Below are 140454 nucleotides of genomic sequence, written 5' to 3'. Positions count from 1 at the left end.
GGACTACAGTGTACACAGCCACAGTCGCCTCTTTTTTTTTTTTTTTTTTGAGACAGGGTTTCTCTGTGTAACAGTCCTGGCTGTCCTGGAACTTGCTTTGTAGACCAGGCTGGTCTCAAACTCACAGAGATCTGCCTGCCTCTGCCTTCCGAGTGCTGGGGTTAAGGGTGTGCACCACCACTGCCTGGCTAGCTTTTTTTTTTTTTAAAGTGTGGATGCTTGGGATTCGAACTCAGGTCCTCATGCCTCTGTAGCAACTGTTTTTACCCACTGAGCCGTCTCCCAGCCCATCCCTTCTCTTGTTCAAACTGCTGTTGTTTTTCTTAATGTGACTTCATCCCTCCCCAGAAGACAGTTATACAAGTAAATGTGGGAGGCAGAAAAGGCATGTCAACGATGACTAAGTCTCCCTGGCTCCCACTTGCAAGAGCGTCAGAATTGGCTCTCACTCGCCCCAACCTCGGTAGAAATCCTTTGCTGAGGGGGTGATTTTTCCTGAAGATCATTCTTTCTTCGTGACCAAATGCTGGAATGTGCCACCAGAATAGATCTTTCCTGCTGCCAGAATCCATGCTCACCTCACAGAACTCATGGTCATTGTTAAAGGGACTTCCCCTAATAAAGAGCCAACTGGCATTTCCTGGATGTTCTGTCTCCAGTCAGAGCCCATCAATTGCCTTTGCTTTTCTCTCCCTCGCTATTGCTTTAGTTTCTAAAAGAAAAAAAAAAAAAGTCTCCCTGAAATCCAATGACCCCAAGAAGAAAGAAAAAATTAGATGAAATGCAGCCTCCTACTTGCACCTCTGGTCTTGGCAGCCTGCCCTCTAGGGCAGACCACAGCCTGCCTCTAGGACAGCAGGCAATGTGCACCTGCCTCACGTGTCCCAGAGCCTCAGGGTTCTGTAAACCCTGAGAAATATGAGGAAGTTCACCTAGGACTGGGAGACAGGTCAGGCAGTGAAGTACTCGCTCGTCATGTAAGTGTAAGGACCTGAGTTCAATCCCCAACACTCTTGTAAAGAATATACTCTGCAATTTCCTTGCCAGCGAGAAACTCTATCTCAAAACACAGGGTGAAGGGTGCCTGAGAGAGGACAACCAAAGTTGGCCTCTGTCCTTCAAATGCATACAGACGCACGCACACAGAGATAGGAATCCCAAGAGTTGTTTATAGAGCTTTCTAAGCTGGGTAATCTCAGTACTCAGGGGGCTGAAATGGAGGATTTCTGGGAGCTACAAGCCAGCCTGAACTATCTAGTGAGTTCTGAACCAGCCTGGGTGAACTATCTAGTGAGTTCTGAACCAGCCTGGGTGAACTATCTAGTGAGTTCTGAACCAGCCTGGGTGACAGAGTGAGACCCAGGTCTCAAAAGCAAACATCTGTTGAGATGGTTCAGCAGGCACAGTGCTTAACTGAGTGTCATCCCAAAGGTGCTTAACTGAGTGCCACCACCATGAAAGGGGAGAAAAAACCCTTAAGAATTGTCCTCTGGTCTCTACAAGTTCAGCTACACACACACACACACACACACACACACACACACACACACACACACACCAAAGAATAATAATTAATAAGGGTGTCCAGCCTCCTTCCCAAGGATCCTACCTATGCAAGCTAAGTGGGATGTGAACTAGGGTTTAACGCACACAGATATCCTTCAAAGAGTTCAAATTCAAACCCCAGACTTCTCTCACAGGCATTGTTTTTCGAGACAGCAGACCCTTCACGTAATCTCACCACAGTGAAGGCAAACAGATGCAAAACTATCCACAGTGAAGATGCTTCTGTGTCGCACAGAACTCTTAGATGTCACAATGTCCTGCGAGGATCCCAGACACCTGTGATCGCAGCACAGCAGACACGAGGCAGGAGAATCTCCAGTCTGAGGTCTGCCTAGACCACATAGCAAGTTCAAGTCCTCCGACTGCAAAGTGGGACTCTTTCTCAAAAACAAAACAAAACAAAAAATGGGGCTGGGGACGTGGATCAAAGGGTAAAGCTGTGGCCCAGCATGCTCGGCGTCCCGAGTTCAGTCTCTAGCATCGTATAAACAGGGTCCAAGGGCACACATCTTAAACTTGCAGCATTTAGAAAGCTGAAAGATCAGAAGCACGTAATCCTCAGTTACAGTGAGGTCGAGGCTAGCCTGGGCTACATGAACTCCACTTAAAATAAAGTCATAAGTTTGGGTAAACTGCGGCTCACTAGAGCCTTGAAAGGCACCTACCCACTTTGCAAAGGCCATCTGGACAAACCTAGGTATGTGCAGATGTAATTTAAATATTCAAATCTTTCCTCCCTCCTTCCCCATCCTTTGTTTCTATTAAGTGAGTAAAATACGTCCTTCCCTTTGTTTCTTTCACAAGTAACTGGACCAGAACACCCAGCAACACATAACTCTTGGTCTTTAAGAAAACAAAATCTCTTAGGCTTAGCACAGTTATTAGCCTTAACAACCTCACAAACAGTGAATCAAAACTTCGCATTTTCTAAACTACAGACTTCTTTTGGTGCCCATTTTATTCTTTCAAATATCTTTTAATCCAACAATGTTTTTGAACATGTCAACAAATATTGATCGAATGTCTTCCTCTGCAAGTCATCCTGTGGCAGCCCGCATCACCCACCTTCATGGGTGCCCTCTGTCTCCATGACACTGCTTTTTAGCCTGCCCTCCCCAGGTTTTCTCTGAGCCTCGCCTGGAGGAGGGGGCAGCATCTGGGTCTCCAGCAACGCCCTCACATCTGAGAGAATATACACCCCATCTGTGCCAGAGAATAACGCCTCCCCCAGATGCTCACGGAAAGCAACCTTTTGGACCCCCGATGCCAAAGGGCCCACATGTCTGTCTAGGTGGGGCCTGGGAATCAGCATTATGGCTAGTGCCCCTGCAGTTGGCAGTGGATCTCCGTAGCTTTGCAGTTTTAAGGTTTACTTATTCATTCATTCATTCGTTGGTTGGTTGGTTGGTTGGTTGTTTATTGAGACAGGGTCTCACTATGCAGCCCTGGCTGTCCTGAAACTCCTGATGGAGACCAGGCTGACTCTGAACTCACAGCCTCTGCCTCCTGAGTGTTAGAACTGAAGGCTGCACCACCACGCCCTGCTCAGAGATTTTATTTTTAATTATGTGTATGTGGGGGAGGGGGTGTGCGCACCAGTGTAGGTGCATAAGGAGGCCAGATGAGGGTCTTGGGTCCCCTGAACCTTGAGGTATAGGCCTTCGTGGCTTGCCATCCCCAACCTCCACACCCCTGTATGGGTGCTAGGAACCGATCTTCACTCAGTCTCTGCAAATGCAGCCACCACACTCAATAGCTGAGCCTTCTCTCCAGCCCAGATTTGGGGTTTTGAAGTGACAGACTAAATGACTGAGCCAAATCCTCTGAACTCTCCCTTTCCAGCCCCCATTCCTGAGCCTTTGGGGAGGAGGTCACTCCTCTGGGATCCCCATCAAGGAGGCAACATCAAAATCTCTCTGAAATCCCACTAAGGTGGAGTCCCAAACATCAACCAGATCAAGCAGCTATTGTGCTGAATCATCGTGTTAACAGGACGAGCCCCTTCCCCTTTCCCAGTTCTCTGGGGGGGCCCTTGAGGACTCGGGTAGGGTGCCATCTCCCTCACAACCGCTGCCCACCCTTGAAAGATGCCAGCCACTCGGCTCTGGGGACAATCTCAACTGGACTCCAGCGCCAGGGTCCACCTTCTTCAGACTCCGGCAACCTTACCAAGAACACCCAGTATTTCACGACCAGTGGTCTCCATGGCAACCGACAGGGTGTCAGAGACACAAACGGTGGGGATTCCAGAGAAGGGGATGCGGGGAGCGCCCCTCTCCAGTCCCTGAACACACACCCACCTCCTGCGAGCGGACCCTCTTCCCTCTCGCAGGGTTGGGACACCCACCCAAACCAGATTCCTTTTAGAGATTCTCCCGGGGCTCGCGGTCCCCCAGAGGTCACCGGAGGGATGTTGACGGTTTTTCACACGGGGGGAAGGAGGGCAATGATGAAGAGCTGAAGAGCAGGCTGCACTTGACCCCCTCCCCGGGGACCCAGAGGGACTCGGCTCGTAGCGCGGGCGGCGGGAGCCGGCCCGGGGGTGGGCGGTCCCCTAAGTCCCACCTTCGGGGCGGCGCCTATCGGCGGGGAGTGTCAGGAAGAGGAAGAGCGCGGCCGAGTGTGCGGTGCGGAGCAGGGGCCCGGCCGAGGCAGCTGCGCGCGGGCCACCATGGCCACGGACGAGCTGGCCAGCAAGCTGAGCCGGAGGCTGCAGATGGAGGGCGAAGGCGGCGAGGCGACCGAGCAGCCGGGGCTCAACGGGGCGGCGGCGGCGGCGGCCGGGGCTCCCGACGAAGCTGCCCAGGCGTTGGGCAGCGCGGACGACGAGCTGAGCGCCAAGCTGCTGCGGCGCGCGGACCTCAACCAGGGCATCGGCGAGCCGCAGTCTCCCAGCCGCCGCGTCTTCAACCCCTACACCGAGTTCAAGGAGTTCTCCAGGAAGCAGATCAAAGACATGGAGAAGATGTTCAAGCAGTGAGTGCCCTCGCGCCCCGTTCCCCGCCACCCTAGACCCGGCCTCGGGCCCGAACCCCCAGTATCCCCCAGTCAGGCTCCCCCAGGACCCTGACTCACCAGGGCGGAGAACTCTGCTGCCCCTTCCAGAGGGCCACGAGGCTTCCAGACCCACCAGTCCAGCGCGCGAGTGGGTTTGGGGACCCTCCCTCCTGGCCCTGGCACGTGACCCCCTCCCCGTCTGGTGCTGCCCCCAGGACACCCCACACGGGTTGGGGGCACCCGAGGTTCCTTCCAGATAATCACAGGCCCCCCGCGAGTCCCCACCACCACACAGGGTGCCGACTGCCCTCTCACTGTTAATTACTGCGCCTACCACCACCCTACACCCACACACACCGAGAAAGGGCCGGTGGCCTCCCCTCCTCTCCCAACTACTAGACTCCCCTATCCCCACCGCGGTTCAGGCACCCTAGTGCCTCTCAAGGGGGTCATTCCCGGCACCCGTGACAGACATCTGCCTTTTCCTAGGGCCCTTTAATTTCTTCTGCTGAGCTCTGGCCCCTCTTGTTCTAGGTTGGGACACACACACACACACACACACACACACACACACACACACACACACACCAGTTTTTCTGTGTTTACTTACTGTGGTGAAAGCCCTTCAGGCCTTCCCACCCCCTCCCACCCACTCTGTTGGCCAGGTCCCATTTCCTTAATGCTCAAGTGGTCTTGCCAGGAAAGGGCTCCTCTGTCCCTGTCCCCCAATCTGCAAACATTTGTAACTCCCCTATCATCCCTTCAGGACAGAGATCTCCTCCATACACTATGGATCCACATCCCTGCTCCCCCAACCCCTTCACTCCGTGTCTGTGTGCAGTGGTGACTCCCTTGCTTTCTATCAGAAGGATGGCCTCTCCCCAGCAGCAGCCCCCCCCATACAATCCCTGGTGCCCATACTGCCTCCGGGCAGAAAGGAGGCCCCTTGTTATGTGCCCTGCCCAGGGACTCCCACCCCTACCCTCCCTCCAGTTCCTATGATTCCAAGCTGTACCCTCACCGGGTTGGAAGGATATCCTCTAGACCTGTGTGCTCAGTCATTCCACACCCCACAAAAATCAAACTATGGAGGGGGAGAACGCGAGTGTCCACAGGGCTAGGGATGGTGCCAATGCCCCTCCATATGACAGTCATCCCTACTTCCTGTCACGCCACCTAGGGTTCCTAGAAAGGGAACAGTCGGTCCTATAGGTACTGGGCTGGAGTGCAGCCCGGACGGGGTAAAGACCACGGAAGCTGAGATCTGGAGGGGGTCTGCAGGGAGTCCCATAGCGGAAAGCGGTGGGCAGGTAAAGGGTTGGCAGCCCCAGCCACACCCAGCTGACCGTGCCCAGGCACCAACCAGGAAGCCAGGAAGGGGGCGTTCCGGACATCCAGGGCTCGGAAGGCTCTTCCCACTTCTCACTTCTCCACACCCACAGCTAGCCCTCACACAGGGGAAGAGAGTTGGGTCCCAGCCTTGGGTGACTAGAAGCCACCCCCGACCGCTATGTGGAGGTTCAAGGACTAGAGGACCCTGCGTCAGTCTCCACTGACTAGGCCTGGAGAGCAGGAATCCACATTCCTTCCTTTTGAACTCTAGGGCAGCCGTGACTTCCAGGTAGAGCTGCCCTGTGGGGTAGTCCTGAAGGTATTCACATGTGTCATAGATCCGTGAAGCCATAGGGCTGAGAAGGAGCTTGTGCATGCCTCCCACCAGCCCCGTGGCCCAAGATAGTTTCTTCACCCTTGCACAGATGGAGTCCGGCCACAGACTACTAAAGTTACTTACCAAGACTTCACGGTTACAAAATGGTAGGATCAGGATTGGAACTTGGACCAGGAGCTCCGAAAGCCATGATCTTCCCTTCAGAGTTTTCTATCACAGATACCTGCATCAGTGTCTTGAAACACATCCCAACATCCCTTTCTGTGTGTGCCTGGCTTTTCCTCCGGGCAGCCACCACCAGCCCATTTACCTTTCTTCTCCAGTCACCCTTCTCTTGTGTTTCTGTAGCAGTCTTATCCCCCAGACCACGGCAGTGTTTGGGGGAACACAGATACCCCTAAAGAGCAAGCTTGAGAGAGATAACTTCGGTGGGGAACCAGTGGAGAGAACGATCTGGAAGCTGTGCCTGCCGAGAGCACTCGGTTTACACAGGCTGTTTTGGGGAACCACGTTCAGTGGAGACGCGCCTCCGTGGGCTCCTCAGAGCTGCCTCTTGGCAGTGGCACTGCTGGCCGGGGTGTTGGGAGGGGTGACAGGGCAGGAAGGAAAGCTGGACCTCAGGGGAAGGAAGTGCCCCTCGCCAGAGTCCCTGGCCGGGGCACAAAGCTGCTGAGGCTGTATTCAGGGAAACAAGGCCTCACTGTGCCCGTGGAGCCCAGCCCAGCCGAGTCCCGGCTGGGAACCACCGCAGACGGCCTCTCAGAGCACAAAATGCTTGTTCTGCTTCCACTGTGCAAGTGGCTGCTGCCTCCTGGGGCCCAGCAGGTCCCAGGAGGCAGCCAGAACTCTGTGGAGAGCAGAGGGGCAGGGAGGAGGGGAGCCAGCGCCCCTGGGAAGTAGAGCTGGCTTTCCTTCGGCTGCCACAGCTAGGAGGTGTCATCCCTGGGCCTCAGTCTACCCGAGGGCAAGAGGGGTAGGCTGTGTGTGGTGATTCTCACGGGCACCTATGTCCTGGCCTCCTCCCTACAAGGTCTCGAGCCTTGATGCTCCTCAGAGCCACTGTGCAGTCTTCTGGTCCAGCCATTCAGTGTGGGTGAGCAGATGCGGCCCTAGGTCAGTGGTGGAGGGAAACTGGGGGGACACAGCAGGCGCTGCCATCCCCCACGCTGCCAGCCCCTCTCCCCATTTTACAGCCGGGAAAACTGAGGCTCAGAAGGGAGAAGTGACCTGCTCAGGATCATAGGTTTTTCTGAAGGTAGGACTTAGAGATGACATGTGCTGAGTTCTGCCTGATGCCAAGCACAGAGAGAGGCCTTGCATCTTAGAGCCTGAGCTCCCCCACCCCATGGCCTCGGGCTATATTCAGCCTCTCTCTCTCTTCCTCCTCTCCCTCTCTCTCTCATCTCTCGCTCCACTCGCTCGCTCTCATTCTCCCCCACCCCACCCCCGCCGCCCATTCATTCAGTGTTGTTTCTAGAAGCTTCCATGGCCAAAAGGTTTGGGACAGACCCACAGAATTTCAGGGATGCCCACCCCGCAGCTGACAACAGCCCAGGGAGAGCTCTGGAGGGCTCTCTGTAAGCTGACGCCTGCCCGAAAGACAGGCAGCCACGGAACTGTGAATCTGCTGTGGAATCTGAGGAAGGTGCCCTAGTTCCTTGTCCTGCTGGCTGGCACTGGCCCTGTCCCTCCGCCCAGCCTCCCCCACCCCCCACCCCGCCACTTCATCACACGACCTCTTGCATCAGGCGGGCTAGCTTCCTTTTCCTTCTGGCCCGGAGCTTTTCGTCACAAGCACCTGGGTCCACCTGCCCTTCTCTCTCTTTCCTTCCTGCAGCCTGCAGCCCTGGGTGGCTGTGGGTCTAGCCACACGTGGACCTGGAGCACTTTACTTAACCCTTTCTGAGCCTCTTTCCTCACCCTGATGGCACTTTCAAGTGCTCAACCAAGTACTTGGCACAGAATCGGTACTTACTAAGTTACTGCCGTCACAATCCCACGGTCAGCATATGCCCCGGCCCTGGTGGCGGTCATCAGCGCTGACATTGAGGTAGCTCGAAATGAGCCTCTGGCTGCCTCCACTTCCCCCCAACAGAGCTACCAGGCTGTTAGGCTGGCAGCCGTCCTTTGCTTTGGGGCCAGAATGACAGGGATTCAGCCTGCACGCCTCTTTCCTCTTGCCCAACAGACGCTCTGATTGACAGCTACATATTGCTTTGATAAATAACAAAAATAGAGAGATGAATTCATTATCACTTAATTACGTGAAGGCAGGTGGCAGAGGAAGAGGGAAGAGCAAACAGCAGCCCTCGGGGTGACACAGAGCTGGGACACAGCCCTTTGCCACCCAGCTGGGTCACTCTGGGCAGGGTACTGGGCTTCTGAGCCTCAGTTTCTTCTGGGGCCCCGCTAAGAATTGAGTGACTTAAACCAGAACCGGCAGATACGGTCTGGGGACTGTGAAGGTCATGGGTGGTCTTAGAAGACCAGGGTGCAGCCTGTCACCCAAGAGCTAGCTTCCTAAGTTTTTGCATATGCAAATTCCAGCCGAAGGCCTCAGAACCTAGGGAGTCGGCGGCGGGAGGTCTGCGGTGGGCCCAAAGGGTCTGTAATGGAAAGCTTCTGTATTTCTACCATCTGGAAAGACTACAGCCTCCTGTGGGTGGTGTCGAGCCTAAGATGTCCCAGGGCCCGTCCTTACTAGAGAGAGTCCCAAGGGAACTCACCTGTATTACTTAGGGGTCAGTTTAGCCTCAAAGGTTGAGTCACTTGACCAAGGTCCTGAGTGCTAGTTGCATGACCAGATCCAGGAGGCTAGAGGGGTGTTTGCACCTTGTCAGATCCTCATTTGCAGAAGCCAGAGCCGAGCTTGGTGGGGACTGGGGTGCCTCACGCCCCAGGGAGGGAGGATTCCCAACAATGGGCCCCTTCTCCTTTCCTCCCACTTCCCCTCTGCATCTGAGTCACCTCTCCCCCGCCCCTTTCTGGGGACTTTCTGGTTTACACATCTGCCCCTTCCCTTCTTCACACTTGTCTGTCTCTCTGTCACCTGAGGCCCAGGCCCCAGGGTCATCAGTGCTGCCAGAGAGAGTTTCTACAAGGCCAGCCCTGCGGAGGAGTTAGTTACTTTGCAGCCTCTTGAAAGGACAGCCCCCACAGCCCGCAGCCACTGAGTTCCTTCTGGCTGCCCACAGCCTTTTTGATGGACTTCTGCTTTGCAAGAACAGAGGCTGCAGGGCCAGGCAGGTGTGGCTAGCTGGGACCAGGCCCGACAATGCTGAGCGGGAAGTCCTTCCTAGACTCAGCCATTTGGCTGATGAAGGGGGCCGCTATTGACCCACTGGGTGCCAGGACCCTGGCTCTCTTCTTCTATTACTTATTTTAGTATTAGTATTTTATGTATATGGGTGTTTTGCCTGCATGTAGGTCTGTGCAGGGCATTGGATGCCCTGGAACTGGAGTAATAGACAGTTGTAGCCGCCATATGGGTAATGGGAATAGAACTCATGTCCTCTGCAAGAGTAGCAAGTTCTCTTAACTGCCCAGCCATCTCTAGCCCCACTGGCTCCCTTCTTAATACTTTCTTAACATCCTGCAAGATTCTCAGCACCCTCTTCACAGGTAGGGAAACTGAGTTTCAGAAGATTCAGGTCCCGTAGCTAGTGAGAAGCAGGGGCATCACTTCATCCTGGGTCTGACGGCGGACCCTGATTTCTCCTTCACGTGGTCCATAGACCTTCAGCATCACTTGTGCCCTAGGGTCAGGTCAGAATATGCATCTCCACAAGTCTCCCTGTGTTGTGTGCCCCCCAAGCCTGGTGGTGCAGGCCTGTCATCCCAGCTGCTCAGGAGGCTGAGGCAGGAGGATAGAAAATTCAAGGCTGGGTTGTGTTGCAAAGTGGGTTCGAGTCCAACTTGGTACCATGCATGAGGCCCTGGGGTTAATCCCAAGTACCACTGAAAGAGAGGGACAAAAGAGGCTGGAGAGATGGCTCAGCGGTTAGGAGCACTGGCTGCTCTTCCAGAGGACCCGGGTTCAATTCCCAGCACCCACATGGCAGCTCATAACTGTCTGTAACTCCTGTTCCTGGGGATTCAACACTCTCACACAGACATGCAGGCAGAACACCACTGTACATAAATAAATGTTTAAAAAGAGTCTTTAGAGACGAGAGAGAGAGAGAGAGAGAGAGAGAGAGAGAAAGTACCAGGCTCCTGCTGTGTTCCTTAAGAGTGACTGTAGGCAGGTGACTTTGTCTGTCTGAGCTATTGAGCAATAAGATGAATGGAGTCAAGAGTATGTAACTAACACTCGCCGGGTTATATTAGACATTAAGTAACAGTCTCCGTAATCCCTGTCATAAGTGACGATTAAGGGTGGGCGGGAAATAGAGCAGGTGACGGGATGCGGGATGCTCCCACATTGCCACCTTGGCTCAGCCTGTGGGTGGTGTCAGCCTTGAGGTTAAGACAACACTGAGCCATGACAGCCCCCAAGCTAGTAATTGTCCGCTTGAGGGCTCTCTGGAAACCTGGAGCAGGGAAACTGTGAGCATCGCACAGTGGCCCCTCCTTTAAACCCCTGACTTTGGACAGGCGAGCAAAGTCAGATTCTGCCCTAAGGAGAAGTGATACGCGTCCGGCTTTCCCCATGAGTCAGGCAGTGGGGGCACGCCAAGCTGAGTTGTCGTTACTGGGACCCACCTGCACATCCCATAGAGAGAGACAAGCAGGCCCAGGCTGGCCAGAACAGCTAGCAAAGTGTCACCTACCCTCAGGGAGGCCTTCCGGTCTCTGAGGCTATAGAGGCTCGGAATCCGCTGAGACCCCTCCTACACAGGATGGAGGAGGCCCCAAAATACAGCTACTTAATTAATGATTATAATGGAATTAATAGGTTTGAAGCACCTACTCTGTGGTTGCCATTTTGTATTCTTGATTACACTTACTCCTTAATAATCCTGAAAATAGATATTTGGGATAATAATGTAGCGCACAGACTGGGGGCCCCGAACCTGTTAAAAAGCACTTCTTCAGCAGTCTATCTTGTGGCCCCTTGGAGCCAGCAGCACAGGCCGGGACTGGGTGCCAGAAGGGACAGCTGTGGTTCCCTGTGCCCTTCCCTCTGCTGGGGCAACAGCTGTGATCATGGCTTTGCATCTCAGCAGGGGTGGGACCCACCTTAGGAAACGGGGAGCCTCCTGCATCGGGCATTTGGCCCTTACGGAAGGCTGGGTGAAGTGACCTCACTGAACTACCCTTTCCCGTTCTGGAGCTCTCCCACCGGGTCTAGAGGCATCAGGAGCTAGGGTGGTTTTTATCCCTTTTGGAGCCCAGCCGTACCCATGTTCCCGCTGACCTTGGCCCACGTACTCTCTTTCTGTGTCTCGGGCTCCTTATCTGTTGAAAAGGGATGTCTGTACTGAGAATTAGACACAGCACAGTTTGCCCAGTAGCCACTAAGGATAACCTTGTGAAAGGAGCCTGCCCGGGTACACCGGGCCGGGCATCCATACTGCGTGTCCTTGGAGCCAGGCACTGCCCACCCTTGTGACTCTGGATTATCAGAACTTGGGGAGGGGAGAGACGAAGCCAGGAGGAAGCCAGCTTCTTCACAGGACTGTGTTCAGACCTAAAGACAGGGTCTGCCTGCCTGGGCGGCAGCTGAAGGGAGGGGTTTTTGTCGCATCCGGGGCAGCAGCTGCTGAGCCCGCCCCTGGTGAGAACTATGCAGGGGGAGGCAGGCAGGAATGTGGGCCGGGTGCCAGGCCCGCAGCCTCCCTCCACTGCTAGGGAAAGGTGCTGAGCTCCAAAGCCTGGGAGTTTTGTTGACAAAGCTGGGTGACATTGGCCTTTCTGGGCCAACCCCAAGTGGAGGATTGGGCCCACCCTCCCCCACCTCGCCTAGATGCTTGAAAACGTGAGAAAACCCCAGCCCCAGTGGTCCAGGAGGAAGAGGGAGGCAGAAGATGGGAAGAGCCACAGCTAGTAGAATCCCTCTTGCTGTGTGACCCTGGGTTTATCACTGCCCTCTCTGGTGGGCCAGGCTATGTGGATGAGCCCCGAAGGCTAACCTTCCTTCTCCTGGATCCTCTGAGCCTCCTGGAGCCTCCATTCCTGCTCAGAAGGGCAGTAGGGTCGAGGGCCTCCCCAGCCAAGGCACCATGTCCAGCCTCCTGAGAACCGCTGTTCACCAGCCTGGAGGCATGGGGACAGTCCCCACTGTCACCTCCCACACTTAGAGAAAGGAGAGCGGGGAGACCCAGAGCGGCGCAGCTTGGGGATCCTTTCTCCTTCAGCTTAGCCAGACCCCTAAGTCAGGCCCAGTAGAGGATAAGTAAGTTATGCCCCCCTACACACACACACACACACACACACACACACACACACACACACCTCCTCATCACTTCCACCTAAGCCCCTCCTCCCAGCCCTGCACCATCAAGGCCTTGGAGAAGCCAGCATGGGTTTTTTTGTTTCTTTGTTTTGTTTTTTGGTTTTTCGAGACAGGGTTTCTCTGTGTAGCTTTGTGCCTTTCCTGGAACTCACTTGGTAGCCCAGGCTGGCCTCGAACTCACAGAGATCCGCCTGCCTCTGCCTCCCCGAGTGCTGGGATCAAAGGCGTGTGCCGCCACGGCCCGGCCTTGTTTCTTTGTTTTTAAGACAGCCCTAGCTGACCTTGAACTCTCTTATGTAAACCAAGCTGACCCCAAACTCACTGCAATCCTCTTGCCTCTATCTTCCAAGTGCTGAGGTTATAGGCAAGGGCCATCCCACTCAGCTCCAGCCTAGTGGGGTTTGGTTTTGTTGTTTTTAAGGTTTTTCTCTTTTCTTTCTTGTTTTGATTTAGTGGTGTGTGTGTGTGTGTATTTTAGGATGCAGTACCCCAGAAGGCCGAGAGAGGGAGTCGGATCATGGTGAGCTGCCTGACCGGGGTGCTGAGAACCAGATCTTGGCCCTCACTGAGCAGCGGTGCTTTGGGGCTCTTGGGTGGCTTTTGTTGTCCGTCCGTCCGTGTCCGTCCCAGTCCCCCCGTCGCTGCCATCTTCATAGTAAGGGTGTGAAACACTCAGTGCAATATCCGTGATCTCGATGACATCAACAGGCTCTAGGCACCTACTGTGTGCTGGCCATTTTATATCTGCCCCTTAAGATTCCTAAAGGAGCCGGGCGGTGGTGGCACACGCCTTTAATCCCAGCACTCAGGAGACAGAGGCAGGCGGATCTCTGTGAGTTCAAGGACAGGCTCCAAAGAGAGAAAACCTGTCTCGAAAAAAAAAACAAAAACAAAAAAAATTCCTAAAGGCAGACAATAACATTTAGTTATTATTGTTAATTAGCATGTATTAAGTACCTGCTGTGGGCCTGGCCCTGGGCTAAGGGTCAGCTTGAACCATCTCCCAATCCTTGCCTCAGTCCCAAAGTGAGTTCTGTAACCTGCTTGGTGGAAATGGTGAAGGTGAGGTTCACGGGGACAGAGGACCAGCTAGGCCACCCGGCCAGCAGAGGCAGAGTTGGGGTTTGGATTCGATGTGAGCATGTAATCAAGTCTTCGGTCAGGTGAGCCCTGCCACCCCAGCCTGAGACGACATCAGAGCCTCAGACACATCGGAGATGTACATTTTTAGGACCTTTCGGGAATGGTCACCTCCTCCAGGGCCACCTCTCACCCTGGCACCAGGCTTCTGACTCTGTTACCTGGCTCGAGGATTGATTTTTTTTTTTTTTTTGGAACTGTACCAACCCCTCCATTGTCCCCCAGGGGCTGGAGTCGGCCTGGGTTGGAGCCCAGCCCTAGTAATTGATTGACCTTTGATTGATGTAGTCTGTGGTTTGGGGCCTGGCCTGGCCCAGCCTGAAGCTGCCAGAAACCAGGGAATCCACAGCCCGACTTGACATCCAAGTTTAGGTACGGTGTGAGCTTCCTTGAGACTGAGTTGTTCTGGCTTTGAAAGAAGCCTGGACCCTTGAATGTAGGTCCCACTGGGGACCCAGAAAAACAAGGGACATGGGGTCTGAATCCCAAGCTGTCCCCTCCTCAATGATCTCCCTCCCCAGTCCTGACCTGCTATGATAGCTGAGCATATAAAAACCAAGTGCCTGGCACGTAGTGGTTACTTGGCAAGATAACTAAATCTCACGGTGATAGCCACCATGCAGAGCTGGCTGTTCCTGGTGAGCACTCTTTGCCATGGGCTTGGCATCTAGGAGCCCAGGCAGGTCTCCCAGTAACCAAGAGGCACCATGACATCTGGGTTTCTCAACTTTGATCCAATGACATTTAAGACCCCTGATGGTTAATTTTGATTGTCAACTTGACACAGTTTCGAGTCCTCTGAGAGGGATTGTCTTGATCAGGTTGGCCTGTGGGCGTGTCCGTAGGGGATTGTATTTTGCTAATTGATCTGGGAAGACCAAGTATACCAGCCACCAGCACCCATTTTGGGTTTTAATTATATAACATCATTATTCTACTTTCCTTCCTGTATTATGATAAAGCACTTGAACCAAAAGCAATCTGGGGAGAAAAGGATTTATTTGTCTTACACTTCGATATCATAGACCATCAATTGGGAGGAGTCAGGACAGCAACTCAAGTAGGAACTTGAAGCAGAAACTGTAGAAAAATGCTGCTTCCTCTGGCTCGTGCTCAGTAGCTTCCCTATACAGCCCAGGACCGCCAGCCCAGGGAATGGTGCCGCCCACAGTGGGCTGGGCCCTCCTAGTCAGTTAACCGTCAAGGTAACCCTCTGCAGATAGACTTGCAGCCCCATCTGATCTGGGCAAACCCTTAATTGCGATTCCCTTCTCAGATGACTCTAGGCTGTGTCAAGTTGACAGTTGGAGCTAACTAGGACAGGTAGGGAAAGCGAGAACAGCGAGCTTGCGTCCATTATCTCCGCCCCTGCCTTGACTTCCCCAGCCATCATGGCCGTCACCTGGAATTGGGAGCTAATAGAACCCTTTCTCTCCAAGCTGCTTTTTGTCGGGGTATTTTAGCACAGCCTCGGGAAAGAGACTAAGAGAGGGTTGGACCATTCTCTTTGTAGGGTTCTGTCCTGGATGTTGTAGGCGTCTTCCTTGGTGTTTGTTCAACAGCACCCATGACTCCCAGTTAAGACAACCCAAAAATGGGTCCAGATGTTACCAGATGTCCTTTAAAGGACACACATTCTGCGTTGTGCCGAGGGGGAGCCCAGTCCGCCTGATGTCAGAACCATGACGCGCCATCTCTGACTTTCACCGGAATCCGAGTCCAGAGACTTGGGGGACTTGGTGGTGCTCAGAGGCGCAAAGGAGAGGCATCCTTGTGTCTCGCCTGGGGAAAGGCAGGCCCCTCATCAGGCACTCGTGTTGTCTGTCAAAAGCATGCAGCAGGTGCCCAGCCCCCACCACCTGCAGTGACGGAGGGGTGGCCAGTCACCTCGAGGGCCCTTCCTGCAGCGGATGGAGGCTGGGCCATGACAGACAGCCCTCGCCTGCCTCACTGACATCCCACCACATCCTCTCATACTTAGCCCCACTCCAGCAGGTCCTCTGTCCTCAGGGCCCACTAGCCTGCCTGTCCCCGCCCAGCCCTCTCACTCTGTAGAGAACCCGTGGTCCCAAAGCCAGTGTTCGATGTGCTTCCGAGCCTGACTCATCCAGGCGTGAACTATTTATACCCCTCACACAGATGCTCGGATGCTCGTCTTGGTGTTCCCGGCAGACATTGTTCTGCAGGTGGCCACAGGACGCAGGAGGAGGCTGGGCATAGGCAGACAGATTGATAAGTGCATCAGCCTACCAGCCCTGGGATATTAGCCCAGCTCCTTCCTTACTGCTGTGTGACCTTGGGCAGGTCAATTAGCCTCTCTGAGCTTCTGCTTATGAAGAGCGTTAAATCAAAGTAAGCAATTAAGCTTCCATCCAAAAACAGTTTTTAGTTCCTGGGGGCTGTTAGATGTCTAAAGTCAAGTGCGGCTGTATGTAACTGGAGAGGGGCAAAGGGGAACCCACAGATAAACAGGGAAGGCACCCAGTGTCTGTAATTGAGCACCTTTGTGTCAAACTGTCGTCACCTGTCTGGAGGCCCCGGGTACCAGAAAAGCCCCGCATGTCACCCTGAGGCCGCTCTCCCCAGGCTTCTGTCCCAAGAGACAGTCACCCTGACAGGAAGGCCTGATGGACCTGCAGGCAAAGCCCTTACCAGCTGGGAAACGGGCTGGAGGCCACCTCTGGCCACTCACAACACAAGGAGTGCGACCACAGCAAAGGGACACTGAGACACGTTCTCACCATGCCTGTCTCCACCAGGCGGCAGAGGAAAGAAGGAGGGCAGAGACAGGCCTCGTTATCAGCTGGCTCCATGCCAGGCTGCCCAGCACTCCCCACCACTCCCTGCAGCCTCCCAGAACAGCCTGGTCCTGAACACACCCCGGGTCCGCTGCCCCACGTGACCATGACCCTCCCTCCCGGATACAGTCATCCACAAAGGCGGCTGAGACTCTTGGCTCCGAATTCACTCCTGAGTCACGTATTCAACAGTCTAAGCGCCTACTAGGTGCTTTTTACTCTTGTGGGAGCCCACATGGGCTTCCTACTGCGACCTGAGCTTGCTTTACACAGCAGGGCTGCATTAGGGGATGGCTGGACCACGTGCATGGTCACCGGGTGTCTGGAAGGGTCTGCACTTGGCTGTGCTGCAGGGAGGTCTTTTGCTCCACCCCTTGGCATTCCTTTAAAAGCACTTTAGTAGAGACAGAAGGGGCTGGTGGATAAGGACCCAGGCCCTCCTGAGCTATCCTGTGTTTTTTAACCGTCTCTCTCTATATATACACTTCTATCTACCAATTCCTCATTTCTCCCCGCTCGAGTACCCTGGCGGAATAAGAGGGAGCTGGTCTCCCTCATACTCTCTCTCCTGGAACCTAGCATGAGTTGGAGCAGGAAGTCAGATCCCCGTGTGGAGGGTGCCGTGTTAGAAAGGAACCACTGATCCCATGTGAAGGGGTGTGGCTTAGTGGTGGAGTGGAATGCACCACAAAAAAATAAATAATGGAGCATGACCATGCACATCTGTAGTCCCGACTTGAGGAAGAAAGATCTCTACAAGTGCAAGGATTAGCCTGGGCTACATGGTGACTTCCAGGACAACCAGGGCTGCATAGTGAGACTGTCTAAAACAATTAAATAAGAGACTACCTTCCACACCGATGCTGTCCTCTGGCCACTGGGAATGATTTTGCCTCCTCACCACCCCCGCCACACACACACACACACACACACACACACACACACACACTTGCACAGGAGACAGTTGGCAGTGTTTGGGAGACATTTGACTGTCACAGCCCAGGAGGGCTACTTCTGTGAACATCCCCCAGTGCACAGGGCAGCCCCCACTGTGAAGAGTGTCTCAGCCCGGCTCACAAGGGCCTACCACCTAACTGGAGCCAGGGTGAGACCGAGACACCCCCTCAAGTGCCAGCAGAGGTGCCTAGACCAAATAGCTGAATCCACAGGCATGGTATGAGTTCTTGTTCACACCACACTCGGGACAGGAGGCTGTGGCTTCCTCCCTCAAGCCGTGGGTTTGTGTGAGAATTAGCATTGCTAAGAATACAGGATGCTGCCCGACCATGTGGTGGGGTCCCTTGCAGCTCCGAGAGGAAGACATTGACCACTTCCTGTATCCCAGGCTTGAGGCCTCGCTGTAGAGTCAGACCTGAAGCACATCAGGGTATCCTTCAGCCTCTCTGCATCCACAGGTATGATGCCGGCAGGGATGGCTTCATCGACCTGATGGAACTGAAACTCATGATGGAGAAACTCGGGGCCCCCCAGACTCACCTGGGCCTGAAGAGCATGATCAATGAGGTGGATGAGGATTTTGACAGCAAACTCAGCTTCCGGGAGGTGAGTCTATCCCCAGGCTGCTTCCCAGCCCGCCACACCTGAGCACTGGCTGACGTTTGTTTTTTGTGAGGCTGGCAAGGCATTCTCGGCAGGTGTCCTCCTGTCTCAGCCTCCCAAGTTCTGGGGATCTGGGTGTAAGCCACCACAGCCGGCTGTTTTTAATGACTTCTGTGTGCCCGGCTGAGCTGTGGGAAAGGCTGTGTGCTCCGAGGGTCCGGGAGGCACCTAGAAGAGGATTTATACAGTGTTTGGTTGAGAAGAAAGGGAGTGATGTGTACTGCCGAGGGGACCAGGCGCGCTGCAGGACCAGGCACGCTTCGAGGTAGCTTCACGTACTCGGAGGCAGAAGCTGTGGACCAGCCTGTTTAGGGACTGGCAGGAGGGGTGGAGACTCAGAGCATGGTGGCTGTGGCTCTAGGCCCTCAGCAGCATGGGGTCGCCTGTGTGGAGAGGTAGGTGCTCAGGGAGTCCTTGGCCCTAACAGAGACGGGGTGGGGTGGGGTGGGGAGGTGCTCTCAAGAGCTTCTTGGAATATGGGAGGTGACAAGAGGCCAGGGAAGAATTCAAAGTGGTCCACGGGAATGGCTTGGGGTCGGAGAGCATCCATCCTTCCAGAACCTATGTCTCCAAACCATCTTCATACTGGAGAATGTGAGCGAGGTCCCTCCGGGGCTTTGTGAATGCGATGCAGCGTAGATGCATGGCGGGGAACAGTGGGTGGCAAAGAGGAGAGGCAGGCTGAAGCTGTGGGTGGGAGCTGGGTGTGGTCCTTAGCCCAAGGCCCTGGCAGGGCTCACCAGGAAGATAGGGGCCAAAGGCCAGCTCCAGCTCCAGGTCCTGCAGGGGTGAGCACACAGCCTTGGGTGTGTCCGGGGACTTTGTCCCAGGTGTGCCCTGCTGACCCTCGTGTCTTCCCTCCACAGTTCCTTCTGATCTTCCGCAAGGCGGCGGCAGGGGAGTTGCAGGAAGACAGTGGCTTACACGTCCTGGCCCGCCTCTCCGAGATCGACGTCTCCACAGAGGGCGTGAAGGGTGCCAAGAACTTCTTCGAGGCCAAGGTGAGGAGCCAAGGACTGTGGCCCAGCTGTATGGGGCACCGGTTAGGCTGAGGACTGCACAGTCCCTCCCTGGCCCTGTTGAGGCTGCAGAGGAGGAGCTGACTCTGTGGGGTGTGCAGGGCTGTGGGAGTCTTAAAGAGGGAGACAGCCAGCACTGCTCCCTAGAGACCCTGCCCTGGAGGAAGCTGAGGGGTCCTCAGACCTCGGACATCCGTGTGTGCAGCCTCCTCCCTTTCGGCACATGCGTAGATGGAGGGGGCACAGTTGGTCCAATGGCTCCCGAGTCTTGCCCACCCAGGCCCTCACCTTTCCTTATTCCCCTTTTCCAAACTAAGGCCTTTCCTTCCCAAGGCTGCCCTGCCTCCTCTCTCTCTCTCTCTCTCTCTCTCTCTCTCTCTCTCTCTCTCTCTCTCTCTCTCTCTCTCGCTGTTTCAACCTTTGACAGCGGTATCAGCGTTCTTTAGCGGACCTGTGCGCCTTGCCTCAGGACAGGACACCAAGGGTATCATTCCTGCCTGCAGCGCCCTGTGCTGCTTCTACCAGTGACTATTCTCTGTGTGTCTCTGTCTCTCTGTCTCTCACGCTCCCTCTCTCTTTCTCTGTTTCGGAGAGATATGGTCTCATGTAGCCCAGGCTGGCCTTAAACGTCTGGTCTCCCTGTCTTTGTCTCCCCTGTGCTAGGACCACAGGTGCTGAGTGCCATACCCCGTCTTTTGAAGGACAGCTTAAGCCCAGGACGTCATACATGCTAGGCGAGCACTTTATCAGCTGGGCTCTATCCAGCGCCTTATTTCAATCTTTCCCGACGAAGCCCCTGTGGTCGGCTACTGTGTGCCGGGTTCTCTATGGAGAGAGACAGAGGCACAGAGGGGTGACTGTGGCTCACAAGGGCCACTGTTGGTGAGCCTGGGCCAGAAGGTGAGCAGCTCCCAGGGGTAGTAACTAGGGAGGCCGCATCTCTGACCTGTCCCGTCTCCCCCCAGGTCCAGGCCATCAACGTGTCCAGCCGCTTTGAGGAGGAGATCAAAGCCGAGCAAGAGGAAAGGAAGAAGCAGGCTGAGGAGGTGAAGCAGCGGAAGGCGGCCTTTAAGGAGCTACAGTCCACCTTCAAGTAGCCAGGGCTAAGGCCCAGACCCGGCCCTGCCCGGCGAGCAGTCTAGGGGCACGGGTGGGTACAGGAGACCTGTGGGAGACAAGCCTGAGTCCTGGTCTGTGGGGGCCAGGACCACTACTAAACTCTAAACTGTTTGTGAGCGGATCTCATTCAGGAGTCTCCCCAGTGGTCGGGCCCTCCCTGCCCCCTCCCGCTCTTCCTGAGGCTGCGACACCAGCCACCAGCATCCTCTCTGACCACCCTGCTGCCTGCTCCAGCCCATTCACGCCCCTGCCTTGTGTACCAGCTGCTTTGCCCACCCACCTGCCCTTAACCTTAGGCCGCCCTGCCCTGGGCCTGATGGCCCCCTTCCTAGATAGGGACCAGCAGAGAGAGAAGAGTCCCCTCCAGCCCCTTCTCCACTGGGTGTGGAGGGACTCCTATTTTGGAGAAGAGATCCGGGCCCTCGCACTCTAGGCTGATAGACAAGGGGCTAGAAGTGGAGGGGGACTTCTATTTTGGTGAGGAGACCCAGGCCCTAGCACTCTAGCTTGCTATAAATGGGGCCCAGCCAGGCAGGGTGAAGGCCACTGAATCTACCTCACAGGCTACACTCTGCTAGGCATGCCATGGGGATGTGAGTGATAGGGCTCCGTGGGGAGGGCCGGGTATGTCACCTTCTGACACCGGACCGCTAGAACAAGCTGAGGGTCCCAAGGGGCTGTGGAGAGGAGGGTGGGGTGCCAAGGGATTGGCCTTCCTAGGGAGGACCTGAGCGCTCACTCTGCCTTGGTTCCCCGGGGAGTGCCTGACGTGTTTGTGTGTACTGGCAGGCGGACATGGGGCTGGCACCCCTTCACACTATCCTTCCCTGGGTCTGTCACCCCTGAGAGCGCCTGCCTGTCCTGCCCACACCTAGAACGCATGGGCATTCCCCGAGCCCAACCATCACCAGGCAGGCCATGGCGAAACCCTTGCTGTTCCTCCATCCTCCCATGTGCTTGCTTGCTCACATGTGTGTGTGTGTGTGTGTGTGTGTATGTGTATCTGTTGCTGTGTTGTGAAACTGTGACGTCACCCAGTCCAAGTGAACGGCCATGCAGGCCACTGTTATGCAACGTTCAGTGTGTCACTGCTTTCAAACCTCGATATCTCTTTATTTTACTACAACGCCCCAGGAGTCCCCAGGGGGACTTGCAAAGGTTTTATTTTTTCGGTCTTAGAACCCGTGAGAACCGGAGGGACCCAGCCCAGCCCAGCCCAGCAGCTGTGGCCCTGGCTTGCATTTGCCTTAGTGGATGTGTTTATACAGATGAATATAAATTCCCTTTACTTTGAGCTTTCTGCATTTTATTTTTGGTCCCCCCTCTCACCACCTCCTCTCCCCTCGAAAAAAAGAAAACAGCTACTTCTTCATTCAGTGGTACGATTATTTTTTTTAACTAAAATGAGATAAAATTCTATATTCTTATGTGTGTGTGGTTTTTGATGGCTAACTGAAGAGGACGGGGAATGGGACCAGGATAAAGTCACTGGATTGGGCAGTCACCTCAGGAGCCTGGGGAGGAGAACACTCCTGACGGAGAGGTTGGTCCCTTAGCACCTTTACAACACTAACGGTCTAAGCACTTTGTATATTAAACTCGTTTCCTCCTTTAAGGAACTCACTGAAGGGGCGCTGTCTTTTAATCCCCTTTTTAAAAATAGGAAGAGGATGGCTCAGCCGTTAAAGTCCTGGCTGCTCTTCCAGAGGTCCTGAGTTCAATTCCCAGCAACCACATGGTGGCTCAAAACCATCTATAATGAGATCTGGTGCCCTCTTCTGGCATAAAGGTATACATGCAGATAGAACACTCATAGACATAAAATAAATAAATAAATCTTTTTTTTTTTTTTTTTTTTTTTTTTTTGGTTTTTCGAGACAGGGTTTCTCTGTGTAGCTTTGCGCCTTTCCTGGAACTCACTTGGTAGCCCAGGCTGGCCTCAAACTCACAAAGATCTGCCTGCCTCTGCCTCCCGAGTGCTGGGATTAAAGGCGTGCGCCACCACCGCCAGACAAATAAATAAATCTTAAAAAAAAAAAAAACCGAACAGGGCAGCCTGAAGGTTGCCAGGCACACAGACCAATGGGGGCGGTAGGATTCTGCCCAGGGTGGGTAGCCCATGGCCTGTGCTTTGTCATAGGGCCACCAGCCTTGAGACTTCACAGAGGTAGGGCTGTGCTACCTGACCCCAAAATGATGGCCAGAGCAGATGTAATACATACCTGTCAGTCACCCCAGCCTTCCAGAGAGGAGGGAGTGTTCAAGCTGGTTGGCCTGGGCTACACTGCAAGATCCTGTCTAAAGAAACTATAACAAAATGCTACAGAGGTTCAGAATCAATGAGCTCCCATGGTCCAGATACCCACCATCCTCAGTGTCCCTGGAGCAGGGGTGGGGGTGGGGCTGCAGTGTTGGCACAAACAGCTGTCTGTGCGGAGCCCATGATATTCCGGTCTCCATCTGTCCAACTGTGGGTGGACTGGGGGTCTCCAGATCCTTCCAGATTTGTGGTTACAGACACAACCTAAGCAGTGGGGGAAGTTTCTGATTTGTCTGGGTGCTTCTGCCCCCATGTGGCCATGAGTGGAACTGCAACATCAGGTGGCCCCTTGCTCCTTTCTCACAGTCCTGTCTGGGCAGGGCAAGGATCTGGGGTGTATATATATTCTGGGGTACACCACTCACATGCTAGCCATTGCCTGACATACCATCCCTGCGAGCGTCACGGCCTGTCGGGAAACAGTCCCAGTGAGGTTAAGAATGAAACTTGGGTCAGTGCAACTGAGGCAGTTCTAGGTCAAAACTTCTGGAGTCTGATGCCAAGGGATCTGTTTTTCACATATTTAAACACTGTAAAACTTTGAGGGAAAGTTCCCATGTGACAGTTACCACAACGAAGCTTTAGGCACGGCTATATTGAAACAAACTCCTTTGCGAAGTACATCTCTAGCAAAGTTCCTGTGACCTTTTCTGCGGACTGAGAAACAGTGTTCAGGATAAAAGGGCCTGGGGAGGAGGGGTTTGTAATAAGCATGAGGATGGGTCTACGGCCTGAGAAGCGGTGTTCAGGAGTCAGTCTGAGGGATTCGATTTGATAAGGGGTGGCTTTACAGAACAACAAAGGTTGCCAGGTGTGAACACAACCGCTCACAGCCTCCTGACCGAAAACTGGTGTCAGTTCTTCCCTTGAAGAAGAAAGCCTTGTTTCCATAATTGTTCAACAATTCTGGCTTTTCTAGTGCTTATCTGTGAGCTCTGGTCCTCGACACTCCTCGTACTAGGGATTCCCTAACTTGCTAGAGCGGTGGTTCTCAACCTTCCTAATGCTGCAACCCTTTAATACAGTTCCTCACGTTGTGCTGACCCCCAACCATTAAATTATTTTTGTTGCTACCTCATAACTGTAATTTTGCTACCGTTATGAATCATAATGTAAATATCTGATATGCCGGGTATCTGATAGGTGATCCCTTATGAAAGGGTCATATGACCCCCAAAGGTCGCGACCCCACAGGTTGCGAACCATTGTGCTAGTGGAACAGACCCAGGGGCGGGGCAAGGAGATCGAAAGGGAGCAGCTTCCATTCAGGCTGCAACTGGCCTGGCGATGAGTGTGGGCTGACTCTCGGGTGCCAGAGCCTCAGCTCTGGGGACCTGAGCCTTAGCCTGCCAAGACCCCACCCGCCCACTGCAGAGCCCTGTAGAGAAAGCCAGCTGAGAAACGAGGAGCCTCGAGTGACCCAGTTCCCACAAGAAACTGCACCAGAAGCCATCCCTAGAGCGTGGTGCATTGACCCCTGCCTGTGATGCCAGCCCTGGGGAGGTGTAGACGGGGGCAGGGGGATCAGGAGTGTAAAGCCAGCCCAGGCACCATGGCCCCACATGGCGGAAGGAGAGAACCAACTCCACCCAGTGGTCCTCTGACCTCCACATGTACACCATGGCATGTGTGTGTGCACATGTAAATAATTACATGTAATTTAAAGTTTGTTTTTAATCCAAACAAATGAAAAACTTCGCCAGGCAGTGGTGGCACACGCCTTTAATCCTAGCACTCGGGAGGCAGAGCCAGGCGGATCTCTGTGAGTTCGAGGCAGCCTGGGCTACCAAGTGAGTTCCAGGAGAGCAGAGGCGCAAAGCTACACAGAGAAACCCTGTCTCAAAAAAAAAAAAAAAAAAAAGAAAAACTTCCCCAAACCCCATCTTCTCACTAAACCTCTTCACCAGATCCAAGCCATTCAGATCTCCATTGCTTTCCCAGATCCTCCACTGGACTCGGAATTATTATTATTATTATTATTATTATTTATTATTATTCACAGGGTCTCACTATGCAGCACCAGATGGCCTGGAAAATCTCTGTGTAGACCAGGCTGGCCTCAGACTCTGCGATCTCCCTGCTTCGGTCTCCTGAGTGCTGGGATTAAAAGTGTGCACCCCACACCCAAGCCCCCCATTGAATTTACCACTCTGCCTTGCTGACCTGAAGCTGTTCAGTGAACCCCCAAACTCCCTCCCTTCCCTGTGGTACTTGAGGCAAAGCCTCACCAGCCTTTCAGCCTCCCCCACTTAGTGAACCTCGTTCAAGAGGCACCAGCTGCCACCAGATCTTGAAGGAAGCAGACAATCTAGGCCCCTGTCACCTGCACCTGCCCCTTTCTCAGGCTCTCACTCCGCCTCCTCCCCCACAGCCTTCTCTAGAGGCCAGTGGGCATCATCTGGCCACATCCCAGCACGCCCACACGTCTTGAGTGGTTACTTTTCCATTCCAGCCTCTGGCCCTGAGCTGCTAGGTCCTGAGAGCCACACTGCGGGCCGTGGAAATCGGGGAAATGGTGGAAACAGTGGAGGGTTGTGACACTCTCAGTACCTCCAGGTCTCCAGTGCATTCTGGACGTGGGATGAGCAGAGGAGAAACCTTACCTGCATCCCATCAAGCCCCCACCTAGGATGGATCTCATCTCCTACAGAGCTCCAGCCAGGGTTCTCTTCTCCAGGGAGCATATCACCCTGCTGGACAGGAAGCTCCCTCCTGTACACAGGGCATACACATAGCAGGGCTTAATGAATTTTGGAGGAGTAATGAATGGATCCATTTTATAAATTATATATATAATCATGCCAAATAAAGCACACATCAATAAACAGGCAAGTCAGTACGGTGTCGAGCCCTACCCCACAGACACAGGAAACCATCAGCCCCCATGACAGCTTTTGCAGTCTTTATTATCATGACTAGAAAATACGTCAGCCCACCCAGTGTCAGAGTGTGGACCAGGGCTAATAGCATCCTCTGCCCAGCCGTTCCCTGCACCAGAGCCAGGGACCAGAGTGCCAAAGTGATTCCTGCCCACCCCGCCAGCTGCTCTTGAGAAATGGTTGCTCATAGGCATGCTAAAGACATCCCAGGGCGGTGCCAAAGCCCTTGAGAGGCCCAAGAGAACGCTTTCTATTTCTTTAAAATCAACAGGAAATGGAGCTGGAGAGATACCTCAGTGGCTAAAAGCATTTGCTGCTTTGCAGAGGACCCAAGTTTGGTTCCCAGCACCTACAGAGCAGCTCACAGCCATCTGTAACTCCAGTTCCAGGAGATTTGATGTCCTCTTCTGGCCTCCTCTGGCACCAGGCACACACGCTGATGTACAGATATACATGTAGACAAACATTCATACACATAAAATCATCTTTACATTTAAAATAATAATAATAATAATATAAAATCTGCAGAAAAACATCCAAATTGAGTTCCAGTCATCTACAAAGGCAAGCAGCCCTGGAGTTTAGATCAGTATTCTGACGGAAGATAGAGGCCCTGTGAATTCACTCCGTCTTGGAAACCCCATACTTCTGGCCAACCACATCTTCTGCCCAAATTAAACAGTAATTACCAAGGTCAGGAAAAGGCCTTGTCAGAACAGGTTTGTCCCCAGAGTGAGCTCAGCTTTGACCCCTGTGACCTCACACCGCCCCCCTCGTCCCTATAAATGCCCAGCCTGCCTCTACCCCGGCCAGTCCTGAGCACCTGACCATGTTGGGAATTACAGTCCTCGCTGCCATCGTGGCCTGCGGTAAGCTTGAGAACGGGGACAAGCTGCATCCAGCAGGCTCTAAGATCAAGCTGGCCTTGGGGTGTCCTCTGCTCCCCAAGAAAGGCACTTTGGGGGCCTGCGTGGGTTCTGTTGTGTCAGCTAAGCCACTTCCAAACTAGCAGGTCCTGGAGAAGGGGTGAAGAGCACCCTGTAAGGTGTGAGGCTGAGACGGGGGGCCCTGAGCAAGGCCCACGGTAGGTGCCTCGCGCGGCGTTCACTCCGGGGAGCCACTGGGCCGGTCTTTCCATCTGTGTCTCCCTCTCGAGGGTTCTTTTGCTCTCCCGTTTTGGTGGCATTCTCCCAGATTTCAAACTGAAGGGTTCAATAGGATTTGGGTTGGTTTGGGTAAAGGAGAGCACTTGATCGGGAGTGGAGCTGGGTTCTCTAGATGCAGGAGCAAAGTGGACCATATACAAGTATTAGGTTTGCCCACATCTCCATTCAATGGTGGGAACACGGAGTGGGTCCAGGGATGCTCAGTACCCTGCCTCAGGGTCACATGTTGGCTCACAGCCGGAATGCCAGCCCCCTCTGCCTCACCTCAGCGCACACACTCTCAACCATGCCACACGACTTCCTAGACATGGCGGTGTGGGACTCTGTGTAGTCCACACTGAATACTCCCCCATACACACACTGTACTGTGACCCAAAAAAGGCATCCTTCGTCCTTCGTGAGTGCCAGTCACCTGCCTGTTCCTTTCACTATATGAAGTGTCCCTCCTTCTCCTCCTGTGTGGCTTTTTAATGCGCCATGTGGCTTAGTTCTCAGGAGACTCTTAGATTAGTGCTCTTCCTCTCATATCACACACACACACACACACACACACACACACAGCGGGGGTGGGGGGGTGGAGCTGAGGCCCAGAGAGCTAGCCTGAGCTTCTCACCTGCCCTTTCGGGGGACAACCTACCCACCTGTATTCTCCTCTCTCCCCAGCCTCCAGCTGTGGGGATCCCACCTTCCCACCCAACCTGTCAACCAGAGTGGTAGGGGGAGAGGATGCCATCCCCCACAGCTGGCCCTGGCAGGTAAGCACTTTATGAGGCAGGTGCAGAGGGTGGAGGGACAAGGCTGGGGATCCCTGGGGGGCTGACATGTGGCCCTTTTGCAGATCTCTCTTCAGTACCTCAAGGATGACACGTGGAGGCACACCTGTGGCGGTACTCTGATCACCAAGAGCCACGTCCTGACCGCTGCCCACTGCATCAAGTGAGCGGGGCTGGCACGGGAAACCTGAGTATCTAATGCTCCAGGCACTGGGCTCTCTCTGTTAGCGATTCTCCTTCCAACCCAGCTGTTCTCCTTCCAACCCAGCTGTTCTCCTTCCAACCCAGCTGTTCTCCTTCCAACCCAGCTGTTCTCCTTCCAACCCAGTTTGTTTAATCAGTTGAAAACATTTCTTTGTGCACCTACTATGTGCCAAGAAACAACAGAGAAGACCAAGGCCAGCCTCTGGGGCTATTTTGGTGGAACGTTCTATTCCACTATTCTAGTGGAAGGTAGAGCAATAGATAAACAAGTAAATATGTAACTTATCAAACAAAAATGAGGCTGGAAGAAGGGAGAGGCAAAGGTGGGTCTGGCTGAATTTAAAAGAAGATAGCCCAGAACTGGGAGGGAGGGAGGGAGGGAGGGAGGGAGGAAGTTAAACTAGTAAAATAAGGGATCTGGGGCTATAGCTTAGTTGGCAGAGTTCCGTCTTAGCACAAAGCTGTAGGTTGAGGCAGGAAGAGCTAAGGCTGAAGGCTGGGATAGCCTTGCATTTGAGGACAGCCTGGACTAAAAAGAAGAAGGAAGGGTAGGGGATGGGGAGGGAGGGAAAGAGGGAAGGAGGGAGGAAAGAAAGAGGGAAAAGGAAAGAAAGAAAGACGGGCCTGGGAGATCGCTCTGCAAAGGGCAAAACCCCCAAAGAAGGGAGTAGGGAGAGAGGACATGGCTGATGTGTGGAATTCCAGGAACAGCCAGCGCGAAGGAGGCAGCTCTTGGATGCTTGGGAAACACTGGGCCAGCCTCCTCCTGGGAGCAGAGTGTAAGGGTTGGGGTGTATACACAAGGACTACAGTTGGACTGGAGAGCTGTGGGAAGGACTTCGGGGTGCAGTTAGCACCTGTTTGAGGAGACGCTGAGCAGTCAGGGGAAGCCAGGTGTGGCGGCGCTTGCCTGCCATCCTAGGGCAGGAGGATCTTGTGGTAGGGAGGACAGAGCCAAGCAGGAGTCCCTCAGGTGGCTACTGCCATGTGGAAGCCAGAGGCAATAGCAGCTTGACTTCTCCTAGCCTGCCAGTCTAGGGCGGCAAGGTCATACCTGACCCGAGTCCCTGGCTCTGAGCCACAGGCCCTTTCTCCCATCATGCACAGGGTCGATGGGAACAGACACTCCCTTCCCCACAGAGCCCTTCGGTAGCGAGAGGACCGGGTCACCAATGCCCTCAGTTTCCGGTTGGTCCTGCCAGAAGCCACCTGACATCTCTTTCCCCCTTACAGCAAAGACTTAACCTACCGCGTGGCCCTGGGGAAGTACAATTTGACGGTGGAGGATGAGGAAGGCTCCCTGTACTCGGAGGTGGACACCATCTACGTCCACGAGAAGTGGAACTCGCTCTTCGTGTGGTGAGTGCCAGACCTGCGGCAGCGACGGCTCACTTTCCGGGGGTCATGACCTACAGCGGTTCTGAACATTTCCACTCTGTTAAGCTGTCATGAACCGGCATATGAGGAAGAAGCCACATCAAGAAGGACAGGTCCACCCATTAGAAGGGTCACTTAGGGCCGGGGAGGTGGCTGCATGGCTAAGAGCGCTTGCTGTGTGTCTTAGTCCGGTTCCTGTTGCTCTGATAAACACCGCGACAGAAAAGCAAACTGGGAAGGGAAGGGCTTGTTTCATACTTCCAGGTAACCGTCCATCTCTGAAGGGAGTTGGGGCAAGAACTCGAGCAGGGTAGGAATCGAGACAGGGTCTCTCTGTGCAGCCCCGGCTGTTCTGGATCTCTCTCTGTAGACCAGGCTGGCCTCAAACTCACAGAGATCCGCTGCCTCTGCCTCCTGAGAGCTGGGATTAAAGGCGTGCACCACCACATGCCCGCCTTTTAGCCTGCTCTCATCATCCAGGGCCACCAGCCTAGGGATGACACCACCCACGGTGAGCTGGACCCTCCCACATCAATCATCACTCTAGAAATGCCCTACGGACTTGCCTACAGGCTAATCCTATGAAAAGGGTTTTTTTCTCGATCAAGATCCCTTCCCAAATGACCCTAACTTGTGTCAAACGTAAAGTTAGCACCATGTGCGAGCCTAAGGACCTGAGTTCAGATCCCCAGCACCCACATGAGAAGCTGCGTGTGGCTGGGAGAACCTCTAACCTCGGGGCTGTGGGAGGTGGGGACATGGAGCTGTCCAGGGCTTCCTGGTTGCTGCCCTCACTGGTGAGAAACCAACTGGGGAATAAGGTGGAGAGCGAGAGAGCAAGCCACCTGACATCCCACACACATGCATGGGAGCATACACACACACACACACACACACACACACACACACACACACACACACAGTCATTTGTCCTCCAGAGTGTCCACTACCTAATAAGCTGCTGGTAGGTGTTTACGGGGGAGTCCCTGGCCACCAAGGCTGGACACCCAGCACCACCTCTACACATTTGCCAAACCTCCACTTTGCATTTCAGGAACGACATCGCCATCATCAAGCTGGCTGAGCCCGTGGAACTGAGTGACACCATCAAGGTGGGCTGCATCCCAGAGGAGGGTGCCCTGCTGCCTCAGGACTACCCCTGCTACGTCACCGGTTGGGGTCGCCTCTGGAGTGAGTACAGCCTGCAGCGGGACACCCCCGAGGCTTCCTGGAGGAGGTGCCACTCGAGATTAGAACGTCTCCCACATTCTCCCTCCTGCCTGATAGCGTCATAGATTTTAAACCTCTGTTATAATAACAGCGACTATTGATTTACTCAGCCCAGACCATGTGACAAGCATGTCACAAGTCAATGTGGTGGGTGACGTAAGGGTTCTATAGGCTACAACTCATCAGGTATTTAGAACAGGAATTGGCTCATTGCCCCAGTCACATAAATAAACCAAAAACAAGAGGCAGGCCTGGTCATGCACTCCTGTGATCCAGAACTTGGAAGGTGGAGGCTGGAGGGTCAGGAGTTCAAGGGCACTACATAGGGAGTTTGAGACCAGCCTAGGCTACATGAGAACCTGTATCAAAATAAGAGATACACTAACCAACTAACCAAAACCATCTACTTAGGGGTAGGAGTCTAGATCTCACCGCAAACGGGTGCCCAAGCCAATGCCAGCTGAACTAGACGGTTAAATGAACATTAAAACGAGGCAAGACTTAGAGAAAGCACAGGCTGGCTCTTAAGGACATCCCGGGAGAAGAAAGCCTTCAGATGTGTGCAGCTAAGATGAAGTTCTGGAAGGAAGTGGCAGACAGTTGAACCCTCGAGATCCCAGCCGAGGAAGAGGGATTGTGGGTCAACCTGGCTCAGTTCAGAGTGAGTTCGAGACCAGCCTAGGCGATTCAGGGAGACCCTGTCGCAAAATAGAAGGGATCCAGCTCAGCGGCAGACGGCTTGCCTAGCATACTCAGAGCCCTGGGTTTGACCCCTAGCACAGCGAAACAGAAAGAAGAGGAAGGCTCCACACTAAAGATATTTAGTCTCCAAGGGACCGTGACCCAAAGGTTTGGGCCGTCCCGATGAAGGGCGCACACAGTTCCCAGAGCCTTCCGGGCACCAGAACTTGCCTTTGCCAGTTCCCAGTCTCCTGCGGGCGGGAGACCAGCGCTATGGCGGGCCTGAGGGCACCGGCTGACCCCCTGGCATGGCTGCTCTCTCTCCCCAGCTGGTGGTCCCATTGCCGACGTGCTCCAGCAGGGCCTGCAGCCCATAGTGAGCCACGCCACGTGCTCCCGGTTGGACTGGTGGTTCATCAAGGTCAGGAAGACAATGGTGTGCGCCGGCGGTGATGGAGTCATCTCTGCCTGCAATGTGAGTGTCCTGACCCCACAGCAGGGGCCAGCAGGGAGGCGGGCAGAGCAGGGTAGATGGAGCCAATCAACGCCCGCCCCCCCCCCGCCCCCCGCGCCCCCACTAAGAAGCCAAGCCCTGATGGACCCTGCAGGCCTAGGAGAAAGCAGTTACTCAGCCCATCCCTCGCTGCTCAGCCCCAGTGCATGGGGAGAGGCAGGGGGCTGGACGTGAGCAGTTCAAGTCCCAATGGAGCCAGCAATCACATGGGCTGCTGAAGTGCGCTATAAAGGGGGGCGGGGAGGCGGGGAGGGGTGGCTCAAAGAGTAAAGGTGACCCAAGGTGACCTGAGTTTGAGCCTCAGAAACCATGGGAGAAGGAGAGGGCCAGCTCCTACAGTGTCCTCTGATCTCTATCGTGACAGGTATGCATGCCCACCAAAAAAAAATACACACACACACACACACACACACACACACACACACACACGAGAAAAAAAAATGTGGCTAGGGCTGGGGAGATAATTCAGTTGGTAGTGTTTGCCTTGCAAGCACAAAGACCTAAATTCGGTCCCCAGAACTCACGTTATAAAAATGCCAAGCATGGTGGTGCCTCTGAATCCCAGTGCTAGGGAGGTGGAGACAAGAGAACTCCTGGGTCTCACTGGTCAATGAGTTCAGCCCAGCCGGCCAGCTCCAGGCCAGAGAGAAGTACACTTGAAGATGACATGCCAGGGTGTCTTCTGGCTCCACATACACCTGCATGCACACTGGCATGAATACCTGCATCCTCACAAGCACACACACATAAATACATGCATGCATGCACAAACGCACATCAAAAAAAACGAGGCCACAGGAACCACTTCACACTGTGAGACTAAATGGGTCTTAGCAGCATGAAGTGACTTCCTTCATGTTCCATTCCTGGAGGCTCTGGTGCACCGGTCCAGGGAGACAGGGACTCGGAGTATGACCACAAAACATCCGGGACAACGGGGGACAGTCCATTCTGAAACACATGACCCTCTCCCCACACCAGCCTCCCTACTTTCCCAGGCCTCTTCAGGGTCCCCAGTCTCCAACTCTCTGGGAAGCTCTCAGAAGCTTACACACAGTGACCTGAACAGTCAGGGAAACCGAGGCAGAGTCCCTTGGCATCATCCCAGATCACAGCAAACTAAGAGCCAGCTGACACCTCAGGGCCTCACAGAATGAGGCCAGCCTAGTCCCCACACTTTTCTCTGTCACTATCCCCACAGCTAGCTTGAGGCCTAAATAACAGGTATGGAGGCCAAGGGCCCAGCTCACATCCCCCACAGCAGCCAGAGCCAGCCTCTGGGGGAGGGCTGGGGCTGAGGCTGGCTGCTTGGATGCCCCTAGGGAGACTCTGGTGGTCCACTCAACTGCCAGGCAGAGGACGGCTCCTGGCAGGTGCATGGCATCGTGAGCTTTGGCTCCGGCCAAGGCTGCAACACATACAAGAAGCCAGTGGTCTTTACCCGTGTGTCTGCCTATAACGACTGGATCAATGAGGTAGGTGTCCCCTGCACCCCTCCCTGTGCCCCTGAGCCCACTTCCTCACGTGGCCTCGTCTTCACTGGCTCCTCCTGGATGTATTCCCGGGTCCCTTAAGCTCATGTTCAAGTTCCATTCTCCCACTGAGATACCCTGGCTGAATCCTTCTTGGAGTAAGCCTTGAGTCAGGAGTGGGAGGGGGAATCGCAGAGGGGGCACATGGGTGGTCATATAAAGGCTTAAGGGTGTGGGGACAGAGGCACCCTGGGCAGATAGCCCCCAATGGGTATAGGGTGTGTTCTAAGCCCACATGCATTGTGCTCTGAAAAGCTGGGAGACCCAGAGCCTTTTGAGCAGAGACCAGGCCTGGCCATGGCCCTGCTGGGAACCTACTACCCTGCAGGGCTTGTTCTGCCCCAGAGGGTACCATGTTCCAGAGTCACTCATACTGGCTTCCGTTCCACCAGAAAATACAGCTGTGAAGAGTCTGTTCCAGAAGCCTTGCAGCCCATCTCCCGACAGCAATAAAGCGCCTTTCAAGAGCACCTGGGTACATTCGTTTATGCCTTCCGGGAGTTCCTGGTTCTCCATGCACTGGAAATGTACATCTTAGGCCAGGTCATAGAGATGTTAAAGACAGGTGTCACCATGTTAACAGGAGGCAAACAGGTAGCTGAAGGGATCAGAATTAAAGTTTAGGGCCTCCAGCTGCAGGTGGAGCCAGGGGACTCCTCAAAGACCAGGTCACAAGAAGATGCACCGATCTCAGAGACAACCATTAATTCCTAGGGATGAGTGCCCAGCAGGTTCCCTCCTTCCCAGAAGTCTCAACAACAGCTATTATCTTATGGAGGCATTTTCTTTCTTTCTCTCTTTCTTTCTTTCTCTCTTTCTTTCTTCCTCTCTCTCTCTTTCTTTCTTTCTTTCTTAAAGAAAGAATATTTATTTATGTATACAGTGTTCTGCCTGCATGTATGCCTGCAGGTCAGAAGAGGGCACCAGATCTCATTTTAGGTGGTTGTGAGCCACCATGTAGTTGCTGGGAATTGAACTCAGGACCTCTGGAAGAGCTGCTGATGCTCTTAACCTCTGAGCCATCTCTCCAGCCCCTGGAGGCATTTTCTAAATTGAGTCCCCCTTCTCTCTGATGACTATAACTTGTGTCAAGTTGACATAAACCAGCCAGCACAACTTGTCAACCTGACACACAAACACATCACTGTTAGGCCACAACCTTTCCTTTCTTGTTCATCCCCAAAGGCACACATTAATAAGAACATCACAATGTAGAATATTCCAAGCCTTACAAGTCCCACAGTCTACACAAATTCAAACACTTTAAAACCCAGTCTATTTAAATAATCCAAAGTCTATTTTAAAACCTAGAATCTCTTCAAAAATCAGTCTCTCAGCTGTGGGCTCCTATAAAATCAAAAATCAATTCAATACCTTCTTCCTTCAAGAGGGAAGAGCCAGGGCACAGTCACAATTAAATCAAAGCAAAGCCAAGCCTCAACTGTAAATAACTCAGTACACAATGTTTGGGACCCACTCACCATCTCCCGGACTCTGCCAAAGGGTTTGGGGTCACTCTCTGGCTCCGCCCTCTGCACCCACAGCTCGTCCTCTAGGCTCTGCTGGCTCCACTCCACTGCTGCTGCTGTTCCTGGTGGTCATCCCATGGGACAGGCACCTCCAAAATGCTGGGGTCTGCTGTGACTGGCCTGCACTCTCACCAATGGCCTCTCCTGGGCTCTCTTCAGGGACTCTACCCCTGCCACACAGGGCCAAGCCTCAGCTGCTCTCCATGACCCCTTCACAAAGCAGCACCACGGGGGTGATTGTTACCCTGCCAAGTTTAGCTGCCAATGTGACATGTTACAACCTCGGCGATGTCTGGAACACAGCTTCTGTGTGCTGGCTCTCAGGAAACACTTTCCCGAGATTTCTCCTCAACATTGCTGGCCTCTTCCTGATCACCACTAATTTCTCAGCTCCAGCCAACCAGCATGGAGTAGCCCAGCAAAGATTTCACTTTAGTAGTTCTGTATCTTGTCAAATCACAGCTGATTCTTCAGTCCCAGCTAACCAGAACCACAGAATCTCACACACACACACACACACACACACACACACACACACACACACACTTTCGGGCTTTTTGTTTGTTTGTTTGTTTGTTTTTACAGAGTTTCTCTGTGTAGCCCTGGCTGTCCTAGAACTCACTCTGTAGATCAGGCTGGCCTTGAACTTAGAGATCTACCTGCCTCAGGACCTACAGAATTTTAATTCAAAATAATAAATGGCCTTGACAGAGTCTTTAAACTTCCCTCTGAAACTTCACAAGCCAGGCCTCCATCGTTTACGCTGCTCTCATCCACACTCCCACGGAACAGCCCACCGAGATCTCAGCACTCAATGGCTTTTGTAGCCCAACTTCTGCTCCTTCCACAATCCACCCAAAAGCTGTGACCCCTTTGGGGGTGGCTTATCAGCTCTCCTGCATATCAGATATTACATTATGACTCATAACAGTAGCAATTACAGTTATGAAGTAGAAACGAAATGATTTTATGGTTGGGGGTCACCACAACCTCTACCTCCTCCCAGGAGCCCCTAGCTACAGCTACTGATTGGTCCATCACCTGCCCTGCTTCTTCCATCAAACATCAGCTGCTGGAGGCAAGGACCGTGACGGGCCTCCCCTGCCCCAGGGTGCCTTTCTCAGGAGTGTCCTTTTTACTCAGAAAGAGAGGGGGTGTAATGGTCCCCAGTTTCAGAGAAGATCCTTGCTCTGTAGTAGACCAAACAGTGTGTATGCATCATGAGCGCATGTGTGTGCATGCGTGTGTGTGCATGTTTGTGTGCGTGTGCGTGTGCGTGTGCGTGTGTGTGTGTGTGTGTGTGTGTGTGTGTGTGTGTTCAGAAACACAGACCAGGGGAACAGAAATGATCTACCTTAATCAGTGTCTGTTGTTAGCAGAAATCCAGGAGGACTTCCTGGAGGTGGTGATGTCAAGCTGGTTCCTAAAATCGGAATAGAAGTTTCCTAAGAGTATTGCTGGTTGTTTGACTCAAGCTGCATCCCCAGACACCTTCTTTCCTGCCTGTCTCTACGTGGCGGTGACATGTGCTCAACTCTTGTTGGCCCCAGGTCCCTTGCAGGTGGGAACCAGGGGAATCCGTTCTGGCCAAGAGAACATAATAATGAAATAAGCTAATGTTCCGTGAGCTCTGTCCATTTTACATTCATCTCAACTCCCCAGCAGAGGCCTGTGAGGTTGGCCGTCAGCACACACACCCCATTTGACAGATGAGAAAACTAAGGCCAGAAAGATCTGGTGACCTCCCAGGACAGCTTAATTAGAAAGTGGGAGAGCTCAGATTCAGACATTGCTAATCTGGCTCTAGAGCTCATGGATTGGAGCACAAATGTAAGGAGAAGGAAAATCTTTCCTGTAAGGGGAACTGGCACATATTGATGTTACACCTTGAACACAGGTATGATGGCTGGAGCTGAGGCAGCCATCGTGTGGCCCTGCGGACTGCAGCAACACTAGCTCTGACCTTTTTGAGCTAAGGCTGCAGATCTGAGGCCAGCAACCATTCCCCTCTGAATTTCTCTTAAAAATAAAAATAAACCTGCATCTGTTTGAGCCACAGTCATCAACTCTTCATTTCTTTATTTCTTCTTTTTAGACGGGGTCTTACTGTATAGCCCTGGCCGACCTGGAACTTCCTATGTAAACCAGGATGGGGCATGGTACTCACAGAGATCCACCTGCCTCTGCCTTCCAAGTGCTGGATTTAAGGCTAGCCTGCAAAGCCTGGCTAGCTCTCAGTTCTTGCAGCTCGGCACACTCCTAACGGGCAGCAGAGCAGGGAAAGGGGAGGGACTTCCGCTTCCTGAGTGGAACACAGTGAGAGCCTGCAAGGGAACTCTGGCAGCTGCTGTTGTTAGAGCATGGTCGGGTGGGAGGGTGGGCAGGCAGGTGACTAGCCACCCTGGGTTGCCCTGGACTGAGGAGGTTTCCAAGGTGCCAGAGTTCTAGTGCTAACCCTAGAACTTGGTCACCCCAGCAAGGAAAGCCAGAATAAGGGCTACCTGGGGAACCAACCAAGGCCCTTCCTAAAGCCTTCATGCTGGGCTGAGGGTGGCTGGGTCTCAGAGGGCAGCTGGGGAGCCCACAAGGTTTTAGACAGAGAAGTGCTCACGAGTACACACTAAAGCACTGGGGTGGGGGTGGGGCACGGTGGATGCAGGGAGGCTGCTGTTCAGCACTATCTGTGGAACCAAACAGACGCCATTTTCATGAGTTCATCTGTGCCTGCATGCCAAAGCTCATCACAGCTAGGCCTGATGACTGTAGAGAGTCCCTCTTAGAAGGAGGAGGTGAGGGGGTGATCAGACCCTCACTGAGTAGCCAACCTCTCCTCCAAGCCATTTGACTGTGATTCTGCCCTAATTGCTTGTGGGTAGCTTTGGCATCTCAGAGAGAGGGACAGAGGCAGGCTGGATAGGACCGAAGGAAAGGGACTCCATCTGCAGAGCTTTGGGGTGCATGCTGGGTGCAGACTCTTCAGTGTGGCTGCTTTTCGGTCACCCATGCTCCTGTCAGAGACCCTTCCTGACAGCCCCCAAACCTCATCGGTTCTGCAGTGTGAACGTGGTAGACTCAAACTGTGGTTTGTCTTGGGGGAAAAGTTACATTGCCTAGCCCCTCCGCTGGGGTGAAAGTCCTCACAACAGAGGCCAAGCTAGGAGGCTGCTGCAATGGTCTCGGCAAAAGGTAATGTGGTCTGCCTGGTGTGGCTGTGGAAAGGAGAAAGGAAAATATTAGCTGTCACCAGCCGAAAATGTAGCTCAGAGGTAGAGTGCTGGCCTAGCAAGCGTGGGGCCCTGAGTTCAAGCCCTAAAGCCACCTCAAAAGCTGTCACAGGTTGAGTAGAGGAGACTCTCTCAAGTCACTCTAACCCTCTAGAATGCAGTTTAAAAGTACTCTGTTTGGCAGGGCGCAGTGATGCATTTCTAAATTGCATTCTGGGTCCCCAGGCTCAGGAGGCAGAAGCAGGCAAATCTCTGTGAGTTCCAGGACAGCCAGGGTGACTGTCATGAAAAAATACACTCTATTCGTTAGCACCAAGTTGAACAGGAGCCACAGGCCTGGGGAGCATTGAGTTCTAAGGCAGCCTCAGCTACAAAGTGAGAGCTATCTCCAAATACGGGGAGAGTCTGGAGAGATGGTTCAGAGGTTAAGAGCACTGGCTGCTCTTCCAGAGGTCCAGAGGTTCAATTCCCAGCAACCACATGGTGACTCACAACTGTCTGTAGTGAGTTCTGGTGCCCTCTTCTGGCCTGCAGTGCAGGCATACATGCAGGCAGAATGCTGTATACATAACAAATACATCTCTTTTAAAAATAGAAAAAAAATGTAACATTTTCCAGTTTGGTGACACAATCCACTTATAGTACCCAAGAATCAAGGCCTGGGTTAAATAAATCAAATCATGTTCCCTGAAAAGTTCACATCGTGAACTCCAGAATCTATGAACATGGAAGCTCCCAGGGCAAAGGGGAATTTTCACATTTGATTTAGAATCTTGAGATGGGGTGATCCGTCTGTGTGTAAGTTTTTCCATCACCGTGACCTGGTAGAAACAGCTTGGGGGTGGGGATTTACTTTGCTTACAGTTTCAGAGCGTTGTGGCAGAAGGGCATGGCTGGGTAGCCAATATCATGGGGAACATGAAGCAGAAAGGAACAAAACAGAATTGAGTAGGGAAAGACACACCCCCTGTGGACATGTCCTCCAAGTACCTACTTCCCCCAGCCAGGCCCCACCTTCCCCAGTCCCCCTCCTTCTAATTGCTTATTGAAATCCACAGATGAATGAAACTATGGATGAGGCCAGAGCCCACCTGGCCAAACCCTTTCCAAAAACCCAGAGGTGCCCTTCCATAATCTCCTAGGTGACTCTCACGCCAGTCAAGATGACAGTCAGGACTGACCATCACAGCCTGAGGACCGGGCCCAGTGTGATCAGTGGGGTCCTATAAAAAGGAGATAAGACAGTCACATTGGAGACTTAAGGATGAACGATGACCCTCCCCCAGGGGGTCAGGGTCAGCGAGACATGAACACAGAGGAGGGTCCACAAGACAAGAGATGCAGGCAGTTATCAGAAGCTGGAAAGGGTCCACATCAATTGTTCTCAACCTGTGGGTCATGACCCCCTTGGGGGATCCAGTATCAGATATCCTGCCTATCAGATATTTACATTTCTATTCATAACAGTAGCAAAATCACTGTTATGAAGTAGTAACGATAATAATTTTATGGTTGAGGGGCGGTCACCACAACATGAGGAACTATATTAAAGGGTCTCGGCATTAGGAAGGTTGAGGACCACTGCTCCAGATGAACTCTTCCTGAAGCTTGCAAAGAAAGCCAGCCATGCTGACACCATGACTCGGCCCTGTGGGATAAACTGGACTCCCTTGTCTCCAGAACTTTAAGATGAGAAATTGACATGGTGTGTGGTGACTGTTACCATAGCCAAAGCAACACCAGGCACCATCGCCTCCTACAGAAGGAAAATGTCGGAGTCAGGGATAAAGGCGGGTCATGAAAGACTCCCTGGGACCATTTATTGGAGGACGTGGTTGAGAGAGGCCACAAACTGGTGGTTGGAAGTGAGAGGAATTCAAACTCGAGTTTTAACTGCCCCTCCTCTTTGAGACAGGGTCTCTATTATGTAACCCCAGCTGTGCTGGAACTCACTCTGAACCAGGCTGGCCTTGAACTCACAGAGATCTGCCTGCCTCTGCCTCCCAGTGTTGGGATTAAAAGTGTGCGCTACCACGCCCAGCTTTATCCCCCATTTTCCTCACAGTGTTGATAAAAGAAACAGCTCTCACCACAAAGGAATAAAATGCATGGTTTATTCTGCAGCCAAATATGAGTGACCATGACCGAGGAATGTAGATTCAATTCTCCTCAATTATGATGTTCCAATGAGGTTGCGATTTCATGACCTTTTTATAGCAACAGAACAAAGAAAGCCACACATTGAGAGACTGTTCAAATATGTTCATGGTAACTTCAGGTAGCCGGGTTATAGGAAGATGGGAGGACTCTGCCACAGGCCTCACTGCTAATCAACAACCCTTCATTTTTGGTGGGAAAGTAGGGTTTTGTTAACTTAATACATTCCAAACAGTTAATTTTTATCTATTTGTCAGGGTGTCTGTCAGGTCTGGGTGTCAGCTGGATATTTGTTAAGACACAGAGCTGGGGCCAGGAATGGATATTTAGTAGACTAAAGACCACGCAAGATAAACTTAATTATGTCTGCAACATTCCAAAGTCTCCACATCACTGCAGTTCTGATCAGTCAGCCAGACACAGCGTCTTTCTAAGAACTCGCACTGGGTCGAGGGGTGGCTGGCTCTGACTGGAGAGCCCTGTGCTCACCCATGATGCTGCCATGGGAAAGAGTAGCAATTGCTCTGACTCACACATGCTGAGAAGCATTAATACCAGCTTATTTCAGCCACAGAGAACCCTGGCCACTATCCCTTCTACTTGAGAACCTCGGGCTCAAAGAGGCTTAAATCCCCACCCTCAGACCGCATCTCCAGGAATGGGGCGCCAAGATTTAAAGTCCACCTACACAGCTGTGCCCTGGATAGCCACACTACTCCAACAGGAGCCTGGAGTCACACGGACCCCTTCAGGTACAGACGTGCTCTAGTAACAGGGGAAGGGGTGTAGGTGGCAGGAAGCAGCGAGGAATCTAGAGAGACAGAGGAGAAGAATTGCTGCTCCCAGTGGAGCAGTGGAGGAGTTCAAGGTCGCCCTCGACTACATAGCAAGTTATAGACCAGCCTGGACTACCTGAGCCCCCATCTGCAAAGACAGATAGGTAGGTAGACAGGTAGACAGACAGACAGACAGACAGACACACAGACGGACAGACAGACAGACATAGATAAAGTCACACAGGCCTATAATGCCAGCACTGGGAAGGCGTAGGCGGGTTCTAGGCTACAGGATGAGATACTTGTCTAAAAAAAGAAAAAGAACACCTCCCGGGATCTGGGATACAGGCGTGTGTTCTATGTATCCGCTGGATCCTTGGTCACATGGCGATTTTTAAAAACCGGTGTTGTGTGTGTACAACACAGAGGGGGCAGTGCACACGTGCCACACAGGAAGAGGACACTTCCGGGAGCTGATTCTCTCCTTCCACCTTCACACAGCAAGTGTTCCCCCACGAAGCCATCTTAGCCAGCCTACATAGTGAGTTTGAGGCCAGCCTGGGCCACATGAGACCCTGCCTCACACACACGCACATACATATACACATACCCACATAAACACAGGCATACACCCAACTAAACACAGATGTGCATGCACAGAGACACATACAAATACACACACACACACACACACACACACACACGCTTAACACCCAGATACACAGACACATAAACACTCACATGTACACACTCACAGATATGCACAAATGTACATACAGATACATATACATTCAAACACATTTATACTTAGGTATACTCACACTTGCAAATATACACTAATACATACATAAACACATACACATGTATACATACCTAACATATGCATGCACACACACATATATACATACATAAGCAAATACACATATACCCACTCACACAGAGAGACAAACATATATATCAATATGCCCATGAACACACACATACATGTATACACAAAAAAACACATACTTAAACACACTTACACACATATCAATGCACACATACATACACATTTATACACATACATATATATAGAAGAACATCCATATACATATATACATTCATTCATACACATATATACTAATACATTTACACATGTATACACACTAAGACCGCTTAAAACATGTATACACAGAGACACGTATATAGACATTCATACATATATACACACATGCACACACACTTAAAGACATACATGCACACACACACACACACACACACACACACACACACTGCTTGCACAGTTCCCCTCTGAGAATCTAGACAGACCGCCAGAGTCAGGGATCGACAACACTGGCTCTGAGACCGTTTGCTAAGGAACAGCCAGTTGACATGCGCTCTAGGGCCAAGCCAGTATCTCACCCCAGATGACGTTTGGCTGCAGTTGCCGAATCCGGAGACCAGAGGTCCGGGTGGGAGTTCCGCGTTTCCCATCTGGCCCCAGCCACAAGGCCAGGCCAGAACCCCGACCCAGGATGCCCACACGAAAATGCCCACGCTGAGCCCAGGCCCAGAGCCAGGGAGCCAGCCACCTGGCTTCTCAGAGGAGTTGTTGTGAGTCACGAGCCGGTGAGAAGGTCACATCTGCAGTACTGCTCCACCTGTCACCCAGCCAAGGTCACACAGCCCAGTTCAGAGCTTGCTAGAAGCAGGCTCTCCAGCTGTGTGGGAGTTCAGGGGGAGGGGCTACCGTGGCTCCTTGCTGCTCCCTCTCAGCACAGAAACCAGGGTTGGATGCATGTGCAGCCCAGCCTTAGTCCTGGGAAAATGGTCTGAGTGAAGCCTCCCTGCCAAGACCGAGGATGGAGCATGTGCCACAGACCCCACCAGTTCCTGCACGACATCCCCTTCCCCAGCAGGGTCCCAGGGAGGTCATGTGACCAGGGGCAAGCCCAGTCAGCTTGTTGGGAAGAACTACCTTAAGTTCTCATGAAATGATCTGAGGCTACAACCACAAAACGGAAAGGGAATGACCGAGGGGTGACTTGTTCCCCAGGGTACAACCGGCAATGGGTAGAGACGTTTTTGGTTGCCGAAACTGGGGATGGTGTCTAAGGGGTGGGACCGACGACACTTGGAAGGCTCCTACAGTAAGAGGCCGAGCATCACCAGAGCAAAACGCAGCTGGTGGGGAGGACTTGCCCGTCATGCATGAATTGATGATTTGGGGCTGGAGAGATGGCTCAGACAGCGGTTATGGATAGGGGCTGGAGACAGAGTTCAGGAATGGGGTGCCTGCCTAGCATGTTCAAGTTCCCAGGTTCAATTTGAGAGACAGAGAGAGACTTTGAGCGTGCTTTCTTCCACTTTGTGGATAGACTGCCCTCAGGCAGAGAGCCTGCCTTCTTTGCCCAAGGTCACAAGAGCAAGCCCATGGCTCGTGCCAAGCTGCTGTTTGTTCAATGACTTCAACTAGAGAAAACTATTTTGATATCAAAGCCAACCCCCAGAAGAGAGTGCCACCTGCACTTTGAACATTAAGGGAAAATCGACACTTCCAAAATGGCAGCTGTCATGACCCTATGACCATAAACCACAAGGTCCTAACCATTACAGGGCGTTAGGGGTAGAACTCACCAGAACACATGTTGTCTGAATTCCAGTCTGACAGGATTCTGCACCCCAACACCCTTCATCTTTGCAAGGCTCTTGCCGAGTTTGCCATCCACATGGCAGTCCCAGAACTGTGCCTGGCTGGCTTGCTTGCTTCTTTCTTTCCTTCCTTCCTTTCTTCTTTCCTTCCTTCCTTCCTTCCTTTCTTCTTTCCTTCCTTCCTTCCTTATCTTCCTTCCTTCCTATCTTCCTTCCTTCCATCCTTTCTTCTTTCCTTCCTCCTTCCTTTCTTTTTTGAGTTAGGGTCTCATGTCCCCAGGCTGAAGTTGCTGCATAATTGAAGAGGAACACCTGATGCCCCTGCTGCCATCCCCAAGAGCCCTGGGATCACAGGCCTGAGCCACCAGGACCTAATTTTCTGCAGTGTTGTGATTCCAACCCAAGGGTTTCACTAGGGAAGCACTCCTGAACTACATCTGCGGTTCTGATTGTTGTTTGCATGGATTACACGCATTAGTGATCAGCTCTGAGTCCCAGTAACTATGCATTAAGCAAAGAAATGACAGGACTTCCCCTTGGAGTCATTTAACCAAAAGTGGGTCCAGATTTAAATTCTTAACTTCATGCTCCCGGACACTTCCATCCTTTGTCCGTCTCCTGTATCCGTCTGAATATGTGCCTGCCTGGAGGCTGTCTTGTGAATCTGTCTATCCCAGTGTCTGTCTGTCCCTGTGTGTGAGACTGTGTCTTCTGTCAGTGTGTCTGTTGTTGGGTGACTGTGTCTGTCTGTTCCTCACAAAGGGCTTCACTCCCTTTATTGAACAGCATAGAAAGCATCATATGGGGGAAGGAATGGGATACATCACTGAAATCTTTAGCAGTTTTACAAGGGATTGCGTATCTGGCTCCATTGGATCCCAACTGACCCAGACAATAAACGTCATTGTTTATCAACCGGTATCCATAAATGAATCCTCTCAACCTTTGTGTTAGATTTAGGAAGTTACTAACTGTCTGCCTGTCTATCTTTCTTTCGTTTATTTTTGTTTTTTCTTGTTTGTTTGATTGTTTTTGTTTTGTTTTGTTTTGTTGAGACAGGGTTTCTCTGTGTAGCCCTGGCTGTCCTGGAACTCACTCTGTAGACCAAGTTGGCCTTGAACTCACAGAGATCTGCCTGCCTCTGCCTCCTGAGTACTGGGATTAAATGCCTGTGCCACCACACCCAGCTGGGGCCTGACTCCTTAACGAGGAAACTGAGGCTCAGAAGACTGGCAACCTGTCTGAACTGTGGCTCTCTGAAGTCACTGACAAGGACTGAGTCCAGGTCTTAGGAGTTGAAGCCCAGAGGCTGGAGAAGGGATTCAGTGGTTCAAAGCACATACTGCTTTTGAAGAGGACCTGAGTTTGGTTCCCAGCACCCACACCACAGTTCCAGGTCCAGGGAATCTGCCGCCGCCTTCTGCCTCTGTGGGAACCTGCCCTCACATGAACATATTCATACACAGCTACACATCATTTAAAGATGTCCCACTAGCACCTGATCTGCAACAGCAATGCCATCGCTGCTATTCCATCCCTCACCAGCAGGGGGCAGAGTGAAGTTCCAGAGACAGCCTGGAATCAGATCATGGGGGGCTTCATTCTGACACCCTGTTGCTGTGTGTCTTGAGGCAAGCCACTTTCCCTCTCGGAACCTCAGTCTCCTCATCTGAAATAATGAGGCAGGTTTTCTAGGCTTTGGATTAAACAAGAAGCAGGAAGGCTCCTAAAGTTACCTTGCCTGTCTCTGTTTGCACCCTTCCTAAGACGGAGAAAATTCAAACCACCGGTGTCTTGGGAGTAGACGATAAAAATACACCTGAGTGTCAGCCATGGTGGCACACATAGGCCTGTTATCCCAGCACACAGAAGGCTGAGGCAGAAGGATTGCGATGAGTTAGCGCTATGACAACTTCAGCCTCAGAGAGGTTCTGTCTCAAACCTCTACCCTAACAGGACAATGGAGATAAAGTGGGGGGGGGAGAGATGGATGCCTCAGAGGGTGAGAACACTTGCTGTACAAGCAAGAGGACTTGAGTTCAGATCCCCAGCATAGCATCCATGTGAAAAGCCGGTCACAGGCACCCATGCCTGCGACCCCAGCACTGGAGGGTGGAGACAGGCGGGTGCTAAGAGTTTGCTGGTCAGCCAGCCTCACCTAAATGGAGAACTTCACGTTCAGTGAGAGAATCTGCTTCAAAAAATAAATAAATAAATAAGGTTCTTGGCATCATGGCTCATACCTTTAATCCTGGCACTCAGGAAGCAGAGGCAGATGGGTCTCTGTGAGTTCAAGACCAATCTAGTCTATGACAGTGAGTTTCAGGCCGTCCAGGGCTCCATAGTAAGACCCTGTCTCAAATGAAACAAAACAAGCATTAAAGAGAGAGAGAGAGAGAGAGAGAGAGAGAGAGAGAGAGAGAGAGAGAGAACCAAAAGAGGACACCCAAAGTCCTGCTCAGGCCTCTGCAACACGCATGTGTGGGCAGGGCGCGCGCGCGCACGCGCACACACACACACACACACACACACACACACATACACACACACACACACACACACACACACACACACACATATACTGCACATGCTAAATAATTAATGAACGAACATACCTCCAACCCATCCCAACAAAGCCTCCCTCTGGCACACTCTCCTTTGCTCAGCACTGCATTCATTCAGTTCACATCTGGCCCTTCTCCTAAGCAAGCATGTTCTCTGTTTTGAAAATCTCCCCCAGGACACTGTGGAGCACACTGGGTGTGCATGTCTCATCTTGTCCCTCCAAGAGTCAGCTTTGGGCCTAGAGACCCACACTGCTCACCCAAGGCCATATAGCCAGCCAGAGCCTGGTCTAAGGCATTCTCAGTCTTGGCACACTTGGTGATTGGAGTATGAGAAGTCCTTCGTTGTCCTGTGCCTACAGGATGCCCAGCAGCCTCTCTGTTCTCTATCCTCAGATGTCAGTAGCATGTGAACCCAAACCATGACTACCAAAAACATCTGCAGACATCAAGTATCCCTGGGGGCTAAACCAGCCCAGTGGAGAGCTGTCGGCCTGGAATGCTGTGTGCTCCATAGGCTGGTTTAATATTTTCTTTTGAAAATGCAACTCCAAGAACAAGCAGCATTATTCTCCCTCCCATAACATACGGCTGTCTCTTGAAAGCAAACAGAATCTACATTTCTGTTGGTGGTGGTGTTGCTGCTGCTGTTGTTGTTTGGGGAGGGGGGTTGGTGAAACAGTCTTGTGTAGCCCAGGCTGGCCTCAAATACTCTATGTAGTCACGGATGATCTCAACTCACCAACCTGCCTCCACCTCCCCACTGCTGGGATTCCAGGTGCGTGCTGGCACACTCAGCAGAAGTCAGCCTTCGGTACCTATCTCTGATAGGCTTCTCAGTGTACTTCCATCATAACAGGTGGAAGGAAATGGAAAAAAAGTATTTGGACTCCAGCCTTTTATTCCACTGGGCTTTGGGAAAATCTCCACCTTGCACACTCCTTCTGTTTCTCTGGCTGATAAGCCCACTCATAAAAAGGAAGCTTAGCTAGGGCCAGACCTATAGACATCCACGGACACACCATGATCAGGATCCTGCTGTTATCCGCATTGGTGGCTGGAGGTAACTTTTATCTGGTGAAGCTGGGAACCAGATGCTCTTGCCCTTGCCTTACAGGAAGCTTGGAGCAGGGCATGATGACACACCCCTGTAACCCCGGCCTTCGGGAGCCTGAGACAAGAGGGTCATCATTTTTGTTATGTTTTGTTTTTTGTTTTTTTCGAGACAGGGTTTCTCTGTGTAGTTTTGGTGCCTGTCCTGGAACTCACTCTGTAGACCAGGCTGGCCTTGAACTCACAGAGATCCTCCTGGCTCTGCCTTCCAAGTGCTGGAATTAAAGGTGTGTGCCACCACCACCCGGGCGAGGGTCATAAATTGAATGCCAGCTTCAGTTCCCTGACAAATTCAAGGACAAGCTAGGAAGCAGAGTGAAGGACAGGACTCGCGGACCTATTAGACGACTCCAAAGCAAGGCTTTCCTGCTAGGAGTTACGTATGTCCACACATACAATCCCACTCTCTTTTCACAGCTCTCAGCTGCGGGTTCCCCACTTACGAGGCCCAGCACGATGTGAGCAGGGTAGTTGGGGGCCAAGAAGCCACCCCCAATGCCTGGCCCTGGCAGGTGAGTCAACCACACTGCTGGGTCTGTTACTTGGGCAGAGATGGGCACTTGGCGGGCACACAGCAGGCAGCCTGGGCAACTTCACCCATACAGCACATTCTTGCATCCTTGGCCAATTTGGGGGCTGAGAGAAAGGTAACTCCTCCAGGAGACTTCCAAAAGGAGCTGCCGGGGGGGGGGGGGCTGCTCTGAGACACACACTTGTAACGCCTGCTGACCTAAAGTTAGATGCTCGCTGGCACATACGGTCACCCTGTGAGTCAGTCACCCCTCCTATGCAAATATCCTTTGCTTGAAGGGACCAGTCAGGGCTGTTTATGCAAATTAATTCTTAATTACACTGTTACCAATGAAAATAACTGTTTCCTTACACTGATATAATCATAGCCCTGTCAAAACTGAAATTTGGCGCAGGCACAAATTACTAGATCTTTCATGGGAAGTGTGTGACCTTTATAATGGGTATGTTTTTAAAAATCTCTCTTACCTGGCATAATTTGCACTTAGCAGTTGAAAAGTTGGCTTTAGAAAAGAATTTGTGGCCGGGCAGTGGTGGCGCACGCCTTTAATCCCAGCACTCAGGAGGCAGAGGCAGGAGGATCTCTGTGAGTTTGAGGCCAGCCTGGTCTACAAAGCGAGTTCCAGGAAAGGCACAAAGCTACCCAGAGAAACCCTGTCTCGAAAAACCAAAAAAAGAAAAAGAAAAGAAAAGAATTTTTGTTGCTGTTGATTGTTTCGAGACAGGATCATAGGCCTGTAAGATCCAGACTTAGAAAACCATACCCAACACCAAATACATTCTATTTTGTTTTGTTTTGTTTTTTGTTTTTATTTTGGGGACAGGGTTTCTCTGTGTGGCTCTGCCTGTCCTGGAACTCGCTCTGTAGACCAGGCTAGCCTTCAGCAGATATCCACCTGCCTCTGCCTCCCAAGTGCTGGGACTAAAGGTGTGTGGCACCATCGCCCAGTTTTTTCTACAATTTTTAAATGTCAGAAGCATGTCTGTTTAAAATAGCTTTCCTGGGGAGCTGGAGAGAAGGGTCAGCACTGAAAAGCACTTGCTGTTCTTTCAGAGGACCCAGATTCAGTTCCCAGCACCCACATGGCAGCTCACAACAATCTGGAACTCCAGTTCCAGGCCATCCAGTGCCCTCTTCCAGCCTCCACAGGCGCTAGACAAAGCACATGGTACATACATGCAGGCAAACGCTCATACACATAAAATAAAAACCAGTGAGTATTCTTTTAGTTAGCTAGTTAGTTAGTTAGTTAGTTAGTTAGTTGTTTGCTTCTTTGTTTTGTTGGGTTCTCTCTATGTAGCTCTGGCTACCTTGGAACTCACAATGTAGAGGAAACTGGCTTCAAACTCAGAGACCCACTGAGGATTAAAGGCATGTGCCACCTAAGTACAGTGTGGACTAGTTAAGCTCTTTCCATGGGTCACATTAGAAATAGTTACATTCCTGCTGGTATTGGTGCACACAGCTGCCTTTCTTTGCTCATGTGCAAAATGGACATGACAAATAGTAAATGGTGCCCTGTAGGATCCCAAGTGATGAGAAATGACTCATGTGTTCAGTTCAGAAAGATGTGTGTCCATGGCAATGGCCATAGCATTTAATACTGTTCTACGGGAATTATTAACGATGCTGAGAGCCCTGTCCAAGTGGTCCCTATTTTCTTGATAAAGGAAGTGGGGACTCTGAATGATCGCCTCAGAGCCCAAAGCCACCCTGTTGAGTATGGGAAGAATCAAGATTCATATTTGATTCAGGGCTTGAGTATGTTGCTTAGTTGGTGTTTGCAGGAAGCCCTGGGTTTGATCTGCAGCACCACATAAAACTGTGGACATGTTAGTGGTGCATGAATGTAACCCTAGCATTCAGGAGCTGAAGGCAGGAAGATCAGGAGTTCAGAGTCATCTTTAGTTATATAAAGGATTTGAGACCACCTTGGAATACATAAGATCATAGCAAAAAAAATTTTTAAGCAACTTATTTTTTGGTCCCCTCCATGCTGTAGGGAAGCTACTTCTTTACTTCTCAAAAAACTTGCCTGGTTACCCTTCAAAACCAAAATCAATGGTTCAGTCCTGGCTTTTCTGCCCATGGGAAAAAGGTTTCTATCTTTAGGGAGGTTTTTGTGTTTTTGGTTTTTTTTTTTTTAATTTTAGATTGGTACAGAATCCTTTTGAGTATCTTTCTTCATTTTGTTTATTTTTAATTATACTTATTTATATTTTATGTGCATTTGAGTTTTGCCTCCATGTATGTCTGGGTGAGGTCCTGAAACTGGAGTTATAGACAGCTGTGAGCCGCCACGTGGAGGCTGGGAACAGACATCTCGTGGATGTCAGAGGATAACTTGCAGAAGTCGTTCCTCTCCTTCCATGTGGCTCCACAGGGTCCTGGGGATGGAACTCAAGTTGTCAGAGTTACTCACTGAGCCCTCTCACTAGCCCTCATGGGTCTGTCTTAAACATTTGCAGGTTTGGGACAGTACAGTGGACCAGCTGCTCAGGGGTGGTACCTGCCATGCTGAGCTGGGCCCTAAGCATCAATTGTGAATCAGGAAAATGCCCCCATCAACTTCTCTACAGGAAATATAATGGAGGCATTTTCTTTTCTTTTTCTTTTTTTGGAGGCATTTTCTCAATGGAGGTTCCCTCTTCCCAGATGACTCTAGTTTATATCAAGTTGACATTAAAGAAAAAAAAACTAACCAGTGTGTCCCTGCATTGCCACCCTCATCACTATTATCACCATCCCTCTCCCTCCTCCATCTTCTCTTCAGGTCTAGGACTCAAGATTAGGGCACACATGCTAGACAAGCTACATCATCCACAGCTCCTCCTATCTATTTCGTCATCTCTAGATTACTTACGATCCCGAATCACAGTGTCGTTGCTATCTAGATCATCATCCTGTGATACCGTTTAGTGAATGATGACAAGGGAAAAGTGTGTGTGTTTTTGTACAGATGCAAGTTTTTTTCCTTGAGTAGTTCTCATCTGTGGCTGTTGAGTCTGAGGTGGAGAGCTGGAAGGCTGGTGGTGTTTATCAAGGACCTACTATATACCGCCCATAGACCCCTAGACCACAGTACACAGGGGGGGTGGGATTCACAGAACTTACGTTAAAGTCAAGGAGCCGGGCAACAAAGAAGCCAGTGTGTAAAAAGCAATGCAGTAGGGGAGGTGTGTGCAGGTGTGCAGGTGTGTGTATACTTGAATGAGCATGTGTCTTAGTTAGGGGTTTTGTCGCTGTGATAATACATGGTGGTCAAAAGCAACCCAGAGAGGAAAGGGTTTATTTCAGCTTATACTTCCATGTAACAGTCCATCATTGACGGAAGTCAGGACAGGAACTGAAGAAGGGCACGAACCTGGTGGCGGGAGCTGATGCAGAAGCCATGGAGGGGTGCTGCTTACTGTCTTGCTCCTCATGGCTTGCTCATACAGCTTGCTTTCTTATAGCACCCAGGACCACCAACCCAAGGGCTGCGCTGCTTACAAGTGACCTGGGCCCTCTCACATCCGTCATCAGCGATTAAGAAAATGTACCCCAAGCTTGCTTACAAGCCAGTCTGGGGGAGGCAGCATTTTCTCGTGGATGTTCCCTCTTCCCAAATGACTCTAGCTTGTGTCAAGTTGACATGGTACTTGCCAGGACAGCATGCATGTGCATGTGTGCACTGTTCTGGATGGTGTTGTCATAGAAACTTGATGGAGAGGGTGGCATCAAGTAGAGACCAACAGGACAGGGAGGAAGTTATGCTAGCAGACCGCCACTGCAAACACCCCGAGACAGAAGTGGTTCCGCCTACCTGGATAACAACTTGACAGAGGTCTGTGTGGCTGGCGCAGGGGGAGGTGAGCGTCTGCAGGGTCAGAGAAGTGATGTAGGGCCTCATCACATTACGTTATGTGAGAGCAGTGTCTGGATGGTCTGGGCAGGGCAGTCCTCGTCAGACTTCCATTAATAAAGGACTGCTCTGGCTGCTGCACACTGAGAAAATATGGGTGACTGGGCATGTGACTCACACTGCAGTCTCAGCACTTGGGAAGTAGATGCAGGCAGTTTGGGGGGTTAAAGGTCAGCCTGGGCTGTATAGCAAGACTCTGTCAGAAATGAAAGGAAAGAAAACGTAGGATGAGGGGTGGGATAAGTGCTACAGTGCAGGCCCACTAGGTAGCCCAGGCTGGCCCAGAATTATCCTCCTGTCTCAGGATCCTTTGTGCTGAGATTACACATACATTACCACGCCCTATTTAATGTTTTATATACATATATGTATATATATATACATATATATATATATAAATCATGGATTTGTGTTCATTTTTGTTGTTTTAAGACAAGATTTCATATAACCCAGGCTGTCCTGGAACTTGGTACATAGCCAAGTTTGTCCTTGATCCCCCGGCCTACACATCCCAAGTGCTGGGATTATAGGCATGTACAACCACAGCCAGTTTTGTGTTAACTTTTTTCTATACAGCATTAAAATGCTTTTTACAGTAACTAGGTTTGGTGACACACATCTGTAGCCCCAGCTCAGGAGGTGACAGCAGGGGTCGGGGGCTCTAGGTCATCCTTGGCTTTGTACCAATAGACCCTGTCTGGTGGGGAGGAAAAGGTTTTGAACTCGGTGGTTGAGGATATCCCCTAAGTACAGGACCTGAGGCAAGTGCCCTGCCCACCTTGCCGTCCTCCACGGCTCTCCCACCCATGCACCTGTGCTTCCCCTCAGGTCTCCCTGCAGTACCAGTCCGCGGGGAAGTGGTACCACACCTGCGGAGGCTCCCTGGTGGCCAACAACTGGGTTCTGACAGCTGCCCATTGCATCAGGTAACCAATCACCTTTCCCTGCTTACCCCACTGTTCACCCTATCATCGGGTGACACTCAGCCCTAGAGCAAGGATCCCCAAGGGGCCTGATCCGTGTACTGTAAAGGAGCCTGGAGAGCCGCTACTTGCCTGGCTGAGGCACAGGCACAGATCTATCTCTGGTTTAGTGTTGTTGAGTTCCCCGGTCCATACATGGCACACACCGAGTGCCTTGTGCCAGGGAGGATGCAGAGGAGGGAGAAAGCACCTCCCTCCTTGGGAATACCAGTGACGGTTCTGGACAGGGAGCTGTTTCCTTCATGACACTCTGCATTGGAGCGCCCTTGTTCACTGAGGCTGGAAAAAAGAGGTCACTGACCTGTCACTCTGCCCTCACAGTAGTTCCAGGACCTACCGTGTGGTGCTCGGCCGGCACAGCCTCTCCACCTCGGAATCTGGCTCACTGACTGTTCAGGTCTCCAAGCTTGTGGTCCATGAGAATTGGAATGCCGACAAGATCGCCAACGGGTACATTCTGTCTTGTCCGGTGCTTTCAGGGGTGGGGTTGGCAGCCACACAGAGAAGGGTCAACCCACCCCTCCTCTGCCCCTTCTGTGTGGAAGAGAAGGAGCTCTCTTGTAGAGATGGAGCCACCCCCATAGCTGCTGGGGCCCATGTGGGAGTGGTGGAGTTACCAGAGGAGGGAGACGCCAAGGCTGTGGGAGGTTCTGCTACCCTGCCTGCTGGGTCAGCCTGGGATTGTACGTGGGAAAACGACAAAAGCTGGAAACCGGTAGGCAGGAATAGTCAACACCCTTGGTGTTCTACCTTTCTCCTGATCCAGGAATGACATTGCCCTGATCAAACTGGCCAGCCCAGTGACCCTGACCAGCAAGATCCAGACAGCTTGCCTCCCATCTGCGGGCACCATTCTTCCCAACAACTACCCCTGTTACGTCACAGGCTGGGGCCGGCTGCAGAGTAAGTGAGAGCAAGCAGGGAACCCCAAAGCCTGGCAGGGCAGGGAGGTGGTGTCACCTCCGTCCCTGGGGTGTTTGGCTGCCTTGGAGGGACAGGCTAGCAGAGATTGCTAAGCACACCTGGTTCAAATCTCAACTCTCCCCCTATTAGCGATGTGATTCGGGCACATTGCTGAGCCTCTCTGGTGGCTTCCTCATCTGTGAAATGGGGTGAAGAACGGCGGAGGGAGGAAGGGTGAGGTAGCATCAGTTAACAAGGTGCAGGGAAGGTGAAGGAAGTCAGTCCAGAGCAGCACTTATGACTAGTAACTGTACGGTAAGGGAGAAGTATACAGGCCACACCGTGCATTTTATGTGGCCCAGGGCCAGAGCTCAGAAGAACATGTACTCTGTGACCTCGGGCTTCTGGAGCCCTGTGAAGTCCCCAGAGCTCTCACCAGAACCCCGTCTCACGGTCTAAAGCCGGGCCAGCTTTGATTGGTTAGTGTTCTGGTCACTGGTGATTGGTTCAGGAATGAGCACCTGACTCAAGATAAGCCAATAGGAATTGGGGATAGAGAAGACGCTATCTCAGACATTGGTGGTAGCCGTTTTCTTCTCTACCGAGAGGAAGGAACCCTGTCTTCCAGCAAGGAAGCTGGAGGGAGAGGAAGGGAGGTAGCTCAGGCTTCTTGGACAGACAGACACGCATTGCTCAGCACGGGCCCTTTGGAAAAACCACTTAAAGCCTAGTTCCTCATTTGTAAAGTGGAAAGTCGATGAAGATCAAAGATGCGTGTGGAGTGCTCTGGACCCCGGACAGTGCCAGCCAAGTGTCGAGTGTGTGCTAATGAGAGCAGTCTTGGGCAAGATCCTTAAATCCCGTGGCTTCTGGGCCCCATCTGTCTGTCACACAGGAGTAAATATCGCTGTGAGGACTGGCCTGTTTGGAGAGCCTGGTCAACTGCAATTGAGGGGTGACGATGAGGGCCGGGGTGATAGCTCAGCTGGGAAAGTGTCTGCCTTGTAAGCATGGGACCCGAGTTCCAGCCTCAGAAGCCGTGTAAAGAAGCCAGGTTTAGCGGTGTGTACTTCTAATCCCAGCTCTGGGAATGTGGAAAGAGGCAGATCCCTGGGGTTCAACGGCCATCCAGCCGAGCCTAATTGGGTGAGCCCTGACCCAAAAAGAGTGACGGCACGACAGCAGCGGTTCTCAACCTGTGGGTCGCAACCCCTTTCAGGGTCACATAGTAGATATCCTGCAGATCAGATATTTACATTACGATTCATAACAGTCGCAAAATTACTTTTATGAATTAGCAAGGAAAATAATTTTATGGTTGGGGGTCACCACAACATACAGAACTGTATTAAAGGTTCAAATCATTAGGAAGGCTGAGAACCACTGCACAAGAGGTTGCCCCGGACCTCTACATGGAGAGAGAGAGAGAGAGAGAGAGAGAGAGAGAGAGAGAGAGAGAGAGAGAGAATATGAAAATGAACTTTATCCTGGCCAACTATGGCAGTGATGTCGGCAGTGTTTTTGGGGCCATGAGGAAAACTACCTTCATCACAGATTTTTCCTCCCAGCTAGAAGACTCTCTGTCATAGTTAAGAGAAATCTGCAGAACTAGCCTAGCAAAAGAGGAATCCTAACTCAAGTGCAGACACACGGCTAGGTGTCAGGAATATTCCAGAAAAAGGAGTCTAAACCTGTAAGAAATCATAAGCTTTCCTTCAAAGAGTCTTTCTGGCTTCACCTTTCTCTACATAAAAAGGCATCCACAGCCCACAGCTCTCTGGCTTTCATTTCTCTTTCTCTCTTTATGCACTTGCCAAAAAATCTCAGAGGAAGGAGCTCGTTGGCTTTAGCCTGAGTCAGGTTCACCCCTGAACCAATCACCAGTAACCAGCAACCAACCAATCAATTGAGGGCACGGTGTAAACTAACATGGCCGCCCTCCCTGCAACTCGAGAGTGGGAGAAAGTGATATAGACCAGACCAGACGGACAGAAATCTAAGCAGTGATGCTTACCCACCCCACCCCTGTGCTGTATGCACAGCTGGCAAGCTCCAGGCATCCTCCTGTCTCTGTCCCCACCCCCACGGCCACACTTGGCTCTTTCCACAAGCACCGGGGATCTGAACTCAGGTCCTCAAGCTTTCGGGCAAGGACTTCACCGACAGTCGACAGCCTCCTTCTTACTCGGAGTCTCTTTGCCCACTCGCACCTTCTCTCTGGTCTCCTCCAGCCAACGGGGCCTCTCCCGACGTCCTGCAGCAGGGCCGCCTGCTGGTTGTGGACTATGCCACCTGCTCCAGCGCCAGCTGGTGGGGAAGCTCTGTGAAGACAACCATGGTGTGCGCTGGTGGCGATGGTGTGACCTCCAGCTGCAATGTGAGTATCCACCACCAGGTGTCCCAGTCTACAACCAAACGTGGCTGGGATGGTGGCGGGGGTGGGGATGGGTGAAGTGTTGGGGGGGTATCCTAGGATCCATCTCTCCCTCCTTCCTAGGCAGGAGCCTTGGAAACGGTTCTGGACCATTTCAGAGCCTGACCTCTGTTCTCACAGTCCCCAGGAACGATGCTTTAATCTCCATCACCCTGTAGCATCCTCTTGGCCTAACTGCTAGGGAGTCTTTAGTTTTTCCTTGGAGCTCATCCAGGTCTCTCATTACTGTCATCCCCCTGTAGTGGCCCCTCGGGTAGCCACTAGAGAAGTCTTCTTAAAGACTGTCATGAATCAAAGGACTTGCTACAGGCAGATTCTTCAGAGGAGGACAGAGGGGGAGAGGGTCCCCACACCTCAAATACAGTCAGTGCCTTGACTGCATAGACCCCTCACTCCATGGTCCTCTACAGGCAAGTCCTAGCCTCTGAACACTCAGTTGCCTTTTCCAATGAACTCAAGAAACTCACATTGGCCTCATTGGCTTAAAAAGAGAAGAGGCATAAAAAGTGCTTAGCTGCAATTTGGGACACATGGCAGCACTAGGGAGGGTGAGGCAGGGGGATGGTTGCATGTTTTAGCTCAGCCTTGGCTACATGGAAAGACCCTGTCTGGGGTGGGAGTGGGGGGATGTGAGCAAAGCCGGAATAATCCACACCTGTAATGCCAGCATTTATGAGGCTGAAGCAGGAGAGCCACATTGTGAGGCCAGTCCCCAAATAAAGACATGCCAGCTCCTGTAAATAAGGTGCCACACACAGCCTGTGACCGTAAGGCTGGCCTCAGAGGACAGTGACCTCATAGAAGAATAATAATAATATACTAAGAACTAGGCCCCATTGGGCATCTCTTCCTCCCTCCACACCCGACTCTGGCTACCTCAGGGGGACTCCGGTGGACCACTGAATTGCCAGGCATCTAACGGCCAGTGGCAGGTGCATGGCATCGTGAGCTTTGGCTCTACTCTGGGCTGCAACTACCCCCGCAAGCCATCTGTCTTCACCAGGGTCTCCAACTACATCGACTGGATCAACTCGGTAAGAGGCACCAGCCCCAAGCCCACCGTCTGCCATGAGGCCTGCAGGGGTTCCCAGAATCAGCAAGTGTATCTCACTTCTTTTTCTGGCCATATAGGCCCAGCCCCCACCCTCCAATGCAGTCAGTGATCATATGTATTTACAAAGCCCACACCCAATGGTTTGAGACCCCTACAGCCTTAGTTATTAGCACTTAATTCCCCTAAAGAATGCTCCCCTACCCCTCACAAGATGACCAACTGTTTCCATTTGCCCCAGGACAAAGGACTATTCAGTTCTATGTTGTGCCACTCCCAAGCAAATAGGACTGAGTTTATCTTCCTGTGCCTATGTATCCCCAGAGAGTCTTCTCCAGGAAACCCAATTTCCTTTTTACTATATAATAACCACAAATTATTAAGAGTAATAGGGGGAATGTAGGCAGTAAAGTACACGCCTTTCAAGTACAGGGACCTGAGTTCAATCCCCAGAATCCATGTAAAAAGCCAAGCATGGAAGCCCGTGCTTGGAATCCCAGTGCTGGGGAGGCTGAGACAGGATCCCTGAGACAAGCTGGCCAGCCAGAGCAGCTGAGGATACAGACAGACAGAACAGCAGGAAACTGGCATAATCAAAGAATAGAAGGAACACCAAGTCTGAAGAGGGATGCTAGGAAGGGAGGGGGTTCTGCCCACACAGTGTTTTGGTTTGGTTTGGTTTTTCGAGACAAGGTTTCTCTGTGTAGTTTTGGAGCCTGTCCTGGATCTCACTCTAGTAGTAAACCAGACTAGCCTCGAACTCAGTTTGCCTGGCTCTACTGGCATGCTGGGATTAAAGGCATGCACCACCACTACCCGGCCACACCACATGGTGTATTTTAATCCACTTCCGTGTAGCCACCCCCTTGGTTTGTTTTGCTGTAAAATGGACTTGAACTGAATGGACTCCTCAGCGAGGAAGGTGGCACTTGTGACGGGGCCCATAAAGCAGGGAAGCTGCCATTGTCTCATCATCTCCAGCTCAACTTGCAGGGAACCTTAAATTGAGTTAGATGGCTAGAAAACCAAATATGAGCTGGCAGCTGGGAGCATGTGCCAGAGGGAGAGGCCGCTGTCAAAGCCAGCCTGAGGCTGCTTCCACGTTTGCCCACTCACACTTGCCAGCTTCTCAGTCATGTGTCTGTGTGCTGGTTCTGTTCGGCCCCCGCTGGACTCAGCCCCAGAGCTTCCAAGATTGTTAGAGCTCAGAAATGGATCAGTGAGATAAAGGCGCTTGGTGAGAAGCCTGATTGATGACCCGAGTTCAATGCCTGGGACCCACATAGTAGGAGAGAACAGACTCCACACTTCCACACTTGTGCTGTGATGCACGAGAGAGAGAGAGAGAGAGAGAGAGAGAGAGAGAGAGAGAGAGAGAGAGAGAGAGAGAGAGAGAGAGAGAGAATAAATGCTTTTTTTAAAAAAAAAAAGTAGGGAAAAGCAGAAAATCAAGAGTTTTTTTCCATTTTGGTTTGTTTAGATTGTGAACTGGGTAAGACAGCCATGTCTACATTTTGGCAGAGGGAAATAAAGCCAGTTTAGCCATTTCAAAAGAGCCTCGGTAACTGGAAGGAAAGATGCTTGTGGGCTTTGTCTCGGGCAAATCCTAGGATCTTTTGTGGTCCCAGCTGCTGCATTAGTCACTATGCAGCTGAGCCTGGCAGCACCTTTGGGACCCAAAGTGTGACTTGTTGTCCCAACACCTGCTGTTCCCAGCCACAGACACAGGCAGACACAGCAAGGCAGATGGCTGGGGGGGGGGGGGTCAGGAAAATAAAAAAAAACCTTCCTGGGCACCTGGGCAGTCCTTGCATTCTCAGGAGAGCAGTCAGTGCAGCAGAGTGCTGGGCGGGGCAGGGGTGGGGGTTGGGGCGGCGCGGGCGGCGGTGACGCAGGCAGCAGCAGGAGCAGAGGGCTGAGCAGCCAGCTGTCCCTGGAGAAGGCTGCCCAGGCAGCTGCAGAGGAGCAATGGGAGCCTCACATGGTCCCCGCCCAAGGCCACACTGTGTGTGCTGCAGCCTCGAGTCTCCAACAGCTGCAGCCCTGGGAGCACCTGTCTAGACAGTAGTAGGTGATGAGCCAAGGCCAGCAAGCTGCCAAGAAAAGGCACAAATGAGGCGATCAGGAAGCCCGAGGCATTTCATCCTTTCAGCAAATGTCCACTGAAAAATGTCAACATGGGATGCTTCAGCAATCACAGCTTTATTGTTCTGTTCAGAAAGGAATAATTTCTGTATTGAAAATACTGTTTATAAAAAGAATATAGGAGTGTATTAAGTAAGCAGTGATGATCCTCTCGCTTTAACCTTTGTTCCCATTCTACAGAGGGAGTCACTGTGAATTACATGCTATGTGCTCTTCGGGCTTTGTGTAGATGAGACCAACATACAGAACAAAACAAAACCCTGTACTGCCAGACGTGGTGGTGCAGGTTTGTGATGCCCAGTACTTGGAAGGCAGAGGCAGGAGGATTGTTTTAAGGCTAACCTGGGCTACATGAGACAAAACCAGCCTAATGTAGCCAAGCATGGTGGTACACCACCTATAATCAAAACACTTAGCCTGGAATGGTGGTGCATGCCTTTAATGCCAGCACTTGAAAGGCAGAGGCAGGTGGATCTCTGTGAGTTCAAGTTCAGCCTGGTCTACAAAAACAAGTTCCAGGACAACCTGGGCTGTTACACAGAGAAACCCTATCTCAAAACTGCCCCCTCGCCCCAGAAAAAAAAAAAAATACAGGCTGAGGCAAAAGGATTACAAATTAAAACGCCACAACTAGGTGTGTGTATTGTCTTCTAACCAAAATCCACAATCACAGTCTGCTTGTTCAGTGCACTCAGCTGTCACCTGTCACTCTGAACCGCTGTGAGGTATCCACAGCACAAATGTCAGGAGGGATGGTTCATCTGTGTTCTGTTTTTAATGCTCACACTGCTGCAGTGAGCGACCTTAGACGAGGATCCCTGTACGCAACTCTGAATGCCCGAGCTATAGAAAGCAACAGCTCCCCTGGGCGAGGGAGCCTGTATGTTAGAATGCACGGGGAATCCCAGCACAGGTGGAGGTGAGAGGGTCAGGAATTCAAGGTCATCCCTGGCTACATAGCAACGTTGAGGCCATCCTGGGCTATAAGAAACTCCCATCTCAAAAAAAAGATACACCCAAAAAACGTATTTGATCCTGCTAATGGTCTTGGAAAGCAAGTGACATCCCCCCAACCCATACACTATGTTAGTGCCTCAAAGAGTAATCTTAAGGAACAAATTAGCCCAGTGTGGTGGCACACATCTTCAATCCCAGCACTTGGGAGGCAGAGGCAGGCAGCTCTGTGAGTTCGAGGCCAGCCTGGTCTACAGAATGAGTTCCAGCACAGCCAGAGCTACGTAGTGAGACCCTGTCTTGGAAAAAACAAAGAAACAAATGACATCCAAAGCCACGCCCACCTGTGCACTTGTCATGTGCTCACTAGAGATTCATACTCTGGTTCTGAAGCCCCAGCAGAGCTCCAGGCTAAGACCCCTCTTTACAGGAAGGGAAAGCCGTGAGCATGCCCTTTCTCCCTGAGAGTCACTGAACTCAATCACTGCTCAGCCATCAGGCTAACCTCACCTTCTCCTGTGTGTCCTGCAGGTGATTCAAAAGTACTAAGCAAAGATGGCCCTGGGACTGCCACCTTGGAAATGTCACACAAGGAAAGCAGTAATAAAGTGACTATATGACTCACACCCTGGTACGAGTCTGTCTTATTATTAACCAGACACCCGAACCTCAGGGCCCTGGAAACAAAGCCTGTGGAGGAGCCTGGTGTGGTGGTGCACGCTGTAATCCCAGTGCTCAGGAGGAGTCAGGATGGAGATTTTGAGGCCAGCCTAGGCTACAAAGTCAGAACCCAGCTCAAAAATAAACAAGGCTTGGCACCTCTACCGTCTGAGCTCAAATGGATGTTCATAAAGCAAAGATACCGAAACCAGAAAAAAAAGAAAGCTAAGTAAAAGTCGGGACAGCTTTAAAACCCCCAGGGGCAGCACCTTCTCCAGGGAAGCCCAGCATCCCACCACTGCAGTCACTGCCGTCAGGGGACAGGTTCACTGGGCGGAAGACGCTGGGAGACAGAGGTGGGACTCAGGATAGCCGAGCTCTGTCCAGCTGTCTCCGGCAGGGTAACCATGGTCCTTCAAGACAGGAGATGATCTGTGGGCGCTCCTGGGGACTCCCGCAAGTCACCTCCTGGGCTGCGACAGGGATCTTAGAAGACGTGGAGAAATGCTCAGAAAATACAAAGGTCTGCTTTGTAGGGAAGAACAGAACAGGAGTGGGGGGTGACACGGGCCCTTCCTTTGGCCCAAGGTTTATTTTTTAAGAATAAATAATGCGTTAAAGTTAGAATGAATCCTTCTGGAAACTTCACCGAACTCACAGATCCAGGTGTTCACACTGGGCCAGCTGGACTGTGGGTCTGGGAAGGAGAGATGCTGGTGTGTCTGAGCCACAGACCGCTGCGGACAGTGGTCCTCCAGTGGAGGCTGTTATGTCCCCTAGGGCACGTGTGACAATGTCTGCAGACATTTCTGGTTGGCAGAACTCAGGCGGGGTGCTCCTGGCAGCTTGCAGGTAGAGACCAGAGATGGCTCAAAATACCCTGCAATACACAGGACAGTCCCATGACAGGATTACGCCACCCCACATGTCAACAGTGCAGCAGCAGAGAAGCCCTGCTCTAGAGAGGACCTGGGGGTCCCAGGCCACAGTCCCTAACCACAGATGAAGAGGCCAGGTGGCAGCCACAGCGCTCTGTTCCTCTCTCTCCACTGCTCTGTATCTCTCACCAACCCGGAAGCTGCTAGGAGCCCGTCTGCCACGGAAGGGGAAAGAGCAGCCTGCCCCAGTTCCAAAAACCTGGCTTTGCAGGACAGTCCTGGCCTCAGCCACGTCCAGGCCACGAAGGTTTAGGGGAGGACATTGAGGCAATAAGCCGCCCCAGTCTCATTAAATTTTAAAAAACAGTTTTTTCCGGAGGAAGTTAAAACAGCCAGGAATCTGCTTATAAATCCCCTTCTCAGAAACAGCATTAGCGACCTGCAAAACAGAACCAGAGGTGGTATTTATGAGTTCAGTGTCCTTGTCGGAGGCCATACCTGAGGGCGAGGGTCACGAAGGGGCATCTGAAGGAAGGCCACTCCACCTACACCCTCCTCAGGTGGGTTGGGGAACAAACACCTCAGCTACTGTAAAAGAACGGAAAACTCAAGTTTTCTAATACAAAAATTCACAATTCCAATCAGACTGAAAGGCTGGGGTAAGGAAGATGGGGAGTGGGGGGACCCGGAGACCACACGTGCTGCTTGGCTGTCCCCGTCCTGTAGGTGCCCCTCAGGACCAGAAGAGACTCCTATAGCCCTGAGGTGTGCACCTCAGCAGAGCAGTGGAAACCCACAGGGCCCTCGTTGTTGTGGAGTATTATTTAACTAGGCAAAGATGTGTTTCAGTTGTTTATGCTGCGGAATATCACTTTAACTGTGTGAAGGTGTGATACATTTGTTTGTGCTGCATTTGTTTACTCATGTAAAGATGTGTTGCATTTGTTTCACCTTGCCTGCCTAAGGCCCCTGATTGGTCTAATAAAGAGCTGAATGGCCAATAGCTAGGCAGGAGAGAGATGAGTGGGGCTGGCAGGCAGAGAGAATAAATAGGGGCAGGAGACGGCCATGCCAGGGGCAAGAAGCTGGGCAGCCACCAGCCAGGCACAAGAAGCAGTTAAAGTAAGATGTACAGAAGGAAAGAAAAGTAAAAAGCCCCAAGGCAAAAGGTAGATAAAGAGAAACAGGTGAATTTAAGTTTAAAGACCTAGCCAGAAACAAGCCTCAGTTAGGCCGAGCATTCATAACTAGTAAATCTCCATGTCATGATTTGGGAGCTGGTTGGTGGCCCAAAAGAAAAAGCCTGGTACACCTCGTGGGGAGCAAGTGCCTGAGTTGGTGGCTGGCTGCTATGAAGCAAGGCACCACCATGCCCTTTCCCTGTTCATTCTCATTGAGGCCTCCAGGAAGGGGACACTCTAGACAGAAGCACAATGCATGATGGTCAAGAGTCAATGCCATGGGGCTCTAGATGTAGCTCAGTTGGGAGGTTACTTGTCTAGCATGAACGACACCCTGGATTTCACCCCAGCACTGCACAAATTGGGTGTGGTGCTTAACACCCATAATCCCAGCACTTAAGTTCAAGTTCATTGTTCACTATACAGGAAGTTGTAGGCCAGCCTGGACTACATGTGACTCTATCTAAAAAGAGGGCATGTGGGGGATCCCACGGGGTTAAGGGAGAGGCACATGGCCAGGTTTCAGGGTACCGTGTTCTTGCCACTGAGCCACCCCACCTGGCACTTAAGACCACTCTGTCGTCTGGGTACCGGGTGTCTGCCTGGGCATCTGTCTCTAAGGAGGCAGGGGAAGACAGCACCTTGCGAAGAGGACAAATGTCATCGCCATGGTCACGTTCCTCATTGAGAGGCAAGGCGCTCGCTCCCTGATTCTCAGCCAGAGCCCACCAGCCCTGGCAGCTGGCTAGGGCCTGCTGCCCTGCCCTCCAGGCCTCCCCGCCCCTCAGGAAGAAGTACTTACCCTGAGGAGGAGGGACTGCAGGTCTTCAGAGCGGGCCCACTGCTCCAGGACGCCGTCCAAGGTCTCAATGTACCAGGAGCCACTCTTCTTGTCTCTCCAGGAGACAAACCCTGCGGGAGGAGAGGACTGAACTCTGCCGGAGCAGCGTGGCACACTCCTTGGCAGAGTATGCGGGCTACGGCCAGATCCAGACTGTGGCTCACAGACAGGTGGCAAGGGCGGCCCCATCCCTGTGGCTCCCGCTACTCTTCACCCTCAACCCCACTTGACTGGCGGAGGCTCCCATCTCCTCAGTCTGGAAACCAAGGTTCTGGGAAGTCAGGGGCCTCAAGAAGGTTGAAGGATGTACCTCACGGCTCCCTTACCACCACACGCCCAACACTGCGCTGAGGGACGTGCCGGCCCCTCCCTCGTTTACTCTGCAGGACAACCCCAAAAGGTTACTGTTCTTAATCTGCATGCCAGTCTGAAGCCGCGCCTGCTTCCCCGTGAGCAGCGGCTTAGGAGAGGTGAAGTGATTGCCAAGGACCTCCGGCACAGGTGAGCTCACCTGGAAAGGTGGAATAGGATACGAGGATGTCACTGGGGGTGGGCAAACTTGACACGGCGTCCAGCTGGTCAGAGGTCCTTGGGCCTTCCTGGTACGGGACAGCGTCTGGCTCAGAGTCGCTGTCAAAGGCCCCACCTTGGGAGGAAGGGCAGGCCACCTGAAAGCCATGGTCTTTCTGCTCTGCAGGGGCAAAAACAGACACCCAATGTCACCACACTGTAGAACACTGTAGCACCTGGACCTGAAGGCGTCACTTGTGAGCACTGCCAATGTTGGAAGGAAACGAGCTGGATGTGGTGAAGCACACCTGTTTTGTCTTGAGACAGGGTCTCACTAAGCAGCCCTGGCTGGCCTTGGACTCACAGAAATGCATCTGCCTTTGCCTCCCCAGTGCTGAGATTAGACACATAAGCCATCAGGCCTGGCAGAGTATTAATTTTTAATTGTGTGTGGAGGTGAGGTTTGTGAACATGCATGCAGTTGCACACAGCGGCCACAAGGGGGTGATGGATCCCCTGGAGCTGCAGTTACTGGAAGCTGCCCAATGTGGTTGCTGGGAACTGAACTGAGTCTTCTCCAACAGTATGTATGCACTCTTAACCACTGCGTCATCGAACTGGGTCCTCTACACAGTATGCACTCTTTACTGACCCATCTCTCCAGGGCCTGGCCTTGAATTTTGATCACCCTGCTTTGGCTTCCTAAATAGCTGAGATTACAGGTCTGTGCTAACAGGCCCAACCATTTGTATTTTTTGAACTACCCTAATCATTTTATGGTATCCCAAAGAGGAAATCCAAACTATACCAAACAGGGGGCCAACAAGATGGCTCAGTAGGTACAGGCACTTGCTGCCAAGCCTAATTAGCTGGGTTTGATGATATGTGCCATTAATCCCAGCACATGGGAGGCAGAGCCAGGTGGATCTCCAAGTTCAAGGCCAGCCTGGTCTACAGAGCAAGTTCCAGGAAGGCCAGGGCTACACAAGAAACCCTGTCTCGAAAACTCAAAAAAATAAAAATAAAAAGAGGTCTGAAAATAAGACCATTAATATGTGTGGGACCAAAATCCTACTTGCTACTGAAAGTGGGTGAGATTGGGAGAAGCAGACAGGCAAACTGTCGCTGTCCTGGAAGCTGGCATCCCACTCAGCTCTGTTCCTAGTTCCCTGTCTTTCAGGGGTCAGAGCCGGCGCGCCATCGCAGACACCCTAGATCAGGAACAGGGTGAACAAGGGGCATCTCCGTGGTGAACAAGGGGCATCTCCGTGGTGAACAAGGGGCATCTCCGTGGTGAACAAGGGGCATCTCCGTGGTCTAAGGGCACAGGGCAGCTTCTCCCACCGTGCTGTCAACATTCTGCTGGAAGAGCACTGGCAACAGGAGGGGCATGAGGTGACCCTGGGCCCTTCGGCAGGGCGGGGGAGTGCAGGAAGGGATCCCCTGGGACAGAATGGCCAGAGTTCCTTGTCATTATCTAGCCTACCACACTAAAAGACCAGTATCTATTTGTTTTGTTCTTAGGTGTGTGTGTGTGTACGTGTATGAATGTGAACATGTGTTTGTGAGTGCACACGTGAGCACATGCACGTGGGGACCAGAGGACAATATCGAGTATCTTTCTTAATCATTCCCACCTTGTTTTTAGAGACAAGGTCTCTTGCTGGACTGGCTACCCAGCAAGCCCAAGAGACCTCCTTCCTGTCTCCACCTCCCCGCACTGGGATCACAGGTAGGCACCACTGTGCCTGGCTTTTCTGTGGGTGCTGGGACTCTGACTCAAAGAGCTCCTTGTCTTCATGGCAGGCATTTACAGATGGAGCTATCTCCCCTGACCTACTTTGTTTTTACAGAAATTCTGGGGCTGAAGTCATCGAAGTCACATGGGCCTGTGACATCACTGTACCAAACTCCTCAGATGATGTTAGGCCTGTGGCGGCTAGGCGGAAGTCCTGCTATACACCACTGTGTGTGGAGAACCCCCTGGACTCAGTGAGGGGCTAGGTGGGAAAGGGAGCAGGCAGTGGCTCCTTACCTGCCAGCTGTGCTCACAGGGGGCTGAGTGCCACTTACCGCCACCACAGGCCTGGATGAAGAACAACTTTGGTTTCCCGCCCAGGCTAGGGCAGCCAGTCCCATTGAAGATGTTCACAATTTTCTCTATGGACACGGAGCATCCATCTGTGCCATAGACGGCACCTGGGAACTGCAGGTGGCTGGCCTGGAGGACATGGCACTTTGGTTATAAAAATAAGACTCTGGGTAGAAATCCAGAGGTCTGTCCCAAGCCTTTGTGTGGGGAGGTCAATATTCAGAAGGCCCTAGGCAGGGACACCCATTGACAGAGACAGAGCGGGCTGTTCAGCATCAAGTCCAAGGGGCCTGACTTGTTTAACCATGGGAGCCAAGGATTCTGAGAGTGCAGGCCAGCTGTGTCCAGACCAAGTGTTCCCACACCACCTGTCAGCATCACCCAAAGATTGCATAAAATACTGGTTTCCAGGCCTCGCCTAGACCTCCCAAGTCAGACTTCTAGTCCTCCAGCCCCTCTGAAGCAGCTAAACACAGAGCAGCATTTATTTTGTTGTTGTGTGTATGTGCACATGGATGCCCACATGCATGTGGGGGTCAGAAAACAACTTGCAGGAGTCGGCTCTCTTACACCATATGGGTTCCGGGTTGCCAGGTTTGGCAGCAAGCACTTCTATCTGCTGGGCCATCTCGCTGGCCCCCAGTCCCTCAACTTAAAAGATGAAGGATCTGAGACCTGGGCAGGGGTAGGGACTTAGCCACTAATGCACCAAGCAGCTGACGGATCCCAACATCCTGTGTTCCACCCAACAGTAAAGGGCCTGGAATATACAACATGGAGCATAGAGGAAGTGCAGGATGCAGCGGAGGTGAAGGATGCAGCGGAGGTGAAGGATGCAGCAGAAGTGAAGGATGCAGAGGAAGTGAAGGGTGCAGCGGAAGTGAAGGATGCAGCGGAGGTGAAGGATGCAGCGGAAGTGAAGGATGCAGCGGAGGTGAAGGATGCAGCGGAGGCAAAGGATGCAGTGGAAGTGAAGGATGCAGTGAAGGTGAAGGATGCAGTGGAGGAGAAGGATGCAGCGGAAGTGAAGGATGCAGTGGAAATACAGGATGCAGCGGAAGTGAAGGATGCAATGGAAATACAGGATGCAGCGGAAGGATTGTTGCATTTGGTTTCTGAACTGGAGAAGACAGCTTTGTGGACAGGTCTTTCTCAATTCTTCCTTCCCGTACTGGACAGAGCTTCCCCTGTCCCACCCACGAAGGCAACTCCTCAGAGGAAGACAGCAGAGAGAGACAGGGCCTCACTTCCTTCTCTCCAAAGCTAAGGGTGCCGTGGACACAGACGGGACATTGCTACTGCAGGGCCTGTCAAGGCTCAAGAGGGGAGGCTTCCTACCTGGCAGCCATGAGAGAGGATGACCACCACAAAGCAGTCCAGGGCATGGTGATCCCGCTGTGCCATCTCCACCAAAGCCGCGACCATTTTCTACAAGGGAAGGCAGCAGGTAAGACAGAGGCACCAATGGAGAGCTGGCCTACAGGGTCCAGCCAGAGGCCATGACACTGCACGCTGCTCCCAACACTGAAGTCATGAGGGGCACAGTCAACATACTGGCGCCATTTGGAGGAAAAGACGCTATGCGTGGTCACCAGCCATTTAATCTCCGTGATAGTTCTACAACAATGATTACTCTTGCTTCTAAACAGGGAAACTGAGGCATAAGAGGTTGGGGGTAGGCACTGAGAAAGCCAATCCTCAGACTCTCTTTCTCTAAGTCTGATGCTTGAACCATAGCCAGCTGCCCATATCACTTCCCACAGTCCTATGGACATGGAGGCTTGCGTGGGACGTGTCCCTTGTGGGACAGTGACTGACCTTGGCAGTCAGGTCGTTCTTCACCTCCACCATGAAATGCAGCCAGCGGAAGCGGCGCTGAAGCCTCTCACAGTCCACACTGGAGCCGGTGCGCATTCTGAGCCCCGAGGAAGGGCAGAAGTTCACATTGTTGATGATGAGGCAGTGGCCACAGGGGTCCGCATCCATGGTGTATGCCTGCACAACGACAGATGTCCAGTGTCACCAGGGGGGCTCAGTGCACTCCTCAGGAGAGGCAGTTAAGAGCACTGGCTGCTGTTGTAGAGGACTTGGGTTCAATTCCCAGAGCTACATGGTAGCTCACAGCTGTCTGTAACTCCAGTTCCAGGGGCTATGACACCTTCTTCTGGCTTCTGTGTGCACTGCAGACATGTGGTGCACAGACATGCATGTAGGCAGAACACCCATACACATAAAATAACTCCTTAAAAATACCAAAACAAAGCCGGGCGGTGGTGGCGCATGCCTTTAATCCCAGCACTCGGGAGGCAGAGCCAGGCGGATCTCTGTGAGTTTGAGGCCAGCCTGGACTACCAAGTGAGTCCCAGGAAAGGCACAAAGCTACGCAGAGAAACGCTGTCTCGAAAAACCAAAAAAAAAAAAAAAAACCCAAAACAAAACAAAACAAAAAAAACCAACCAACCCAGACACATTCACCCCAAAGGGACTTTAAACACCATGCAACTTAATGGCACTGGCCCAGGGCTCACCTGAGGGGTACATGAAAGGTTCTGTCACGGCAGTCTCAGGCCAGGGCCACACTCTGATCTCCTGACACAGCTTTCACCCCAGGCTCAGACCCAGGAACTTCCTCTTCCACGGCCTGTCCATGGGTCTGATCACTCTAAGTGAATATTCCTCTGCCTGACTTTTCCCTCCCCAGCAGAGGGCTCTGCAGGTTAAGTGGTCCTTGTCCCCAATAAGGAGAAGTCCAGCAGCACATGGGAGCCAGAGGGTATATAGATGGGAAGGACAGCCTGAGAGGCTTGCCCTGGAGTGGACATCCTCGCCGATACAGCTCTTCTTTAGGTTTCAAATCTGACTCTACGGGGGCAGAAGGGCGGATGGGCTGGGACAGAGCACTCCAGCTGGGGTCAGAAGTCATGGAGAGTGGTGACTGGAACCAAAGTTCCCCAGCCAGGCAGGGTTCCTCAGCTCCTAGCTCACCGGAAGGGAAGGGCTTGGGGACAAAGCCAACTTTAATTATACGAGGACTCACCATAGCTCTATGACCCTTGATCTGCTCTGGAGCACCTGCAGAACAAGAGAGAAGAAGAACATGGGTGCTGGGGTTCAGCTGGGAAAGGCCACGGAGCTGTGAAGACAGTCCCCACAGCAGGACTTCGGAGAGGAGAGCCAAGCGACCGAGCCACCATGGAGAAGTGACTAAAAGTTGCCAACATTAAACACACACTTCCACCCCTGAAAAGAGCTGGCCAAGAGCGTTCACTAGGGTCTTACTCAAAAACCTCGAAGTGTGATTCGGCCACTCAGGGGGACATCCTAAAGAGAAGCCAACTAGTTATCCACACAATGTCCTGGGTAACCCAGAGAGCACAAGGCTATGTTAGAAACAAACAAGCCAGCCACTGAAATACAGACCACATGACTCCATTTCTATGAACTCCATAGCAGAAAGGAGTAAGGGAGGTAGAGGTAAGGGACAGAGAGACAGTTCTGTGCATAAGAGCAATGGCTGCTCCCGTGGAGGATCCAGGTTCGGGTCCCAGCAAACACACACACACAGCAGTTCCCATTCATCCTTAACTCCATTTCCAAGGCACCCTAGTATGGCCTCTGTGGGCACCAGGCATGCATGCAGTACACATACATGCAGGGAAAACACTCATAGATATTAATAAAAAAAACAAATAAACCTGTACAAGTTTCTGCTCCAAGTTTATGCCTTGTATTCCTGCCCTGACTAGTCTGTAACTTCAGGGAATCTGACGCCCTCTTCTGGACTCCAATGGCACTGCACTCATGTGGACATACCCACACATAAATACACGTAATTTTTACAATAGAATAAAAATATAATCTTAAAGAAAGAATAACCCATGTGTCTATCAACAAAAGTGTGTGAAGTGCTTGTCATACATAATGAAGACCTGAGTTCCATCCCCAGAGCCCACATAAAAAACCCAGGCACAGTGGCACGTAACTCCAGCACTGTAAAGGCAAAGACATGCAAGCAGATCCCTGGGGCTCACTGGTAGCCTAGACTCTTCTATCAGTTCCAGGCCAGTGAGAGTCCCTATCTCCAAAATCAAAGTGGGGAGGGAACCAGAGAGAAGGCTCAGTGGTTAAGAGTACTTACTGCAGCTGGGCAGTAGTGGTGGCACACACCTTTAATCCCAGCACTCGGGAGGCAGAGGCAGGTGGATCTCTGTGGGTATGAGGCCAGCCTAGTCTACAGAGTGAGTTCTAGGAAAGCCAGGGCCACACAGAGAAACCCTGTTTCAAAAAACAACAACAACCACAAGAAAACAAAAACAAAAACAAAAGTACTCACTACTCTTATAGGGGCCCTGGATCCAGTTCTCAGTACCTATATAGTAGTTTACAACCACCTGTAACTAGTTCAGGATACCCGCCACGGTCTTCTGACTTCTGTGGGTTTCTGCACTCATGTAGTACACACAAAACACTCAGGCACACACACACATTCACATAAAACAAATATAGGATGTCTTCTGAAGAGTGATACCCAAAGTTGTCCTCTGACCTACTGACACATGCGCTCCTGCACAAATGGCACATATGGGCACGCATGCCCATGCCCATGCGTGCACGCGTGCACACACGCATTTGCACACACACACACACACACACACACACACAGAGAGTAAATAACTTCAGGTAATTCAGAGTGGGAACTACTGCCACCTAGCACTGAACAAGAGTGGACTGCAGGTCTGCACAACACCAGGACTGGAATGCAGATATGATGGGTGAAAGGTGCCGACTCTACAGAGCTCCTAAGGGAGGATTTCATTCTCGCTGATGTACAAAGATAAGCAAAAATGACAGACGTCGACGAACCCACAACAGCAATGACCTCAGTTGCAGGAGTGGGTACTGACTGAAGAGACAAGGTCTCCTAGGATACTAAAATGTCCTGTAACGTGACGTGTGGGATGTGGCAACCTGTGTGCACACGCACTCGGGTAAAAACCTTCCAGCTGGGGTGTATGCTTTTCACTGCATGCTGTTGTCATCTTCCTGGCCCTGGGCTTACCGGGCTGAATCTAATGGTATCTACCAGGCAGGGCTGCAGGGACGTAGGAGTATACATCATGCAATACATACGTGTGCAGGGCAGAGTCCTAATAGCTTCCCCACACCTTCTGTCAGGCGTGGGTACTTTCCATCATCCACCAGAACCCAAAGGCAAACCCTGAACAATAGCTCCTTCTGGAAACACTCAGAGAAACAAGGAACATCCAAAACAAACTCTTGCTTTTCAGATGGGCTGTCAAAATGACATCTTCTAGAGAATACTTGGAATATTCCATGCATCTCCTATGAGCATTCACTAAGACAAATATTAGAATTAAATTCTGAATCTCGACCCACCAATTTGTACCCAGTCACCCCCCGAATAACCTCACTGCACCTAACCAACAACACATTCTCTCAATACTCACAGACATCATGAGTTCTGCCAGAACCACTGTCTACTGGCCTGGGCGTTTCTGGTCTGAGAACCTCTGGCCTGAGCCGAGCAGGCCAGAGCTCTTCCGGCCCCAGCACTACTGGGGTGAGGTTTCCCAGGGCAGGCGGCGATGGGTCCGGCTTCACTACTCTCTGCTCCTTTGGCTTGAGTCCCATGGGTCCCAGGACCACAGGTACCAGTTGGTTTAGGGGTTTAACAGCCTCTGGAATCTGCTTGGCTGCTTTCCGACTGGTTCGCAAGAGTGAAGCCAGGGTGTCTTGGCCTGTGTCCTCTAAGCAGGAGATGAAGAGAGGGAGGGCCTGCCTCCCTCGGGTCTCAAGATCTGTGACCAGCTGCCTGGCCTGATCCCGCCGAGACCCAGAGCCTGCCCGCTGTTTGGAAAGAAAAACCAGACACTCATTACCCAGGGACATTTGTTGACTCTCACCCTGTCTCCTTCCCACTTCTCATGTAGCATAAGCCTGGGGCAGGTGGGCAGAAACTAATTCAGCAGCGTGCTGAGTGCATGTCCGTCCCTCTGTGGCCTTTGCTTGTCTATCCACAGCAGTGCCTTCAAAGACGCCTACTGTGAGTCCAGCACTGTGCTAAGTGCTAATCAGCCTGACTAAAAGTAGCAAAGTGGTGGCGAATGGTTTACATGAGTTACTTAACTTTTCTAAATTTGTTGCTAACATGTAAGTAAGTAAGGGAATTGAATACAGAAATCAAGATTTCCAGCCTCTCCTTTTTGGAGGAAAGAGGTTGTTTTACTTTGTATGGGGGCAGGGCTTTCATTTTTGTTCTGGGGAAGAAAAAAGTTCTCAAGTAGCCAAGACTGGCTTTCAACTTCCTACATAGCTAAGGATGACCTTGAACTTCTGACTCTCCTGCTCTTGCTTTTGGTTTTGGTTTTGTGTGTGTGTGTGTGTGTGTGTGTGTGTGTGTGTGTGTGTGTGTATTGTGTGCTGGGTCCCTGAGGAAGCCAGAAGCGGGTGTCAGAACCCCTGGAACTGGAGTTACCACCCTGACTGCCCTAGAATTCTGAGATCTTCCTGCCTCTGCCTCCTGAGAGCTGGGACTAAAGGCCTGTGCCACCATCCCGCTGATTTTATTATTAATTGGTACATTCTTCTATTTCTCCTTCACTGGACCAGACCAGGATCCTAGATGATAATACATATTATCAGATGCTGGAGACAGTCTTCTAGGCAGTCCCTAAGGGCCTGCCACACATAGGCTCTCAGGAAGAAATATTCCCTTTTCAGGCCTGTGTTGAGGGGTCAACTGTTACCTACATCAAATCCCTTTTTCCCCAAAATCCTTCATAAAGCATTCACTTTATACATAAAGGCCTGACCAAAGAAGACAGGGCATGCTGGGTGGTCCTGGTGTTGTGTCCCACACAGAAGTGCTTCACCACTGTTATCTCACTCAGGAAACTGAGGCTCAAAGAGGGTAAGTGACTGGTACAATGCGCCAGTGCAAGGCTAAGGTGGGTGCCTAGGGCTCTTACACTTGAGCAGGAAAAATAACAGCCTACTTTCCCGAGAGAAATCCGAGTATTAACATGGTGCAGTTTACAGTCGCTTTAGCAAACACTCCGCAAAAGAGGTGCTTGGGGTTTTTCTATTTATTCTTCCGTACTCCATAAGAATCTGGAGGATTAACGGGGCTAAATTCTGGAAGGTTTTGAAAATGGAGTTCCCACGCCACGGTTTCCCATGGCGCACGGTGCAAGGCAGTGAGAGGAGGGCAGGAGCTCCGGGGTAGCTTCAGCGAATTTCCCAGTCTCCATCAGCGCCGCGGGAAAAACTGGGGACGCAAGGGGGCGGGGCGCACCTGGATATCCTCAATCATGTCCCGAGTGAAGAGCTCTCGACTCAGCAGAGCGTCCCAGATCTCGGCGACCTGCAGCTCGCCCACTAGGCGCATCCGACATCGCCGCAGGAGCTGCCGATCCGCTTCGTCCATGGCGGGCCGATTACGGTACCCCGAGTTCCGTCCGCTTCCGGCCCTTGGGTCCCGCCCCCGCCCCCACGCTCCGCCCCGCCCCCACGCTCCGCCCCATATCGCTCTAGCAAGGGATCCTGGCCAGAGGAGGCCTTGAGGGCCAGCGGTCACTGAGACTCATCTATGAGGCTCCGCCCGGCCCCAAGGCCCGTCCCTTGCGCCCACTCGGCCCCGCCTCCCCGACACCTCACAGCACCCCCACCCTCCTCCCACCTCCACCTCCCACTCTCCCCCCTCCCTCTAACGCGCTCTCTGCCCCGCCCGGCACTTCGCCACGCCCTAAGACGTTCCAGCCACGCCCCCAGCCCCTTCAAGCCCCGCCCTGGCACTGCACCTCAACACCCTAAGACCCGCCCCACGTGATATTGCTCCGCCCCTAAGACTCGCCCCTACGTCGACGTTCCTCCGAGCCTCCTAGACCAACACCCGGTCCTACGAGGTCCCTTCGCCCCGCCCCTAGTTCCGCCCTCCCTCTCCTCGGTTCTTCCCCCCGCCCCTAGGACCCGCCCCCATCCTGCTGCTCAGTCCCTCCCCTGGTCGAGCACTCAGGCCCCACCCCACATCTTTTTCCCTACGGCGCTATTCCGTCGTGGACCTGGCCTAGCTCTCAGGTCCCGCTCCTGCTCCCTCGCCCCGCCTCTAACACCGCCCACATAACATTGCTCCGCCCCCTTAGGCCACCCCCACCTGACTTTGCGTCCCGCCCGCCCGCCGCCGCGTTCCTATCACGCCCCCATGACTCTCTAGGTTCTAGGCTGTGTGGTTCTGTTGCTTCCTTGCACGTTTCTTCTTAGCAGTTGTGGCACCTTTTCCCCGGACGTAGCGACCCTACTTCTACAGACACTCGAAAGGTCACACTTACTGGCAAGAGGAAAGGAAGCCATGTCTAGAGGTCTGTCCCACATCATTCAAGCCCCTTGCTGGTTGTGACTTTTTTGTAAAGCCCCATCCTTGCGGCTAATGAAACCTCACGTCTCCCTCCTTGTCCACTACTCCGTGTGTTGCTTCGCACTATCGTGAGTCATCCAAATAAGCCCACACAGACTTCCATCTCCCTCTCCTCTCCTTCCCTCCCTCCCTGCCACCTCCTTCGGAGAAACTGCCAGGAATCTGGTCCTCTCTTCTCTAGGTTTTGTACCACTCATTTCACGAATCAAAAGTAAATGAGCATTGTGCTAGCCACTTTACACTCCTTATGTTATTTATCCCTGCCACATCCTAACAGGAAAACAACAACGGCAACCAAAATAAATAAATAATAAAAACTAGCATGAATGACTCCATGTTGACCTGTTGGAGGAGCTTGGTTACTTATAGGTCACTTGAGCAGCACAACCTTAGGCACTGGAACGAAGTAGAACTCAATGGTAGAGCACTCACTTCATTCCCTACACGGGCGGGGCGTGTGAGGGTGTTGTAGGCTTTAGTTTAATTTTTTCAGTTATTTTGCAAATATGAAAATATTCATTGGTAGCTTGTACATGCCAAGGTCTGTTGAGACGGTGTTACAGTGCTGACAAGACAGGTAAGAGACCCTACCTATGGGAACTTACATTCCTGGAAGAACCAGGAGACAGACGATATGGAATAAATAAATAAAAGATACAGCCGGGTATGGCAGCACTCGGGAGGCAGAAGCGGGTGGAACTCTGTAAGTTGGAGGCCTGCCTGGTCCACCTGGCGAGTTCCAGGCCAGCCAAGGAGACACAGGGAGACCCTCGGAAACAAACAAAACAGCATGCTAGATTTAGTGATAAAAGCAAACGATTACATAAGATCTCAACACGAGGCATACGTAGCATAGAAAATACATCCCCCGAGACCTGGATCACAGACGCGAAAAATGTCAACCTTATTCACCACACCCCCTTCCCAGTGCTTGCTTAAGACCCAGTCTAGAACATTCTTGATGATAAACAGTATTTTGAGTCTTGAATTCTAGGCTTTGGGCAAGTCTTTGGCCCTCTCTGAGCCTCAGTACATGGAGAGGTGGACTAGAAAGAATCCCTAAGGTCGGCTCAAACTCTGACGCTCTAGGATTCTATGAATAGGGTTAAAGTGAACTGGGACCAGCGACTGCGTCCCCGTCCTAGCAACTGTTGCTAGACGTAGGCCATCTTCTGGCAACCAGTGGAAACCCCTCCCCGGTTCCGGGAGGTCTTCCTGGCATCCCGTGATGCTTAGCGACTCCGCCTCGCTAGAAAGCACGTTCTGGCCTCGCTGGTCAAGATCAAGCCTTCGGACCTAGCAGAAGAGCGCGCTCCGTTCCTATAGCAACCACGCCAGATCCACGTGCCTACGGTGACTGGCAGGGGCCAAAAAGTTCGACTAGCCCAACCTGGCCTGGGCGCGCTTTCGGAGCGCGGCGTCTTTAAATGTCACGTGACGGCTCGAGCCTGGGCCCCGCCTCTTTCTCCTCCCCAGGTGCTCCGGTGTGGACTGGAAGCGCCGGCCCCGGCGGATTCACTGGAGCACGGACGCTGCGGCCGGTTGGGCCGGTGCCCTTTCCCGGTAACTCCTTCCCGGCGTGACGCGCGGACGCGGCGGGGCCCCACAGGCTCGGTGATCTCCCGTCAGTTCCTCCGCGTCCTCAGCCCGCGCTGGGCCCTGGGGGACCCGGGAGCCGACAGGAACCGGGGCGGCGGGGGAGGGGGCCGCCTCCCGGAAGGTCGCGACCCGGGCGAGCGCCCGAGGCGGAACTTGGTCCTGCAGAGCCTCCGGGGAGCCGCCGCCGCCCGCCTTTGGGGACGCCGAGGGCTACCTGTTGGCCAGGGCGTCCCCTGCACTGAGGCCGGCCCCCTGGAGCCGGAGAGTGTCAGCCAAAGAACTTCCCCACCGCACCCACCCTGCCGGACTGGTGGATTCTGCTTAGTAAACCCCCTTACCCACTTCACTCTTCCCTACCCCCGCCCATGAATATCCTTCTAGGTGCTAGTGTTCAGTCCCACCCTGTCAGCAAGAACACAGGTTTAGGCCCTAGAGTGGTGGTGGACAGACCCTCCCCTCCCCAAATCTAATCCCAAAGCCAGGTGAGCTCGAAACAGGTTGTCTTAAGGGAGAAACTGGCTTGCTTGTGGATTTTACTTAGCGTGTGTACAGTTCTAAACAGTGGCCAGCTGGTCTGTGAAGACTCCCAAACAGCGTTTGCCTTGCACCTGTCAAAATCCACCCTCCTAAGGTGTCAGCCACTGAACCTTAACACTGTGAGGTCCAGATAAATGTGATCCATGAACACAGCGTGTGGTATAAAAGATCATGGCCCTGTGTGTGTCCCCAATACCACACCATCTCATCAACCAGCCAAGATTATTCCAAAACCCACATTGAGTTCAACCCTTCAGCAGAGTTGGAGTTTAAACATTTTAAAGCCATGCCTATTCAAGTCTTTCCTGTTAGTTTTCTTTAAATGGGAAACAAAAAAAAAATTTTAACCACTTTTTCATAGCTGAAGTTTCCATAGTCAATAATCAAATTGCTAACCGGATTAAAGAACAGCTTCTTATTTTCTTCCTTGAATGAACATTGTGAAAAAAATAACAGCAGGCTTACTGAACATCACTGCACAGTTATTTTTAAACCGTTTTACTTAAGTATTTATTTAGTGCCCAGAAATGCCACAATGGTCCCAGACTGTAATTTAGTACATGATAAGTTGGATGATGATTTTATGACTTTATTTCCGAAGCCGATAATTCTAAGTTTATTGTAAGGACAGATGGAATTGTGCATTTGCGATGCAGTCTCCTGGTCATCCTGAGTATATTCTCGCGGTTGCTACTTATTTCAGCTCGTCCATTCTCAGTATTTTTTCATTTTTGTTTTTCAAGAGAGGGTTCTCTGTGTAGCCCTGGCTGTCCTGGAATTTGCTCTGTAGACCAGGCTGGCCTTGAACTCAGAGATCTCCCTGTATCTGCCTCCAGAGTGCTAGGACTAAAGGTGTGAGCTGCCACTGCCCAGCTTGGGTTTTGTTTTGTTTTGCTAGGATAGTCAACTAGACTGACACGTTCCCATTTTTTTTTTTAAATCTTTTGTTTAAATTCTTTATATCTTTTATCTCCTCACCTAAAAAAGCAAGACTGTCCAGGTTTCTGCCCCTGGAACCTAAAGTGACCTTTTAATATTCCAGCTCTGGGAAGGAAGAGAGATGGAGGTGAAAAAGCTGAGCGTTTCCTGGTGGTTCTGGATAGTTCTCTTTCTGACCCTGCAAGGCCTGTCTGCGTTGGATTTTGACCCATACAGAGTCCTGGGGGTCAGCCGCACAGCCAGTCAGACTGACATTAAAAAGGCATATAAGAAGCTCGCCCGGGAATGGTATGTGAAACCAAGAATGGAAGTTTAACATACGCTAAGCAGTCAGCAGCTGGCTGAAGCCTAAATTACGATGGCTTGTCTGTCTGTTTCTGTGTTCAGTATATATAGCTGTCTAAAGTATTGGTGTTCAGCTAACAGCCCATGCCGTCATTTCTAGTGATCACAAAACCTGTGTTTACTTTGACAAACACACACACACACACACACACACACACACACACACACACACACACCCTTCAAGAATGGCTTAGAGCGTTGTCTTAGATACAGTTAGGATATTTAATGTTAAAGTAAGAAGTAACTTTGAAGCCAGGTGTGGTGACGCATGCCATTAATCCCAGCACTCAGGAGGCAGAGGCAGGCAGATCTCTGAGTTTGAGGCCAGCCTGGTCTACAGAGAGAGTTCCAGGACAGTCAGACCCACACAGAGAAACCCTGTCTTGAAAAAAACAAGAAAAAAGAAGTAACTTTGATTTAAAAAAAAAAAAAAAACAGTAATCAAACTGAACATGGTACCCTACACTTATGATCCCAGCACTTGGGAGGCAGAGGCAGAGGCTCACCCACCCTGAGTTGAGGACAAACTGGGCTGCCTGGCAAGGTCCAGGTTCACTAGAGCAAATAAAGAAGGGAAACAGTCAACAGTGATTAGATGCCTTTCTTTTTTGTTTTTGTTTATTGGTTTTGTTTTGATGCCTTTCTTGGAGACAGGGTTTTCTCTGTGTAGCCCTGGCTGTCCTGGAACTCTCTGTGTAGACCAGGCTGGCCTTGAACTCAGAGATCTGCCTGCCTTTGCCTCCCAAGTGCTGGGATTAAAGGTGTGAGCCACCACCATGCCTGACCTATAAAGTAATTCTGTTTTTTAAAGATATTATTTTTTATTATGTATATATATCTGAAGAGGAAATGGAGTTACAGGCAGTTGTGAGTGGCCTGATGTGAGTACAAGAACTGAACCCAGATCCTCTGTAAGAGCAGCAAGTATTCTTAACCACTAAGCCATCTCTCCAGCCCCTATAGAGCATTTCTTTATGGGTGTAAATGCTATAAGGAATGTTATACAGTTCTGTTCTCTAACTCTCTGTGCTTTAAAAAAGTTTAAAATAAGTACTTTGGCCTCCAATTTTAAAAGGAAATTCAAGAACCAAGTGTATTATATTACTTTTTAAAAAAATCTTAAGAGAGCTATCAGAATTTTTTTTTTTCTTTTTTTTTTGAGACAGGCATCTTGCTATGTAGCCCTACCTGGCCTAGAACTTGCTATGTAGATCCAGCTGGCCCTGAACTCATAGGGCTCCCCTGCCTCTGGAGTGTTGTGTGTACTCATGAGAACTATTGCAATTCTACCTGTGTTTTCAGGATTGTAATTAGCGAGGAGCAATAAGTGTTAATCTATTTTAGGCAAATTTCTCTCAGGATAGCTTCAGCCAAGCCAGAGAGGCACAAGTGTTAAGTACCCCAGAGAGAGGAACAGGAGTACTGTTATTGAGCACCTACTGCATGCTCACCGTCTCATTGTACCCATTTGATTGATTAGCCCATGCAAAAGATGTTTGAACACGATATACAAACAGAAAGGTCAGAGCTCAGAGCTGGTAACCCTGTATCGCCTTTGGCTTCGCAATCTCTTGCCCACTAGTGCATGAATAAGGTTGAGCAGGTTAGTGCCTTGGCGGGAAAGAGTGTCAAGTCAGGCAGCTGTATAGCTGCCCTAAGCAGATGAGTCTGTAACCTTGCCTAGCTCTGGCTGGCACCATTCTTCCTCACTGAGCAGATTTAGCTTGATTCTAAACTAGTTGTGGTAAAGGTCAAAGGTCGTTTATAATGTTATGAATACATATTTGGGGCTATATTCATATCATAAGGAATCTACAATTGGATGCTGAAACACATTGTCGAATAATGCATGGCCTCTTTCCAGTAATTCTCTGCCAAATTGGCTTTCAGTAATATTTCAGGGCCATGCCTCTCTGTGCTTAAAGCAAAATGACAATCTGTAGTTATTCCAGAAATAACAGCCTTTGGACAGGAGATATAGCCTTGGCTGGGCAGAATGCTAGCTTAAGGATGTGGGACCTACTGCAGTGTACAGCTGTGACTTTTCTATCTGGAGCTTTAAAAGGTGTTCTGCTGTTGACTAAATGAACTGTGTCCTTTTCCTCCTATTGGAGTCTCTTGGAGTAATTCATGACCATGCAAATGAACAGTGTTGACTTTGTGCATTGAAATCGTATTTTATTTGCACGTTTGTACCATCCTCCTGTGTTCTCCCCGTTGGGCCTTGGCAGTGTTTTCTCACTTCCGTTAGTCTGTGTCTCCTCTAGAAGGATTCATAGAAACATTGGAAGTGGCATTACAGCCCTGCTTGACTTCCAGAATGATCCGAGGCTAGGGAAATGGTTAGCAGTCGGACCATTTTTGCCAAGTGCTTTCCTAAGGGTTTCTTAGACCTCACAAAAACTGTTACTTGCTTGGTGAAACCATGTGAAGTGACTGTGTTTTCTGTCAGGAAAACTGTATTTCTTGCCCAAGAATTGTCTCATCACGGGTACTTTTATTTGCCATGCATGCTAGCAGAGTACCTAAGGCCCCCAGAAGAGAAGCAGATTGTCATAACATGCCTTGCCCAGCCAAGGTGCATCAATCCGCCTCATTCTTACTGAAATGATTTCTTTGCATCTCCATTTCTATTCCTTCAGAGGTCACGCTGACAGTCGAGCCCATGCACAGTGTTTCCTTTACTATGAAATTCAAAGTTTGCCTGGCATGAGGCAGCTCATGAATCTGTCTCAGTCCCTGAACACAGCATTGGACAATACTCCCCTAGGGCTGAACTTCCCTTTTCCAAGTACTTGCAACTTTGAGAGGTCTCCACTTTTGGGGAAGTATTTCTTATCAGTTCAGACTGTCAAGTGTCTTCCAAGGTTCTCAGCTGACCTCTCATACTCAGCTGCCAAAGACCCTGCCTCAGTCTCCTGCAAAGTCTCTCCCGCTCTTCCTGCCCTGTGTAGCTCTTCCTGTCAGTCACCATTTGCAAGCTTGCACAGTTTTATCTGCTCCTCCTCTAAACTGATTTGAATATTAAAAGAACCAGAAACATGCTTTGGAGTGGCCATCCCATCCCCTCAAGTCCTGCTGTTTTCCTTGTGCCTACCTGGCACTTACTTTTTAACCTCAGTGATAGTTAATGCAAGGATTCAGTGGGGAAGAAAGAGCAGGGTGGAATCCAAGTTCAAGTCACATGAAGTTCCTTGTTTTTAGAGAGTGAAATGTGGGATATAAACCACTCAGACATTCCTGCTTAGATAAGTTTACTGAATTGTAGATTTTTTTTTATTTCAATGCATTTGATGAGTTGTCAGTCTTTCCTACTTCCCTGTGAATTGTTTTCCTTCCAAGAATGTTTGCTAGAAGAAATTTCGTAAGGTTAGTGGATGTGATTATATAAAGAATAAATGGGTAGGCGGTGCTGGTGCATGCCTTTAATCCCAGCACTTGGGAGGCAGACGCAGGTGGATCTCTGTGAGTTAGAGGCCAACCTGGTGAGAAACCTTGTGTGGGGGGGGCAATAAATAGGTCCAGGCTTGGTGGTGCACACCTTTAATTCCAATGCTTAAAGGGCAGAAGGAGGTGGATCTCTGAGTTTGAGGTCAGCCTGGTCCACAAAGAGTTCCAGGACAACCAGGGCTATATAGAGGGACCCTGTCTCAAAACAACAGCAAAGAATAAGTGGCGCTGGGTGTGGTAGAACTGGCTGTGATCCCAGCTCTCATGATGCTGAGGCAGGTGGATGAAGAGTTTGAGGCCAGCCTGAGCTATATACCCAGCTCCTGTGTCAAACAGTCACGGAGTCTCTTCATGTCATGACCATTGAAATTCTTTATGAGAGTCTGATTTCAGTCTTAGAAGACAGCAAGGAAGCAAAGGTGACCACTCTCCAAGACCAAAAACCCCGAGCTGCCAAGGTGAGGCGGTGCACACCTGCAGTCCCACACTTCAGGGTAGAAGCAGGAGGCTCAGGAGTTTATAGCCAGCCTTGGCTACCTGAGACCATGTCTCAAAAAACAGTTTTCGTCCCCAGAGAAAACGTCCTGTGTTCAGGGGAAAACTAGAACACCTGCAAGACCGACATGATGCAGTGAGGGAGCACTCCTGTCCGAGGACAGCATGAATGACTGGGTTAGCCTCCAGCCAGCCCTCTTCAGTCGTGCTTGAGAACAGGATGAGGGGACATCTGTGTCGCCTCTCAGCAGCATGCTGCGGTGCTCTGAAAATGTGCTCAGCTAGAGCATCTTGAGAGGAAATTGTCTGTGTTTAAGTTGCATTTTTTATGGTCATGTGAAGCAACTGATTGTTTCTACCATTTATTTTAGAAAACAGTCCTAACCAAACCACCTTCCCCTTGCTCCTCTGATGTTGTGAGCTGTGTATAAAGTTATAAAGTGATCATGCATAAAACATTCTCTTCTCACTGGTGCCGTCTGTGTTTCAGGCATCCTGACAAAAACAAAGACCCTGGAGCCGAGGACAAGTTCATTCAGATCAGCAAGGCCTACGAGGTACCATGTCAGATGCTCCAGTGCCTCTGCTAGCATCTAGAAAATGGGGTGGAGGGGCTGGGGATGGCTCAGCATCTCAGCTATACAAACAGGAGGTCCAAAGTTTAGATCTGCAGAGTCCACCAAAGGCCTGATGGGCCACCTGCAATTGCAGCGCTCGGAAGGCTGAGAAAGGATCCCCAGGGCAGCCGGCTAGTTAGGCTAGCCTTGGTGAGAGCTCTGGGTTTGGTTGAGAGACTCTGGCTCAGTGAGTAAGGTGCAGCTTTGGGCTTCCACAGCACATGAGCTCACATACATGCAAACAGAAATGCAGACACATACACAGAGCAAAACAAAAGGAACACAGGCCAAAGGTGATCAGTACCATACCATCCCCTCAGCAGGGCACATTCCCCACCCCCTGACCCAGTTTCCTCATGATGTTAGAGAAAATCGCTTTGCCCCTCCAACATGTTGAAGCAGGTGCCTGAATGTTTCAGCTCCTGGAAAACCTGACCCACTTTGAAAGCTTTAATTAGAATTGTGCAATTACCCAGAGCAGATGTCTGTTATGACTGTAGACACTTAGGTTAAAGAATCACACACCAGTTTGCCTGGTTACACAAGGTTGCAAATAACTTTAAAACACAAGATTTTTGTTAAGTCTCCAACATGTCACCTTAAATAGCATGACCTAGAATACACGTAAGTGGTGAGTCTTGGCTGCCTGACTTGTCAGGGTAATGTGCTTCAGCAAATAGTACTTAGGCTGTACAGTGACTCATCACCTAGAAAGATTATCAAATTTTAGTCTTCAAAGTTACAGTTCAGTAAATCAAAGTAGGTGGGGAAATTGCTCAGTGGGTAAGGGCTCCTGCTGCCAAGGCCAAAGGCCTGCGTTTCATCCCCCAGACCCAAGTGGCGGAAGGAGAACACTGACACCTGCAAGTTGTCCTCTGACCGCCACACTTGTGTTCTGGCAGACATTAAGTAAACGTAAATTTAAAAACTGAGGTCAGCTCATGCACAAGGCACTGGACTCTACTCTTTGGTTACTTTTTGGTGTTCAATCCTACCAAATCCAAATGATTTTAACTCCAAAGACACAGCCAGGGTGATCTTGTGATGGATCCTGGTGATGTCATTATGTCGGGTCTTCTTTGTTACTTGTTTGCTAGTATTTACTGAGATGTCCTTAATGTTAACATGAGTGTGGATACCTCAACAAATGAAATTTGAGAGGTTTATGTTTCTGTTTGGAGGCTTGAGATTAACTTATTTATTTTGTGTATGTGTGTATTTTGTGGGTTTCCAAGCTACACACCACTCATGTAGAGATCAGAGGAAAACTTGCCTGAGTTGGCTCTCCTGCCGTGTGGATTCTAGGGATGGTCAGGTCAAGGTCTCCCCCTCTTTTCCTCCCTCCCCCAGCACCCCTACTCTACGTTTATTAGAAATGTACTTGTGTCGTTCCGGCTGCTTACAGAAAAGCCCTGTGGGGCTGGGCTGGGGCTCGGTGGTAGAGGCCTTGCCAGGGCACACAAGGCCTGGCTCCAGTCCTCAGTCCTGAAAGAAGAGAAGCGAGAGGAAAGACCTTTGGTAAACCACTTCCTCCTTCAGACTCCTTGTCTCCTTGCTTGTAGATTCTGTCCAATGAGGAAAAGAGGACCAACTACGACCAGTATGGAGACGCTGGTGAGAACCAGGGTTACCAGAAGCAGCAGCGTGAGTACCGCTTCCGCCATTTCCATGAGAACTTCTATTTTGATGAGTCCTTCTTCCACTTCCCCTTCAATTCGGAGCGGCGGGACTCGATCGACGAGAAGTACTTGCTGCACTTTTCCCACTACGTGAACGAAGTGCTTCCCGACAGCTTCAGGAAGCCCTACCTCATTAAAGTCACGTCCGATTGGTGCTTTAGCTGTGTCCATATCGAGCCTGTCTGGAAAGAAGTGGTCCAGGAATTGGAAGGATTGGGTAAGTCATGTCCTTGTTAGGATACATTTATACAAGAGGTGACACTGGTCATCCTTTTTTTTTCTTTTGAAGGTTCATGTGTTTTATGTATATGAGTGTTCACCCACATGTATGTATGTGTACTACATGCATGGAGTGTACATGGAGACCCGAAGAGGGCATTAGATCCCATGGAGCTGGAGTTAGAGAGGATTATAAGCTGCCATGTAGGAGCTAGGAACCGAACCCGGGTCCTCTGCAAGAGCAGCAAGTGCCCTTAACCACAGAGCACCTCTCCTGCTCGCCATTCATAAATTTGTTCTGTTTACCACTGGTGCCTGAGAGACCAGAAGAGGGTGTCAGATCCCTGGAACTTCAGTTACAGAAGGTTGTGTGAACTGGGAATCGAACCCAGGTCCTCTGTTAGAGCAACAAGTACACTTACCCACCGAGCTATCCCTCTAGCCTCTCAATTTCTTAAAGGCATGCACCACTATGCCAGGCTTTTTAATTGTTATTGGGTAGCGGGGAGAAGCTCGTGTCATGGTACTCTGTGGAGATCAAAGGAAACTCTGAGGACTCCGTTCTCTCCTTCACCTTTACGTGGATCCTGAGGAGTGAACCCAGTTGTCAGTGTTATGTGCAAACACCTTCCTGGCTCAGCCATCTCGCTGGCCCGCCACTGTCCTTCTGCCTGATTGATTTGTAGCTTATCTGTGTGATACCCAGGTCCCTTATCAGAAAGCTGAGAGTACAGTCGGGAAGCTAGGAAGTCCTTGGCTACTAAAGTTGCCCTCGGGTGGTAGGAACGACAGACACATGGAGAGAACCCATGGCCTCACACGAGGTGGTAATTTGCTAGGACTGCCATAACTAAATCCCAATGTCTGGGTGACTTAAAAAACAGGGTTGAGCCAGCACTTGTGTGGTGGCAAAAACAGGAAGATTTCTCTGAGCTCAAGGCCAGGCTGAGCTACATACTGAGCTCCAGGACAATTTACTTGGGCTACAGAGAAAGCCCCTGTCTGAAAAATCAATTAAGTTCTGGAGAGGCAGAGATCTACCCGTCTCTGCCTCTGTCCCTCTGTCCCTCTACTCCTCTTCCTCTGCCTCTGTGTGTTAGAATTAAAGGTGTATGCTGCCACATCCAGGCTTCTTCAGCACTTGGGGCCAGGAAAATTTTAGTGATACAGAGAGAATATTTGTTTTAGTAATTCCTCAGTGCTGATATTACTGAGTGTGTATGTGTGTGTGTGTGTGTGTGTGTGTGTGTGTGTGTGTGTGTGTGTGTGTGCGCGCGCGCCACCTGTAGAGACACCTGTTTGGTAATTTTAAAAGGAGTAAACTCAACCCTCAGGACCAGAGTTCTCTGAAAAGAGTGGACTTCTGGAAATTGTTGGGTCATCTTTGTTCCAAAACAAACCTTTAGTGTGCTGTGCAGGATACTCAGATACTGGGTTTTGGCAGACTGTGTCTCTGAGCCTGGATCCAATTGCTCTGGAAGAGGTCGGGTGTGAGTTGAGCGTGGCGTGAGCAGAGGCAGTGGGAGTTGGTCGCTCGTGCTGTGTTCGGCATGAGGAGAGCGGAGATGGGGCAGGAGCCACTAACTTGAGAGCGTATTGGTCATGAAGTGGAACTGTCTTACGTGGAGAGAACAGTGTGGATGCTAAACCTCTGAGCACTTTAGGACCACGGCTACATTACATTTCACAGATTACATTTTATTTTACACATCTGAGCACACACGGAAGCCAGAGGATGACTCTTAGTTCTCTCCTTCCACTATGTGGGTTCTGGGCATGGAACTCTGATCATCAGGCATGGTAGGCGGGGTTAGATGTCACACGGAGGGACCACAAAGCAAGAGATGCAGGCAGTTACCAGGAGCTGGAAAGGGCCCAGATGGACTCTCCCTGCAGCTTGCAAAGAAAGCCAACCATGCTGACACCATGACTCGGCCCTGCAGGATAAGCTGGACTCCTTGTCTCCAGAACTTTAGAATGAGAAATTGCCGTGGTGTGTGGTGACTGTTACCGTAGCCAAAGCAACACCAGGCACCATCGCCTCCTACAGAAGGAAAATGTCGGAGTCAGGGATAAAGGCGGGTCATGAAAGACTCCCTGGGACCACTTGGCTGATAGCTTTCTTGGAGAACTTGGTTGAGAGAGGCCACAAACTGGTGGTTGGAAGTGAGAGGAATTCACACTTGGGCATTGATTGTCTCCTGTCTCTGTGGTTGTGGTTATTTGTTTTTGTGGGACAGGATTTCTCTATATAGCCCTGACTGTTCCGAAACTGGCCATGTAGATTAATTTGGCCTTGAACTCACAGAGATCTGCCTGCCTCTGCCTCCCAAGTACTGGGATGAAAGGTTTGTGCCACCATGCCTGGTGAAAGCTGTCCTTTCATCTCCACATTCATACCATAGGGTATTCATGCAGGTGCACATGTATGCACACACCCAAGCAACAATAACAATAAATAATTGGGTGAAAACTAGAAGAAGACACCCAACATCAGCCTCTAAGTGTTGGTGAGTGCAAACACACATACACACACACACACACACACACACACACACACACACACACACACAGAAGTAAGGTGCTGAGTGCCAAATGTGACAGTAGGAAAGCAGTTGGCTTCTTCCCATCTCCTGCACAGCTCCGTTGGTAAAAATGAATTGGTTAGCCAGGCAGTGTCCCACACCTTTAATCCCAGCACTCGGGAGGCATAGGCAGGCGGATCTCTGTGAGTTCGAGGCTAGCCTGATCTATAGATCAAGTTACAAGACAGCCAGGGCTACACAGAGAAACCCTGTCTCAGACCAGTAGCCCACTTTGATTGTGCCCAGCTCTGGTCTGATGCTGGTGGTAAACCAGGATCCCGTCTTCCTTAGAGCCTTCATTCTAGAACTGGAAGGCAGCTTATAAATATTGAGCAGAAAAGGACGTGTGCAAACTGTGCTAGCGGATGGGGAGCAGCAGCTGGGGTGCAGTTCAGAGGCAGCATGTACTCAGTGTGCTCAGGACCCCGAATGCAGTTCCCTGAACCCCTGTGGAAATGTTAAGCTATGGAAAGACGGAAAGTGAGTGGGTTTGGAAATGCTGCCTGTGGGGGACACTGCTTTAATATGGGCTGATGAGAGCCTTCTGAGAAGGACTTGAAGTCAGTGAGGATGTTAGCTAGAGAGACACCAATGGGCCGGGCCGGGGCCAGGGCCCCAAAGCTTTAGCATCCTTGTCTGATCTGGGCTAGAGCAAGCTAAGAATAAGGAGGAGGAAAAAGAGGAGATGGGACCAGGGACCACACCGTGAAGGGTCCCATTGTCCTTTTTGAAGACCGTGGTTTGATTCCAAGTAGAGTGAATACTTCTTTGCTGGGTTTGAACAGAAGAATAGTGTGGTTCATTTAGAAGGAACAATCTGATGATTATGTGAAGAACAGACTGCAACAGGAAAGACCACTTAGGAGGCCACTGTAGCAGCCAGCCAAGAGGAAGCTGTGTGCTGTGGTGCACACCTGTAATCCAAGCACCTGGGGAGCCAGAGGCAAGAGGATGGGGGTGTTCAGGGTCATGCTGGCTACATAGTGAGGTGGGAAGAGGGGGTAGAGGAAAAGGATTATGGGAGTGGTGAAAAGCTGCCGAATTGGCATCCTCTGAAGAGAGATCCAGGAGGCCGGCTGGCAGATTGGATGTGGGTGTGAGGGACGAGAGAAGGGTGGCTCTCTGTTGTTTGGGCTGTGTGCTGGGAGGAATGGAGCTGCCATGTTTGGAATGGCAGAGGCGGGTGGAGCTCTGGGGAGGAGACCAGGAGTTCAGTTTCAGGTGACACTCAAGTCTCCCAGACACCCCCAAAACAGTGTCTCCTTATTGAGTGTTAATCTTGCACTTAGTAGAGTGGCTGGCCCTCCAGACATCCGGTTAAATGAAAGAACAAGAGAGCCGGGCGGTGGTGGCGCACGCCTTTAATCCCAGCACTCGGGAGGCAGAGCCAGGGGGATCTCTGTGAGTTTGAGGCCAGCCTGGGCTACCAAGTGAGTTCCAGGAAAGGCACAAAGCTATGCAGAAAAACCCTGTCTCGAAAAAAACCAAAAAAAAAAACAAGAGAAGACACAGGTGTTAACTGAAGCTCGTGTCTGGTGAAAAAGAGGACCCCGCTTACAGCCTGTGTCTTTGTGTGCACGCGCACACATACACATATATACACACACACACACACACACACACACACACACACACACACACACAGAAAAAAATGAACAGCTGAACACCAGCTCCTCACAGGGCTCTCATGGACTCTTGAATGGTGTTAACTTAATGTTGTTTACTTTTTTTAAATTTGGTTGCTTTTTTTGTGTTTTTTGTTTTGTTTTTTTAAATTTGTAGGTGTATTTGTGTATATCGTGTTTGTGGAGGTCAGAGAACAAATTCGGGAAATCAGTTCTTGCTTCACACCTTGTTTTTTTGTTTTGTTTGTTTGTTTTTGTTTTTTGAGACAGAGTTTTCCTGTATGTAGCCCTGGCTGTCCTGGAACTGGCTCTGTAGACCAGGCTGGCCTTGAACTCACTGAGATCCACCTGTCTCTGCCTCCCAAGTGCTCAAATCAAAGGCGTGCGCCACCACCGCCCGGCTTCACGCCCTTTTTTAGGCAAGGCCTGTACCTTGGTTCTACCCTGCTGTGTACTCCAGGATAGCTGGCCGCCAGGCTTTTCCGTGTTTCTCTGCCTCCCATTTCTCCATAGGAAGGCTGCGATTACACATGCACACTACCACATCCAGTGCTTTACGTGGGTTCTGAGGATCTGAACTCAAGTCACTAGGCTTATGTGGCAAGGTGTTTACTCCCTGGGCCGTCTCCTGGTGCCTTCTTTCCTTTTTTAAGGGATTTGTAGCCATGTTGGTGCTGTACACCTTTAGTCCCAGCACCCAAGAGACAGAGGCAGAGGCTGGCCTACATATAAAATTTTAGGCCTGCGAAAGCTGCATAGTGAAGCCCTATGGAGAAAGAGAGGGAGGAGAGAGGGGGGTACGGATTCTCTCAAATTATTGTTATTTTGTGTGAATGGGCATTTTGTCTGCATGTATGTCTGGGTTTTATTTGAAACAGGTGTGGTGGTTTGAATAAGAATGCCACCCATTAGTTGGGCAGTGGTGGCACACGTCTTTAATCCCAGAACTTGGTAGCCAGAGGCAGTTGGATCTCTGTGAGTTCAAGGCCAACTTAGTCTACAGAGTGAGCTCCAAGACAGCCAAGGCTATACAGATAAACCCTATCGGGGGTTGGGGAGAATGGCACCCCTAGGCTTGTATATTGAATATTTAGTCATCAAGGAGGGTCAATACTTGAGAAGGGTTAGGAGAAACGGCTTTGTTGGAGGAAGTGTGTCACTGGGGGTGGAGATTTCAGAAGCCCAAGCCAGCCCCAGTGGCTCTTTTCCTGCTGCCTGTGGAGCCAAATGTAAAACTCTTGGCCACTTCTCCAGCACCGAGTCTGCCTGCACACTGCCACACTCCTTGCCATGACTACAATGGACCAAACCCTGAAACTGAAAGTCACAATTAATTAAATACTTTCCCTTTGTGAGAGTTGCCCTGTCATGGCGTCTTTTCACAGCAGTAGAATAGTGACTAAGACACAGGATCTCTGTGTAGCCTTGGCTGGCATGGATCTCGCTCTGTAGACCAGGCTGCCCTCAAACTCACAGAGATCCCCCTGACTCTGCCTCCCAGTGATGAGATTAAAGGTGTGCGTCATCACACCCAGCCCAGTGTGTACAACTATGCACCGAGTGTGTGCCTGGGGCTGAGGAGGCCAGAGAGGTGTTGATTCTCTGGAACTGGAGTGATGGACAGCTGTGAGTCACCGTGTGGATGCTGGAAATTGAACCTAGATCCCTGTGCAGCTAGTGCCTTAACTTCTGCACTCTCTCTCCAGCCAAAGAATTTATGTTTTTTACATTGTTTCTAATTGTGTGGAGGTGATTCTCTTCTTCCACCTTTCCATGGGTTCCAGGAGTCAAACCCAAGTGGTCAGTCTTGTACAGCAAGCTCCTTTACCCACTGAGCCATCTCATAGGCCCAAAGTGTGTATTTTTCAGTCTCAATAAAGTAATGTGTATAAAAGGGAAATGTGTTCCTGAGGGCGAGAAGAGGTGACCCCTGTTGTGGTGCTGGGAGGGCACCGTTGCTGAGTCACTGGCCTATTACCAGTGACTTGTTTATCCTTGTCTGTTTATGGGTAGGAACAGGGGCACAGATTGTTCTTTCTCTCTTTTGCATTTATTTATTTAGTGAGTGTGTGTGTGTGTGTGTGTGTGTGTGTGTGTGTGTGTGTGTACAAAAATGTACAAAGGTCAGAGAGCAACCTGCCAGAGTCAGTTCTCCTCATGTCTTGTAGGTTCTAGGGATGGATCTCAGGCTTGGCAACAAACTCCTTTATCCATTGAATCTTCTCTCCAGCCCTCTTTTTTTCTTGTAAAGCATTTCCTCATGACCTGCTCCCAAAATTAGAAATAACAGGCTTAGAAGATATTCAGGTTTGCAATTATTTGTAAATATTACCAGATTGTTCTAATAGAAAAACTTACCAATCTAGAGTTGCAACAGTGAAAAAAATGCTAAACAAGCTATTAGAAAAGTATCTACTCCAACCCGGTGGAGTTTCACTTCCCGCTGTAAAGGTCTTGTCAGGATTCCTTCTTGCCAGAGTCTCAGAAAGACCTCATGGAACTCTTCCGTGCTTTTCAGGTGTGGGGATTGGTGTCGTCCACGCTGGCTACGAAAGACGCCTGGCTCATCACCTGGGAGCACACAGTACCCCCTCCATCCTAGGAATCATCAATGGGAAAATCTCCTTCTTCCACAATGCAGTGGTTCATGAGAACCTACGGCAGTTCGTGGAGAGTCTTCTTCCAGGGAACTTGGTGGAGAAGGTGAGTGTCCGCTGAGAACGGGCTGCCAACCAGAACCTCCCAGTCTTCACTCTGAGCAGCCTGGCATATACCGTTTCCTTTCACCTGATTTTCCTGATAAAGCCTGGGTGACCAAAGGCTGAAGCAGGAGTACAGAGCCGGAGAAAGGTCACTCTATTAATAACCAGCTCACAAGTGTTATCCCATCCCAGGAACCTGATCTGAAGCCACTGTCGTGTTTCCTAAACAACAGCGAAGTTAGATGACGTGATAGGATTTATGGCTATGTGTTTGTTCACCTGCATGTATTTATTCTATAAAAATACTCGGAGTTGGGGATTTAGCTCAGTGGTAGAGCGCTTGCTAAAGGCCCTGGGTTTGGTCCTCAGCTCTGGGAAAAAAAATGCTCAAACTAGATTTCATTGAGAAAAAAAGTGAATTTACATTTGGTTTCTATGTTTTTTAAGGATCACATCTACCAAAACCAGCAGACTCATTAAACGAAGTGTTATTTCTGGAACTTTAGAAGCTAGTGAGGAGCCAGTTGAGGTGTCTCACACCTTCAATCCCAGCACTCGGGAGGCAGAGGCAGGTGGAGTTGGCGGCCAGCTGGGTCTACAGAGCGAGTTCCAGGACAGCCAGGGCTACACAGAGAAAACTTGTCTTAAAAACAAAACAAAGGGGCTGAAGAGATGGCTCAGAGGTTAAGAGCACTGGCTGTTCTTCCAGAGTCATGAGTTCAATTCCCAGCACCCACATGGTGGCTCACAACCATCTATAATGAGATCTGGTGCCCTCTTCTGGCATATAGGCAGACACTGTATGTATAATAAATAAATAAATAAATCTTTAAAACACACACACACACACACACACACACACACACACACACACACACACACACACACAGTAAGCTCAGTGTGAGCCAGAGAGCTGGCTCAGCAGGTGAAGGTGCTCACTGCCAGGCCTGACAGCCTGAGTTGATGCCCGAGGACCCACATGGTGGAAGGAGAGAACCCGTTCCTGCAGGTTGTCCTCTGTCCCACACATGCATGCATAGCTCATGTACCTACATGTACACAAAATAAAAAAGTGTGATTTTGTTTTGTTGTTGTTTGAGACTTGGGTCCTCTACAAGACCAGCAAGCACCTCTAACCACTGAGCATCTCTCCAGCCCTACCTACTTCAGCCATTTTTAAAGGGCCAGTGCTGCATGTCTGCAGAAGTGCACTCTGAGAGGCTGATGGTAGAACTCGTGCTTGGTAATGCCCTGGGTTCAATCCCCAACGCCTAGGAGACCCAAGTCACCCAAAATGAAACAAGAACAAGCTACGCAAGGGTGGAGCCAATGGTAGAGCACTTAGCTAGCATGCGGAGGCTGTAGGTTCAATCCCCAGTACTCCTACCGAAACAACAGAAAAAGAACCAACTCCAGAAGTGACTTTATGACATGGTCAGTCATTCTGTCATTCAGTAAGAGTTTATAAATACATGGTCTCTATGCCTCCATTCTTCTGATGGTTTTTGTCTAAGACAAAACAATTAGTGACAAAGGCAGCTGAATCTCTGTAAGTTTGAGGCCAGCCTGGTCTACATAGTAAGTTCTAGGATAGCCAGGGCTACATAGACCCTGTCAAAAAAAAAAAGACAAAAAGATTACTTACCCGTATTTTTTAATTTTTTTTAATAAACAATATATATGGGGGGGGGGATATAATAAATATCCCTAGTTTATTTATCTCCTGACAGCAGTATAATACAGTTGTTAAGAATTAAATATTGGGGCCAAAGAGATGGCTTAGAGGTTTGGAGCACTGGCTACCCTTCCAGAGGACCTGGGTTTAGTTCCCAGCACCCACATGTTAGCTCACAAACATCGTAACTCTGGTTCCAGGGAAGTTGATGCCCTCTTCTGACCTTTGTGAGCACCAGACCTGTGTGTGGTACACATACATACATTCAGGCAAAGCATGCATATATAAAAATAAAAATAAAAAAAATCTTTCTTAGGGGCTGGAGAGATGACTCAGAGGTTAAGAGCACTGACTGTTCTTCCAGAGGTCCTGAGTTCAATTCCCAGCAACCACATGGTGGCTCACAACCACCTGATGAGATCTGGTGCCTTCTTCTGGCCAGCAGTCATACATGCTGTATATATAATAAATAAATCTTAAAAAAAAAAAAAAATCTTTCTTAAAAATTAAATATTGCGCCGGGCGTGGTGGCGCACGCCTTTAATCCCAGCACTCGGGAGGCAGAGCCAGGCGGATCTCTGTTAGTTCGAGGCCAGCCTGGGCTACCAAGTGAGCTCCAGGAAAAGGCGCAAAGCTACACAGAGAAACCCTGTCTCAAAAAAAACCAAAAAAAAAAAATTAAATATTGCAACTAACCTTCTATCTCCAATTTAAGGTTACAAATAAAAATTACGTGCGATTCCTCTCTGGCTGGCAGCAAGAGAACAAGCCTCATGCCCTCCTGTTCGGCCAGACGCCGGCGGTGCCACTGCTGTACAAGGTACCCACCCCTGGGGCAGCGCCTCGTGGTCCTGTCGGGGGAGCCAGCTCTGATCCGCAGCCCATTGTCTGCTTGTCTTTTGTGTAATTACATATTGAGCATCTCTAATTGAAAATTCCCAAATCAGAAAACTCTTGAACATGGACTCGATGCCACAAGCAGGAAATTCCACCCCTGACCTCATGTGACAGGTCACAGTCAAGACGTAGGCACACTAAATGTACACACAGTTACCTTCATGCTGTGTGGATAAGGTGTATGTGGAACATACAGATTCTTTGTGTTTAAATTTGGTGCTGTTCCCAAGAATACTTTGTTATGAATATGCTAATAGTCCAAACTGGAAAAGTCTGAAGCATTTCTGATCTCAAGTGTTTGAGATAAGGCTGTTTGTTGTAGTTTATTGCTGGGCTGGACACACACACACATACATACACACACAAGGACACACATGTACCCAGGCAAGATTTCAGCATAATCATTATTTTGTTTTATCTCATAAGAAGAGTAGTTGTGTTTACCTTTGCTCAGTTTTTATGCATAGAATATCATAGAATTCCTGAAGTGAATGTGTGAGGGTGAGGAAGACTCATGGGATCCATGAGCTGGTGGCTCATCCCAGCTGCTGACATTAACAGGGCCAACTTGCTTTGTAAGCTGGATCCCAAGCTGTCGATTTCCTTTCCTCCCTCTGCCCTCACAGCTGACGGCCTTTGCATACAAAGATTACGTGTCCTTCGGTTATGTGTACATCGGCTTGCGAGGTGTGGAGGAGATGACCAGGGAGTATAACATCAACATCTATGCCCCCACCATGCTGATCTTTAAAGAGCACATAAACAAGCCTGCTGATGTGATCCAGGTACGTGAGAATCACCTCCTGTCAAGATGTCCTTCAGTTTACCTCAGCCTCGAGCAAATAAGCAACCGCTGAAGCGAGCTATGTAGTCCCAGCCCTGGAAGGGCAGGAGTTCAAGGTCATTCTCCACTGCATAAGGAGTCTGGGGCTAGCCTGAGCTACAAGGAGACTTTGTCTCAATGAAAGAGGAGGGAGTCATCAAGAGAGCTGAGTGGATGAGAGTGTTAGCTGCCTAGCCTGACCACCTGAGTTCTCTCCCTGGGACCCGTGTGGTGGAAAGAGACAGCCAACCCGGGTGTGCTCAGACATGCACACTCAGGAATAAATCAGAGAAAGACAAAATTGAGCCAAACTGGAGAAAAAGGAGAAACTGGTTTGCCATTTCTTTCTACTGATGCACTAAATTTTGCTGGTTTTTTTATATGACACAGTGATGTTTTGCTTTAAAAAAATTTTATCTCAAATGGCACATGCCTGGAATTCCAGTACTCTATAAAGGTTGAGGCAGGAGACTTGTTGGTTTGAGAGAAGAGATGTTTGTTGTTGGTTTTGAGGGTTAGTTTTTGGTTTGGTTTGGGTTTTTTGGCTTTTCGAGACAGGGTTTCTCTGTGTAGCTTTGCTCCTTTCCTGAAACTCACTCTGTAGCCCAGGCTGGCCTCGAACTCACAGAGATGTGCCTGCCTCTACCTCCCGAGTGCTGGCATTAAAGGCATGCGCCACCACCAACTACGGGGGTGGGAGGGCTAGCTTTTTAAACAAGGTCTCACTCAATGTAGAGACTAATCTGACTTTGAAATTGCAGAGCTCTGCCTGCCTCTGTCTCCTGAGTGTACCACCATGCCCACTGGCCCTTGACTCTTAAGTGAGGCTATAATAAGTTTTACTAAATTCTTTATTTGGGGTGCTGGAGAGATGGCTCAGCAGTTAAAAACCATGTACTGCTCTTCTAGAGGACCCAGAGTTCCAGAGTTCAGGTCCCTGCACCCTGTTGGGCGGCTCACAAGCACCTGTAAGTCCAGTCCCAAGGGGCCTGTCCATCCCTTCTGGACAGCCTTTCGTTTGCCTGCGCTCGTGTGCACAGACCCACACACATAAGCACATAATTAAAAATAAAAAGAACATGTTTCGTTTTGGTCACTAAACATTTCAGTGCCTGACTGCTGTGTAGTGAGTACGGTGCTGACTGGGGTCTCGTCCGTGGACTGTACCTACAGTGGTTCAGTCAGGGGGGAAAAGACCAAAAGGCAGTCAGTCTGCCGTTGTGTAGAATAGGGGTGTGGGAAACTGGAAATAAGGAAGGTCATTCCGTGGGGCAGAACCAGACAGGGAAATGGCTGATAGGGAGGGAACGAAGAGAGCCAGTTTGTCTTAGGGGTGCTGAATTCGAGCTGCCTATAGCAAAGACTAGCGGAGATGACCCTTACACAGGTGGACGGACCGACGACGGACGGATGGACAGACGGACGGGGACAGCTCAGGAAGGCAGGAGGAGGCTGGCCTTGACGGCAGTGCTATCATCTCAGCACTTGGGAGGCTGAGGAAGCTAACGTGGGCGGCAGTAGGGGGCGCTGTCACGGGTGCTCATTTGTCAGGTGCTTGCCTGGCAGACACAAGCCCCAGGTTGGATCCCCAGCACTGTGGAGGCCAGGCACGTCAGTGCAGGCCTGTGATCCCAGCACTCTGGAGGGAGAAGCCAGAGGAAGGAAGTACGAGGACATCCTCAACTAACATAGCGAGTCCAGGCCAGCCTGGGCTACTTGACACCTTATCTCAAAAATTTTTAAAGAGGTGGAAGGGCAGCAGGTAGAGCACAAAAGGTTGTGAGTGTGTCGGTGAGTGAAGATTATAACCTTTTTAAAACTTACATTTATTCATTTGTGTGTACCTCTGCACATTCATGTATCTGTGTGGAGGTCAGAGGACCGCTTGTGGAAGTCAGTTCCTTCCTTCCACTCTGGGGGTTTTGGGGAATCAAACTCAGGACATCAGGCTTGGTGGCAAGCCCCCTTACCCACTGAGCCATCTCACTGGCCCAGGATCTTCCCTATGTGCTCTCCCTTCTCCATACTTGTGAGACCGCATCTGCTGAGAATGGAATACGGTTGGTTCTCAGACACTGACTTTGTATCATCCAGCAACTTTGCAGATATGCCTATAGTCAGTCATCTCTTCCGTCCTTAGGATTGGCTAAGTACACAGTATCATCTGAGGCTGGTGGCAGTATTGCTTCTCCTGTGTCATGTCTGTCCTTTAAAATGCATGCAAGCAATGACAATTCTGTTGACAGCGGCAATTCTGTGGTCTGCCTCTTCATTCTTAGTAACTGTGTGGGGAGGGCTGGGATGTCACTGAGGGGTAGCCCTCTCCTGGAGCGTATAAAGCCCTGCATTCACTCCAGGCACCACACAAACTGGGTGTAGTGGCACATACCAGGAGTCCCAGCACTAGGAAGGTAGGCAGGAGGATCAGAAGTCCAGGGTCAGCTTCAGCTACATAACAAGTTGGGTTCTAGCCTGGGCTACAGGAGAGCCTGTCTCTAAAGGGGAATGGGCATAGTGGCACATGATTTAATCCCAGCACCTGGGAGGCAGACAGATGGATCTCTGTGACTTTGAAGCCATCCAGGTCTGTATAGCAAATTCCAGGCCTACCAAGGTACACAGTAAGATCCTGTCTCAAAAAAAAAAAAACCCAAGTGTTTGGGTATTTTGTTTCATTCTGTCGTTTTTTGAGGTACCATTGATTTAACCTGGGGCTTCGTGCTTATTAGACCAGCATTCTACCACTGAGTCACCTCCCTAGCCCTGGGGTTTATTTTGAATTGTTCAGTTTGCTACAGATCCTAAATGGAATATATTTGTGTAAAAATCAAAATGATTAACTTTTCCAAGCTGTTAGTGTAAAACGGTATGCAGTCACAAAGTAGAAACCTCTTCATTTTCCCCTGAGCACGACCTGGCTGCATCATCACCTTCACCTGGGTTATCGGACATCTCCGCACGTTTCTTGCCTGGTGATGTTACCGTAGACAGAGTCAGCCACAGTCTCCGTAAGCTTGTGAGTAAAGCCTGTTTGCAGTGTGGAAACTGAATGCTTGTTGGTGTTTCTCCAGGCTCGAGGCTTGAAGAAGCAGGTCATTGAGGACTTCATCGCCCAGAACAAGTACCTGCTGGCGGCCCGGCTGACTAGCCAGCGGCTGTTCCATGAACTCTGTCCTGTGAAGCGGTCTCACCGACAGAGGAAGTATGAACTCCAGGCTCTGCCTCTTACTGAAGTGGGAGGGAACAGTGTTGTCTTCCTGCGGGGCAGTTAAACTATGATGGGGTGAGGTGCCTTAGTCCAGGGTACCTTTGCACCATATGCTGAAATAGTAGACATGGGCCACCATATCTAGCAGATATCTGGAAGCCCAGCAAGATGGCTCAGCAAGTCAAGGCGCTTGCTGTCCAGCCTGACCTCCTGGCTTTGATCTCTGAGATCCATGTGGTGGAAGGAGAGGATTGATCCACACACGCCCAGACACACACACATTTTCAGAGCTGTCTGGGGTCTCACTGTTTTACCACTGCCACGCTTGAGCAGGCCACCACCATGTCCCATAGGGTCTCTGCTCCCATCCATTCCCTTATTCTTCCATCTGTTCTCCACACATCTGTCACTGAGCTCTCCAAACCCAGGGCACATCAAGTTGCTCCGCCCTCTTTTCCTCTCCTCCAGCACTTGATTCAAGTCTCTGCTCAAGCATCAGGTGGCATTTTCCTGGTCTGCAGGAGTGTGACTTCAGCCTGTACCAGCCTCTCTGTCCCGTCCTCTTTTTCTCCCAGCACCGTCATTACCCACTTTCGTGTCTGTGTGTCAGATGTCTGTTTTCTCCACTGGAACAAGGGTGGGAACGTTGCCGGAGAGCCCAGCAAATGTTCAGGGGGATGAAGAAATGAACGCTGGGCTTCCATTAGAACCTTGCAGAGGCAGCCCCTTCAGAATGAGATTTGTCACCTCTGCCCTGAGATAGATGCAGCCACTCCTCCCTGAGAGAGGAGACTGGGACACATGGCTTCTCAAAGTTTCCTCAGAGACAGGTTTTCATCATGCAAGATGTGTCTCCTCTTTCCTTAGCAGCAGTTGCCAAGCCTGGCCCTGGCCCAGGCCCGGTTGGTTCTAGGACCTCCTCTCTTGTTCGTGTCCAGGTACTGTGTGGTTTTGCTGACGGCCGAGGCTAACAAGCCAAGCAAACCCTTCGACGCCTTCCTGTCCTTTGCATTGGCAAACACTCAGGACACCGTACGGTTTGTGCACGTCTACAGCAGCCGGCAGCAGGAATTTGCCAGCACCTTGCTACCAGACAGTGAGGCGTTCCAAGGGAAGTCAGGGGTAAGCCACGAGCCCCAGCCCTCAGCCCCGCGCCTCCTGTCTTGGGAGTGCTGAGTACAGAGTGCAAACATCTGGAAACCTCTAAGACTTGGTTGGAGTCTAGTCAGACCTCCATCTTTCACTTAGCCATTTTACACCCCCATGTGGCTCCAGTCCTCTCTGGAAGGCGGAAGGCATTCTTCTGTAATCTGGCACCATCCCAGCTGAGCCGTCTTGGCCGCTTCCCATAAGGGAAGGTTGAGGTGTGTCAGCCTTTTCCAGCAGCTTTTCCTAGGTCAGCTGTAGTGGTGCAGAACTGTAGAGGCCCCATTCTCCAAATCTCAGGCCACTGTTAATGTGCTTGGAAACCTCCTTTCTCCTTTCTCGCCGCCCGCCTCCCAGAAGTCTGGTTCTTTTTTTTTTTTAATAGTTTTTTTTTTTTTTTTTTAAAGATTTCTTTATTTATTATGTATACAGTGTTCTGTGTGCATGTATACCCACATACCAGAAGAGGGCGCCAGATCTCATTACAGATGGTTGTGAGCCACCATGTGGTTGCTGGGAATTGAACTCAGGACCTCTGGAAGAACAAGCAAGTGCTCTTAACCTCTGAGCCATCTCTCCAGCCCCAGAAGTCTGGTTCTTTAGGAGTGAGGATTGTAGTCTGGTGATAGAGTGTTTGCCTGAAATGCGCAAGGTCCTAGCTTTCATCCCCATCACAGAAAGGAAGGGAATGACCCGCCTTCTCTGTTCTCACTCAGTTGTCATGGAAATGCTCTGCAAAGCAAAGGCGCCTCAACTCTAACGTTAAGTCAGAGTCTGTCACACGAAATCTGTGGGAAGAAAAAAGGTTTAGAATTTTGGCTGAAGCTTTGGGAACTCACCATAAGAACCGTTACTCTGACGATTGTCAGGAGGTAGAGGCAGGGTGACAAAGCTTCAAGCCAGCCTTATATATATAAGGTCTAGCTGTGTAAGTCCAGGCTGGGCTCAAACTCCCCATCCTGCCTCAGCCTCCCAGGGGCTGCGATTCCTGGTGTCATTCTGTCCTGCTGCTTTTGAAACTCACAATGGTTTTTCTCCTTTTCCCCCAGGTGTCCATCTTGGAAAGAAGAAACACAGCAGGCAGGGTGGTGTTTAAAACCCTGGACGACCCCTGGACGGGCAGCGAGAGCGATAAGTTCGTCCTTCTGGGTTATCTGGACCAGCTTCGGAAAGATCCGGCCTTTCTGTCCTCCGAGGCTGTGCTCCCTGACCTGACGGATGAACTTGCCCCTGTGAGCATGGGTCAGGGAAGATGGGCCGTCAGGAGGGGGAGGGGCAGGGGCAGAGCAGGGATTGAAGAAGCGCTGTGTTGGGAAGTGTGGGGGCCTCCCTCTGGGCTCGGTCCTGAACACTGCCTGTTTCCTCTCTGATAGGTGTTTTTCCTCCGGTGGCTCTACTCTGTTTCTGACTCCCTCTCAGATTGGTGGGAGAGCCTGCTTCACAGTAACTGGTAGGACCCTGTGGGGTTTCTTTTTCCCTGTCAAAGCTAGCCTCGATCATTCAGAATGTCAGTATGTGCCTGCTGTAGGCTGTCAAAGCCAGCCTCGAAGCTCTGGAAAGAGCTGTCCTTGGATTTCCGTGTGCACTTGCTGCCAGAAGTGGGAGAGTTCATGCATTCACATGTTCCCAGTGACAGGCTTCCTTTCTCTTGGCTTTACTTTTTAATATTTGCTGACTGGCACCTCCTGCTGGGAGGGAAGGATCACTCCAGCTGGTCTCCCTGTCACCAGAGCTGATACTGGTTCCTTCTTCATGGCGTGTCGCCTCTCAGCACAGGGCCTGACACATGGAGTCCAGTGCGTAAATATGTCCATCCATGACCAAAACAAACTTGGGGAGGAAAGTTTATTTTGGCTTACAAGCGAAAGCAGAGACCGCAGAGGAGCACTGCTTACTGGCTACCCAGGTCTGCCTGCCCATGGGTGGCACCACCCACGGTGGGCTGGACCCTTCCGTGTCAGTTAGTAATCAGGACACACCCTTGGGCCAGTCTGATGGAGGCAACTCTCCTGCCGAGGTCCCCTCTTTCCAGATGACTCTAGTTTGTGTCAGGTTGACAGCTGAAGCTGACTGTGACACACCCTGTTCCATCTCAGCCACATCTGGTCATTCTGGCCACAGAAGAATCAGACTGAGATCATTTCACACTCTAACCACCAATAGATACCTCAGTGGCAGCAAGTCCTTCCCTGTGTACGACTTAAAGTATTCACCTCCTTCTGCAGAGCGTATTAGACGCAGCCTAAAGCCCTCTTCCAGTATCAGTCTCCCCCACCCCAGCAACAGCCTGTCCTGGGTTGTGTTTCTTGGAGAAAGGCTTTTGGTTTGGGGCTTCGCTCCTGGGCCACGGATGTGCAGCTAACCAGCTGCCTTTGCTTTCAGGCGGGAGATGATGCCCCTGCTGTCCCTCATCTTCTCCGCTCTCTTCATTCTCTTCGGCACTGTCATTGTCCAGGCTTTCAGGTGAGCCTAGGGACATCAGTGGGAACCCTGTCTGCCAGGGCCGTTTAGACCCCTTAAAAAAAAATAATAACTTGTTTTCATTCTTTAGCGACTCAAATGAGGAACGAGAGTCACAGCCTCCAGATAAGGAAGAGGTCCCTGAGAAGACCGGGAAGACTGAGCCAGCCTTCACCAAAGAAAGCAGCAGGTTCTTCCCAGACACCACACGCCTGCCCTTGGCCTCGAAGAGCGTGGAGGGTGGATAGTGTGGAGGGGCCTCCACCTTGCTGTGCTCTAAAACCTGGCTGTTGGATCAGGGGAGGGAGTTGAAGTGCTGGGGATCAAACCATGATGTGCTGGACAAGCATTCTCGCTGAGCAACATCCTAGCCCCCAACTCTAAAATAACCCAGAGTGTGAGACATAATGGCCAGCAGCCCAAGACCACACATATTCTGTGCCAGCCTGTCATGGTGGCGCACGCCTTTAATCCCAGCCCTTGGGAGGCAGAGGCAGGCAGCTCTCTGTGAGTTTTATATAGTGAGTTCCAGGCCAGCCAGAACTACATATTGAGAGCTCATCCCAGAAAAAAGAAAACAGTTGTGTGCCTCATCCCATGAGTCACAGTCACAGTGCACATGCATACACACAAAGTGTATGTAAAGTCACCTGCAGGCTGGGGTGAATGAACAGACATAGATGTCAGGTTGGGACTGCCGGCCATATTGCCTTGCATATTTGCACATACTATAAAATCTAAAAATCCAAAACCTTCCTATTCCCAGGCATTTTGAGGCTTTGGGTTTTTTTAATTTAATTATAATTTTTTAAGTATGGGGGCTGTGTACCCCTAGAGCTGGAGTTCCAGGCTGTTGTAAAGCTCCTGGAAGAACAGTGCACACTCATAACACATGAGCAGTCAGTCTCTCCAGCCCCTTCCCAGGCATCCTGAGTAAGGGAAGAAGTCACTGCTGCCCGGGGTTCACTGAGATCCTCTACATGTGTAGATACAGGACTGACAGACCAAGTGCCCCATGATTGCAGATTCACAATCCCAGCTCCATGATGGAAGCAGGAAGAGATAGGAGAACTCACAAGGGAGGCAAATGAGCCAGAAGCTGGGGGTAGCCTGTCCCCATGACTCAGAACTGCTGGTGTCCCCAGCAGAGGACCGACCAGCCCGAGTTAACAACAGACTGAGCATTCATGGTCTCCTTTGACCTGACACACAGCTGCCCTTGCACCAGATGAGAAGGGGCATGAGCAGGCTGCTGCAGGCCAGGACCCCTGCAGTGGGCCCTGTGCAGCCGGCAGGGCCGAGTCAGTGCAGTGTAGCTGGTCCCCCTCGCCAGGAGGCGCTGTGCTCCACTGGTTTGGTGGTTTGGTTTGACTGTTCTCATGGTCCAGGCTGGCCTCAGACTCATCACATAGTTGAGGCTTGCCTCTCATGCCCCTGCCTCGACTGCCCAGCTGCTAGGGTTGCAGCATTCGCTACCACGCCTGGCTTCCACTGCCTTCCACTCCCCTGTCTTGACCATCTCTAAACTGCTCTGTATTTCTCCACAGCAAGATTCCCAAGAAAGGCTTTGTGGAGGTGACTGAGCTTACAGACGTGACGTACACCAGCAACTTGGTACGCCTGAGACCAGGCCACATGAATGTGGTCCTCATCCTTTCCAATTCCACCAAGACAAGCCTGCTGCAGAAATTTGCTTTAGAGGTCTACACATTCACTGGGTAAGCAGGGATGTGTGTGTATGTATGTGTATGTATACATGCTTGATTATGTGCTGTGTGGTTGGTGTGTGCGTGCGAGTGTGTGTGTTAGCATGTGGATGTGTGCCTAAAGAAAGAAGAGAGAAGATACTCCACTTGGGATAAGAGACTGGAAGACACTTGAACACTTCCCACTTGAGGAGCAGGATTCTGTATTTTTCTCAGGCCAGACATCTGCCATCATTGGGGGCCTTCTCTTGACTTTTATTTGGTTGGTTTTTAGTTGTTTATTTTGTTTTTTTGAGACAGGGTCTCTCTGCATAGCCTTGGCTGCCCTGGAACTATAGACCAGGCTGGCCTCAAACTCACAGAGATCTGCCTGCCTCTGCCTCCTGAGTGCCGGGATTAAAGGTGAGCACCATACCTGACTTGATCTAGTTCTTTCTATGTAGCCCCGGATGCTCTCAAACTCAGAACAATCCTCCTGCCTCTACCTTCCACGTGCTAGGATTACAGGGACACCACTCCCCACCACTCTCCCCTGACTTCCATGTCTTGCTGGTTCTGAACAGAGGAGCATGAGCACCTCACTCACCCCCAACTCCGCAGAAATCCTCTCCTAAGTTCAGCCAGCCTTTCCTGGCTGTTCAGCCCTGTGCAGAGTGCTGGCGCTCCCCTCCGTGGCCTGCAGCCGAGCCCCTTCCTGACCCTGTCTGCTCTTTACACAGGAGCAGCAGCCTCCACTTCTCCTTCCTGAGTCTGGACAAACACCGAGAGTGGCTGGAGTACTTGCTGGAGTTTGCTCAGGACGCAGCCCCGATCCCAAACCAGTATGACAAGCACTTTATGGAGCGGGACTACACTGGCTATGTGCTGGCCCTGAACGGCCACAAGAAGTATTTCTGCCTTTTCAAGCCCCTAAAGACAGTGGACGAGGAAGCTGTGGCCTCCTGCGACCCTGACTCCTCCAGAGGGAAGCTTCCCTGTGGCCTCGGGCCCAAGCCCCTCAAGGGCAAGCTGAGCAAGTTGTCCTTGTGGATGGAGCGCCTGCTGGAAGGTTCCTTGCAAAGGTTTTACATCCCATCATGGCCTGAGCTAGACTGAGATATGGACTCTTCAGGTTTTTAATGTGCCCCAGGAACAGGGATTTTTAGGAGAGTCTAGGTTTTAGATTTCTCTTCTAGAGCAATGGCTAGAAGACCTTTCCTTTGTCACCTAGGAGTAAAAATACGTCGCAGGTTTGACCCCTAGATGAAAACCTTTCCCAGGGTTTTCTCGTCCCTGTATGAATGCCGCACTACTTCAGATAGACACGTGTCCCTTCTTTGTTGTCCCTGTGACATGCTCACACCACCCTGTCCTTAGGTTGGAGAAGCCCGTGGTTTGACCTCGAGTCGTGCTGGATGAACCTCAGGATCCTCACTAACCTGTCCTGCAGGGTGGGTCACTCTCCCCCCTCCCCCTTCAGTAGGCTCCTGGCCTGGCCCCTGCTGTGCTTCTGCCAAGGCACATGCTCTCAACACAGGACAGACAGCCCACCAGAGCTCCTAGGTCCTGCATCTTTGAGAGAGGCCTAGTTCTAAGCAGTTTTACATGTGGCCATCTTCTGGGAGCAAACATTGAGAAGTATATTTTGGGGGTATCTCCCACAACAGTTGGCCAGCCATGAAAGGAAAAGGCTGAACAGTGGGTGAGGGTGTAACATTTACATTTGGTTCTCCCCACCCAGAGGAGGGAGGGTTGACCTCTGACTGGAGTCTCACAGCCCTGTGATCCTTCATGAGCGTCCCTTGTCCCCGTCCCTGTCCCTTACTACACTCCCATCCTAGCCAGGGCAGAGTCTGCCTAGCCAGCACTGTCACGACTGAGCCACTGACCTGTCTCCAGATGCCTTTCTGCCTCTGTGGATTTTAGAGTTCGGATACTAGGAGCCATAACCTGTGAGCTTGTTCTCTGAGCGTAGATAAGCTGCCATAGAGCCAGCAGATTTAAGTGACAGCAGTTATTCCTGTCCACCGAGAGCCAGGTGCAGGAGCCCTTCCTGCCGCACTCTCGGTCGGGAAAATGCCAGGTGTGTCTTCGTACCAAGGAACCTGACCTCTCTGACAATTGCATCTTGAACATTGTCATCCCCAAAGTGCTGAACCTTCAAGTTGTCTCTCCGACTGAGCTGAGACTTGTTCCCGACTCCTGTCCGGCAGGCAGCTAGCTTCCTACTTCTGGCCTGCATTTTGGCTTCTCAGCTTCCTCATTTCGTCCCTCCCTTACCGCTGCTTCCTGCTGCCAGATCAGACCCATCGAATCCAGCTTGCCTGGCTCCACGCACCCTCAGGCTCAGGGCGGGATCATGTTCGTCCACTCAACATACCCTTTGTTTTTAGGGCCAAACCACAAGGGGAGTTTGGACAACCGTCACACATGGTATGTTCTACTGTCAAGCAAGTGCCCTTTTATAAAGTGAAGGGCACAAATCAGGGACAGGACATTCACTCAGTTAGTATTCTGTAATCATAATTGCTTTGAACCAAGCACCTCGCTCGGATCCTGACTACTTTAAACACTGAGCTCCAGTGGTAAGTGATAACTCTCTGAGCCCAAGACCCTCTGTAGTTCTCAAAGAGTCTTTAGCTTTATTAAAAAATAAAGAAGCCGGGCGATGGTGGCGCACGCCTTTAATCCCAGCACTCGGGAGGCAGAGGCAGGTGGATCTCTGTGAGTTCGAGGCCAGCCTGGTCTACAGAGCGAGATCCAGGACAGGCACCAAAACTACACAGAGAAACCCTGTCTCGAAAAACAACCAAAAAATAAAAAACATGAAGAAATCACTGCCAGGCTTCATTCTTCCATCTGGCCCTCTAGAAGTACATGCTGACCCTCGATGCTTGCTTCTCATGCGGCTGGCCCAGCTAGAAAGGGTGAAGGCAGTCATGGGCTCCCCAGTGCCCAGTCCTCAGAATGCGTTTTTGGAGGCTGAGGGTGAGCTAGGGTAGAACACGTGCCTGCAGGTGTAAAGCCTGAGTTCCATCCCCAGGATCACATACAAATCATGTTTGGTTTGGGTTTTTTCTCGTGTTTTGTTTGGTTTTGTTTAATGGTGGGGCTCCTCTTGTGAGTATGTTTCAACTCATTGATAGATTTTTGTCTTTACATTTCTGGAATTGATAAAATTCCTTGACATATAATTCTGAAAACCAAAAACTCCCCAGGTTTTTGTTCTTTCTTCAAAACTGTACCAAGAAGATAGAAGTCCCTTCCAATGGATGACAGAGGGAAGTGGTGATGGAACTGAGTCCAGAATCCCTGCAGATCCGATGGGGGTAGTGTCACAGTGGACATCACGGTTGGCTTGCTTGCTCACTATGTAGCCCAGGCTGGCCTCCAGCTCAAGGCCTTCCTGCCTCAGTCTCCCAAGTCCTGGGGTTACAGGCATGTACCACAAGTCTACCTTTGACAGATACAAGCCTTTCTTCCTGAATGTTATTTCCATGAATTGTTTATTTTTTGTGTCAAATATGAGCTATTTTTATGCTCAGCCAAATGCCAAGGTTTCTCATCCTAATGAATGTAATATCACAGGACCCAGTTTCAGTTGAGATACTGCTGTTTGAGGAGGTGAGTGTCTGTGCGAGACAGCCTATGAATCATGTTCAGTAGACGGGGTGCAGTAGCCTCTTTAGTCAGTCTGTGTGGAATACCTCTTCCTGCCACTCAGGGACTGGCTGCCCTATGTCTAACCCAGAGTTGATAGGCTACCTCGCGACATTGCAGAAGCAGGCTACTCTCCCTGTCACCTGCCACCACCCCACAGAGTTTGCATGTTTTCAGGTGGGTTAGTCTCATTCCCAGCCTTTCCGTAGTGCTGATCATTTGCAGCCACCGTCGTGTCTCCCTGGTGTGGAAAAAATAATAAAATGGGTCTGACCCATTTGCTTTGCTTGGAGCGAAGGATTGGAAGCGAGCACTCAGCCTCTGTTTTGTTGTCAGAATAGAATTCCATACTGGAGCTGTAGTTCAGTGGTAAAGCATTTGCCTAGCATGTGTGAGCCCCTTGATTTGATCTCCAGTGATGAGGGAGGAAAATTAGGGAGAATCTCTTAAATATTGTTGCAAGGAGCCACATGTGATACACATGCCTGTAATCCCAGCACTCAGGAAGCAGAGGCAAGAGGATCAGGAGCTCAGGGTCATCTTTAGCATGAGCAGGTGAAAGCAGCTTGGGCTATGAGACCTTGTCTCAAAAAACAAATGCTACCAGATTGGGGTGTTACACGGTGGTTCGAATACTCATGTAGTACATATGAAGCCCTGTATTCTTTGATCTTAGCACCACAAAATAAACAAGTAAATAGTTGAATAAATAGAGGATGGAGATGAAATGTAGTTCATGTCCACGTATCTGGAAACAAAGGCAGCATGGCAGTGCTGAATCCACCGGTTTTGTCTGCTAGGGACGTTGGCTGTACCTGGGAGACAGACCTGAGAGGAAGGGGATATTTTGCACTTTTGATACTATTAAGAACAAATAATTTATTTGGCAAATTGTGTCTTTTTATGTTTTATGTTTTTTTCAGTTTCGTTTGTTTTTTGTTTTGTTTTGTTTTTGTATTGTGAACAGGCACTAAAGCTAATGTTATTTTGTTTTAAGAATATTATGGACTGGAAACAAATAAACTATTTTAATGTGTGATGGCTCTGGGGCACCTCTGGAATTGCAAGGTGATTTCATCATGGATACACTGTCAGAATTGCAGGCGACTGGCTTCCAGGCACAGCAGGCTGGAGGTGGCTCAGAAACCAAAAAGGGCGGAAGGCTCCTCCGTTGGGCGCTCACTGTTGCAGAGGACTTGGGTTCAGTTCCCAGCACCCACTGGTGGCTCACAGCTGCCTGGAACTCCAGTTTCCAGGGGTCCTACACCCTCCTCTGAACTCCACAGGCTCCTGCACACATGTGGTACACATACATGAACTCAGGCACACATAAGAGTAAATAAATGTTTTCATGTTCAGGATGACAGAGCGCCAGCTGCTCTGCTTGGGTCGGTGTTCTGAAAGGTCCTTATTTGCACCAGGGGTGACATTTGTGCAAAGCTTGCTTTCGTCCTTGCACTGCTTGTCCACAAGTCCTTGAGGCTCCATCATGACACTATCTGTCTTGGCTTGAAGAGTAGACTCAGACAGTTGTCACTTTGGGGAGAGCACAAAGCATCTCAAACAGCAGGTTAGCTGCTAGGAGGGCTGTGTTACCTAGGAAGGAGGAAGGAATGCCGTGAAGAGGTGCATGCCCGCTGATGCCCAGGCTCTAGGACCCTAGCCGCTGGCCTTCCCAGAGCCCTGACTTCTGAACTCTGGGTGCTATCCGCCTGTGACCATGCCTTCAGCCCCCACCAAGCGTCATTTGGAGACAGTATGAGGAGTCTATACTGATGGCAGGTGCTGCTCCTAGCCCACCCTCAGGCCAATAGGCCTAACTAGAAAGTGGTTTTGTTTGTTTTTCTTCCAGTTAGAATTGGGAGGACATCCGTTTTGCCCAGGCGTCAGCGGCAGCAACTCCCTACTCCACCAAAACGTGCTTTGCAAATTCACTTTTCAGCAAACTATCAAAGGGAGGTGGGACTGAGGCACCCTGTCACTCACTACACGGCAGGCTGTTGCCTTTCTCTTCACTAATGACACCTGGCACCTCCCAGGGGTTGGTTTGCTTCATTAGCTCATGTTCCTCACATTTGTGGTAACAGGCTTCTCCCTTCGCTGCTGGTCATTCCCCACAGGGTCCCTGAGGTAAACATGGAGGCCTAACTCACTAGATGAGTCTAATTTAAACAAGAGCTGCCTGTGGAGCATTGTTCCTCTTCACTCACCTGTGAGGTCATATGGTGGGGAAACTTCCACAAGATCGCAGCCCACCACGTTCAGGCCTTGACAACCTCGGATGATCTCCAGGGCCTGCCCAAGGTGGAAGTGACGGTCATTGCCAGTGAGCAACCGGCAGCGGCATAGGTACCCACCCCTGACTGAGATGTGCTCGCTACAGCCACGCTGGTGGGCCTCCCAGGGACACAGCTCCCAACACACAGGCCCTCTCCTAGGGGCTTCATGGTGTGATGGCGGAGTCAAGCCAGGCAATGTCACGGTCAAGAGCCTGAGACAGGCAACCTACAGGAGACAGCCTAGGTGTGGGAAGGCTTCCTGAGGTACAAACACTTCAAGGGACTGGCAGATGAGATGACTCAGCATTCTGGGCAGAGACACAGGCTAACACATAGTAACAAGAAAGGCAAAGTAGATGGAGATGGCTAAGGTGGGTTAGGAAGAGGTATAAAGACAGCTGCCTTTCCAAAGAAGTTTCCCTCCTGAGTGTGAAAAGCAGAGGACAGGGCTGGAGAGATGGCTCAGAGGCTAAGAGCACTGGCTGCTCTTCCAGAGGTCCTGAGTTCAATTCCCAGCAACCACATGGTGGCTCACAACCATCTGGCGCCCTCTTCTAGCCTGCAAGCATACATGCAGGCAGAATACTGACATAACAAATAAATTTAAAAAGAAAAGCAGAGGGCTTAGGATTGCTCCAGAAATGCTCCTGAATGGGCAGGAATGCCTGTAAGACGCAGGTATGAGCATCCTCTTTTCTTAGAAAATGTATGCAATTCACTTACACCTTGGACAACCTGCCACTCATACCCTGGCCTATGAAGACAGGTTAATGGACAATGGAAAGGCCCTGCTCACTCCCTTGTGGATCTCAGTGTAGCTCATCAGGCTTGACTCCAAAATGCTCCAGTCACTGGGAGTCAGTCTCTATGTGTGTACTTGATTAATTTAACCATAAGCAGCTTGGTGAATTGTGTTTTGTTTTGGAGCTGGGAATAGCAATATAGACCTTTGTTCGTGCTAAGCATGTGTGCCACTACTGAGCTACACCACCAGCCCCAAAGTTCGGTGTTCTTAAGAGGGGACAATACAGAATGGTGCCCATGGATTGACTATAGATGAACTAGAGGCAGAAAGAATAATAAAGAATTCTCAGATCTTTCAGGATGGTCCCAAAGTTCAGGGGGAGAGCGCTTGCTTAGCATGTGTGAGGTCTGGGTTTAATCCCTAGCTACAAAACAGGATATTAGAAAACCACCGGCAAGCAGCCCGTGCTCAAAGCAGGGCCTCTTCACTGAGTACCCAAAACTACAGTCAGACCTGAGGACATATTCAGGCCTGCCCAACCTCATGATATTATGAGATGACATTATGGTCTACAAATTTCATGCTTAAGAACCACACAGTCCGGTTTTTGGTTGGTTGGTTGGTTGGTTTTTGTTTGGTTGGTTGGTTGGTTTTGGTTTGTTTGTTTGTTTGCTTGCTTGCTTGTTTGTTTGTTTGTTTGTTTGAGACAGAATTTCTCTGTGTAGCTTTGGAGCCTTTCTTGGAACTCACTCTGTAGCCCAGGCTGGCCTCGAACTCACAGAGATCCAACTGCCTCTGCCTCCCAATCGCTGGGATTAAAGGCATGTGCCACCACCACCCTGCCTGGTTTTGTTTTTGTTTTTTTTTTTTAATCTCTTAATGTTTTAAGTAAGTTTACAATTTTGTGTTGGGCGCTATCCACAGCTATCCTTGGCCAAATAGGGCATGCAGCCCTCAGGCCAGAGGTTAGACACATCCAGGTGCTGTGTCTTTAAAATCCTGCCTTAGTGATGCAAGCCCATCATAGTCCAGCACTCAGAAGCTGAGTTAGAGGCCTGCATGGGCTGCATGATTCAAGGCAAGCCTGAACCCTGCAGCATTGGGTTAGCTAGCCAGGGGCCCTGCAGAAGAGCTCACCCAGGTGGTAAGGATGCAGGAGAGCTTTTGGCCCGACCAACTCAGCTACCACCCAGGTCCCAATCCAGGGCTATGAGTTGGCCCACCCCAACAACATCCACCTTATCTATGAACTGCAGGAGCATGTGAAGGGTCCAGTCCTGCAGTTCCAAAGCTGTAGGATCTCCACAATACAGGGCAGCACCAGGATATCCAAGAGGAGTCCCAGTAGGGTCCAGTATTGATGGTGTAGCAGAAGCCAGAGCCTCAAACTGGACCAACGACTCCTTGCAATGAACATTTGCAAGTAAAGATGTATGGACTGAAGAGTATGCTGTGTATCCTGTGTGACTCACTGCAACACACTACAGCTTCCACGATGAGATTTTGGTGGTGGGGGTGGGGAGGACAAGGGCAGTTACAACAACAGGGAGATGAGTGGGGTTGGCGTACATGATGTGAAATTGACAGAATCAATATCAAGTTAAAAAATAAAATGCACCCTCTAGGGCTAGGAAGATGTCTCAGTGGTTAAGAGTGCTTGTTGCTTTCGCGGAGGTTTTGAACCAAACCAATCCAAGTTTGGTTCCCAGCATCCACATTAGGTGGCATGCAACCACCTGTGAATCCAGCTTCAGGAGGATCTAATGCTCTTTCTGGCCTCTATGGGAACCTGCACACACACACACACACACACACACACACAGAGGCATGGACAAGGGGGGCATACATAACAATAATACCCACCCTGGGAATCCACTGAGCAAGCCCACTTACCTGACTAGGGGTGAGCCCAGCAACTTCTGGTGCCCCTGTTCCTGGGGCATAGGCAGGATCCAAGGCGTCTATGCCAAAGCTGACATAAAGAGGCTTGCCCCCCATCTGTTGCCTGATCTCTGCCATCAGGGGAACCAATGACTTCATCCAACAGTCTTCAGCCAGGACCACACGGAAGCCCTGAAGAGTGGAGAGCCAAAGAGCTGCTGATCAGAGCTGACCCCATGCTCAGCTTCTCACACGCTTATCACATCTGACCTCAACTTCCATGAGGGGAACCATGGTCCCCACTCCACTGATGAAGTTAGGAATCAAAGTCAAAGACGACCTGAGTGTCAGGATCAGAAAAGAACTGAGCTGAAACCAAGGGTGAGAAACTTGTCATTTAAGACTCTAGGTCGGGGGTTTTCAACCTTCCTAATACAGTTCCTGATGCTGTGGTGACCCCCAACCATAACATTATTTTCATTGCTACTTCATAACTGCAATTGTGCTACTGTTATGAGTTGTAATGTAAAGATCTGATAAGCAGGCTCTCTGCTATGTGACCCCTTTGAAAAGGTGGTTTGAAAGGAATACCAACCCACAGTTGAGAAGCACTATTCTAGATGCTTCTGTCCAGAACATTGGCCTTGATACACCCCAAAATTGAGGGACTGGACAGATGAGTCAGCTCAGCTAGGGTAAAAGCACTTGCTACCAAGACTAATGACCTGAGCTCAATCCCCAAAACCCACTCAGCGGAAGAGAACTGACTCCACAACTTGTCCTCTGACCTCCACACTCATGCTGTGGCACGCACACACACAATAAATAAATGTAATTAAAAGAAATATAAAATAGCTAGGCATGGTGGCGCACGCCTTTAATCCCAGCACTTGGGAGGCAGAGGTAGGTGGATCTTGTGAGTTCAAGGCCAGCCTGGTCTACAGAACGAGTTCCAAGACATCCAGGGCTACATAGAGAAAAGAAAAGAAAGAGGACCAGATGTGGTAATGCACACCTTTAATCCCAGCACTCAGAGGCAGAGGCAGGTGAATCTCTGTGTGTTCAAAGCTAGCCCTGGTCTACAGAACGAGTTCCAAGACAACCAAAGCTATGTCCTGAGACCCTGTCTCAAAAAAAGAAAGGGACTGGGGTGTTCGTGTGGGAGTCTTGCACTGTGTTCAGACCAGAGCCTTCTGCCTGCTGGGTGTTGCAGTAAACACCAAGAAGGGGTGTCTGGCCTAGACTCAGGTTCACACGCCCACATCTTCTAAGCCAGCAGCCTCCCAAGGGCTTTACTTTCTGCTTCATTCTGCTGTGCAGCAACAGGCCGCTTCTGCCTCATTAATGTCTCCCTGAGCCAGGCACAGTGGCTCACACCTGCAATTCCAATATCTCAGGAGACTAAGGCAGGAGGATCACCATGAGTTGCAGGCCAGTCTTAAGACCCTGTATCAAAACAAAAGCAGAAATCTACTCTTGCCACAAGACTCTTTTTTTTTTTTTTTTTTTTTTTTTTTGGTTTTGTTTTGTTTTTTTCAAAACAGGGTTTCTCTGTGTAGCTTTGGAGCCTGTCCTGGATCTCACTTTGTAGACCAGGCTGGCCTCGAACTCACCTGGCTTTGCCTCCCAAGTGCTGGGATTAAAGGCGTGAGCCACCACTGCCTGGCTGCCACAAGACTCTTGATTCAAACTCAGATTTTCATCTCCACTTGCCTTCTCTTATCTTTGTGGGGGTTGGGGGTGGGGCGGGGAGCAGCACCAGGCATGCACAGGTCGTGATGCATGTGTGAAGGTTGGAGGTCAGAGGACAAGCTTCCGGAGTTGTTTCTCTCCTTCCACGTTGTGGGTCCCAGGGATCCAACTCAGGTCATCAGACTTAGCGGCAAGCGCCTTTACTTGATGACCGTCGCGCCAGCCTGTTTTTGGCTTTGTCCTCAATGGAGGTCTCATGTAGCCCAGGCTTGCCAGGAACTCTAGGAAGCTGAGAATGATGCTAGATTCTCGACCCTTGGAGACTGGGATTACGGGCCTATGCTGCCACATCTAGCCCCAACCACACTAAGTCCCCGTGGAGTCCATCTTTGACAATGAAGAAGATACTTTGGGGGAGAGAGAAGGACATCCAGTCCATCACCTGGCTCCGACTGTATCTGTAGGGATCCACAGTCTTGGAAGAGCCCCGGATGCCGATCTGCACCACCTGCTTACAGTCCAGCAGTCCCTCCTCCACGCATCGACGGAAAGCTGTCCGATGATAGACCTTCTCCCCCAGGGTTTTGTCAGTTGTGTTGGTGTGGGCACCCACATGCACTAGGCCCACAGGACCATGCCTGGTAACGAAACAGCAGCTCAGAGGTCAAGGGTCCTGGCATCAGCTACCCGCCTTCCATCTCTTTTCTGAGTTCAGCTCACTTAGCACCTTGAAGAAGTCAGGTAGAAGCAGATATGACTGGCCTGCCACTCAGAATTTCAGAGAGACGGACAATGGCACAGGACAGAACTCAGGAAAGGCTGAACCAGTCAGAACCACCTTTTCTCTCGATAAGGCACCAACAGGATGTTCGGACCCTGCTCCTCTCCATCAGCTCTGCCAGATACCCCAAATGAACACGGTCCATGCTAGTAGGAGACTATTACAGCTTGAGACAAGACTGACCCCACCCACCCCCAAATCAGGATGCTACCCACATGCCTTCCCACCCCAGCCAGGACGCTACCCATATGCCTTCCTGATGGGATAATCTTTTTGTACACTGTGTGAAGATGTATCTCTGTCCTTCCTCACCTGTCTAAGGCACCTTCTTATTGGTTTAATAGATAGCTGAACAGCCAATAGCTAGGCAGGAGAGGATAGGCAGGACTTCTGGGGAGAGAGAGGAACTCAAGTAAAGAACATGAGGCAGGAGATTCACCAGCCGGATGCAGAGGAGGTCAGACATATAATACTGAGGAGAAGTAACGAGCCATGTGGAAGAATGAAGATTAATATAAAGAGGTTAATGTAAGTTTTAATTTAATTTAAGTTGGGAACAAGCCTAAGCTAAGGCCAAGCTTTCATACTTAATAAGAAGTCACCATGTCATTATTTGGGAGCTGGCAGTCTAAAGAAAGACTTATTACACCTTCCCACTCCAGTCAGGATGCTATCCATCCACATGCCTTCCCCAAAACAAATTCTGAAGCTCCCACCTACCATCTCCACCCTTCTGTCTTCCTCCGACTAAGTCAGCCAAAGCTGACTAATGTGCAGACGTGCATCTGCTGAACAATCTAGTATTTGTTGTCCAGGCAAGGAGGGAGTTTGGGGGGGGCACGTGTCGTCCCCACCCCACCCCCGCCCCCACCCCTCCACCCCCGGTCAATATTTGTAATTGGCACACAAAGCAAAACACACAGAAGGTAGCTGGGGTTGTATATCTCACTTGAGTGTCATTTTCCAAACCAGAGGCCAACTGAAAACGCAGAGTGTGTGTCCCACAGCAGAACTAGGCCAAGCGAAAGGGCTCCGAACTGATGACTGACAGACGCACCCGGAGCCCAGCCTTAGTTTCGAACCCTAGAAACAACTCAGTGGGGATTTCCAATCACCCCTGCCTCTCAGCCCACAGTGGTCACTTGATGTCACCAGTGGCACTGGACCTCAGCTCCCAAGTGTTGAAAGCTTGGGACTTACTTCTTTGCCACCGCTTGCAGTATGGGGTATGTGATCGTATGGTCTCCACCTGCAGAGAGAAAACAGCTCACAGTCTATAAACACAACAGTGCCGTAGTCACCTGGTACTGCCACCCTTTCGGGTCCCCTACAGAACTGTACTGGAGAGATGGCTCCGTGGTTAAGAGCGCACACTGCTCATCACTCATGTCAGGCAGCTCCCAAGTCACCTGTAACTCCAACTCCAGGGGACCCCACCTCTGGTCTTCACTGACACCTGTACTCACTGGCACATACCCACACTCAGACACATAACTAATTGCATAAATCAAAGCTTATGAGTTGTTCTGCAACACAACTCTGTCCTACGCACCTTCCCGGGAGGGTGTGAACGGCGTACGCCTGCATTGCCCGATATGGAAGCTGAGGAGCTGAAGATCCTATTTTCCATTTGCCTTAGTTTTTATGTATATGATGTGTAGAGCCGATGGCCTATGTGTGGACATCAAGGACAACTTGGAAGAGTCAGTTCCCTCCTACAGTAATGTTCCAGGGGTCAAATTCAGGTCATCAGGCTAGCGTGGCCAGCACTTTTACACACTGAGCGATCTCTACGGTTCAAATATTTTATTTTCATTTTTCATAAAGATTTATTTATTTTCATTTTTATGTGTTTGAGTGTTTTGCTTGCGTGTGTCTCTGCACCACATTCATGCCTTGTGCCCTCAGAAGTCAGAAGACAGCGTCGGATCCCCTGGGACTGGAGTTACGGATAGATGACTGTGAGCTGCCCTGTGGGTGCTGGGACTTGAATCTGAGTCCCCGAAAGAACAGCCAGTGCTCTTAAGTACTGAGCCATCTCTCCAGCCCCATACTACTTACTTATTAACTTTCACACTGGGAATTGAACTCAGGGCTCCACACATGCCAGCCAGGTGCTCTGCCACACTAATCTCATGGGTTTTTTGTTTTTTGTTTTTGTTTTTTTTTTTTTTTTTTTTTTTGAGGCAGCGTTTCTCTGTGTAGTTTTTTTTGTTTGTTTGTTTGTTTGTTTGTTTGGGTTTTTTTTTTTTTTTCCCCCGAGACAGGGTTTCTCTGCGTAGCTTTGCGCCTTTCCTGGAGCTCACTTGGTAGCCCAGGCTGGCCTCGAACTCACAGAGATCCACCTGGCTCTGCCTCCGGAGTGCTGAGATTAAAGGCATGTGCCACCACTGCCTAACTTAATCTCATGTTTTTTAAGAAATAATTTTGAGGACTGGCAGATGTGGATCCTGGGAACTGAACTCAAGTCCTCTAGAAGAACCGCATTAGCCCTCAACCACGAAGCCATCTCTCCAGACTCACACAGAAAGTGTTTCGATCACATTTATCTCCCTCTCCCTGCAACTGCAACCCTCCTTTCCAACACATCCTCCTCCTACCTTTGTGTCTTCTTTCTTTCTCTCTTTCTTTCTTTCTTTCCTTCTTTCTTTCTTTCTTTCTTTTTTTTTTTTTTTTTAATCTTACTGAGTTTAGTGTCAGGTCCAAAGGAAACTCCATTTCCCCAAATTCTAGGGTTAGGCAAAAGCCAGCCTTCCTCAGGAACTTGTGAAGCTGGCTCTCCTCTACCAAAAGGAGTCATTCCCTTTTCGCTGGCAGAAGGGACAAATGGCTATTGGTGGTGCCTTTTAGCACAGGCTGGCCTCCAGGTCCCTCAGTGTCACAGATACCTGTCACACATTTCAGAGTCCATGCTGGCCCCTGGACTTCCCAGCTCATCCCCTAAACTCCAGTTCATGGGCTTCCCTCCTGACGGCTACTTCTTCTCCTTAGAACCCTGCCAGTGCTTTCGCTAAGCTCCTTCTCTTCGGCTCACTCTCTCTGTTTTCCTCTCTGGGTCTCCCTCTCCCCACCCACCGCCACCCCCGCCCCGTTTCCCTCCTCCCCATCTCTCTGCAGGTCACGTTCAGTCTACTTCTTTTTATCTCTGCTCTGGACTCTTCCAGGTGTTTCTGGATGTCCTCTCTTGTCCACAACAGAAACCCTCGCCTTAACCACACCACGGAGCAGTACTGTCGTCAGTTTATACAGTCAGTGTTGCTTGTACATATCTAGGTATGGAAGTATGGTGTTATTTAACAGCACTGTCTTTTTATTTTTTATTTTTGAATCTTGTGACAGGGTCTCACTAAGTTGCCCAGGCTGGACTTGAACTCATTCTCCAGTCTAGACTGGCTTTGAACTTGTGGTCCCCCTGCCTTAGTCTCAGGAGTAGCTAAGATTACAGGCTACCCTACTGAGCAGTACAGGCCTAGTGCGAGAATTAGTATTAATAGTGCTGCTGGCTAACGCCACACCCCACCCACAGTGCAGTGAGATGGGCATTGTCACTCCGCCTGTTGACAGATGAAGCCAAGCACCTAGCAACATGAAGCAGCTTGTGAGAGCTAGGTTGAGATGTCAAAAACGGCATCCTGAAGCCACCCTCCCGACCACTGCCAAATCCGGTAATAATGCAAATTGGCAAAAATAAATAGGGATATTTAAAAACAAAACAAAAACAAAAACACCTCTCACATTGTTTCAATGTGGACCACTGCCCTGTAGATTGATGCAAATCCTGACCGGTTCAGATATATCCTCTGGAGGGCAGGCAGATGGCTCAGTGGGTAAAGCCTGATGACCTGTATTTGACCCCCGGGACCCACATGGTAAAAGGAGAGAACGGACTCCCAAAAGTTGGATTCTGGGGGCTGGAGAGATGGCTCAGAGGTTAAGAGCACTGACTGCTCTTCCAGAGGTCCTGAGTTCAATTCCCAGCAACCACATGGTGGCTCACAACCATCTGTAATAAGATCTGGTGCTCTCTTCTGGCTTGCAGTCATATATGCTGTATATATAATAAATAAATAAATATTAAAAAAAAGTTGGATTCCTACCTGTATATGCATACTGTGACACTTGTGTGTACATGGACACACACCACATAAATGTAAGAAAAAAGGAAAGAAGGCATGAAAGAAAGGCCCTCTTGCAGTTCTCACAGTCACTAAAAATATTTTTGTCTGTGAAGTTGGGAAACTGCAACTGAGTCCCTATTGATAGCCTTCTCCAGGTCTGAGGCGGAGGGCTGGGAGGAGGGGGAGGGAGGAGGGTGAGATACATGCAGGGGTAGAACCTTTGAAAGAAGAGAAATTCTTGGCTGGACAACAACAAAGCCAGTAATGCCAATTCTAGTCCAACAGGGATTTGAAGGAAAAGCAGGGGATAGGTTACTTATCCTAGTTTATCGATCTTGACTGTTGATTTTTTTTTATGCCAGAGGGCAAATGCCTCACTGGCCTTGTCCTAGTTAACCAGCATATTTTTTTCCCACTGAGACAGGGCCTTACTCTGTTAGCCTTCATGCCAGGTCTCCCAAAATCTTAACTATCTTCTCTCCTGGGATTAAAATGAGTGACTTGGAGTGTTCACTCTCCTTCTGTGTCTGTCTTCCCAGCAGCTTCCCCTGGAGAAGAGTTTCTCATGGGCCCATATTGAACAACCACCCTCCCCAGACGGCCATGAAAAAGCCAGACTTGCCCTTGCCGACAGCCATTACCCAAGGTCAGAGGAATGCAGCCAGCTTCTAGGACGTTCTGATAGACCTCTCGAATTACCCGGCAGCTGTCCTGGAGGTTGTAAAGATTGACGTTCACATTGCCTAGATCTGCCACCCTGAGGGACTGGAAGGGGAGGGCTCCTGTGCTGGGGTTGACAGCCCCCAGCATCACCGATTCCTCCCGGATTCGATGGGGTCCAAATCTGGAGAAGAAGAATCATCTACATGTCAGCTGCTGCAGAGCTCTGGAGGCTCACTGTGCCTAAATGGAGCGTCTCTGTCTCCTAACATTTGGGACAGGCGACCCTGTGCTGTGGGATAGTCTGTAACCACTAGCAACCAGGAGCATCTCTCCCCCCAACCTGCACCAAGTAAAAGTCTGTCTGGATGTGAGCAGGCATGACCACTGGGTACAATACAGACCCCACTGAGAACCATTCATCTATGTATATTTGCGGGGGTGGGGTGGGGTGGGGTGGGATGGCTGTTTTGTTTTGTTTTTTTACTTTTTTAATTGTATTGTTATTTTTATTTTATTGTTTTTATATTGGTCTTGCTGGCACAAAACTCACCGTGTACCCCAAGATCGCCTCAAACTCTCAATCCTCCTGCCTCAGCCTCCTGAGTGCTGGATTACCTCTATGCATGACGATAGCAGACCAACAGAATTTCTGATCGTGTTCAGTTTATTAGTTTTCCATACTGTAACACAGTATCTGAGGCTGAGTTAGGTTTTTGTTTGTTTGTCTTAGTACAAGGATAGTTCAGTCACAAAAGCTCTTGCCATCTAAGTGGAAGGGTCCAGGTTTGATCCCCAGAACCCATATATAACTACCAGGTGTGGTGGCACCCACTTGGAATTCCCAGCACTGCAGACTCAGATCAGGAGGGTCAGTAGGGGGTCCCTGGCCACCCGTCTAGCTCACTCAGTGAACTTTCGGTCAGTGAGAGACCCTGTCTCGAACAAGGCAGACTGTGATACCGAGATGACTCACCAGCTGACCGCCAGTCCCTACCCGCACGCATGCACGTGAGCACACATAGGAATTAACCGTTTATTTAAGGAGCTGGAGAGATGGCTCATGAGTTAGGAGCACTGGCTGCTCTTGCAGAAGATCTGGGTTTAGATTCCAGCACCCACATGGCAACTCGCAACTATCCTTAATTCCAGTTCTTGGGGGACCCAACACTGTCCTCTTCCGGCTACTCAGCACCAGGCAGAGATATGGTGCACACACATTCGTGCAGACAGAAACATGTGTACACATGAAATAAAAGTAAATATTTTAAAAAGTTAAGTACCAGCATGGGACACACGCTCCACTTTGTTCTTTGCCTGTTTTGTCTTTTTCATCGATGGAGATCAAACCAGGGGCCTCAAAAGCTGAGTGAGAGAGAGCTTGTCACTTAGACACCCCCCCCATTCCTTACACAAGAGCCCACCCACTACCAATTTATTACGTAGCATTAGACAATTCCTTAGCCTGGGTTTCTGTTTCCTGATCTTTAAAATAATGATGCTGTTATTTATGTCCTGGTGTGGTGGTATGAATTTAACGAGGTCAACTTTGCAAAATGTCCTGGGTTCGTTGACATTTACTAAATGACAGCTTTTAAAATTCAGCCTGGGGGTTGGGGATTTAGCTCAGTGGTAGAGCGCTTGCCTAGCAAGCGCAAGGCCCTGGGTTTGGTCCTCAGCTCTGAAAAAAAAAATAAAAATTCAGCCTGATACAGTCAAATACAATGAACTGAAGCAGAAACTGCCGTTGCTTGCTAATTAAGAAACAGACTTTCGGTCTCTTGGATTTTGATAGTTGGGGATTTGGGGAAGGGACTACCAATGTCTGTTCTCTTATATTTTGTTCTCTTATATTTTTGGTTGTGAGCCTAGCCTTTAACGGCTGAGCCATCTCTCCAGCCCAGCCAATGTCTGTTCTCAAACCAGCGGCCCCTAGGATGGAACTAGGGTGTGCATATCCACCATCCCAGCAAGGCTGGGGTTCTAGAAACTCTCCTGGCTTGCTAATGCAGCCCAGGCTGGCCTTTCGGAGCTGCCTCGGCTTCTTGAGGTTACAGGAGTACAGAGAACCCTTTCTTGACCCCTGATGACCCTGAGATTTCAGGATTGGCCTTCCAATCCTGTGATAAGCTCTTGGTGTTGCGTGTTGAAAGAGGAGGGAGCCGCCCTCCTGATCCCAATGACCTAGGTGAAGAGGTGCAAGACCCACGTGCCTTCTGCATTCGGGAGCTTCTGGCCTTACCTGGCCCCAGGCCGGTTGGAAGTCCCCGTGTCCAGAGGCACACCGATGAAGGCGGCATCCAGCCCCTCAGGGGAGGATTGCAGAGGCAGGCGCATCATGGAGCAGACACCCACCAGTTGTACCAATGACTCAGAGCCGGGGGACTGGTGATGAGGGGCATCTGAAGCCTGGCGGATCCTGGGGTGACCAGGAGAGAGGAGCCCCACAGAGGGACGCCACGTGGCCACCCCAGACCCCGGGCCCCGGGTACAACTGGACATGAGCAGCCGCAGCATGCCGCCTATTGAGGAGCCCAACCCCGCCAGCGTGCCAGCCCGCTAGGTGCAGGGCTCAAAGGTCAGGGGCGCCCTGGGATCAAAGGGGCGGGCCATGGGAGGGCCCCAGAGCCCAAGCGTTTCTCTACCTGCCCCGCTGGACTTCAGCTCCCCACTGGATTGACACTGGATTGGTCAGTGAGACACCTGGGGCTTCCCATTCATGCCCACCTGCCCCCCCCCCCCAGGGTTATCAGTGCAAGGAGCCTCCAACATCTGGCCTTTGTCTGTCTCTCCTATTCAGAGTAATTTTGTTTTGTTTTGCTTTGTTTGCTATGGTTGTATGGTTTTGTTAACAAAAGGTCTCACTCTACAGTCCTGCTGGTCTGGAACATGTGTATCTACTTTGGCCTTCAGTGCTAAGGTAAAATGCTCAACCTAAGCAACATTGTGTTGTTGTTATTATTTGTTGTCCTTGGTTTTTTTTTTTTTTTTTTAAAGATAGTGGATTTTTTTTAAAGATTTACTTATTTATTATGTATACAGGAGGGAGTGCCAGATCTCATTACAGATGGTTGTGAGTCACCATGTAGTTGCTGGGAATTGAACTCAGGACCTCTGGAAGAGCAATCGGTGCTCTTAATCTCTGAGCCATCTCTCCAGCCCTGTTGTCCTTGTTTTAAGACAGGGTCTCATGTAGCTGGCACAGGCTGGGCTCCAGCTTGTCATGTAGACTAGGCTGACCTCAAACTCAGAGATCCATCACCTCAGCACAAAAGAAAGGTGTTTGCCACAGGCTCGTCATGTGTGTGTGTATGTGTGTGTGTGTGTGTGTGTGTGTGTGTGTGTGTGTGTATCCTTAAAAATATACATACACATATTTTTTTAAGGATAGCTGGGGGTAGAACATTTGCATCGTATCTGCAAAGACCTTCAGTTGCACTCTGAGTAAAGAGAATATAAAATAAAAATGCATTATAGTTATGCATGATGGTATTAGCCTTTAATCCCAGCACTCAGGAGGCAGAGGCAGGAGAGTCTCTGTGAGTTTGGAGTCAGTCTGATTTACATGATGAGTACCAAGCTAGCTAAAGCTACATGGTGACATCCTGTTACAAACAAAAACCCACAAAACCTTTTAGTGTATTACAAAGACTTTAGTGGTGAGCTATCGAGAAAGGCACAGCAGCAGCAAGCCGGCGAGTGTGCTGTCTTCTTGGTTCTAAGGAAAGGGAAAAAATCACTAGGGGCCAGCAGGATGGCTCAGCTGGTAAAGGCATCAGCTGACAAGCCTAATAAACTGAGTTCAACCCCTGCCACCCAGAACAGAACTGACTCCTGAAAGTTGTCCTCTGACCTCCCGCAGGAACATCGAGGCACACATGTATGCTGATATTTTATTTGTATTAAAATGTTATTTGTATGTTAATAAATAAAGTTGCCTGGGGGTCAGAGCTATTAGCAAGCCATAGGAAAGCAGGGCAGTGGTGGCGTATGCTTGTAATCCCAGCACTTGGTAGGCAGAGCTAGGTAAGTCTCTGTGTGTTCAGGGATACAGCCAGCATTGGATACACATGCCTTTAATCTCAATACCAACCATAGAAGACCTGGAGGTCTATACAGACAGGCCATGACGAGGCGGTCATGTGGTTGGGTTTATAAGCAATGAGAAGGCAGAACAGAAACTCTATATAAAGACTTTAACACAGGAAGTAGCTCTGGTTCAGAGAGGTAGGACCACCGCAGGAGGAAGGGTAAGGTTTTAGCTCTTAGCTCTGACCTCTGTGCTTTCTTCTTTGCATTGGTTCTGTGTTTCTTATTTAATAAGACGGTTGGTTACATCTACACACATGCACACACATACAAAAAAATAAATGCAAAAAAAAAAAAAAAAAAGCACAAACAGAGAAGTGACATGTGAGACACTTGGTGGTTTTGGTGTTTTCTCTAGCAATTGAGACCGAATGGAAAAAGTTGTGTGCCTTGGTGCACAGCCTCTCTGCAGAGGCCACATAGGACACTATGCAACATTCTAGGATGCACTCCGGGGCACAGGGCAAAGTTCTCTGAGGTCAGTAATGAGTGTTCCATATCAGAGGCTTCAAGGCAGATCTGTCTATCCTCCAGAAATGCAACTGTCTCTTCCTCTCGACGCCCAATTTCTACCATGGTTTCCCTCTCCTCACTTGTCTTTGAGCACCTGATCGTCTCACTGCTGGTTTTCTTTCCATGCATCTCACACATGTTTAATGGGTGCCCTCTCTGCATCGGGCACTCTGTGCTCGTGACTGAGGAACACTCCCTCCTCATGCTTGAAAGGGTGGCCTTCCGAGTGAATGTTCTGGAGTTTCTCTACCTCCCTGCTTCCCTCAGGACAATCTCTTTTCACAAGTGATGGTTTTCTTTTGCAGATGGATGACAGTTCCTCATGAGGAAGTCTCTACAGTCCAATGTCCTGTCCTGTCATCCCCACAAGGAGGCACCAGCTTAGCAGAAACATCTGCTGCTGTCACCTGAGAGGCCAAGTGAAGTGGAAAGTGGACCAGAGCCCACGCGGGACAAGAGCCCTGGTCTGGCTACAGCCCTGGCTCAACTGTTCAGAGTGCTTACTGCTCTTGCAGAGATCCTGAATTTGGTTCCCAGCCCCACGGCAGTGTCTCTCAGCTGCCTGTAACTCCAGCTCCAGGGAATCAGGTGCCTCTTCTGCCTCCTCAAGCTCAGACACACACACACACACACACACACACACACACACACACACACACACACACACACACTAAAACTAAAGGGACTGGAGATGGCTCAGCAGTTAAAAGCACTTGCTGCTCTTTCAGAGCACACAGGCTCAGTCCCCGGCACCCACACAGTGGCTCACAACCATCTGTAACTTTATCTCCAGGTATCTGATGTCCCCTTTGGGCCTTCACCAGCACCAAGAACGTACAAAGTACACGTGCATGCATGCAGGCAAAACCTTCACATGCATAAAAATAAATTTAAAGTAAACTTTAAAAAGAAGCCTACTTCAAGGCGCTTCTTGTCAATATTAAAAAAAAAAAAGAAGAAGAAGAAGAATAAGAAGAAGAAGAAGAAGAAGAAGAAGAAGAAGAAGAAGAAGAAGAAGAAGAAGAAGAAGAAGAAAGGTGAGTGTGTAGTCAGAAAGCAGTTGGTGGGGGTAGTGGGCACTCCTTCCTATGGCTAGGGGGTCTGGTCAGAACGCCTGGGCAGCTGATCCTAATCGGTGTTCCCTGTCTGTCCATGTCCAGATGGAGAGCCATTTGAGGCAGAGTTCAAGCTAACTGGGGCAGTAACACAAGGTAGGCTAATGTCATACATATTTAATGTCTGTGATGCACAGACACTCGCCAGGGGCAGTGGCCACCAGCACATACCTAATGGACATCAGCCTGGAAGGAAAACGTGTTTAAATCAGAGCTCCAAAATATAGAATATGAATTAACTTTTTCTTTGAATCTATGACTTTCTTCCTCCGTCCCCAAGTTTCCTTCAATAGAAGAAACCGAATCTTTCCCCCACCCTTCCAGTGCTGGGGAGAGAACTCGGCCCTCCTCCAATGAACTCCACACGGCACCCTCTATCTTGTTCTTTGTGCACCAGGACAGAAAGGTGGGGCAGGCACTGTCTCAGCAAACTCTGGGCTCCAGCACAGACTTGACGCTCTCCGCCTGCCTCCAAGGGGCTGCTTTGAACCTTGTCCGAACATGTAAAAGAACTGTTTTTGTCAGTGAGTGAATGATTGGACAGATCTGGAGCTGCGCAGAAGGGCTCTAGGGGCGGTGCTTGCTTTAAAAAAACAAAGGAACATCCGGGAGAGCCGGAGTGTCAGGAAACACACTGGTGCGCTTAGCCGCCTGTGCAGATCGGGTTACCAGTCCAGTGAGGCAAGGGTCCCGTGAGAGTCAGCACTGGGAACTTGTCTGTGGTTGTGGCAGCTTAGACATGTTGGTGTGGCAATGTCAGCAAGATGAGCAACTCGGGACACAATGCTCGCGTCACTGAGCTGTGACCAACGTCTCCTTGACTTCGGCCCTTTTATTCTACTTTTTTCTACTTAGCCCAGGCTGGTTTCCAGCTCCCAATCCTCCTGCGTCGTTTCCTCAGTTTTCCAATTACAGGCATGTAGTACCATGCCACACCAAAGCCTTTGGGGGGGGGGTGCGTTGAGGGAGTTGGGGAATCAAGACAAGGTTTTCCTGTGTCGCCCTGGCTGTCCATAAGCTAGTTCTGTAGACCAGGCTGGCTTTGAACTCAAGAGATCCGCCTGCCTCTGCTGGGATTAATGGTTAGTTCCCAATAACATTTTTAAAACTATGTTTCATGTATTAGTCCTTTTTCTGATGCTACAACAAAATAGCACAGCACAAATCCAGGTCTGGTGGCCTGCACCTATAACAACTGCATTTGAGAGGTAGCATTGGGAAGATCCAAGGTTATCCTGGACTATAGAGTGAGTTTGGAGGTAGCCTGGGATACAAGAGACCCCAGGAGGGTGGAGAAGGAGGAAAACAAGAAGAGGAAGAAGAGGAGGGAGTTATTTATTTGATACAGTTTTGGAGTCTGAAGGTCCAAATTGGACCACACTATCAGGTCAGTCTCTTGAAGAAGGCTTCAAACAGCATATTGGAGTGATCAGATGGGAAGCCAGGAAGCCAAAGGGTGAGGAAGGGCAGGATGCTCTTCTTCTAACATCTTATTCTCTTGGGAACGAACTGGCATGCCCTGAGGAGTAGTCTAATGTCTTCAAGGATGATACCCCAATAAATAACTTAATCAAATCCTATTAGATCCGTGCCTCTCATAAAGCCACAGAGACACACGAGCCTTTCGGGGACAAAGCACATCAAACCAAAGCATCGTGAACCTTTATATTGTTAGATAAAAAATGGACATTCAATTAAATTTGAGAAAGCGTGAAAAGGAAGACAGTTGTGATAGGGCTAGGGGCTGCTTTGGCGGCTGGCCTGGCAGTAGGAGAGAGTGATTGGCTCGAATCAATACAGCAGAGCAAGTAGCAATGATACCCAAGGGTGGTGGTAGGGGCGGTTAGTGGGTGGGGAGTTACCAGGAGGATCTGTCCCGGGCTGTTCCAGCTGTTGCTGGGGTAAAACACTCTGACCAAAATCAACTAAGGGGAAGGAAGGGTTTATGTCAGCTTACAGGTCACAGTCCATCACGGAGGGAAGTCAAGGCAAGACTTCAAGCAGGAACCCAAAAGCAAGCCTGCTCGCTATTCCACACCTTACCTCTCATCGAAGAACTCACAGCCACGGAACTGGCTCACTCAGGCTCATGCTCAAGCTATGTCCTAGAGAGCCCAGGACCATCAGCCTAGGAATGGTGCCGCCCATAGTGGGCTGGGCCCTCCCACATCAGTTATTAATAAAGGTGACTCCTCACAGACTTGCCCACATGCCAATCTGATCCAAGGAATTTCCCAGCTGAGACAACCTCCTCAGGTGAGTCTAGGTTGTATCAAGTTGACAGTAAAAGCTAAGCAGGTCACAGGCTAAACTGACCTAACAAGACTCTTGCTGAAGAAGGGTGGGTGATGATGACATCATAGCAGGGTGGTGGAGGAGGAGGAGGAGGGGGAGGAGGAGCTAAGCAGACACTGAGGGTGACTAGACACTCAGGGTGGGAAGTTCTTGCTACAACTGGATTTTTATACCTGTAATCCCAGGCTCAGGCAGGAGGATCAGGACTTTCAAGAACCATGTATAAACAAGAAAGTGGCCGGGTGGTGGTGGCGCACACCTTTAATCCCAGCACTCGAGAGGCAGAGCCAAGCAGATCTCTGAGTTTGAGGCCAGCCTGGTCTACAGAGCGAGGTCCAGGACAGTCACCAAAACTACACAGAGAAACCCTGTCTTGGAAAAAAAAAGAAAAAAGAAAGTGTGTGGGGGGGGAGATGAGGGAGCTCTTGACTTGGTTTTGATGGTAGTGGTGGCTTCCTTTGGTTGGAGTTTTGTTTTTGGTTTCTCGAGACAGGGTTTCTCAGTGTAGTTTTGGTGCCTGTCCTGGATCTCGTTCTGTAGACCAGGCTGGCCTCGAACTCACAGAGATCCTCCTGGCCCTGCCTCCTGAGTGCTGGGATTAAAGGCATGTGCCACCATCAATCACCTGGCTGTTTGTTTGTTTTTTGAGACATGGTCCCAACCTGCCTGGAATTTTCTATATAGACCAGGGACCAGGATTACCTCAAACTCACAGAGATCCGCCAGCCTCCATTTTTCAAGTGCTGAGATTAAAGGCGTACACCACTATGCCCAGCCAGTCCAAGCAGCCACTTTATCCAGACACCTTCACTGTCTAGTCTAAAGTGAGCGTCCTAGGGCATGAGGACGTGAGAGAGCATGACTTTACATACAGGAAAGACCCGATCAGTGATGGGGGAAGATCACCAGAGTTTGGAAGGGGTACAAGATTTTCTGCATGGTCATCTCACTGAGAGAAGAAGGTGCCCTCGGCAGTGGAGAGAGCTTTCCTTGAGTCATTCAATCACATGGCATGGCTCATGTTACTCTCAGGACCGTTTATGTATGCACCTGAGGGAGCCAGGGCCACAACTCAGTGGGAGAACATTTGCCAGTCAACCTCACACCCTAGTTTCTATCTCCAGCAAAGTAAAAAACAAAACAGAACAGAACAAAAAGCTTATCAGAGGTAGCAGATCCTGTTTCTGAGCCGACTTCTGGAAAGCCCCTACAGCTGGGAGCTGGAAGCCTCCCAAACCACCCAAAGAAAGCTGAGTCATCTGATTTCATCCCGACACCCAAACACGCAAACACCCAAGTTTTGGCATTACGGTCTTTGACATGGAATCTCTCTACGGTGCTCAAGCAATCCTCCTGTGTAACTGGTGCCCCTCGTCTGGCTGACATGAAGTTATTCTGTATGCTTTGTGGTGCTGGGGTCAAACCCAGGCTTTGTTCGTGAAGGGCAAGCTCTCTAGCTTGAACTGTACCCCCACCCTTTAAAGGGAGGCATTTTCATAGATAATTATAGTCATGAGTTGCAAGGCTCAGAAGTGGCCATTTTGCCTGGCTTACATTTGCTGCTGGCATGCAAGAAGTTGCCTGTCAACAAACACTGGATGAGAACACAAGCTGCCCAACAGCTGTTTGCTCAAAATAGTTTACCCACGGAGCCCAGCTTTCACGGTATGCCAGCCAAGTGCCAGGTGTCGGGTAAGTCTGCTGGGGACAGGAAGCAGAGTAATAGCCATCTCCTGAGAAGTGACTGGCTGTAAGCTCAACAAGACATAGTCTAACTCGAAAGGGGTTTTTTAACATTTATTTGGTTATTTATGTGTATAAACATTTTGCCTGCATGTTTATCTGTGAACACCGTTATCCCTGATACCTGAGCAGGCCAGAAGAGGGCCTTGGATCTCCTGGCATTGGAGTTACAGACAGTTGTGAGCCACCATGTGGGTGCTGAGAACTGACCTTGGGTGCCCTCTGGAAGAGCAGCCAGTGCTCTTGACTCCTGAGCCATCTCTCCAGCCCCAGAAGGGTTTTTGTTTTTTTTTTAAACATAAAAACAGGTTATAATTCAAAAGTCCAGGGTTATTTTAAACAGTAAAATATTTTCTCTGTGGAAAATAGTAAAAATGATAACATTTCCCAATAAGCCCTTTTAAGTCAAATGATAGCTGAATTACACATATAAATATTGATTAGATTCTGGCATACAGGAAAAAAAAACTATCTTCATCTGTTCAGAGAGCTATGTTTTACTTAAGTTGTGTAAGTGATGTTCCTGTTCATCTTCCCTTTCACTGTTTGATTTACGGCAGACATTTTTCTATAGGCTAATCAATAATCTGAAAAGAATTTAGCCTCCCCTCCTGTACAGCCCGCATATTCTCTCATCAGCTTGATACGGTACAAATTCTTATCCTAATAATGGAATGTTTCACTAAAGCTTGCCCAGTGATTGGGCAAAACCAAAACTTATTATAAGCCACAGTCATCCTAGGGTCCCCCTGCTAGGTAGCTTCCCTGGATCTGTAGGTTGCAGTTTGATTGTCCTTTGCTTTTTATCTAGTATCCACTTACCATGTTTGTCCTTCTGGGTTTGGGTTACCTCACTCAGGATGATATTTTCTAGTTCCATCCATTTTCCTGCAAATTTCATGCTGTCATTGTTTTTCTCTGCTGAGTAGTACTCCACTGTGTTTATGTACCACATTTTCTTTCCTTTTCCTTTCTTTTAAGATTTATTTATTTATTATGTATACAGTGCTGCGTCTGCATGGCCAGAAGAGGGCACCAGATCTCATCACAGATGGTTGTGAGCCACCATGTGGTTGCTGGGAATTGAACTCAGAACCTCTGGAAGAACAGCCAATGCTCTTAACCTCTGAGCCATCTCTCCACCCTCTGTACCACATTTTCTTAACAGAAGAGTTTTAATACTCAGTCATACAGAGTGATAAAAATGGTCTTAAATTGGTATAATAGTTGGACTTCTGCTTCCAGTAATCTAGACGACAAGATTTGGATCAGCCTAGTGGTGCATGCCTTTGATCCCAGCACTCGGGAGACAGAGGTCAGTGAGTTTTGCTCTAGCCCAGCCCGAGTTACCTGGTGAGATCCTGTGAGAAGAGAAAGTGTGTGTTGATTTGCTTTTTGTTCCCTTTTGTCTAGAACAACCAAATATGGTCAAGACACTGGCCAGGCCACAAAGGACAGTAACATTTGGGAAATGGGCAAAGAGGGGGATCCTTTTTGTTACACCAGTTTACTGTCTTCAGGCTTTCCAGGTTAGAATGCAGAGAAGAGAAAATGAGGCAAAACTCAATGGAATTCCTTAGATCAGTGGTTCAAACTGTGGCAGCCCCTTTGGGAGGTTGAACGATCCTTTCACAGGAGTCACCTAAGACCATCTGCTTATCAGACATTGCAATTCATAACAGTAGCTGATCAGTGGTGGTGCTCTCCTTTAATCCTAGTACTCGAGAGGCAGAAGCAGGTGGATCTCTGTGAGTTCAATGCCAGCCTGATCTACAGAGCTAATTCTAGGATAGCCAGGACTATACAGAGAAACCCTGTCTCAAAAAGCTAAACAAAACAGTAGCAGCAACAAACAAAAATTCATAACAGCACAATTACAGTTATGAAGTAGCAACAATAATATTTTATGGTTGAGCCTCACCATAACACGAGGAACTATAGTAAAGGGTCATAGCATTTGGAAGGTTGAGAACCACTGCCTTAGATGAACTGACAGCTGAGAGGCCTGGGAGATAAAGGCAGATAGAGTTCAAAGGACAAAATGCCAGGGAAGAGAGAACTGTACCCAAGCATAGAAGATACCAGAGATCTAGAAAGGATTCTTTTTTGGTATTAAGCCCGTCTGGGAGAAAATCAGCAGTTGCAGATACTTGGGAGGCAGATGTTGCACAGCTGCTTTATTATTGTTTGTAAATTTTGTATTTATGTGTGTGTGTATACCTGTGTAAGTTTATGTGTACCACATACACAAAGGCATCCTTGAAGGGTCACCTGATGTAGGTACTGGGAACTAACTGAACCTAGGTCCTCTGAGCAATTAAGAAATCGCTGAGCCATCTCTCTAGTTCCCAGTAGTTTGAGGTTTTATTTGTTATTGTGCTTTTGTTTTCTTAAAACAGGATCTATGTAGCTCTGGCTATCCTAGAACTCACTATGGCTGGCCTGGAATCCCCAGAAATCTTCCTGCCTCTGTCTCTGGGGTGCTCGGATTAAGGGCATGCACCATTACAACCTGATTGTTTTTTGAGACAGGACCTCATATAACCCAGGGCAGCCCCAAACTGTCTATGTAGCTGAGGGTGGCCTTGAACATCTACAGCTGCCCCTAGAGTAGTAAACTTACAGGCATATGCCATAAAGCCCAGTTTATGGTGTGCTAGGGATCGAACCCAGGATCTTCTGCATGCTAGGTAAGCACTCTAGTAATGGAGCTACCTCCTCAGCCTTCGAGGAAGAGCACTTGAATCCCAGAGTTGAGGCCCTGGATTCCATCTGTAGCACTCAACGTGTTAGAGCATGCCTGTAATCCCAGCACGTTTGCCTCAAACGTGCAAAAAAATATTTAAGTTTTTTTTTTTTCTTCTGGAAGTCTTTTGCTGTTGCTGGAGATCCAACCTAGGAACCCAGAGAATTCCAGGCAAGGGTTCTATTATTGAGCTACACCCTCAGCACCTTTGCTCTGTCTTTTTAAATGCAAATACTATTCTTGAATTAGTTATCCTTCATAACAACCATTCATGACAAAACCCGATTTGGACAAGCGGCCCGCCGCACAGAGTCCCTACCGCACACTGCATTTGGGCCTCAGCCACCAGCCCTCACCAAAGCTGCAAGGAAGCTTCAGGGAGCTACGCCCAGGGCTCCACCACATCCCTGCACCAAGTGCAATCTGACTCTTTCTCTGAAGCAGGAGAGAAAGTCCCTAAGTGGGTGTAGCCCAGACACACCCAGGCTGTGTCCTCAAGATCCAGAGCTTTCCAGACCGCGGAGGGCGGGACTCGTGGATTCCGGGCCCTGAGCAGCAGCAAGGAAAAGCTGCGCCCCGCAGGGGTGAGGCTGGACCATTTCCTCTCAGCATCCGCCCTGGCCGCGGTCACCTAGCAACCTCAGCCACATACTCCCAGACACTAGGCATTGGCCGGAGGGTCACGTGAGTAGACTGAGTCACCCATTGCGCGTGCACTGCAGGCTGGTGCTATTGCGCACGCGCAGTGTGGGGGAGGACCGCTGCGGGCAGACGTGACCACAGAGAGGCCCACATGCAGTTCAAAGGCTTTTTGTGAATCTGCGGGTGGAAGCGTTTCGTTAGGAGAAAACATGGCAGATTTTAAAGTCTGCCTCCCCCGGGAAAACAAAGTTCTCAGCAACCGGTTTGCCTCCAAAAGAATTTCTTGGCAAAGGGTGAACTTTAAAGACACAGAATTGTTTTTGCCTGGAAGAGCGACTGTATCGGGCATACAGCCTGCTGCGGTGGTTGCTGCATTTCAGAAGTTTACTTCTGGATCATGTTTTTATTATTTACTTGAGACAGGGCCTTTGGATGTAACCCAGGTGACCCCCAAACCTCCGATCCTCCTGCCTCGGCTTTCCCAGTCACACAACATCCTTGACATTAATATTAAGAGTGACTCTGGTTTATGACTATCCCCACCTGGCTGTCCGATATTCTGCCGACCAACATACATAGTGACCAATGTGAAAGGGATTTGAGATGATTGGGATGGGACAATCTCTTAAAAACTCACGCACTGGAAGGATCGCTTAGCCCAGGTTATCCTGGAACTCCTAAATGCCTCCAAGCTTTCCAATTCTGGGATTATAGGCTTGTTCCACAACACCAGGCCAATAACATCCTTTCTGATACACTTCCTCCAGCAAGTGGAGGCATGCACTCACACAGGCAGGCAGTAAGTTAATACTTGTTGAAGAAATGAATAAATGTTCGACTTTCAACAGGTTCTAGGCAAGAGTGGGAGGAGGGGGCATACCTGTGATCCCAGAACTCGGGAGGCCGAGGCAGGAAATGTGCCATGAGTTCAGAGCCAACCCAGGTTACATAACTAGTCAAGACTACATATCGGGGTTGAGGATTTAGCTCAGTGGTAGAGCGCTTGCCTAGCAAGCACAAGTCCCTGGATTCGGTCCTCAGCTCCGGGAAAGGAAGGGAGGGAGGGAGGGAGGGAGGGAGGAAGGAAGGAAGGAAGGAAGGAAGGAAGGAAGGAAGGAAGGACTACATAGCAAGACCCTGTCTCAAAAACATAGATTGGTGGAGTGCTTATTTAGCATGCACAAAAGCCCTGGGTTCAATTCCCAGGACCATATATACAGAAGCAGGTAAGCCACACCTGTAATCCCAGCATGTGGGAAATGGAGGGGGAAATGACGAGTTCAAGGCCTACCTGAGCTTCATGCTGAATTTGAAGCCTGCTGAGCTCACAGGAGACTGTCTTAAAATAAAACAAAACAGTAACAACAGTTCAGTTGTATTTGTTAAGTTGCCAAAGTGACACGAGCCTTTGATTGTACCCAAAATATTGGTAGTGCCCACTCAGGAGACTTTGTAACCACTTTGTATCTTTAAAGTTGGGTCTTTAGACTCTTGTTTTAAACAGTTTTGAGTATTGGCTTTATAAGACAAAGGTCTCACTTGGTAGTCCAGGATGGCTTGCATTTTGGAGCACAGGCTAAGCTGGAACTCATTAATCATCAGCCTGCCTCTGCCTCCAGAGTGCTGAAATCATAGGCTTGAGCTACCGCAATCGGGCTTCCTTGTATTCTCAGCTTTGCGACTCCTTAGCCTATAATCAGTTTTCATGAAGGTACAGGTGTTGCCAACCTCTTGTCTTTGTTTTCTGAGAGACTGTTTCACTGGAGCTCTGGCTGTCCTGGAACTTACTCTGAAGCCTCAAACCAGCTTGCTTTCAAATTTGTGATCCTCCTGCCTCTCTCTGTCCCTTGAATGCTGGGATTACCAGCATGTGCCACATCACACATCACAGAAAGTTTTTCTTGAAGAGAAAGAAAAATAGGATTTTTTTTTTTCTGTAACAAGGTGGGGATCTTGAAGTAGATCTGTCAAGGATAGGTCAACAAATTCCTGCTCAGATGTCAACAGTAATTCCTTTCATCACAGAACTCTCCTCAGGGCCTACCTAGAGATCTGCAGTCTACAACTGATAATTTTATTCCCTATCAAAATTCCAACAACCTAAGAAAAACAAAATTTTCAGCAGCCATAAAGATACTAGGATTAGTTCAGATCCTTTCCAAAGAGCAGGTTGTTTTTTGTTTGGTTTTTGAGGCAGGGTCTCTGAGTAGCCCTACCTGTCCTGGAACATGCTTTGTAGACCAAACTGGCCTTGAACTCACAGAGATCTCCCTGCCTCTGCCTCCCAAGTGCTGGGATTAAAGGCTTGTGCTACCACCGCCAGCAAGGACCTTGAGAGTATAGGAGTCTCCAGCAAGTTCCAGGACAGCTAGGGCTATTACACAGAGAAACCTTGTCTCGAACCCCCCCCCCAAAAAAAAGGAGCAAATGGAGAGCCCAGGAGCAGAGGGAAGAGCACTGAGGTTGAGTTTTCCACACACCAACTTTGACCCATTTCGTAGTTTTGCCCAAGGCTGATTCTTGCATTCAAAATATCAATCTCTAGCTCCAAACATAGGAATTAGGCAAATCATAGCTCCAGCTATAGAGGGTAGCAAAGTTCATACTTCTCTGAAATGTGTCCACAGTCCAGAGTACAGGTGCACTGGAGAGGAGGTCACTCCGAGTGTGGTGGGACTGGACATGTGGCAAGGGAGCTGCGTGTGCCTTACACAGGTGCACGTGATCCTGGCCAAAGAAAAAGGAGGTGTGCGTGTAAAAACACCGGAGGCTGAGGCAGGTGGGTCTCTGTGAGTTCAAGGCCAGCATGGTCTACAGAGTGGGTTTGAGGACAACCAGAGCTACACAGTGAGACCCTGTCTCCAAAACAACAAAAATCAACAACAACCAATAAAGGAATAAAATGAAGTTTATTTACTCTCATTTGACGAGCTAGAAATGAAGAGAATTAGGGTCTGCTTTGAGCAACATAGCCAGGATATGATAAGGAGGTGTGGCAAATAAGTGCAGCTTCAAGAAGGCATTTTAAAGAACACTATACAATTCCCTAAAGAAGTAATAGGCCGGGCGTTGGTGGCGCACGCCTTTAATCCCAGCACTCGGGAGGCAGAGCCAGGCGGATCTCTGTGAGTTCGAGGCCAGCCTGGGCTACCAAGTGAGCTCCAGGAAAGGCGCAAAGCTACACAGAGAAACCCTGTCTCGAAAAACCAAAAAAAAAAAAAAAAAAAAAAAGAAGAAGTAATAGTTCAAAAGTATTTACAAAGCTGGACATGGTGGTAAGGGACTTCAATCCCAGCACTGGAGAAGCAGAGGAAGGCACATGTTTTTGAGTACAAGGACAGCCTGGTCTAGATAGAGAACTCCGGACCAGCTAGGACTACATAGTGAGACCCTGCCTCAAATGAAAAAAATATTTATGATATAGACACATCAATCAATATGTGTCAGAGTGAGGGCTCGGTGGATAAAGGGCCTAGATGTGCAAGCCTAATGGAGGAGTTGGATGTCCAAAAGCCATATTAAAACCTGGATGCACCAGGCCGTGGTGGCACAGGCCTTTAATTCCAGCACTGGGAGACAGAGGCAGGTGGATCTCTGAGTTGGAGGCCAGCCTGGTCTACAGAGTGAGTTCTAGGACAGCTAGGAGTATACAGAGAAACACTGTCTCCAAAAACCAAAGAGAGAGAGAAAAAAAGGGGGTGAGAATCAACTTTTTTTTTCTTTTTTCTTTTCTTTTATTTTATTTTACAATACCATTCAGTTCTACATATCAGCCACAGGTTCCCCTATTCTCCCCTCTCCCACACCCTCCCCTTACCCCCAGCCCACCCTCCATTCCCACCTCCTCCAGGGCAAATCCTCCCCTGAGGACTGCAATCAACCTGGTAGACTCAGTCCAGGCAGGTCCAGTCCCTTCCTCCCAGACTGAGCCAAGTGTCCCTGCATAAGCTCCAGGTTTCAAACAGCCAACTCATGCAATGAGCACAGGACTTGGTCCCACTGCCTAGTTGCTTCCCAAACTGATCAAGCCAATCAACTGTCTCACCTATTCAGAGGGCCTGATCCAGCTGGGGGCCCCTCAGCCTTTGGTTCATAGTTCATGTGTTTCCATTCATTTGGCTATTTTTTTCAATAATTGAGTAAAACCGAAATTTATTATAAGCCACAGTCATCCTAGGGACCTCCATGCTATATATATATAGCCTCCATGGTTCTATGGGTTGTGGTCTGATTGTTCTTTATTTTATATCTAGAATCCATTTATGAGTGAGTACATACCATGACTGTCTTTCTGGGTTTGGGTTACCTCACTCAGGATGATTTTTTCTAGTTCCATCCATTTGCCTGCAAATTTCATGCTTTCATTGTTTTTCTCTGCTGAGTAGTACTCCATTGTGTATATGTACCATATTTTTTTTCATCCATTCTTCCGTTGACGGGCATCTAGGTTGTTTCCAGGTTCTGGCAATTACAAATAGTGCTGCAATGAACATAGCTGAGCATGTATCTTTATGGTATGAATCAGCATTCCTTGGGTATATGCCCAAGAGTGGGATGGCTGGGTCTTGAGGTAGTTCGGAGAATCAACTTTTGATAGTTGTTCTCTGATACCCACCCACCCACACACCACCCCCCAGTAAATACTTTTTAAAAATCAGGATAAACTAGGCGTGGTGGTGCCTGTCTGACAGGAGATGTCAATGTTGAGGCTAGCTTGGGCTACATAGTGAAACTGTATCAAAAAATAAGAAAACAACCATACAAAGAGCAATTAAAAAACCAAACCCAAGGGCTGGAGAGATGGCTGAGCAGGTAAGGGCGCCTCCTGCTAACATTGACGACCTGAGTTTGCCAACCCTGCACCCACACAATGGGACTCCAGTCAGCTGCTCTCTCATCTCCACATGCACTCCTTGTTGTGAGCACACCCACCAAGATCTAACACAGCACACAGAAATAAATGTACTTTTCAAATGAAAACAACAACAAAATCAGAGTAGATGTCTTTACCTGGTTGGCTGTTTGAAGTAGAGAATTAGGCAAGAACCGAGGAGGAGAAGGGAACCTTGTTGGCAGTGACCACGGAGTAACCAAGGTGGTTTGGAGCACAGCATTGTGACAAGTGTGGGCAGAGCATCTGTGCTCCAGTCAGGGGGAAAATAGCTTAGATTATTATTTTTATTATTAATTACATAACTATGTGTATGTGTGTGGGGGGGTGTGAATAGGTGCCCACAAAGTCCAGAGAAGGGTGTCAGATCCTCCAGAGCTGGAGTTACAGGCTGCTGTGAACTACCCCACATGGATGCTGGGAACTTGGTCCTCTGCAAGAGCAGTATGGGATCCTAACCTCTGAGTCATCTCTCTGGCCCAAGAGTTTAGATTCTTACTTCCTTCCAATTTGAAAAGGCCTCCCAATCACTCTCTGTGTGTATTTAGGAAAGTAAATTAAAGTCCCCAGGCCTCAATTTCCTTATCCAGGAAGTAAAAATGAGGTTTTCGAGAACATTTTGAAGAATAGTCCTATCCGAGGCATCTTAACATGGTGGTTAAGACTATCGGCTTGCTGGGTCTGGTGGTGTAAAAGCTCCTGAAACAGACTGTAGGCTCAGGCAGGCCTCAGGCTCATGCCTCTAATACCAGCACTCTGGAGGCTGAGGCAGGAGGATTGAGAGTTCCAGGTTGGCCTAGACTACATAGGACCTGTTGGAAAAACTAGACATGACAGTAGGCTCACGTCAGGTTGCTTGTTTTGACTCCCGGAGCTGCTATTAAATGTTTTTGTATCCTTAGGCGAGAGGCTAATGGTTAGTCTCTACCCCTCCAGTTCTTCTATAAAATGGAGGGGATACCTCATGGGGCTTTCCTGAGGGCTCAGTGACTCGCCACAAAGAGCTCAGAAGAGTTCTTGGCACATAGTGTGCATTCGGTAAATGTTAGGGATCATTTGAAAGGTGCTCGACCGCAGTGATCAATTAATGGAACCGGTTTTTGGTAAGCCATGTTATTCTGGAGCAGGACTCCAGGTCTGAGACTCCCTCTTCTAAACCTTCACCTCACTCCAGCCTAAGCTGGGACGAGGACTGGTGTGTTGTTTGTGGTGACAGGTGGTAGCTGTGCAAAGTCTACCTTGTAGTGTGAGTGGACTAGAGTCCACACTGAATCAGATCCCAAGAGGCAGTTCACTGGAGTCCAAACGGGGTGAGGCATGAGAGGAACTGAGCTGACTGGAAGGAGCTGGGAGAACTTTGTGCTCCTGGATTTGGCTCTGAAGAGGCAGGACCAGGTTCAAGGCCATTTGAGCAGTGAGCAGAGCTGTAGGCAGATGACCACAGAAGCTCTATCCCATTCTCCAATTAGCAGCCATTTGGAAATTAAAGGCACATTTCACAGCTTTGTTAAAGTATCACATACTTCATGCACCAATTGCAGTTCATTCAGGTTGTTGTCAAGACAGGGTCTCTCTGTTATACAGCTCTGGCTGTCCTGGAACTGGCTAGGTAGACCAAGCTGGCCTAGAACTCCCACAGATCACTTGCCTCCACCTCTGGAGTGCTGGGATTAAAGGTGTGTGCCACTATGCCCAGCTGAGACAGGGTTTTACAATGGATGCAGGCTGGCCTTGAACTTCCCATCGTCCCATGTTAGCCTCTTGAGTGCTGGGATTACAGTGTGCACCATCATGCCAGCTCAGCTTAACAGGGTTATGTGATCATCACCACAATCAATCTTAGAACATTTTTATCATCCCTCAAAGAAACTCTGTACCCATCATGCTACGGACCACAGGAATATTTTACAAGAACTCAGCTACAACAAAACAACAACAAAGCCAGACAGTGGTGGCACACACCTTTAATCCCAGCACTTGGGAGGCAGAGCCAGGTGGATCTCTGTGAGTTTGAGGCCACCCTGGTCTCCAAAGGAAGATCCAGGACAGGCTCCAAAGCTACAGAAAAACCCTGTCTCTAAAAAAAAAAACCAAAAAAAAAAAAAAAAAAAAAAAAAAGAACTCAGCTGGTTATGTCAATGTCACTACCTGAAGGGATCAAAGAATTCCTTCAGAGGAAGCCAGATTCATAAATTTATAAATTCCTGCCGTGTGGAGGTGGCACACGCCTTTAACCTCAGCACTCGGGAGGCAGAGGCAGGCAGATCTCTGTGAGTTCGAGGCCAGCCTGGTCTACAGAGCGAGATCCAGAGCAGGCACCAAAACTAAAATACAAGAAATTCCCCCTGCCCTCATCTGCATTTGGCACCATAGCCACCGTGGTGAGCGGTACCTCCTTGTGGTTTTAATTCACAATTGCATTTCATTTTGTTCAACAGATTCTGGGAGCCAGAACTTCAGAGAGAGTACAGCGTACCGAGGAGATGGCTCTGAGAAGTCTGGAGCCTCAACTGCAAAGTCTCAAAGGCTGCCGGTGACTCAGTGGCTGGGGCTAAGTTCATCTGGAAGGTTCTAAACTCAGAGACTTGCTGGGTTTTTCCAGCTGAGCAGCTTTGACCTCAGTTAAGCTGTTGCCTGAAATAGCTAGGTGTTTTCACCGTGGTGGTCTCACTTCAAGAGATAATTTGGGCGTCCTTATGGCTAATTGTCTAAGAGAACCAGGTTAAATGCGATTCAGACTTAAGGTCAGAAGCCGTACAGTGTCACTTGCCTAGACTCAGTCTACACCACAATTCAAACTGTCACACAGAGTCAGTCTACACCATAATTCAAACTGTCACACAGAGTTATTCTACACCATAATTCAAATGTAGGGACTTCTTTATTTTCTGAACCAAATTGGTCTCAACTTCTCTTTTTAGTTGAGAATGGTCTTGATCTTCTGATTGTCCTGCTTCTGGCTCCAGAGTGCTAGGGTCACAGGCATGTGTGTGTATGCTAGGTAAGCACTCTAGTAGCTGAGTTACACCCCCATCTCCCACCCTGTCTTGAGACATGGGGTCAATATGTGGTCAGGTGCCTAAAACTGTCAGTCCTCTCAATTCTGCCTCCAAAGCGTTGGGATTACAGACATGCTCCATCATGCCCACATATCACTTTTTTTCTTTTAAGACTGATTTTATACGTGTATGTATGTGTCTATGTGTATATATATGCACCAAGTGAATGCAGTACCCAAGGATACAAGAAGAGAGTATTGGGTCCTCTGGCTGTTGCAAGCCACCCAACATGGGTGCTAGGAGCTGAGTCAAGCTTTTCTAAAAGAGAAACAAGAGCTCTTAACTCCTGAGCCATCTCTCCAGCCACATCCCACATGCCTCTTTTTGTTTTTTTGAGACAGGGTTTCTCTATGTAATAGCCC

General features: G+C 50.2%; 6 protein-coding genes across 8 annotated transcripts; 4 read left to right on the top strand and 2 right to left on the bottom strand.

The window, feature by feature from the left end:
• Nucleotides 1–3830: 3830 nt before the first annotated feature.
• Nucleotides 3831–21752, top strand: Efhd2 (EF-hand domain family member D2). Its single transcript, XM_028880668.2, has 4 exons — nt 3831–4542; nt 17983–18130; nt 19054–19188; nt 20172–21752. Exons 1-4 carry the CDS (start codon nt 4238–4240, stop codon nt 20301–20303), a joined length of 720 nt encoding a protein of 239 aa, XP_028736501.1. The 5' UTR covers nt 3831–4237; the 3' UTR covers nt 20304–21752.
• A 4514-nt stretch (nt 21753–26266) lies between these two features.
• Ctrc (chymotrypsin C) lies at nt 26267–33469 on the top strand. Its single transcript, XM_028880650.2, has 8 exons — nt 26267–26393; nt 27354–27445; nt 27529–27626; nt 28901–29026; nt 30099–30235; nt 31285–31430; nt 32792–32944; nt 33394–33469. Exons 1-8 carry the CDS (start codon nt 26354–26356, stop codon nt 33406–33408), a joined length of 807 nt encoding a protein of 268 aa, XP_028736483.1. The 5' UTR covers nt 26267–26353; the 3' UTR covers nt 33409–33469.
• Nucleotides 33470–46899: 13430 nt separating this feature from the next.
• On the top strand, nt 46900–60781 carry LOC114700898 (chymotrypsin-like elastase family member 2A). The gene is made up of 8 exons (XM_028880738.2): nt 46900–46945; nt 47413–47507; nt 52260–52357; nt 52736–52864; nt 53181–53317; nt 55549–55694; nt 56633–56785; nt 60433–60781. The coding sequence occupies exons 1-8, from the start codon at nt 46906–46908 to the stop codon at nt 60448–60450; spliced, it is 816 nt and encodes a 271-aa protein (XP_028736571.2). The 5' UTR covers nt 46900–46905; the 3' UTR covers nt 60451–60781.
• A 334-nt stretch (nt 60782–61115) lies between these two features.
• Casp9 (caspase 9) lies at nt 61116–73555 on the bottom strand. Of its 2 annotated transcripts, XM_028880669.2 has the most exons (9): nt 73379–73555; nt 71532–71931; nt 69101–69135; nt 67882–68058; nt 67402–67491; nt 66045–66192; nt 63973–64152; nt 63423–63532; nt 61116–61878 (listed from the first exon to the last, which is right to left on the bottom strand). In XM_028880669.2, the coding sequence occupies exons 1-9, from the start codon at nt 73508–73510 to the stop codon at nt 61789–61791; spliced, it is 1362 nt and encodes a 453-aa protein (XP_028736502.1). In that variant the 5' UTR covers nt 73511–73555; the 3' UTR covers nt 61116–61788. The 2 variants fall into 2 exon arrangements, with proteins under 2 accessions (XP_028736502.1, XP_037059061.1); XM_037203166.1 differs by lacking the exon at nt 66045–66192.
• Nucleotides 73556–75726: 2171 nt separating this feature from the next.
• Nucleotides 75727–107553, top strand: Dnajc16 (DnaJ heat shock protein family (Hsp40) member C16). Of its 2 annotated transcripts, none has more exons than XM_028880670.2 (15): nt 75727–76060; nt 77676–77860; nt 82353–82419; nt 84042–84375; nt 91106–91290; nt 93680–93784; nt 94488–94646; nt 97756–97886; nt 98831–99014; nt 100088–100270; nt 100412–100488; nt 101421–101501; nt 101590–101688; nt 103046–103216; nt 103924–107553. In XM_028880670.2, the coding sequence occupies exons 2-15, from the start codon at nt 77694–77696 to the stop codon at nt 104297–104299; spliced, it is 2319 nt and encodes a 772-aa protein (XP_028736503.1). In that variant the 5' UTR covers nt 75727–76060; nt 77676–77693; the 3' UTR covers nt 104300–107553. The 2 variants fall into 2 exon arrangements, with proteins under 2 accessions (XP_028736503.1, XP_028736504.1); XM_028880671.2 differs by having other exon boundaries at nt 75727–76121.
• Nucleotides 107554–108173: 620 nt separating this feature from the next.
• Nucleotides 108174–121652, bottom strand: Agmat (agmatinase). Its single transcript, XM_028880672.2, has 7 exons — nt 121242–121652; nt 118981–119183; nt 115422–115470; nt 113883–114078; nt 111761–111940; nt 109054–109138; nt 108174–108439 (listed from the first exon to the last, which is right to left on the bottom strand). The coding sequence occupies exons 1-7, from the start codon at nt 121514–121516 to the stop codon at nt 108366–108368; spliced, it is 1062 nt and encodes a 353-aa protein (XP_028736505.1). The 5' UTR covers nt 121517–121652; the 3' UTR covers nt 108174–108365.
• Between the last annotated feature and the right edge of the window lie 18802 nt (nt 121653–140454).

Source organism: Peromyscus leucopus, chromosome 2 (assembly GCF_004664715.2).
Source record: "Peromyscus leucopus breed LL Stock chromosome 2, UCI_PerLeu_2.1, whole genome shotgun sequence".
Lineage (NCBI taxonomy): Eukaryota > Metazoa > Chordata > Mammalia > Rodentia > Cricetidae > Peromyscus > Peromyscus leucopus.
Note: the sequence above shows the minus strand (reverse complement) of the source record. Positions and strands in the feature narration are given on the sequence as shown.

Bases quoted from the DNA above. Each gene is read 5' to 3' on its own strand.
- Casp9 (XM_028880669.2), bottom strand. From the start codon at position 73,510: ATGGACGAAGCGGATCGGCAGCTCCTGCGGCGATGTCGGATGCGCCTA. The intron at 66,193-67,401 runs GTAGGAAGCCTC...CATGTCCTCCAG, and splicing joins TCCTCTCTCATGGCTGCCAG to GCCAGCCACCTGCAGTTCCC. The intron at 64,153-66,044 runs GTAAGTGGCACT...TTGCCCCTGCAG, and splicing joins CATCCAGGCCTGTGGTGGCG to AGCAGAAAGACCATGGCTTT.
- LOC114700898 (XM_028880738.2), top strand. From the start codon at position 46,906: ATGATCAGGATCCTGCTGTTATCCGCATTGGTGGCTGGAG. The intron at 53,318-55,548 runs GTAAGTGAGAGC...GGTCTCCTCCAG, and splicing joins AGGCTGGGGCCGGCTGCAGA to CCAACGGGGCCTCTCCCGAC. The intron at 55,695-56,632 runs GTGAGTATCCAC...TGGCTACCTCAG, and splicing joins GTGTGACCTCCAGCTGCAAT to GGGGACTCCGGTGGACCACT.
- Agmat (XM_028880672.2), bottom strand. From the start codon at position 121,516: ATGCTGCGGCTGCTCATGTCCAGTTGTACCCGGGGCCCGGGGTCTGGG. The intron at 119,184-121,241 runs GTAAGGCCAGAA...CTTCTTCTCCAG, and splicing joins TCCAACCGGCCTGGGGCCAG to ATTTGGACCCCATCGAATCC. The intron at 111,941-113,882 runs GTGATGGACTGG...TCCACTCTTCAG, and splicing joins ACAGATACAGTCGGAGCCAG to GGCTTCCGTGTGGTCCTGGC.
- Ctrc (XM_028880650.2), top strand. From the start codon at position 26,354: ATGTTGGGAATTACAGTCCTCGCTGCCATCGTGGCCTGCG. The intron at 26,394-27,353 runs GTAAGCTTGAGA...CTCTCTCCCCAG, and splicing joins CGCTGCCATCGTGGCCTGCG to CCTCCAGCTGTGGGGATCCC. The intron at 30,236-31,284 runs GTGAGTACAGCC...CTCTCTCCCCAG, and splicing joins CGGTTGGGGTCGCCTCTGGA to CTGGTGGTCCCATTGCCGAC.
- Efhd2 (XM_028880668.2), top strand. From the start codon at position 4,238: ATGGCCACGGACGAGCTGGCCAGCAAGCTGAGCCGGAGGCTGCAGATG. The intron at 18,131-19,053 runs GTGAGTCTATCC...TTCCCTCCACAG, and splicing joins GCAAACTCAGCTTCCGGGAG to TTCCTTCTGATCTTCCGCAA. The intron at 19,189-20,171 runs GTGAGGAGCCAA...GTCTCCCCCCAG, and splicing joins AGAACTTCTTCGAGGCCAAG to GTCCAGGCCATCAACGTGTC.
- Dnajc16 (XM_028880670.2), top strand. From the start codon at position 77,694: ATGGAGGTGAAAAAGCTGAGCGTTTCCTGGTGGTTCTGGATAGTTCTC. The intron at 99,015-100,087 runs GTAAGCCACGAG...CTTTTCCCCCAG, and splicing joins CGTTCCAAGGGAAGTCAGGG to GTGTCCATCTTGGAAAGAAG. The intron at 103,217-103,923 runs GTAAGCAGGGAT...CTCTTTACACAG, and splicing joins GAGGTCTACACATTCACTGG to GAGCAGCAGCCTCCACTTCT.